The following is a 144,179-nucleotide window of genomic DNA, read 5'->3' on the forward strand; positions in this document are numbered from 1 at the left end:
GTCTAACACAAAGTCTAGAACAGCCTGAATGAAGGTTGAAATCATATTTATTAATGAATCAAAGGAAATTCAACACATTACAATTAACAAAAAAAAAGCTGCTGTCTGTACCTATCACAGAAGGCTGCTCTGCCAGCAGCTCATATCAGCGCATGCCCAGAACAAAGTGCACGAACAAACCCCTGTTGGAATCGCGCTATTGCGAACAGTGGTAAGTGTTCTCAAAAATACCATTCCTGAATTCTTCAGCAATGCTATCGCCAAATTGTGCTGTCGGAATGCACATTATCGAAGAACTACTTGTAGTTTGAAATGGCATCATGGTGGGCACAGACATGATGGGCCGAAGTACTGTTCCTGTGTTGTACTGCTCTGTCTACGTTCACACACACACTAAGCATTCAATAAAATGGCAAGTACACACCAAGTGGAAATGTTGTGACACAATGTACAGTCACACTAATTGAATGTTTGATGTGACCATGTACATACACATTAACTAGATGGTTAATGTAACTGAACGTCTAATTTAACTGTATACACACTTACACTAAGGACAGGTTTAGTCCAACTGTGAACACGCACGCACACACACCAACTGCAAGTTTAATGCAAGTGTTCTCTAACTAGGTGCTAAATGCAACTATGTACAGACACCGTCTGGATGCTTAACGTAACCGTATACAGTACACACTTGCACATATTAACGAGATTCTTAATGTAACTGTGCATAATAATTACGTATTAATGTGTGTGTATACAGGCACACCAAATGGCTGTTTGCTCTAGCTGTGTCGACACTCACAAACTACAGTGGTTATTTAATGCAACAGTGGACGTACACACTAACTCGGTCTTCGATGCCATTGAACTCGAGCACGCACACACACTGCAATCAAATTGAGAAACACATTTTCCTTTCTGTACGCAAAGCCTCAGGAGTAGTTACAAATCCCAGTTTTAAGCACGAGAGAACCACCCCAGGTTCATATCAGGCTTTGCAATTCAGGGCAGGAAATATATCCTCATTTTCTTTGTGACAGCTAAGGGGCAAACTAAATATTAGAGTCAAAATTTTTCAAAAAGAAAAATAACAAGTTAATTAACTTTCTATGCATAGTAGAAGCTGGACTGGTACCTTCACAAATAAGGAAACCTCATACTCCGGTTGTTCCAAAGTGTTGCGGTAGATAGTGAACACTCCAGCGTTGTTGTCCTGTTCCCTTTCGCCCTCTCCATCCTCCGCCGTACCGTCCTGCCTTTTACCCACTTGCTCGCATCCCCTGTTTGCCGAGCAGTCCGGAGTAATCCACAGCTCTCCCCGCTCCTCACTCGCTGCTCTCTCCGCGTTTCCCACCTTCCCCGCCATCTGCCTGCACTGATCCGGTGAAAACCTCTCCTAGGAAGGATGGCTTAGCGACTCTTAAGTACACTGCGCATGGCTTCTCAAATCCTGTCCTGTAGGTCTGAGATCAGGGACACAGGGATTAGAACAAGGAACAAGCCAGAGAGAGGAATTACAGACAGCCATGCAAGGCGAATGAGTTTATTTATTACAAAGTAATGAGGCTTACTGCAGTGATGTATTAACACAATGGGCTGAAATTTACCAGAAATCAACAATTTTATGAGTTTCATGCAGGTTTCTTTCCATAACTAGTGGGCTTCTTCATGCCATTCTCAGCATCTCAGCTGGTAACCTGTGCCCGCACCTCCCTGGTGTCAACACTTGCTGTCCTCCGCTCACCAATGATGAATGGACCCACCACTGCCCAAACCTTCTGGGTCTCCCAATGCTGCCCAAACTTTTTAAAACACAGCCATGCACCAGGTGAGTTGAAGCCTGGTACTCTTCACAGCACGCATGGATGGTAGGAGGAGGAAGAGAAACACTAATGAGGGGACATCAGTTTCATAGCAGACACTTCATTGTAACTATGTATTGCCATTTAAGAACCAAGTTTCAAAGGTTACTCATCTTCAGTACCATCCCATCTTACAACTCGATCTAAAGGAGTTGTGCCCGACACAGCCTAACATTGTTCAATGTGGCAGCAGCACATAAAGGAGAGCAAGTGGTTGAAAATGATCATATTTATTCAGCATAGTCAGAAACAAAGAGGAAAAAAAGGAGCAAAAGAATCTGCATTTGCTTCTGGGGACAGACAGGGGCTGCTTGCCTTTCAAACAACAACAAATTTACATCCATTTGGGATGATGGCACTCAGTTCACATCCTTTAAAACTGTCTGGCAGTGTTTGGCTTGTTGTGCTTGATACTGCACTGCCCAGCCGTACAAACGGTGCTGTTCTCCCATCTTCATAGAACATAGAACAATACAGCGCAGTACAGGCCCTTCGGCCCTCGGTGTTGCACCGATCCAAGCCCACCTAACCTACACTAGCCCACTTTCCTCCATATGCCTATCCAATGCCCGTTTAAATGCTAATAAAGAGGGAGAGTTCACCACTGTTACTGGCAGGGCATTCCAAGAACTCATGTCCTCATCCTCTTCCTTGGAAAACTGCTGCTACTCTCCCAGCTCTTCAGAATCCATCACATCCTGTCTTTGTCAGCTCCAGTTCTGTAGGGAACAAGGACAACCTGGCACACTCTGTCTGGAGTGTATTGCAAACCCCCTCCCAGAATGATCCAAACATTGCAATCTCAACTTCAGCATCCATGGTCTGCTCCAGTATCGTGCTAATTCAAGAATGGGCTGCATTGCATCTATGAAGGGCCTCAGTCATGGAATTGAGCAATGGAGTCATCGGTCATAGTTGCAGAGGGTGGACCTTATCTCCCAGTAACCATCCTTGTCAAGCATCTGGCCTTTGAAGTGAAGCAGGAGCATGGGAGCTCTCAGAGGCATCATGGTAGTTCCCAGGATACCTGGCTCAGACTGGTACATATGATCACAGACAACTTGCGTATTGATAGACTTAAACCCTTTTCTGTTGATGAAGTCAGCCGTGTTATGACAATCTCAATGCGATGTATATATACCTGCACCTTGTAACCTGCACCTGGGGAAAGCCAGCTACATTGGCAAAGCTCACTGCAAAGACAAGCACACAGTCGATGCTGACAGCCCAGCACGGAATTTAGGAATGCTGTCCTCCTGGAGGTGCTGTCTCTTTGATAAGATATGAAACCAAACGCACTGTTTCACTCTCAGATTGACAAAGATACCCTGGCACAATAAAACAGCGGGGGTGGGTAATTTGCCATGCAGGCACAGCAATATTTATTCCGCAACAACATTACTTACAAAAGAAAGACTATCTGGTCAATATTAAGTTAATGTTTGCAACAGTTTGCAGGTTGGCTACTGTGTATCTGATACAAAAGCTCATGCACTTCAAATGTACTGGAAACAAAAAATGCTGGAGATCACAGCTGGTCAGGCAGCAGCCATGGAGAGGGAGAGAGAGCAAGCTCACGTTTCATGTCCAGGTGACTCTTCATTTGTGGCTCTCTTTTGATGGGTGCCACCTGACCCACTGTGATTTCCAGCATGTTTTGGTTTCAGAACAGATTCCAGCATCTGCAGTAATTTTGTTCCTACATTTCAAATGTACTTCATTGATGCCCTGAGATTGTGAAAGATGTTGCATTAATGATGGGAGTTCCTACATTTTCTCTGTTGATGAAAATGTATTAAAAGTCTTAATATGTTCACTTTAAAATTTCCTGAGTCAGACTGTCCAGTAAAAATTGTACATGGACTGTAGTATATATTCTGTTTACTTAGCAACAGTTTGCCTGTCAGTTGGAGGTGACCCAATTGATGGATATAAATTGTGGATTTGGCACTTAATTAATTCTACAGTATTTAAAGATATTTATTTTTCCAACTCTAGAATTCTTTTATTCTGCTATTATTTTTCAGATTGGGCTTATCTCATTAAACTCAAACTTTTCCGTTGCATGTCTACACCTGAACTTCCATCGCTCATCCACTACATATCACTAACCTTTACTACTATATTCTGCAGTGCAATTTTACTTATCTCCATAATTCTTTTTTTTATCTTTTGAGTTGGTCTTCTTTGCCAGGATGCTATGGAGCATATATATCATACTGCTCTAGAACTTCTTCAAAGTCCCAGAAATCTGAACATATTTCTCTAGCTACACATTGTAATGTCTAATCTGCTGCTGCCTAATGTATCCAGTATGTTCCACAGGAAGTAATCATGAGATTATTATCCTCAAGGCTTTGATTTTTACTCTAGCTTTCTCATTTCATTCCTCCATCTGAGATTTGGTTCCTACACAAGCATAATTTCTGACTGGCTTCTTTCCTCGTACAAAATTCCTTTTTTTCCACTTGCTCTATTGTGCCCCCTTCCTTGGTGCCGAGAAGAGTGCAATGCATTATTCAAAACTCCAGTCAACTCTGGAAAACAGGGCATGCATTCTCTGATTAGAAAAGCCTCCATAGGCACGGTGGCTCAGTGGTTACCACTGCTACCTCACAGCGTCAATTCCCACCTCAGGTGACTGACTGTGTGGAGTTTGCACATTCTTCCCGTGTCTGCATGGGTTTCCTCTGGGTGCTCTGGTTTCCTCCCAGAGTCCAAGGTGAACTGGTCAACGGGGCAGGGGTAAATATAGGGGAATGGGTCTGGGTGGGTTGCAGGTCGGTGTGGACTTGTTGGGCCAAAGGACCTGTTTCCACACTGTAAATAATCTAATCTAAATTGTCCTCACTGTGACATATACTGTATTTGTAACACAGTTGTTGATAATGCTTCTCTTTCTCTGATAAAGAACTCCTCACCACAGAGATTATCCTGATCTGTACTTCAATTGTCCTCCTTATTTTAGCTGTTGAAAGGCCAGGCTTTTGTTTACTTGTTCATCTTGCTTTCTCCTTCATCTTTTCTTCAGGCAGCCAATCATTTCCTTTCCTAATCTGTTATGCAATGTTGGGACATGGTTGAAACTTTCAGCAGCCAATTACTCAATAATCTTCCTAATTTTTTCCTTCCCTTGTATAAATTAGAGCATGACTTAAATTTATTTGGCCGAGTACAGCACAGAGCAAGGCAGCTCTCATATTTTGCACATATGAACCAATCACCATGACTTTGCACTGAGAAGTTGAAACTAGGTATAAGCACAGGTTCACAAAAGTACTCTTATACATTGTTTCTATTTAATAATAATCTAAAGCCTTCTTGAATGCTTCAATTGAACATGCTTCTAATACAATTCCATGCAGTGCACTCCAAATTGGGACTACTCATTGTGTGAAAAGCTTTTTCTCGAAACACATCTGCTTTGTTTACAAACCATTCCAAATCTGTGCCCTCTGGTTCTTGATCTGTTTCTGAGTGGACACAGTTTCTCCCTACCTACTCCATTCAGACCTCTCATGATTTTGAAAATTTATATCATTTCTCCTCTTAGCCTCCTTCCCTCCAAGGAGAACAGTCCCAACCTCTCCAATCTATCTTCTTTATTAAAGTTTCTCATCCCTAGAGCCAGTCTTGTAAACCTTTTCTGCATTCTCTCCAATAGGTTCACATTATTTCTCAAATATGGTGCTCAGGAATGTGCACAATACTCCAGCTGAGGTTTAACAAGTGTTTTGTTTCAGTTCAGCTTAACCTCCTCAGTCTTGCACTGGATGCCCCTATCAATAAATCCCAGGAAAATGTATGCTTTATTAACTACTAACTATACCTGTCTTACTAAGTTCAATGATGTATCCATACAGATTAACTCCAGTCTGTCTGCTCTGCATCTCTTTATGTGCTGTACTCATTATCATATATTCTAATCAAAAATCACCTCACAGTTCTCTGCATTTAACCTCGTCTGCCAACATCTGCCCACTCACCAAATTGTCAATGTCCTTTAGGAATTCCATAAAGTCCTTCTCACAGTTTACAATGCTTCCAAATTTGTATCATCTGCAAACTTTGAAATTGTCATTTGTATACTAAGATCTACGTTTTTATGTTATGTTCTTGTGTTCTTATTTTAAAACACTGTGAATAAAGTCTGTCATATACATCGAAACTAGTGCCATCTCTGCATAGATACAAGATGTAAAAGGTACAAAAGAGATAAACTGAATTCTCCCCAATTGATCACTTGTATCTGTCCAAGAAAACTCTATCCATATAAGCATCCATGCCTGCACAAATCTGATATGTCACCCCTATGATTTCACTGAAATTGATTAATTACCAAGAGGTCAGATCCAAGAGAGATGATAAAAGCAGAAAAATGTAAAAATAACAAGATGAATCCGTAAAATATTGCCTACCTCTTAGAACTGCTTTGTAAATGCTAGGTTGTATCATCCAGCTCTCTCTCCTCCTCAAAGCTCCTTGTCTGATCAAATTTTAGATGACTTTTTCTAAAATTTCCTTCCTGGTGTCAAATTCTATCTGATAGTGTTCCTGTGAAGTTCCCCTTAGATGTTACACTATAGTAAATGTACAATATAAATCATTTTAATTGCCAGGAGTCCTAACTTTAGAGCTTGTGAAACAGAAAAAGAAGGCTTACTGAGATCAGAAAACCCAAAGTGAAACAATAATAGTTTGAAGTATATAGCAATTGCAGCAATATTTAGAAAATAATTTAGATCATTCATACTTAACCCGAAAAGCAAAGGTCTGCATACTGGGGAATTACACTGCAAACCTTCCAGCCCCAAAAATAACAACTGGCCACTACTCCCTGTTTCTATAACTCAGCCAACTTTGTATCCAAGTTGTTTCTGTCCTGTTTATTCCAGAATGGTAACCTTTCTTGCAAGTCTGTTGTGTGGCACTGTATCAAATGCCTTTTGAAAGCCCATGTATACTGCATCAACAAAATTACCATCATAATTCCTTTTTTTTATATCTTCAAAGCCCTCCAGCAAGTTAGTTAAATATGATTTTCCATTTAGAAATCCATGCTGGCTCTTCCTAATCAACCTAACATTTCCCACGTGACTACCATTTCTTTCCCAAATATTTGTTGCTAGAAGCTTCCCCATCACTAAAGATAAACTGACTACTCTGAAATTGTTGAGCTTATCACTACAAATATTTTAAGCATTAGTTCACAACTCTCAAGTCTTCTCACACTACCTCTGGATCTAGGCCAGAACCCTGCAATTTCCATTTTCACTTCTTTCAATATATTTTGATTCATCTTGTGTCTTGTCAACTTTAAGAACCAACAGTCTATCCAGCACTTCCTCTTTTATTAATTTTGAACCCTTGTATGATAGTATTTCTTCCTCTATCACAATGGCCCAGGTACCATCTATCTCTTAGGTAGAGACAGATAAAGATTATTTACTTAACACTTCAGCCATGCTTCTTGCCTCCATGTGTAAGTAGGTCCCTAATTAACAATACACCTTTTTACAACCCTTTTTCTGTCTCTATACCTATAGAAGACTTTGGGATTCCCTCTTATGATGTCACCAGTGCTTTTTATAATATAACATAGTTTCTCGAATATTATTTTTCACCTCCCCTCTGATATTTCTGTGTTCCTCTTGATTCTCAATAAAATTTTCTACCTGACACCTGTCATATGTACATTTTTCCTTCTTTACCTTAATTTCTACCTCTTTTTTCAATCAGTGAGTTCTGGATTGGTTTTCTATACTTTTACCTTTTTGAGGCAAATACCTCGACTGTGCAGAAACCATTTCTTATTTGAAGGTAACCCACAGTTTTTCCCAGCAGCGTTTTGTTCTAGTCTATCCAACCTTGGTTCAATTTTTGCCCCATTGAATTCTGTTCTCCTCAGTCAATTATTTTTATTCTGAATTTCTTTTGTCTTTTCTATCAGCATCTAAACCTTGTAATACAATGTCAGAATGTCTCCTCAATATCCCCTATAGGCACTTAGCTACTTATAGAAAATGAAGACTGCAGATGCTGGAGATTCGAGTCGAGAATGTGGTGCTGGAAAAGCACAGCACGTCAGGCAGCATCCGAGGAGCGGGTGAATCGATGTTTCGGGCATAAGCTGTCATCAGGAATTCCTTCATTCCTGATGAATGGCTTATGCCCGAAGCGTTGATTCTCCTGCTCCTCAGATGCTGCCTAGCCAGCTGTGCTTTTCCAGCACCACACTCTCGACTTCGCTACTTGGTCCTTCTCATTTCAACAGTGCATCCTTTCTTGTTGAACTGGACACATACTGCTTTAGAAATATTCCTGAACACAATCTATGATGTTTGCCTCTCTCTGCCCGTTATGTTCTTTGTTCCAGTCTATATTTAGGTAGATAGAGTCCCTCATTATAACTGCTCAATAATGTTTGCATCCCTCTGTAATTTTCTGCAGATTTGTTCCTTTACATTTTTCCCATTGGTTGAAAGTGTAATCTATAGTGAGAATGCAACTGCATCCTTGTTGTTCCTTAACTGGAGCTAAATTGATTGCTGTCTTTAAACCCTCTGTGAACCTCTCTTCCTCCTGCACTGCAATATTCTCTTTAACCAATTTGCCACTCTCCCTCATTTCCCTATCTTTTCTGAACACCCTGTATCCAGGAATATTTAACACCCAATTCTGCCTTTCCATGGAACAGGACTCTTATCATCATCACATCACATTTCCTCATGGCAATCTGTGCCTGTAACTCCCAGTCTTACTTAATATACTGCATGCATTTACGTACACACACTATAATGTGATTTAGACTTTATTCCTTTCTCCCTTTCTCCTGCTTCTATTTTCTATACTGGTACTATATGTTTCTTCAAGTATTTTATGTAGCCTAGTAATCTTCTCTAATACTCTCTTTCTCTTGATTCCCACACCCCTGCTGAATTAGCTTAAATAACACTAGTGTAATGCCCCACAAAGAATAAACACCGAGTTCTGTTTAGATGAAACCTATCTGGTTTATACTGCACCATCTTTTCTGCCATACAATCACCTGCCTTATCCATTTACTCCGATACTCACTTGTATGTGGCACCAGCTGTCATCCAGAGGTGACTACACTTGAGGTCCTACCTGCTACCTAAATTTCATTTGCAGGATCACATCCCCTTTCTTACCCAAGGTCTTTGCAGCTCATGTGTAAACAGTGACCTCTGACTGTTCAATCTCCCTGTTCATACTCCCCAAATAATTGAAGCAGCACGGTCGCTTAGTGGTTTGCATTGTTGCCTCACAGAAGCAGGGTCCTGGGTTAGATTCCAGCCTTGGGTGACTGTCTGTGTGTTGAGTTTGCACATTCTCCTTGTGTCTGTGTGGGTTTCCTCCCGGTGCTCCGGTTTCCTCCCACAGTCCAAAGATGTGCAGGTTAGGTGAATTGACCATGCTAAATTGCCCATAGTGTTAGGTGCATTGGTCAGAGGGAAATGGGTCTGGGTGGGTTACTCTTTGGAAGGTTGGTGTGGACTAGTTGAGCTGAAGGGCCTGTTTCCACACTGTGGGGAATCTAATCTAATCTGAAAGTCTTGCAGCCAATCTGTGACACTTTAGCACCAGTGAGGCAGTATATCATCCATGGCCACAGGAATGATTATCTGTTCCGTAAATTATAACTTCCCTGTACCTTCTCACTATTGCTCTTCCTTTATTCTTCAGAGACATAACCTTGGAGAATCAATGGCCTCACCAGCTTCCAAAATGGAATATTGATGTATGATCATGGTTCTAGGAGATTATGCACTAATATTTTGTTTGGACTATTCTTCATGACCCTTAAGCTAAGGATGGGAAAAGTATTGAGTAGGAGAAAGTGAGGACTGCAGATGCTGGAGATTAGAGTGGTGCTGGAAAAGCACAGCGGGTCAGGCAGCATCTGAGGAGGAGGAAAATCGATGTTTCAGGCAAAAGCCTTCAGCAGAGTATTGAGTAGTCCATGCTCCATCTTAAAAGCATACTGTGCTTATTTTATGCTTCCATTTTAAATGTCTGCAGTATTTGCACAATTATCAATAAAACTCTCTATCTAAACTTGATGTATTGTGTGGCATACAATACAATCAATACACTTGGATTAAGTTCCCCGCCATCCCAATGCGGCATTGTATTTTCTCCACATGGGGAAGGGAAGTGACAACTATAGAGTAAAGTTTGCATAGACAGTTTCCAGAATAAACATGGATATTGGAATTTATAGCAAGAAAAGTTGATATAGTACACAGACACAAAAAATTTTATATTTATTACTGGTTAGCAATTTGTTGTAAAGTGGTATCATGTTAGAGAACTTGTTGATTCTAAATGTAGCACAATGAGAAATAGAATGATCAGCTTAGAACTGTAGGACACAGTATTAACATAAATAGTCTCCATTTAAGATGAAGATGAAGAGGATTTTTTTTCTATCAGAGGTTTGTCAGCTTTTGGAATTCTATTCTCCAGAGAGTGGTGAAGACGGGATCATTGGCTATTTTAAAAGCAAAGGTAGTTGGGTTCTGGACTAACAGTGGGGAGAATGTGGGGTTGCACCCACAGTCAGACCAATCACTATCTTACTGAGTGACAGGACAAGAGAGAGGGCAGAAGACCTCACCCTGCTCTGATTTTAGATAGATTGGAAAGGATAGATTGAGGAGGTTGGTACTGTTCTTCTTGGACAGAAGAAGTCCAACAGGAAATCTGATCAAGGTTTTCAAAATGAAGATAAGGCTGGACAGAGTGTTCCCATTCAGGAGAATTTAAAGTAAGAGGGTAAAGATTTAAAATGATGTGCAAAAGAGGCAAGGGTGATTTCCCACTCGCTCCCCATAATCCCTTCACCCATTATTAATTTTAAACCTGTCTAAGTCCTCCTCAAATTTATTTAGTGACCCAGTGTCCATAGCATTCTGAGGTAATGAATTTCACATATTCAGGACATTTTGACAGAAGTAATTCCTCCTCATCTGGTTTTAATCTGCCAACCCATGGCCTTTCCTTGAAATTACAAATATTTTCTAGTGCTAATCTGCCAATTCACAACATTATTAATTTTAAGTTTCAAGGTACAAAATTGATTAGCTTCTCATTGATGGTAAGAATTTGTGATGTAAATCCACCAGGGCACAATCAACTTTTGATGCTAAGGTTATATGAATCCAGTTCCAAACCAGCTATTAAATATCAAGACTAAATTGGAGTATAAATATTGCAACAAAAATTGCTGCTAAAGGTGTACCCTAGAACTCTGTGGGAACTGAGGGAAGTGATTGCTGGGCCCCTTGCTGAGATATCACAGGTGTTATGCCAGAAGACTAGAGATTGGTTAATGTGGTGCCACTATTTAAGAAAGGTGGTAAGGAAATGCAATGGAACTGTAGACCAGTGAGCCTGACGTCAGTGGTGGGCAAGTTGTTGGAGGGAATCCTGAGGGACAGGATTTACATGTATTTGGAAAGGCAAGGACTGATCAGGGACAGTCAACATGGCTTTGTGCATGGGAAAACATGTCTCACTAACATGATTGAGTTTTTTGAAGAGGTAACATACAGGATTGATGAGGGCATGGAGTGGTCATGATCTATATGAACTTCAGTCAGGTGTTCAACAAGGTTCCTCATGGTAGATTGGTTAGCACGGTTAGATCTCATGGAGTACAGGAAGAACTAACCATTTGGATACAGAAATGGCTTGAACGGAGAAGACAGAGGGTGGTGGAGGGTTGCCTTTCAGACTGGAGTCCTGTGACCGGTGGAATGCCACAAGGATCGGTGTTGGGTCCACGACTTTTCCTCATTTATATAAATGATTTGGATGTGAACATAGGTATTGTTAGTAAGCTTGCATTGGGGGTGTAGTGTATAGTGAAGAAGGTTACCTCAGCGTACAATGGGACCTTGATGGGCCAATGGGCTGAGGAGTGGCAGATGGAGTATAATTTAGATAAATGTGAAGTGCTGCATTTTGGAAAGGCAAATCAGGGCAAGACTTATACACTTAGTGATAAGGTCCTAGGGAGTGTTGCTGAACAAAGAGACTTTGGAGTGTAGTTCATAGTTCCTTAAAAGTGGAGTTGCAGGTAGATAGGATAGTGAAGGAGGTGTTTGATATGCTTTCCTTTATTGGTCAGAGCTTTGAATATAGGAATTAAGAAGTCATGTTGCAGCTGTACAGGACATTAGATTAGATTAGACTTACAGTGTGGAAACAGGCCCTTCGGCCCAACAAGTCCACACCGACCCGCCGAAGCGAAACCCACCCATACCCCTACATTACCCCTTACCTAACACTACGGGCAATTTAGCATGGCCAATTCACCTCACCCGCACATCTTTGGACTGTGGGAGGAAACCGGAGCACCCGGAGAAAACCCACGCAGACACGGGGAGAACGTGCAAACTCCACACAGTCAGTCGCCTGAGTCGGGAATTGAACCCGGGTCTTCAGGCGCTGTGAGGCAGCAGTGCTAACCACTGTGCCACTAGTTAGGCCACTTTTGGGAAATTGTGAGCAATTCTGGTCTCCCTCCTATAGGAAGGATTTTGTGAAACTTGAAAGTGTTCAGAAAAGATTTACAAGGATGTTGCAAGGATTGGAGGATTTGAGCTATAAGGAGAGGCTGAATAGGTTGACGCGGCTTTCCCTGGAGCATTGGTGGCTGAGGAGCGACCTTGTAGAGCTCTTTAAAATATGAGGGGCATGGATAGGGTAAATAGACAAGGTCTTTCCCTGGGGTGGGCGAGTCCAGAACTAGAGGGCAGAGGTTTAAAATGAGAGAGGTAAGATTTAAAAGGGACCTAATGGGCAACCTTTTCACGCAGAGGGTGGTGCATGTATGGAATGAGCTGCCAAAGGAAGTGGTGGAGGTTGCTCCAATTACAACATTCAAAAGGCATTTGGATGGGTATGTGAATAGGAAGAGCTTAAAGGATATGGGCCAAGTGTTGGCAAATGCGACTAGATTTGGTTAGAATATCTGGTCGGCATGGATGAGTTGGACTGAAAGGTCTGTTTCCATGCTGTACATCTCTATGACTCCAATTAATCGCAAAGGCATACTTGTAAATATGTTTTGTCATCTACCTTGTATTCAGACACATTTAGATAGGTATTTCTTATCTTGCAAAACTTTTTCATGATCAGGATTCCCTTCCTATTGTTTTCAGTGGAGTTGGAATTCCACATACAGAGGAACCTCGATCATCCGGCATTCAATTATCCAAATTTCAGATTATCCGGCAAGATCGCAAGGTCCCAATGCTTGACTAAACTATGTTATCTGGAATTTGATTAACCGAACGAAATACTCCCCATCTGTATCCTTTGGATAATCAAGGTGCCTCTGTAGATCAGTGTTTAGGGGGAAATGAGGGTGATTTGATTTTGATTTTGATTTGATTCATTGTTACGTGTAACTAAGTACAGTGAAAAGCTTTGTTTGCAAGCAGTGCAAACAGATTATAGTGAGCAAGGAGATACAGACCAGAGGGTGAAAAAACTTGGACAGAGGGGGGCCACCAAGGTTACACCACACAGGAAGAACATGAGGCAAGATCACATTGACAAGATCAGCATTATGTGAAGTTAAAGAACCTATTCATCTGTCTGATAATAGCAGGAATGAAGCTGTTCCTGAACCTGCTGATGCATGTGTTCAAGCTTCTGTATCTTCTACCTGATGGAGAGCATTGCCGGGGCGGGATGGGTCTTTGATAATACCAGCAGCCTCTCCATGGCAATGAGAAGCATAAATGGAGTCCATGAATGGGAGGTTGGCTTCCATGATGGTCTGGACTCTGCACATAACCTTCTGCAGTTTCTTAGAGTCCAGGGCAGAGCAATTGCTATACCAGGCCATTATGTACCCAGACAGTATGCTTTCTGTGGTGCATCTGTAAAAGTTGGTGAGGATCCGTGTGGACAGGATAAATTTCCTGAGCTGCCTGAGAATGAAGAGACGTGGAAAGTCCGGACAAGTTATCGGTTATTGTCACTCTGAGGATCTTGATGCTCTCCACCCTCTCAACCTCAGCTCCATTGATGTAGATGGGGACATGTTCTCTTCCTTTCTCTCTGAAGTCAATGATCAGTTTTTTTTTGTTTTGGCAACTTTGAGAGAGAGGCTGTTATCATTGCACTATGTCACCAAGCCCTGTCTGATGGGGAAAGAAGTAAATTATGCAAGGTGTGACTCGCTCGTAGCAGTCCAATTGAGAAATACTGTGTCACACAAGCCTTGAGTATTGACTGGTTTACTCGTGAGCTCATGGGAAGGGACAAGGCGACGAGCTCGATCAGATGGCCACTAGTCACTCTAAAGAGTGTTGCATGATTATATTGGTTACAATCGATTAACAATTAGCATACTGTTAATTGATGGATGATGAGCAAGCTAGGCATCTTGCCCAGTCATTAGCATCATTCATGCAATGTCTGGACAGTGTCAGTTAGTAGCTGATAAGCAGGTGTTAGTATACAATAGATCCTTGTAAAGAGAAGAATAGCCCCTGCAAGGAAAGAATTCATTTATCAAGTATCAGTACAGCTGCAAGGCAAACCGTCTTAGTTGGGCATGGGAAAGCATTTAGCAAGCAGGCACTAAGATGGGATTCAAAATGGTTTCCAGGCTTTTAACATGTGACAAATTGGCTGCCATGAAGTTAACAATTCTCCCACACTCTTATTGTTTGCTTTTCCTCATGTCACGGTGGTGTCATCAATAAACTTCTAGATAGCGTTCATTTGGAATTTGACTACTCAGTAGTGGGTAAACACGGAGTATAGTAGGGGGCTGAGAACGCATCCTTTGGATCTCCAGTGTTTCCATGCTGTACATCTCTATGACTCTACGACATCCATTTTAAAAGTAAAAGTTGCTCAAATTTGTTTAAAATGTAATCTGCTTTTAATTTTCTTTTGGTGATTGTAAATCACAAATCCTTACAAATTACCTGAACATATCTGAATGCTAAAACATAACTCCACATTACTTTAAAAATTAATCCTTCTCTCTTGTCAGACTGTTCCCATTAAAGCAGGTGTATCCTGCCACACTTGGTCAAAATACCATGCCAGTTTAGGAATACTGCTCCTTTCAAAGTGTCAACGTATTCTCATGGTCAGTTTTTGCCCTCTGCTGTTCGCAAACCAATTCCCTGTTCAATAGAACCTCTCCTGCTTTTGTGCACACCCTTTTTCATGATCTGTTTGTCTCCACTTCAGAAAAACAATGAGCATTTTTCCACATTCAGATTGAAGTTGGGCTTGGGTTTCTGTCCTTTTATAATGCTATACTGATAAAGTTTGATACTTTCAATAACAGAAACTCTTACCTGCAAGTAGTGATCAGTTGGTTGTATGTGACCATCAAGGAGACATCTTACACAATCTCCTCAGCCAGATCATAGACTTCTGTTGAACTTCTAATGACCACTGCTGCTATTCAGTATTGCATTTCCAAGATTTTATGTGAAGTTAATATTCCAACAAATTTAAAATATATTAATTTTAATCATTACATTTTATTGACATTTTCGATTCCTTCTTGTTAAATTTGATGCTAAAATAACTTTTATAGTTAACTCTCTGCGCGTCAATTCTTTTGACTCAACCTTTTCAAAGTTTCTCTCTAAAACATACCCCTGCTGATAAGAGAGGCAGCCAAACTGCCTGTAGTCTTTATCCTCATCAGCCATTAGTGGATAAGAATGGCAGGCTCAGATCTCTTCCTAAATTTTCTGTTCAGGTTATTGACCCATCTTTCACCATTTACAGGCGATGGAACCATTTCTACTTTTGTTAAAAAGCATATTCATAACAGCATCACTATGGATACCTTTAATCAACTGGTTCAAATGTGCTATGACATATCTCTGGAACATGTGTGCATTGTGGTTCTGAGCTAGGTACACTACCAGTGCACCACAAGAACCGTGCACCACCATTACACACAGCCTCTGCATTGGTACCCTGACCATCACAACAACAATGGCCAATCTAGCTCATTGTGAGTTAACTCAGATTTACCCTCTCATCAGCCATCATCACACAACAATCATCAATTTGAGGAAGCTTTAATTTGATGTTCAGGCCAGTTTTGTGAGAAGGAGCACTTTCAGGTATAGGGGTCACTTTAAAAAATGACCCAATATTTGGGCATATAGTGGTTACGACTCATTTATGCCCAAATTTTCACAATCTGATGAACTTGCTTGTGCTGAAGTTACATGTGGAATTAACCACAATATAACATTTAACCCGGGTTCAATTCCCGCCTCAGGTGACTGACTGTGTGGAGTTTGCACGTTCTCCCCGTGTCTGCGTGGGTTTCCTCCGGGTGCTCCGGTTTCCTCCCACAGTCCAAAGATGTGCAGGTCAGGTAAATTGGCCACGATAAATTGCCCGTAGTGTTAGGTAAGGGGTAAAGGTAGGGGTATGGGTGGGTTGCGCTTCAGCGGGTCGGTGTGGACTTGTTGGGCCGAAGGGCCTGTTTCCACACTGTAATCTAATCTAAAACATGAAACTCCAGGCTTTGAAGTAAATGGTTGTAAACTGTTCCATTTTAACCAGAACAGTCTAGAATTTGAATTTCTGAAATGTAATAATTTATTACTCTATATGCCCAAATGTAATAATTTAGTATATTTCATTACTTTAGAGTTTAAAATGTTGATTCATTAGTTAATAAACGAATCTGCAAAATCATAGCCAATAATCCAGCATCATTCTGCTTCTATTCGGCCTCCTGGTTAAAACGTGGCTACCCATTCAAGGGAGTAATAATGTTGCAATGAAGATTCACAGTGTTGTAGTTGTTGACTTTCACATTTTGTCATCATGAATGCACCAAGTGCAAAGAGTCGTGCACCTCAATCTGCTTAGTTACTTTTAGATCAACCCATTTTAAACTAAAGCTGCTGATTGGGTTGGCAGAACATCAGTCATAATGGATTAGTGACTTGTTTATCAGTGCTGTCATTTAGGTCACTGTGTGGTATTACTCAGAAAGCTTTTTCTAAGTATGACAGTGTTAGCTTGACATTAAACCAAGTTTGCTGCTGGCTGAAACTTAAAAACATTGATCTTCTGAAAGGCTGAGTTAGAAACCCAATTTGACTTTACACTATAATTTATACAATAAATTGAAACAAATTAAAATTAAAATTAAATTATAAATTAAAGTGCAGCTTCTTTTTGCAATAAAGGAAACTCAAACCCTGGCCAGGATTTTATAGGTCCGTTGCAGATGGGCTGGAAAGTAGGAGAGCTGGTTAAGTAGCAGAGGAAGGAATTGTGTGGGAAGCCTGTCTTTCTTTCAATACTGAAAGAAGGGAATGACAGTGATTCAGACACCTGGCAAAAAGAGCTAGCATTTTACCAGCATCGGAATGATGTCATGGAGTCTGAAATAACTTCATGAAGCCCAGTAACCTATCATCATCTCACCCTTTATTTACACATGCATCGTACATGACACTAACCCAGCTCTCTCAAAGCCAGCTCTTAGAGTGAACAAAACCTCTGACACTCCTGATTATATTTGTCAGACAAGGTTCTCTGATTGGATAGGTCAACATCCCCAATCAGGGAACTCATATTCTGTGAGATCCCCATGGCTGACATCATTCCAAACATTATAGAGTCATAGATTCAAGAAACAGGCCCTTCAGCCCATCATGTCTGTGCTGACCAACAAACACCAGACTATAGTAATCACATTTACCTGTGTTTAGTCCAACACTTGCTATACCCTGCCACTTTAAGTGCTCATCCAAATGCTTCTTTTTTGTAAATGTATTTATTAGCAAATTTTTTAAAACTTTACAAACATATAAAATTATTGAAAAATACAATCAATAACAAATATTAGTATAATAAAAGAAAACAAAACACAAATTACAATACAACTATTGTCTGCTAACTACTCCAGATGCTTCTTAAATGTTATTACAATATCTGCCTCCACCACATTCTCAGGCAGCACATTCCATGTTTCTACCACCCTCTGGGTGAAAGAATTTTTCCTCAGATTCCTACTAAACCACTCACTCCTTGCCTTCAACTTATGCCCTCTAGTCTTAGACATGTCTGCTATGGGGAAATGATTCTCACCACCTACTCTATCCATGCCTCTCATAATTTTGTATCCTCGGTCAGAAACCCCCTTAGCGTCCTCTGCTCAAGGTAAAACAACCCCAACCTGTCAGTCTCTCCTGATAACTGAGACTTTCCATCCCAGGCAACACCCTGGTAAATCTCCTGTATATTCATCTTCAGTGCAATCACCTCGTATGATGTGATAGTGTAAACTTCAGAACTTTAGTAACTGTTCATGGATTCAAAGAATTAGCTACAACTCTCTCCAGAATAAATTGTTAAGGGACAACGACAAACTGTTTTGCAGAAATTGAAGTGATAAGACAGATGAGGGCAGGGCTTAGACAATAACAGTAGAGCCCTGGATAGTGTTGTTGATCAGACAGGCATAGGAGTTCAAGTATATAGTTATTTGAAAGTTGTGTCACAGATAGACAGGGTAACTAAGAAGGCATTTATCACACTTGCCTTCATTGCTCAAACCATTGCTTTTAGGAGTTGGGATGCCATGTTGAAGTTGTACAGGACATTACTGAGGCCACTTTTGGATGACTGTGTCCAATCTGATGGCCTTGCTAGAGGAAATATGTTATGAAATTGGAGAGGGTTCAAAAAAGATTTACCAGGATATTGCTGGGAATGGATGATTTAAGTTATAAGGAGATAGGCTGGGATTTTTTCACTGGAGTATTGGGGGTTAAGCAAGTGACCTTATACAAGTTTATTGAATCATGAGGGGCATAGATAAGGTGAATAGCAAAGGTCATTTATCTAGAATGGGGGAGCTTAAAACTAGGGTCCACATTTTTAAGGTGAGAGAGGAAAGATTTCAAAGTGACCTGAGGGTCAATTGTTTCACAAGGAGGGTGGCTGCCAGAGGAAGTGGGAGATGCAGGTGTAGTTAAAATTTTTAAAGGACATTTCGACAGTTATATGAATAAGAAAACTTTAGAGGAATATGGGCCAAACACAGGCAATTGGTATTAGTTTAATTTTGGAGAATTGGTCAGCATGGATGAATTGGACTGAGGAGTCTGTTTCCATGCTGTATGACTTTCAGGTTATGGGGATAGGATGGTTGGTTGTTGTGTAGTGTGGATCTGAGTAGGATGCTCTTTGGAGGGTCGGTGTAGACTTGATGGGCCAAATGGCCTGCTTCCACTCTTTAGGGTTCTATGATTCTATGACTCTGTAAGAAGGAGTCAAAGTTATATGAACAAACTGTTTTAACAACTGCTTGATAATTGGCTGTCTTATGCCACCAGGACAAAAGACTGTCCAGTAGAAGAATTAAGGAGTTAATAACTGGAAAGCTGTATCTTCAAATAGTCGATGCCAAGTGTAACAAGCAACAAGGGAGCTACTTCTGATAAGAAGGTAAGCTGCAGACTAACATAAGTTGGATGAAAGGATCATCAATAATGTCACAGCACAATGTGAAAGATAGAAAATTGTATAAGAATTCAATTCCAGGATTCCCCTGGGGCAAAGCTCCAGAGACAAAGACTGAACCCTGTACATCCAGAGACAGATACTGTTGGTTGGAATTGCAGCTAAATTCCACCAATCACCAGGTGATAACTAAATTGGGTTGTGAGGCTTTACTTGCTTACTTGAGGGTTTTTTTTTGGTTGCTACATGCAATAATTTTAAATAGTTGCTCAGTGTTTGATTGTGAGCGTTCTTAATAAGTAGCTGAATTAAAGGTAGCTTGTGATAATTTACCTACAACAATGGTGACCAGAATTGCACATAATACTCCATCTGTATTCTAACCAATGCTTTATAAAAGTGCTCTTCAATTCTATGCCATGGTTAATGAAGGTAAATATCCTATGTGCCTTTCTCACTACCCTCTCTATATGTGCTGACACATTCAGGAATCTATGGATTTATACACCAAATTGTCTTTGTTCCTCAGTACTCCCTAGAGACCTACAAGTCATTGTGCAAATCCTTCCCTTACTCGATCTCCCAAAATGCATCACTCACTCTTTTCAGGATTAAATTCCATCTGCTATTGGTCTGTCCAATTTACCAAAGGATCAATATCAGACTGTAACCTGAGACCATCCTCTTCACTATCAACAACACCACCAACTTTAATGTCATCTGCAAACTTCTAATTATACTTTCTACATTCATATCTGAGCCATTAATGTTATGTAACAAACAGCAAGTGTCCCAGCACCAATCCCTGTGGTACACCACAGATCTCAGGCTTCCAATCACAAGTAAGAGCCCTCCACCTCCTATTTGGAAGCTAATGTTTGGATCTAGTTTGCCAACCTCCCTTAGATCTCATGGGTTCTTACCTTTTGGACCAGCCTTCCATGTGGCACTTTGTCAAAGGTTTTATTGAAGTCCATGTAAATTGCTTCAGTGCACTTCCTTCATCAATATATTTTGTCACCTTTTCAAAGACTCAACTAAATTTGTCAGGATCTCCCTCCAACAAATCCATACTGACTATCCCTGATTAATCCTTTTCTTTCCAAATTTGAACAAGTATGTCCCTCAGAAATTTTTCTAATAATTCCCTAGTGATTTGTAATTACCCGTCCTTTCCACAATGCCCTTCTTGAACAGAGGAACTGCATTAGCTATCCTTCTGTCATCTGTCCTTCTCTACTTGGAGATGAGCGGATACATTGAGGCTGCATCCTAGAGGCTTCTCAGGCAGAGGGGTCTATTGTTTATTGGCCCACAGAGGGATCAGTGACAATGGTAAAATACAATCCAACACCAGTGCTGAAGGATTCGCTCTGCCTGCCTGGCTTCAAGATATTAGCGACAAGTATCTAACCTTTGAGGGCATTTTCTCTTGTCCTTATGGTCTCAGCAATAGTCACCTCTGTTATTGTCACTGCCAAGGTTGCAAAGCTACTGCCCCTCTGATAGGACTAGCAACTCAAAAAAGCAGCTAGCCATTCAATGGAGAGTTCTCAAGATAATTTAAGAAAGATGCAATAATTTTATTACAAGACATCAATTCTCCTATTACAGGCTGAAAAAGTTGCAGGGTTGAGGGAAAACATGGGGAGTGGAATTCCCATACAAAAGAATCTTGTTAGTCCATGTTTTTTTTCCAGTCTGTGAACGAAAGAAGCATTACTGGATCAAATCCGAGTGAATGAAATATGACGAGCAGAACATGTTTCATTGAGGGAAGGTCATTAGGAAAATAGTGATCACAATGACATTATGTTTACAGTATTTAAGGACAGGGAAATATCTGTTGTGACCAAGTGAGGATAGGGAATCTACTCCCATCTTTGTAAACCCCTATCAGTTTCTTGCAGCATTTTCCTTAGTGTGCAGCTACCATGCTTCAATTAAAACATAATTCATTAGAAAATAAAAGAACCAATTACAAGGTTTCCTTGACTATCACAAGAGGAATCTTAATACCTATTAACCCAAGAGAAAATAATAAAATGTGACATTAAACACATGCATAATATAAGTAACAAACTTAAAAGAAGGGAAGAAGGTATCAAATATAAAAAGGAAAATAAAAAACAAATTAAATGCAATTTAAAATTCTTGAGTCTTTTAGCTGTGACAGTAAAATTTAAGTCACGATTGTCTAAATGTTGTCTCGTTTCCTCATGTCACACTACACTATAGACTCTCTCTCTCACACACACAAGCACACATACACACGCACTCTTACATGCTCACACACTCAGACCCTCTCTCATACACAGGGTCTCTCTCAAACACACACATATACACCCCACACCTACGCACACACCCCTCTCACAGGCTAATAACAAGCATACTTTACCAAGCACGCACCACGTGCAAATGCACACTCACATTCACACACACACACACTCACATGCACACACTCACTCTCTCTGGGTCTATGGGGAAAATTTGCATTTTTCAGTGTGGTATTTATAGATACATTGTATGTTTGCTCAAAAAACACACAACCTGCAGGCAGTCAATCCATATGACGTTTTATAAATTCCCATATGGAGATAAAACAGTTTGACTCAAGACTGGGACACAGACAGACTCTAACCTCACACCTTTAATACATTGTTTGAGCTGAGATGTCACCTTTTTCTAAAATAAAACCTTAAGTTATCTCAAGAATGTAACTTAAAAGAAGTTCTGGGATTTACATATTAATGAACTGAAACCTGCAACCCATTCTCAAAGATGAAAGTCTTAAGAGAAATCTAGGTTTGTTCAATATACCATTTTATTTACATGACACTATGGTCTTTTGCTGTAAGTTCTGTGTCTTATGATTCTGGCCCACTAATATATGATGAAGCAGCAGTGCTCTGAAAGCTAACACTTCCAAATAAACCTGTTAGACTATAACCTGGTGTTGTGTGATTTTTAACTTTGTTCAAGCCAATCCAACACCGGCACCTCCACTTCATTGTTTCCTCAACAGGAGCAAAATTGTAGACTTCCAAAGTTCTTCATGAATGGTTAATTTTCCAAGTTGCTTTTTCACTGGCCACTGACTTTAAAAAGTATTTAAGGACAGGGAAGTACCAGGGAGAGAGAGGGGAAGCTTTTCAAGTTCTGTTGTTATGAATCCATATTCTTCTCTCTCTTCTCTGCCCAGCAAGCTACTGAAATAAATTATTTGTCTCTTCCCAAGTCTAGCTACTTTACTTTTTAAACAAGCTGAAGACTCCAGAGGCAATCTTTCATCTCTTCTTGTGAGAATTATGACTCAAGCATCAAATAAACAGGTGATCCAAATTTTTAAATGCTGAATTAGATTTATTTGGGTGAAATAGTAATTTCAGTGCAACTGATTTAGTATATTCCATATGGATTCCCTAGACTTGCCTCAATCTGTGGTTAACTGATCACAGCAGCCATTTTAGATCAGCATTTTTCCTCCTTAAAAATTGATGCAGTCTAGGAAGATCGCTGTTACTAAAATCAGATGTTGAAAGTTGAATATCAATTGTCCATGTTTACCCTTATTGTGACATGTAAAATAGGAAAATATCCAGCAGCAGTTAATTTTAGTGAATTGAAAATGGAAACAGTCGATATGGATTAAAAGAATAAAATTCTAACAGTAAATTGCTGGGCTGGAAACAAGATAGAGAGAAGTGTTTTGATCTTCACCAGCACAGAAGCTGTTCTTCTATTCTTTGTAGTTAAAACCCATTTTAAATCTGAAGAAAACTAGTTTATCTTTCCTTCAGCAGTTGTGTAAGGTGTGACTTTAACTGATAAGTCACACGCCTTTTATAAGTGAACCAGACATCGTGTGTCTCTTGCAATCCAGTGGAAACATACGGAGATAAATGACTGAAAAGCAGCACAATGATCAACATAAGAAGCATACAGATCATCTCGGCAACCCATTAATAGGATCCATTAAACTGATGCCCAGTATTTCCTCTGCTAATAACTTATTTTTCCCTGAATGCTTGTGTGCAATATGTGTAAGGTAGAGTTATAAGGGGATTAGAGTTTAACTTATAGTGCTATATGCTGACAGTTTATAACTGTTCACCTGTAGCTAAAGTCTAATTATTCTAATAAATTGCAATTTTTGTTAAGCACAGAAACCTGGTCCACGCTTTCTATCAACTTGAGTCCAAAAACCAGGTAAATTGGTAATGAGGTAAAAGAAACCTTTAATTTTTGTAACAACATAGGGAGTAGCAGGGATTGATTTCCAGTGCGCTACCCCAGTGAGTTAGAATCATAGAATTCCTAGTGTGGAAGCAGGCAATTTGACCCATCAAGTCCACACTGACTCACTGAAGAGCATCCCACCCAGACACACCCCACTATCCTATCTCTGTTACCCTGCATTTCCTATGGCCAATCCACCGAACCTGCATATCCTTGGACACTATGAGCAATTTAACATGCCAATTCATCTAATCTGCACATCTTTGAAATATGAGACCAGAGCAGTCGGAGAAAACCCACACATCGATGTGCAAACTCCACATCATTCAAGGCTGGAATGAAATCCGGATTCCTAGCACTGGGAGTGCCAACCACAGTGCTAATCACTGAGCCATCATGTCACCCTGGTTGTGATACCTGAACTTGTCTTGCTCTCTTCCTTTCAGATGCTTTTTAAAACCAACCCTCGTGACCAAATATTCTGGTCCAATGATTAATATGTTGTTTTGTGATTCTGTTAAATTTTGTTTACTAATTCTCCCACAAAGCATCTTGAGTATTTCATGACATTAAATAAATGCAAGCTGTTATTGGTGTTACTAAAAACAACTTACAATGCATATAATTACCATAATAAAAATAAAAGACTGCAGAAAAGTTAAAACAATTGGAGAAACACAGAAGATCTGGCAGCTTCTGAAGACAGACAACAAGGAGTTAATGTTTTGAGTCTGATTTGACTATTTCTCAGAATTGAACGGGTTTGGAAAAAACTTTTCCCTCTCCCCAGAAATGAAAACAAGACGTTAAGAATGATGAGGGAAGAGTCAGGGATGGACCAGGTGAAGGCAAGAGAAGAATGGAAAATGGAAGCAAAATTCATGATTTTTCCAATTCCAGATGATAGCAGGAAGTAGCACTGATGACATGGTCAATGCACCAGAGAAAACATGGTGGGTTGGACCCCGAGTAGAACTGGTTCAGGGAATGTTCCATGCACCCACATGAGACAGGTATAGCAAGATCCATGCAGGTGCTCATAGGCACACCTTTGAGTTAAAGAAAAATTGTGCAAAATAGGAACAAGCACAGCCAGGTGAAGGAGGGTGGTGGCAGGGGGAGACTGTCTAGGCCTGTTTTCAAAGAAACGGAAAGGTTTCAGGCCATCCTGATGGGGATGGACATTTATAGGGCCATCACATCACAATGGTGAAGAGAAGGCAGCTAGAACCAGAACTGGAAGTTATAGAACTGATGTAAAGCATCAGAAGAATCACAAATGTCAGTGGGGACAGACTGAACCATGATAAATTAAGTATAGAGTCAAGATAGGAAGAAATAAGTTCATTGGAGCAGGCTAAAATGATGGATCTGCTGGGGCTACAGATAAATTTGCCTTCTTGAGTGCTTCAGCATTAACTCATATCAACTCATCTAGTTAATTTCAATTTCAGTAACAAATTATATTTCGGCTTTGGGATTTAACAGAGGAGAAAGAAATAATGGTGACTACTTTTAAATCTAACTTCTGTATTGATCCTCTCCCACTCAGAAATCTCGAGATAACAAATGCCATGGAAAAGGTTAAAGCAGAGTCTGTGGCAGACAAAGACTTCATGCAATTTGTCACCACACTGTGACATTTAAGATCCATTTAAGTCTGCACATAAGAACTACAATTCTAAACACTGCTGGACCTCCTACTGCAACAACAATTTTATCGCAAATGTTACTATATAATTCTGTGAAGACATTCATGTCAAAAAAAAACAAGACACTTAGATAGCCATGAAACCTGTTGTAATTAAAAGACAAGCAAGTAGAAAATCTATTATGGACCTTAGTGAGAGGTTAATAAGTTAATTGAATTGTATATGCTTCTGAATTCTTTATGCCATTCTATCAATGTTGCAAACTGGACACTCAAATTAAGAGTTGATGCTGTGACTGGACTTTTAACAGACATTTGATAAAGCAGCAGACTTGGTCGCAGAATTGAAGCCGATGGGATAAAAGAACAGCTATCTTGTGCACTGCAAGATTCCACAAAGAGCAATGATATAAAGAGCCTGTAAATTTATTTTAGGGTTGTTCAATGAAGGGTGAATATTAGCCAAGACACCTAGTCAACTCTAATGAATACCATGAGAACTCGTACATCTACCTGGACAGTTAGATGGGGCTTTGATTTAACATTTATCCAAAAGGCAGAATGTGATGTAAAGAAACATTATAACAATAAATTTTAAAAATTTTAAAAAAGATTCATTGAAGTTAAAAATCTAGCCTGAAGCATGTTAAGTTGCTGGCATATATTTGCTATGATATCCTTCTTTGTCTTGAATAAAGGTTGAGGAGTGACCTAACAGAAATCTTAAAAATTATAAAAGGTTTTGATAAAGTGAGTACTGAGAAAAATTATGTTCTCTGATGGAGAAGGTATAACTCAAGATTATCAATATTAGACAACCACTGAAAAATCCATTCAGAAATTCAGAAGAAACTTCTTTTCCTGCACAGTGATAATACAGAGGACTGATTACACCAGGAAGGAGAATGGTTCTGTCTTGTAATCAGTGACATTAGGCTAATGCTGCTACTAGTGATGTGGGTTCAAACCCCACTATAGCAACTGGTGGAATGGCAGATATCCCATCTAGTTTGACAATAATCCTTTTGTTTCGAATACATGATTCCAGACCAACAATATTGTGTCTAAATCTTAACTGCTCTCTGAAAACACATGTCATTCTGCTCAAGGGCAATTAAGGAACCAGATCTTCTCAGTGATGTCCACATTTTGTGAAAGGATAAAAGAAAGGCAGTGACAGAACAGATACAGTTACTGGAAAGACAAAAAGAACCTTGACTGGAGGACAACGACCAACATGGACTGGTTCAGCTAAATGAATTATTTCTCTTTTGAAGAAGGGTCATTAGACATGAAACTTTAACTCTGATTTCTTTCCACAGATGCTGAGATTTTCCAGCAATTTCTGTTTTTGTTTTAGATTTCCAGCATCTGCAGTTCTTTCAGTTTTGAATGACCTATTTCTGTGCAATGTTTCCTGTTTAATCTTATGTAAAATGATGCTAAGATCACACATCATAGCCAAGTCAAAGTGGATGTCGTGTGAACTCTCAAACATTTTTTTTCACTTAAGTATTACATGCAGTACTGTGGTAATTTAACCAGCAGCACGCCTGTGTTTATGCTCTGCAAAAAGCCTCCTCTCAGTCTATTTATCTAACCGCATGACATTCTTGTGTGTCTCGTTCTAGCGTGCATTTGTCTAGCCACCGCTAGATGCAACTGTGCTGGCTGACTCAACTACCTCACTGGTAGCAAGCCGCATTCTTAAACCCACCCGTATCTCCTGAATTGTGTATTGAATTTAAGAGGAATTACCTTATTTTAAAGTTTTTGATTATGGCCTCACCATCATGTGGGGAGTTTTCTTTATGCCTATTCCAATAAACCCATTTCTAATCTTAAAAACTTTCCTTTCAGTCTTTTCGGGAGAGAGAAAAAAAAGCCTTGGTCCCATATTATACCTGATCATTCCATTGAATTAACACATCAATGTTATTTGACCAACTGATCTGTGCAGACCTCCACTATCCCTCTGCATCTAACCATTATGTGTTTCTTGTGACCTTATGTACTTGTCAATTTTCCCTTCAAATGTGTATGTTGTTTTGTGCAGGTTTTGATTTGTAATCTGTAATCGAGAATAGGCCTATCGAAAATAAAATGTTTCTTTCGTTGGGCGGGGATGGGTAGAAGAGGCAATGAGTGGGCGAAGGGTGTATGGGATGCTATTTATTTGCAGGGGTTGAAACTGATGGCTGACTGACATTGCTACCAGGTTAAAAATGGCAACATAGTTGGATCGTGTTGCCAGTGCTGACGTCCAAGCCAGTAACTTGTTGCGTCGTGTCCTGGTAACAAAGTATCGGCGCAGTCCAGAAGAGCTGGTAGTGAGCAGATGCTGGTTGAAGTTGCAATGTGTTTAATCTCCCACAAGATGGGTGGAGGTAGCTGCTGCTGAGGGGGACAGCGCTCTGTCATTTTAAAATAAATCCCACCACAGTTAATTGGAAAATATATAGGCATTGCTTTCAGAACAAAGGCTGGGAAAAGAATGACGGTAGCGAATAGCGGTGACAGCGAGAAGAGAAGCTTGGTCAATGCCGACATGGAGAGAGATCAGGAGATGTTTCCGGACGCTGCAGACGGCTGCTGTTCCGGCACCAACGGGGAGCTGCAGCCTGAGACACCGATGGAGGCCGAGTCTCCGGCCGGGGAGGCTCCAAGCGGCTCCGGCCAGCAAGTCCACCTGCACTCCCATCTGGACGACCTGCCCACCTCCACCATCGCTTGCAACGTGGACGAGCGGGTGTTCGTGGACGCCTTGTACCGGGTAAGCGGTCTCCCTTTCAGCCTGTGCGCCGGAACACTAGGCCCCTCTGTGTGTGTGTGTGTGTGTGTGTGAGAGAGAGAGAGAGAGGAGCAAGCATCCCTGAGCCAGGCCAGGGCCAGGAAACCAACCTCGCTGCTTCCCTCACACCTGTTCACATTTAGTTCAAAACATAATTGAGCTGTTTTCGAAAAGACTTGGTTTTTACAACGTCATGGAGTTATGTAATCTTGCAGCAAAAAATAGCCCAACGCTGGTGACTTTGAGAGCACAGTATATAACTCATAGAATGCAACAGACTGAAGTATGCCAGTCATTCCACCACCGCATTTATCTTTGTTTTTAAGATTGCAAAATTCGTGTATTAGCCTTGGATAATGGTGCAAATCTCCCATTTTTTTTGGATTGCGAAAATGGAAAAAGAGTTTTCTGATTCTATAACTTATTCAGGTCTCCAGACAATTAATCATATTTGATAACCTTGCTGAGACTAGTGATAATTCTGAATTGGTATGGGAAGGAAAGAAAACGCGTTTGATGCAGTGGACTAATCCAGACAGAGATTAAATAGTGAAGTTTTTTTTTCTGCCTCTAGATATAATTAATACTAGTTACAATTTAGTACAAAGATGTTCTCACATTCCTATGTTGAACTAGCCCTGAAAGGTGAAAATCTGTTGTGAATCATACCAGTGAGTTATCAATAGTGGGAGTTGAAAAGTTCATGGCTGTGTTGAACTAATGTTGGTCAGTGATTGAAAATACAGAGTTTGTTTGTATAAAAGCCACGAGATAACCTTCAGACACTGTAACCATAAAGTAAATTGTTGATTTAAGATTTTGCACTTACATTTAAACCTGTTTTTTGCTATTTTCACTTTTATTGATATCCTATTAGTTGTATATCCGTATGGACGATACATTCTTTTTCTGAAATTAACTCTGAATATATTGTAGGAAAAACTGTAATTTACAGTACGTTTCTCCCAATCTCCAATAAGTTTTGCTCTCATTATTTGTGCCGCCACTGACTTAAAAGCTTCCTTCTCCGCAAACCAAGCTTAGAATGATGGTGCTCCTGGATAACTGTTTACAGTTCAAACGGTCAATAGTGTGCACAGTATTTCACCTTAACTTTAAATTAATCAGCAATGATTATTAAATACATTTTAATAAAGTGTGCTTTTTTGGAAAATCTCCACTATTTACTTAAGCATGTACAATAATTTTAGTTACAGAAATTGTATTACCACACTTAACATTTTATGGACAAGTTGACAGTTTTTTTTATCAGTTGTGATTTTATTTTAATTAATTGAATGCTGTTATAGAACCAGAACGGGCGCTTATCATCTTAGTAGCTTCAGAGTTGGCAGACGTGCATTACACTATTGATTTCACTTAATTGGTCCTGTCAAGCAAAGTCAAACTCTTTAGAAAAAGTATAAGCAGACATCACAAAACTATGCTTTCAGATGTCTAAGTGCCAGTTAAACTTTAATGATGGTGAAAAGCTGATGGGACATTGGGCTGTTTGCCATAATCAGAAATACTTATTGATTCATTCAAAGTTTGTATTGGACTGATTATACTACAGGTAAAAAATGAGGTCTGCAGATGCTGGAGATCACACTGAAAATGTGTTGCTGGTTAAAGCACAGCAGGTTAGGCAGCATCCAAGGAACAGGAAATTCGACGTTTTCGGCTTGTGCCCGAAACATCGAATTTCCTGTTCCTTGGATGCTGCCTAACCTGCTGTGCTTTAACCAGCAACACGTTTTCAGCTGATTATACTACAGCCAATGCAATAAACTGCTTTAACCCAATGGTCTCCATCTACATCTGAATATACAAAATGCTTGTCAGCTCAGCTACTGTGTCTTTGCCTGGCTTGCATTTTTTTTCATCCATGTACGACTACATTATTGGAAACCTGAAATATATTTGACCTGTGGAGTATGTTGTGTGAAGGGCTCCTGCCAAAGAACATCGATTTTCCTGCTCCTTGGATGCTGCCTGACCTGCTGAGTTTTTCCAGCATCACTGTAGTCTTGACTCTGATTTCCAGCATCTGTAGTTCTCACTTTCGTCTTGGTAATATCTTGGCCAAGTAATTATTGTGTTGTTCCAAGCTGTATTTGTTAGCATTTTGTGTGCATGTACAGGCTCTGGATATTATTTCAAGTGCTGTTGGCGATCCTAAGGAAAAAAGATAAATTGAAACAGCTTAAATTCTGTGGGGTTTTTCAGAATGAAATATATCAAAAGATGACATTTATTCCACTTAAACGCAGATGAATTCTTGATCATTTTACAATGTAAACAGCAATCAACATGGATTCTAGAGAGGATGAGTTGGTCCAGTTTATATATACTTGACTACATTTTTTCCCAACTGAACTGTATAAACCACTATAACCTTGTGTGCCTGAACTCCAAAAATAGATACAATGTTGCATACACAGCAGATCGGTGGCAGTTCTGAGTTAAAGCATGGAACTGGGTTATGATACAGACAGATTAGGAAATAGCACATTATGGGCAGAATCGAATGAAGGTTTTGGAATAAGGTTGGAGAGCCCTATGTCCTATATCTTAGAAAAGTCCATCATTCTGGACTCCCTGCTGTAGGAAAATTGTTAATATTCTTGTGAGAAGACTTGTAGCTCAGGTTGTGGATCAGGTTGTAAGTTGGCTCAGATAAAGCGCTGATGTTCTGCTGATGTGGTAGCCAACCACAACAGATCAAGACACATAAATAGCAAACAGGACAGAACATCAGCGCTTCATTGGAGGCTTGCTGATGATGTTACCTCACATGGTGACAAAACGTCTGAGAACAAGTCTACCAGCTCAGTGAGGGAATTTACAACCTAAAGTTGTTAAACTTGAAAGGGTTTAGAGAACATTTACAAGGATGTTGAAGGGTTTTGTGGGGGTGGGGGGAGTGGGTTACTGGCTGCTGTTGGTATTATACCCTGCCTAAGGCCTTGAATTATGTGAATGTTGAAGGGATTCACAGGATGACGGCCAGCAACAAAGGCAGAAAGGTGGTTTACAGCAGGCTTCACTCTCTTCCCTCCTCCTCTTCATTGTCGGGTTCCTAATCACGCACTGCACCTCTTAATAAGGAATCTTCTGCAGGATGTTGCAAGCAAACCTGCATCTAAAGGCAGCCTGCACTGGACTTAATTGATGTGGGGTGAGGAAAGATGCTACAGTCCTCATCCACCATCTTTCCACCTGATCAATGGCTCCCTGCCAGCAGACTAGGCGCAAGACAGAATTCCGGGTCGAGAGTATGGTACTGAAAAAGCACAGCAGGTCAGGCAGCATTGAAAGAGCAAGGGACTTGACATTTCTAGCATAAGCCTTTCATCAGGAATATGGTAGAATCTCACCTGACATACTCAATAATTCAAGGTTTGAGTGTGAGAAGCCTTTCCAATTTGTGTGCATGGCACAGTTTCCAATATTCAGTTTGCAGATTAAATCAAGGGGATATTTGAATCTAAGGAGACAGCTTTTAAACTACAAATTGAGTTGGGGAAAATATGTAGGTGATCACAAGGATGGCACAGTGGTTAGTACTGCTGCCTCGCAGTGCCATGGTTTGATTCCAGCCTTCGGGTGACTGACTCTGTCTGTCTGGAGTTTGCGTGTTCTTCCATGTCTGCGTAGGTTTCCTCCGGGTGTGTTGGTTTCCTCCTGTGGTCCAAAGATTTACATGTAAGATGGATTGGTCATGCTAAATTTCCCAGAGTGCCCAGGGAGGTGTAGGTTGGATGGGTTAGCCATGATTTTTTTTTAAAAAAAGACAGGAATGGGCTGAGGGTGGGGGTCAGAGTGGGATGCTGTTTGGAGGGTCAGTGAGGAGTCAATGGGCCAAATTACCTCTTTCTGCACTGTAAGGATTCTATGATTCTAAGCAAAATTTAACATGAAATACTAGACCTAAGACAATGAATAAAGGAACAGTAAGCCATTCAGCCTTATGCCACAATGGCTGATCTGAAGTTCAACTCTTGCTCTGTATCCCTAACACCCTTGCAGGACAAAAATCACATTGATCTCTCAATCACTCATTTTAATTGGCCCAGCTTTAACAGCCATTTGGAGGAGAGATTTCCATATTTCTGTTCCTTTTGTTTCTGAGTATGTACTTTTTGATTTCACACAAGTTCTAGTTCAAATTATTAAATTGGCTTTTTGCTCAGTGTTAACTCACCAGAGCTTGTCAGTATCCTCTCTACTAAATCAATAATTTCCAACAGCTCCCCTTACATACCTCTCAATCTTGAATCAAGGGACTACATAAGAACATTTTGCAATAAAAACCAAAAAATGTTGGAGAAATTCTGCTAGTCTGGCAGCATCTCTGGAGAGAGAAGCAGAGTTAATGAAGCGTTCAAGTCCAATATAATGCTCGTTCATTTCCAAAGAAGAGTCCTACTTGGAAGTCATACATGAACTTGAAATGTGATCTTAGCTTTTCTCTTGCCATAGATGCTGCCAGACCTGTTAAGTTTCTCCAGCACTTTGTTTTGTTTCAGATTTCCAGAATCAGCTGTACCATGCATTTATTAGAACATTTATGCAGCGTATGCTCATAATTTAGTCATTTAAACCCTGAAATCACCTTGTAACTCTACACTGTATCCCCTCATGGATGTTTCCCTAAATTCTGCGCCCAAAACTGAATGCTGTAGTCCAGATGGGCCTCCAAACAACTGAAGCATCAGTTCTTCACTTTGTAACCTGAGATAAAGGACAGAAATTGCACTGAACCTTTTTGATTATCTTTTAGACAACAGAGTTCTTTGTTAGTACTGTTGAAACAGCTCACAATGAAATTGTAGGATATGTAGGGTTTTTTTAATTGGATCTAGTACTCAATAGGTTCAATCATTGTGAAACAGCAGTCATCAAAATATGTAGGCTTTCCAATTAAAATGGAAAACCACTGAACTAGTTCCCAAACTGACTTCTGTGCAGGCTAGAAAAGTTTGACAGTTACATCTTGAAAGGAAATCTGGAGATAAGTATAAGAGGCATAGAAAATGGGTCACTTGTCCCTTCAAGCCGGCTCTACCATTCATCATGATCATGGCTAATCATCCAACTCAATACCCTGATTCTGCTTTCTCCCCACACTGTTTGATCCCTTCAGCCCTAAGAATTACATTAACTCTTTCTTGAAAACATTCAGTGCTGTGACCTCAACTGCTTTCTGTGGTAGTGAATTCCACAGGTTCCCCTCTCTCTAGGTGAAGAAATTTCTCTTCATCTCCGTCCTAAGTAGCCTACCCTATACCGTTACATTGTGGCTCCTGGTTCTGGACTCTGTGGTCATTGGGATCATCCTTCATGCTTTTACTCTGTCTCGTCCTGTTAGAATTTTATATCTCAATCTTCTAAATTCCAGTTAATATACTCTGAACGACAAAAACTCAGCAGGTCTGGCAGCATAAGGTTAGATTCCCTACAGTGTGGAAACAGGCCCTTCAGCCCATTAAGTCCACACCGACCCTCTGAAGAGTAACCCCCAGACCCATTTCCCTCTAACTAATACACCTAACACTAAGGCCAATCTAGCACGACCAATTCACCTAACCTGCACATCTTTGGCCTGTGGGAGGAAACCCACGCAGGCACGGGGAGAATGTGCAAACTCCACACAGTTGCCCGAGGTAGGAATCAAACCCAGGTCCTTGGTGCTGTGAGGCAACAGTGCTAACCACTGAACCACCGTGCCACATCTGTAGGGAGAAAGTAGAATTAATATTTTGTGACCAGTGACTCTTCAACGTAACCCTTTTTTATTACTAGTCTTTGTTTCCTCTTTTGAAAAATGTGGTGCTGGAAAAACACAGCAGGCCAGGCAGCATCTGAGGAGCAGGAGAATCGATGTTTCAGGCATAAGCCCTTTTCCTCTTTGTCAACTCTCTATCCAAGTCAGTACACTCAGATGAGATGTGATTTGTTAGAGGTGTACAAGATGTTGAGAGGCATAGATAGAGTTGATAGCCAGAGACATTCCCTCAATAGAAATGCCTATTACAAAGCGGCATAGTTTTAAGGTAATTGGAGGAAGGTTTAGGGGGATATGTCAGAGATAGGTTTAGATTAGATTAGATTAGACTTACAGCGTGGAAACAGGCCCTTCGGCCCAACAAGTCCACACTGACCCGCCGAAGCGCAACCCACCCACACCCCCACACCTACCCCTTACCTAACACTACGGGCAATTTAGCATGGCCAATTCACCTGACCCGCACATCTTTGGACTGTGGGAGGAAACCGGAGCACCCGGAGGAAACCCACGCAGACACGGGGAGAACGTGCAAACTCCACACAGTCAGTCGCCTGAGTCGGGAATTGAACCCGGGTCTACAGGCGCTGTGAGGCAGCAGTGCTAACCACTGTGCCACCGTGCCGCCCATAGTGTGGTGGGTATGTGGACTGCACTGCCAGCAGTGGTAGTAGAGTCAGATACACTAGGGACATTTAAGCGACTCTTGGATAACCACATGGAAGATAGCACAATGACGGGTATGTAGGCTAGTCTGATCTTAGAGTAGGATAAAAGGCCGGCACAACATCGAGTGCCGAAAGGCCTATACAATTCTCTGTTCTACCACCCCAATCCCGTGTTCTTTAATTTTGTATGTATTGTATTCAAATAACCTTGAGTATTTATGGCTCTGAAGGAAGCCATTTCTTGTATTGTCTTGTTCCAGCTGAAAAAGAACTATGCAGTCTTATTCTATTTTCCAGTTTTTATTCCACAGCCCTCCCTACATCAGAGCATTTTAATTAATACCCAATTATAGTTCTCACATGATAAGAGTATCTGTCTTTCCCAAACTTTTCTGTCTAAACTTTTAAATTTATTCCTTCTGATTATTGACCTCTTTACTAAGAGAAATGGATCTTGCCTGTCCACTCTTTCTAATTTTACATACCTCAATTACATCTCTGACAAAGCTAAAACAACTAAGAGAAAGTGAGATCAGAGTCGAAAAATGTGGCATTGAAAAAGCATAGCAGGTTAGACAGCATCTGAGGAGCAGGAGAGTCGCTGATTTAGGCATAAGCCCTTCATCAGGAAAGAGAAAACAACCCCAGTCAATCCAATCTTTCCTCAGCTAAAAATTTCCGCTCCTGACATTTTCATAAACCTCTCCTGCAGTCCTCTGTCTCACAATCACTGTAAAGTGGTAAGCAGAGCTATATACAGAACTCTAGCTGCAGTTGGACATACAACTCTGGCAGAACACTCCTTTTTTTTTAATTTACTCATGGGATGAAGGTGTTACTGGCTAGCCCAGAATTTATTGCCAATCCCAGAGGGAAGTTCAGAGTCGCCCACATTGCTGTGGGTCCAGAGTCACATGTAGGCCAGACCAGGTAAGGATGGCAACTTCCTTCCCTAAGTGACATTAGTAAGCCGGAAAGGTTTTTATGACAATTGACTTTTGCTTCAGTGTCATCATCAGACTCTTAATTCCAGATTTTTATTCAAAAGTAAATAATAAAAAAATCTGTCATAGCAGGATTTGAACCTGGGTCCCCAGAACATTACCTGCATCTCTGGATTAACAGTCCAACGATAATACCACCAGGCTATTGTTTTCCAGTATTTTTACATCTGTGTCTTGGCCAATAAATTTCATGTGCCTTTTTACCACTCGGATATGTCAGTATTAAGCAAACTTATAGTCTCACATCACGATTGATAAATGAAGTATAGACTCTGTGTATTTGAAGGTATGTTACAGGGTTGCTCAGTAGACCGATATACTACCAAGTTCTAGCAATTGTTGTTACAGGAAATCACACTATAGGCCAAACTGTTCAAAGGCAGCTGTTCACGTGTGCTACATTCCTAGTTACTTCCTCATCAAGATATTCCCTTTTTAAAGTTTTATTTGTTCACATGATGTGGACATTACTGGCTAGGCCAGCATTGATTGCCCATCCTTAATTATCCAAGTAACAGATGAAAATCAATCCTGTTTATGTGGTTCTGGATGATATGACATCACTTATCAATTATCCTGAGGCATTCAGAAATCTCTGAACATGCACTTCAATATCCCTCTCTTCCTCAACACTTTTCTCAGAAACCTAATATTGTGTATTCCCTCACTCTCCCCAAATACATTACCGCACATTTCTTCATACTGAATTCTAATCGCCATGTTTCACTCCTCACCTGACACATCCATTGATATCTTTCTGCAGTCTTGCAGCTAACTTCCTGGAATCTGCCACCCAACCAATTTCTTGTATCATCTGTAAACATCAACTTTATGCCTCCAACATTTAAGTCTAAATTATTGATCTAAATCTTTGTAAATGAAAATGAAGGATTTTGTACAGTTTCCAGTGAAGTCCCACCTGGAAACAGCCTTAAAGTCAAAAATGCATCCATCAACAGTTACCCTTTGGCCCCTGCCACTGAACCAATTTTGGAACAGAAATGTCACTTGCACTTACATTTATGGGCTTTTACTTTACTGACCAGATTGCTAAGGATCTTGTCGAAAACCTCACTGAAATCCATAAAGCTTATGTAAAAAGCATCGTGTTCATCAGTCCTCATCCTTAACCCATTGAAAAAAATTCAAGTTAACACAATTATCTCTTGACAAATCCATGCTGACTGTCCTTGATTAATCCATGCCTTTGTAAATAGCAATTTGTTGTCCTTCAGAGTTTTTTCAAATAATTTGTTCGCCATCCGGGTTAGGAATAACTCCTGTTTTAAACAATGATACAGTGCTAGCAGTCTCTTGTTACAAGTGCAGTGCTGGAGGACTAAGGAGGGATTGGAAAGTTATGATCACAGTCTGTTTTTCTTCCCTTGCTTACCCTAGTAGCCTGGAATACATTTCTTCAAGACCTGGTGAATTATCCACTTTCACCGATCATGAATAATGTAATGTTTTTTCCCTCTTTTTGTTATACCGTCCAGTATTTCACATTCCACCACTTTGACAACAGTGTCTCTGTCATACCCTTCTATTTTGAGAAAACAAACAGCAAGTATTCATTAAGGCCTATACCCACATCCTCCACCTCCACACCTAAATTATTGCTTGGACTCTAATTGGCCCTATTCTTACCCTAGTTAGTCTTGCTTTTTGTGTTTATAAAAAGCTTTGATTTTTCCTTGATTAGTTTTGCCAATATTTTGTAATACCCTCACCCGACTTTTTTTCTTTTTTTATTTCACTGCTGCATTTTGAATTCTCCACCACAATATCTGCAGTATTGAGCTCTCACTGTCTGATTTGAGCTTGCATTATTTGTCTTACCCTACTCTGTATTTTCTCTGGCATCCTCCCATTGAAATATACACCACTAATTACCAACCAGTTTATTTGTCTATTTTTTAGTCTGATTTTTCAGGCTTTCAATCTTGCTAAATAATCCTAATTAATGGATTCCTACCTCCCTTCTTTGTGGAAACATCGTACCAAACTCATTCTATCCTCCAATTATATGCCTTTCCCCCTTGTTGCTTGTTTTACCGCTCAGCTTTGTGAAACCACATTTCCAATTGGTATTTTTCAAATTTAAATATTTTACTCTTAGTCTGTGTCCTTTTCTATAACTGCATTAAATCTAAATCTAACTGAATCATGATTCATACCACTAAAATATTCCCTCACCCTCATTCACCTTCCACTTTCCCTGCATCATTTCCTAAAACTAAATCCAAAAGTCCAATTGTTGACAGTTTCATATGGCAGTAAAAGTTTTCTTTAATACATTTTAGAAACTCTGTGTCCCCGATTACTTTAGCAAGGGTGCAATGCATGTAAATATTCAAGCAGTTGAACTCTCTGACTACATCTGTCCTGTTTCAGGACCTCAGTAATTTGCTTACATGTTGGCTTTTCTATCTCCTTCACACAAGTGAAAGGTCTACACTATACGCCCCAAAATATCATTGTCCTTGTTGGTTTTTTCAGTTGAATGCATATGCTGGAAGGGTAACCTGAAGAAGTGGATGATGTGTTAAACAAATAGTTTATATTAGTATTCACCAAACAGAAGGAGTTGTTGGAGGATGGGCTCACAGAAGAGAACGTCAAATTTCTAAGCCAAGTTGCTTTTAAAAAGGAAGAAGTGTTGTACATCTTAAAAAGTATTAAGATGCATAAGTCCCTAGGTCCTAAGGGGATCTATGTCAGAATATTGAGGGAGACAAGGTAATATATTGCTGGAGCATTGACAGGCATCTTTCTATCCTCTTTGGCCACAGGTGGATTGGAGATTAACTAATGTTGTCCCATTGTTTAAAAAGGGTAATGGATAATCCAGGAAATTACAGGCCTCTCAGCAGTGGTAGGGAAATTATTGGAAGAGATTCTCAGGGGCAAGATCTATAAACATTTTAGAAGCAAATCGACTGATTAGCAATAAACAGCATGGTTTTGTGCGGGGAAGGTCATGCCTCAGTAATTTGATCAAGTTTTTTGAGGAGGTAACAAAGATGATTGGTAAGAGAAAAGTGATTGATTTTGTCAAAAACTGAAGTCCGTGTAGACAAGGCTGCTCATGGCAGACTGGTACAAGAGGTGGCAAGATGGATACAGGTCTGACTTAGTCATAGGAGACAGAGGGTTGCTGTGAAAGGATGCTTTTTAGAATGAAGGGCTGTGACTAGTGGTCTTCCACAGGGATCAGTGCTGGGACCACTGCCGTTTGTGATCTATGTAAATGATTAGGAGGAAAATGTGGCTGGTCTAATTAGTAAGTTTGTGGACAATACAAAGATTGGCGGATTTGCGAATAGTGAAGAGGGTTGTCTGAGGATACAGCAGGATATAGATCAGTTGGAAGCATGGGGAGAAAAATGATAGATGGGGTTTAAAATGGCAGTGATGCATTTTGGAAGGTCAAGAATAGGTGAAAATTATACAATGAATGGCAGAACTCTTAGAGTATTGATATGCAGAGGGATCTGGGTGTGCAGGTCGACGTCACTGAAGGTGGCAGTGCAGGTAGGTAATACATTTTAAGATGCACACACTTCTTCCTTTTTTAAAAGCAATTTGGCTTAGAGTGTCTGGCTCAGACACTCCCTTCTCTGAGACCATCCTCCAACAATTCCTTCATTGGAAAGGGCATTGAGTGTAAGGATAGGCAAGATATGCTGCAGCTTTGTAGAACTTTAGTTATACCACACTTGGAATATGGTGTACAGTTCTGGTCACCACACTACCAGAAGAATATGAATGCTTTGGAGAGGGTACATAAAAAGTTTACAAGAATGTTGCCTGGTGTGGGGGAGATAGATTTTATCTATGAAGAAACATTGAATAGTCTGGGTTTGTTTTCACTGGAACGCAGGAGATTGAGGGGTGACCTGATAGAAGTTCATAAGATTGTAAATGGCATGGATAGAGTGGAAAGTATAAGGTTTTTTTCCCAGGGTGGAGGGGTCAATTACTAGATGAAACAGGTTCAAGGTGTGGGGGAGAAATTTTAAAAGAGACTTGCAAGGTCTATTTTTCACACAAAGGGTGGTGAGTACCTGGAGCACGCTGCCAGAGAAGGTGGAAGCAGACACAATAGCAGCGTTCAAGAAGCACCTGGACAAATACATGAAGAGGAAGGGAATTGAGGGATACGGCCCTATATGTGAAGACAGTTTGAATATGGAAGGGCAAACTGTGCCTGCATAGGTTTGGAGGGCCAAACATTCTTGCTGTATTGTTCTTTGTTTTTTGTTCTAACCAAATGAGATTATGTCTGCTATTCTCCTTTCCATAATTATGTCTTCAACCATTATTGCAATCTCAGCCTGCTCATGCCTGCTTTTCTGTCCAGTCTGAAAACCATGTAATGTTCAAATACAGTTCCTTCCTTCAAGCCATATTTCAGTAATAGTTATGATATTATACTTTGTAGCCTTTGTTTATCTGCCTTATTCAGATGACACTTTTTAGAATTAAAATTAGAATTCCCTTTGGGTTTATTGTCCCATGTACTGTCAAGAGTACAATGGAACATTCACAAAGTTACCACTTACGGCACTATCTTAGCTGCAAAGGTAACTGGGTACAGATTTTTAAGAATCAATTAGAAAAATAACAAAACCAAAGGTCCAACATTACAGACCTTCACACCATTTTAGATGAAAACTTTAAGAATAAATTAGAATAAAGAAATTTTAAAAATCAGAATTACAGTCCTTCTAAGTAGAGAACGCTGGGCAGACTCCTGCATTAATGTATGAAACAAATCAAACAAATGACTGATTCAACATCCATTTCCTACTCTTTCTTTTTTATGCCTTTCAAACTTGCTGAATAATTTTTTACCTCTGTTTCCAGCTTTGCTTCTCTCCTTTGTGAATTTATGCTCATGTTCTTAATCCCCCGCCCAGCCAATCCAGCAGCTGAAGTAAACCACCCCTGAATGATATTAGTCCCTCCTGCCCTGTTAAAGAGCACCTCATTCATTTTTTACATGTCTTGCCTTCCCCACAACATCTCCCATTGATGTGGGAACCTAAAGTCCTCCTTCATGAACCATCTGTCCAGTTACAAATTCATCAGACTTATCCTCCTGTTTCTGTCTTTATCAGAGTGTGACATTGGGTGTCATACAGTGAATGCTGTCTATCTTTGTTATAATTATTCAATTCTTCACTAATTCCATGTAATTTGTGTGTAGGACCTCCTCTCTCTAGAGCAACCCTATGGTCTGGCAAGACTGTGATGACTGGATCCACAACTAGAGAGGCAGACAAACATTTTTTTTCAGCCATGGCAACAATTTAGGAATACCTTCCAGGGTCAGGGTAGAGGCGGAGTAGGGGAGCGTAACAGCCAGAGGCTGATGTCTATATAAGTCTAGTTCAGTTTAAGGGAAAGCATGATGAGGTCCTGCAGGCAACTTACAGGGAATTAGTAATGAATTGAATCATTTGAGCAAATATAGACAGTGATCTCTTTATGGTGCCAAATGTCACACTCTAATAAATACAGAAAGAGGAGGATTAGGCTGATGAATGTGTGACTGGAGAGTTGGTTCATGAAGGAGGACTTTAGGTTCCTACAGCAATGGCAGTAGTCAGAGGGAAAGTTAAGTTATGTAAAAAAAATAAGAGGTGCACTTTAACAGGCCGGGAGGAACTAATTTCATTCGTGATGGTTTACATCTGCTGCTGGATTGGCTTGGCAGGGGGATTAAGAACCCTTACATAGATTCAGAAAGGAGAAGAGCAAAGCTGGCAGGTGGAACTAGATTGGGCTGGGATATCTGGTCAGCATGGACGAGTTGGACCGAAGGGTCTGTTTCCGTGCTGCTCATCTCTATGAGAAGGTAGAAAATTATTAAACAAGTTTGAAAGGCATTTTAAAAAAAGAGTCAGAAATGGATGTTAAATCAGTTGCTTTTATTGGATTTCATCTACACTTCAATATGCCTCATATGCAGGAGTCTGTCCCATCTTGTCTGCTTAGAAATATTGTAATTCTGAACTTTATATTTCTTTATTCTTCTAATTTATTCCTAAGGTTTTGTACCTAAGATGGTGTGAAGATCTGTAATGCTGGACTTGTTTATTTCTTTATTTTTCTAATTGATTCCTAAGAATCTGTACCCAGGTACCTTTGAAGCCAAGGTGGCACCGTAAGTGGTAACTTTGTTTCGTGTAATCACATGAGTTCAATGGAAAGTTCACAGTCACCCCAATCTAATGAAAAAGAGTGATGACTGGTGGTGATTTAACCTGAGGGCTATCGAACCTCTGGCCAGGGGAGAAGTTGAGAAGGAGAGTCCACCACGGTAACCTCAGCCAGGGTGGGAATCGAACCCATGTTGTTGGTATCACACTGCTGCATAAACCAACAGTCCAACCAACTGAGTTAAACCATTATAGAATCCCCAATAGAATCCAAATCTTCCTTTTCTTTCTTAATTTTGTATGATTCAGGTGATTTAAATTTTGAGAAATGCATTTCCCCTGTATTATTTATATTGATTAATTTTAAATCGGTGAATGACTCTTATGAACCCAAGGATAACCAGAGATGGGCAACAAATGTTTGCTTTGCCAGTGATGCATGACATCCCACGAAATAAGTTTTTTTTTCAAAAAAGGTACTAAGAAAGACACTTTTAAATTGATAGAAGAAGCATGCTGGCCAGTATGTGCCTCTATTGCACTAGCAGGGAAGTTGGCCAATGGTTGTTAACTGGAGGTCTATAGTTCTCGATGAATGCTGCTACCATGTTCAAGAAGGTGAGCATGCCAGGTGAAGCATGTACAACAGCACCAGGTCAACATTTCAGTTTCAGTTCATGTTGTGTTTTCCAAGTATACACATGGAGTTTCAAAACTTCAACTTGCTTGTCATTTGGGTTTTAAAACTCCCTATTACTGAAATGTGAAAGACAACCCTTTATCTAATGTTGTTTTCCCCCTTTTATCATTTTTATTGCTCAGGTCTGATGCACTCGTTACCCTCTGTCATTCAGCAGGCATAAACCTCCTCATTAGCAGGCATGCACAGTGAATATTGGCAGAACGTTTTTGGCCTATCCAGAGCCTACCCATACTTGGGCAAGTCTAACCATCTCTATTAACGGAGGCTGGGATTTGACTGGGACCTTGATGTCTGCATTGGTATTGTAATAAAATGGGGAGTGTCGTTAGTCCCTGCAATTATTGTACATCTATAATTTATAATTTTGCCTTTGTGCTTCAATCCTGTCAGCATTTAATGTTATCAAACTTTATAAGTACAAAAAAAATTAGAAATGAAGAACTTTTGTTATAAGGGGAGATGAGAGGAGTTGGTGGTGGTCTTTTTAGAATAAAGAAGATTGAGAGTAGGTTTAAAAGAGGTGTTTAAAGGGTATTGATTAGTTAAATGAAAGAATCTGTTTCTGGAAAGGAAAGGATCATCAGAGGACACTGATTTAAGATCATCAATAAAAACACAAAAGGATAGCAGGTTTATAGATCCACTGTTTACTACATTTACAATTTTTGGTTGTAGGATAAAGCATCATAATACCATAAAGAAGCAAAAAATGCTGCAATATCTGTAGGGCGCCCCAAGATATTTTTGATTGACAGTCTCCACAAGCATGCTTGGTGGTCTTTTTTGTTCCTTCTACCTTGATTGAGGGATCCTGGCTCTCAGTGCAGTTTAAACACTGATACATCTTCTCAAGGGTGGATGGAAGCCAGAAACCCAGTGACAGTTGTGGCTCAGTTAATGGTACTCTTGCCTCTGAGTCAGACAATTCCAGATACAGGTCTTGCTGCAGCCCTTAGGCATACAAGTTAGAGCTGATGCTGCATTAACATACTGAGGGGAGTGGTAGGTTAGCACTGATGCTAGATGCCAGATGAAAGATTCATTCAAACATTATGATCAAGTCAGAACATCCAATGCTGCTTTGGTGGTCCTGTGTCAAACTGACTGACTAAGTCTTCACATCAATATTCTGGTTTTATATTTTGCTCATTGAATCTTCTTTGTTGCAATCAACTGTTCTATTCAACTTCATTGAAATGTGTGAACACTTTTGCTTGTTGAAATGCATCAAATCTCATTTCAAATCATAAATGATGGATCAGAATCACAGCTTCCAGTTGTAGGTTTCTACAAGAGCGACTAATAAATCTACTGCTGTAGTGAATACGAAAAACTAACTGTATTATTCATTTAAGCTAACCGGGGATGATAAACGGGATACGTTTAGTTTAAATTTTGTCATGCACTATTATGAAGAGTTTATAGCATAATAAAAGTTTAATATTTGTGGTAATTCTCTAACATGTATACCCCACAATGCAGTTTCCATATTTTCTTTTATTTATTCATATGGGTGTTCCTGGCTGGCCAGCCTTTATAGCCTGTCCCTTCTTGTCTTTAAGGTGGTGATGAACTGCCTCCTTGACTCGCTGCTGTCCATTTATTATCGATATGCATTCCATTAGAGAGGAATGTCAAGATTTTGACTCAATGACAGTGAAGCAATGGCGATATATTTCCAAGTCTGGATGGTGAGTGGCTTGGAGCAGCATTTGCAGGTCATGGTGTTCCCATGTATCTGCTGCCCTTGTCCTTCGAGATTGAAGTGGTCATGGAAGGTGGTGTTTGATGAGCCTTGGTGAATCCCTACAGTGTATCTTGTAGGTAGTAGTAGCAGTGTGTACTGAGTGTTCTTGTTAGATGGAGTGATTGTTTGTAGATGCGGTGACATTCAAGTGAATTGCTTTGTTCTTGAGTGTTGGGAGTGCAAGTGGAAAATATTTCATCGCTGTCCTGACTTGTGCCTTGTTGATAGTAGACAGGATCTGGGTAGTCTGGAGGTGAGTTACTTTCTGCAGTATTCTGTAGGACCTGCTCTTGTAGCCATTGTTTTTATATGGCTAGTCCAGTTCAGCTTGTGAATGTTGATAATCCCCAGGATATTGATAGCGGAGGATTCAGCAGTGTTGATATCGTGAGGGTCAAAGTGCTATGGATTTTCTCTTATTGCAATGTTCATTACCTGGCACTTATGTGGTGCAAATATTACTTGCCCCTTGCAAGCCCATGCCTGGACATTGAACAGATCTTGCTGCATTTGAACACGGACTGCTTAATGTAGATGATGGTGCCCCCACCCCTCACTCTGCCCACCCCATGCTGGAGTTAGTTTGCTCAATTGGTTGGAAGGCAGATTTGATGGTCAGAATGAAGACTACAGCATGGGTTCAATTCCCACACTGGCTGAGGCTACTATGAAGAACTTTTCTTTCTTGTCCTCTCTCCTCACCTGAGGTTAAACCACCACCAGTCATCTCTTTTGAAAGAGCAAGTGTCCTACAGTCCAGCAGGAATTTGGCATCTTACCTTTATAGGAGATTTCTTAAATTCGTCAGGAGGAATTATAGCATCTCTGTCCAAATTATGTTTCAAGAACTTTTTAAATTTTGAATCACATCCTGCAGTGGTTTTCACACACGTTATTTAAATAGGTTAAATTGTACTTTTTCTTTGCTGCAGTAGATTTAAGGAATGATGCAGCACAAAACTCTCGGTTCCTGATGAGAGGAGATTGTACAGGATCTGAAGCAGGGTCAGCAACTCTCCAACACTACAACTTTCGAGTCTGGATACAGTTTAGTTTTTAATCCTGTGGGAACATGGGACATCAGTGGTACTGATGTGATCTCACACAGTATAAAAAGCTGGGTTTTGAACAACACTCAAAACCAAACCACCGCATTCAGACAAATGGGATTAGTTCAGAATTGGAAACTGTTGAATTTTGTACTGTTGTCGTGAATTTCTTGAAGAGAAAGTGAGGACTGCAGATGCTGGAGATTGGAGTGGTGCTGGAAATGCACAGCAGGTCAGATAGCTTCTAAGAAGCCAGAGATTCGATGTTTCGGGCAGGAGCCCTTCATAAGGAATTTCTTCAAGTTAGGAATGATGAATGTACGGATGGATTTCAGCTTCAAGAATAGAAGTAATCTCTGGAAGTCTTTAAGAGGAAGCTTTGTATAGAGTTTGTATAGGTGTCACTTTGACTCAGTGATGGCTCAGTTTCTTCCAAATCACATCAGAATGTCGGATATAGATCCTATTCTAGACAGATGAGCACATAATTTAGGGTGGCACTTCAGTGAAATACTGGACAATTCTTTTTGAGGTATTAACCTGAAACCTGCCTGCCCTGTGCAGTAGACAAAGAAAGCCCAGTGGCTGTCATGAAAGGAGACTCATGGTGTTCTCCTGATATCCCGAGCAGCATTTATGCATTGAGCAACAGAAAGTTTATCTCCTCAAATGACTCCTTGCTCGACATGGGGTCTTGCTGATGCACTTTCAATAGTGGATACTTTTCAAAAGTGCTTCATTGGTTGCTTGTGAAGCATTTTGGAACATCCTGAAGCCTTGACAATAGGTGCAGGAGTAGGCCATTCTGTGATTTGCCTGATCTTCCTGAGAAGAGTGCAATTAATCCCTTGATCACTTGCAGCTCTCATGTCAGTGTCTCAAAGGAGTCATAAATGAATGATTTGGAGATGCCGGTGTTAGACTGGGGTGTATAAAGTTAAAAATCTCACAACACCAGTTTATAGTCCAACAGGTTTAATTGGAAACACATTAGCTTTCGAAGCGACGCTCCTTCATCAGGTGATAGTGGAGGGCTCAATCCTAACACACAGAATTTATAGCAAACATTTAGTGTGATGTAACTGAAATTATACCTTGAAAAATTGATTGTCTTAATTGATTGAAGGCTTAACAGACAATCAATTTTTCAAGGTATAATTTCAGTTACATCACACTGTAAATGTTTGCTATAAATTCTGTGTGTTAGGATTGAGCCCTCCACTACTACCTGATGAAGGAGCGACGCTCCGAAAACTAGTGTGCTTCCAATTAAACCTGTTGGACTATAACCTGGTGTTGTGATTTTTAACTTCATAAATGAATGGGTGAGCAATCCCAATGAGGCCCTTTATTGTGAATTGTGCCTGCCTTTGTCAGTCCCGGCCTAGTTCCAAAGCAGGAATTTTTGTGATAACATTCTAAATTTGGAACGATTAGATTAGATTACACAGTGTAGAAACAGGCCCTTCGGCCCAACAAGTCCACACCGACCCGCCGAAGTGCAAGCCACCCATACCCCTACATTTACCCCTTACCTAACTCTACGGGCAATTTAGCATGGCCAATTCACCTGACCCGCACATCTTTGTGACTGTGGGAGGAAACTGGAGCACCCGGAGGAAACCCACGCAGACACTGGGAGAACGTGCAAACTCCACACAGTCAGTCGCCTGAGTCGGGAATTGTTGGTTGTTTCTTAATATATCAAATGGGTTTATATTTTTTTGCTAACTCTTTAATGTGCTGAATGGTATATGCATTTTCATATCCACATTTAGCCTATGGGTCTGTGTGCAGATGAAACAAATCATTCTATCCTGAAGAAATGCAATATTATAGAAATTTGCCAAAGAAATGCAGCACTTTTTGATTAGCAAAATTGAGTTTACAGCTTTTAAACTAGAAAATGTTGAGGCTTTTTATTGTGGTATTTTCATGTGTTGACCTAGTAAAGTTCTGAATATCTATTATGTATGACTCCTTCATTAAAGCTGTATGATGCCACAGTTTGAGTTGTTCTCAAGGTAGAAAAGCAACTCGTGGAAAAATCTTTGCCGGGAGCAGATTGTTACAATGTATGTGATCTAATCGATTAGGGCAGGCATAGGTAGTGTTTTTGTAATCCAGCCCTGCAGGATATTATAAACTATGATTCATGTTTCAGAATTTTTTTTTGTTTTAGAAAAGACCTTAAGTTAAAACTGTAGATTTAATTTTACTTCTTCGCAAAATATCAAAATTGCTTCTTTTCACAGATTAAAGAATAACAGTGCACAACATTGCCGCAAGCCTTTTAATATTTCTTGGCTCAAGTCAACATCGTGACATAAATATGTACGTGTCTTACCACCTGACCATTCTGTAATTCTATGTCGGCTACAGTTACAATGGATTCTGGTACAGTGCACACAAGAGACTTTTCGGCCCATTGAGAATGTACCAATTTTTTCTGAAAAGTAGTTCCATTTCCGGGTTCTCTCTCTGTGTTGCTACAATGTTCACGCAGAGATTCCAATTCCGATCCAGAAAGAGTGCCACGGTTCCATTAACAACTGCTTCACTGCTAAAATGCCAAAAACAAACCTTTAAACTCTCCCCTGTAATCGAGCACCACTCAATCCTCATTGCATCATTTTGGCCCTTTTATTTCCTCCTTCTCTTCCCCTCAGTACTTTGTACATTCAGCAGGGTTTTCACTTCTCTTATTAAGCTGACATCTTTCTTCTGAATTCACTGTTCTTCAAGTCCATTATTCCAAGCCATTTTGCTTTGACCATCCTTTTGGAATGTTTTGAGCCATCACACTTTCAAGGATATCCAATTCTCCATAATATTTCTGCCTGTCAGCTTTCAACTCCAATCTACTGAGGCCTATTCCTGTCACTGAAAAGTGGTGTCCCCATAAAAATGTTATTTTTAGGTAAATTGTTCCCTGTTCTTTTCCATAGCTAATTTAAACCCTACAAAACTATGACCAATCTTCCCAACATGCTTCCTGGCTGTGGAATTCTTCACTTGACCCACTTAATTCCCCAAGACTAAATCCAGAACTAACTCCTTCCATAACAGGCAGGGAACATCTGGGAAGAAAGTTCCCTGAAAGTTATGCTAAACATGCCTTAAAATCTGCCCCTCCACGAACACAGGTCCAATCAGTAATATGAAGGGGTTGTGCAGATAAAGTCTCCCATTATCACCAACTCATAATATTTGCACTGTTTGTAATTTCTTTGCAAAATCTTCCCCCTCTATTGTTTCCTTCTATATGGTGATCAATAAAGTACACCGAGTTGCACAATCGCTTCTTTCTTGTTAAACTCCAACCTCAAAAGATTTTTGTTCTTTTGAGAAAATCTATGATAACTTTTGCTGTCTCTTTTTCTCTTTCTCAAATATCTTGTATGCAGAATATTGGACATCTAATGCTCCCTGTTTTATATCATTTAGCCTTATTGCAGCTTGGAAACTCTCTTACCATTGTTTTTACCTTACAGATACAATGACTGCAGATGCTGGAAACCAGATTCTGGATCAGTGGTGCTGGAAGAGCACAGCAGTTCAGGCAGCATCCAAGGAGCAGCAAAATTGATGTTTTGCGCAAAAGCCCTTCATCAGCAATAAAGGTAGAGAGCTTGAAGCATGGAGAGATAAGCTAGAGTAGGGTGGGGGTGGGAGAAAGTAGAATAGGTGAGTGGGGGAGGGGATGAAGGTGATGGATCAGGGAGGAGAGGATGGAGTGGATAGGTGGAAAAAGAGATAGGCAGGTAGGACAAGTCATGGGGACAGTGCTGAGCTGGAAGTTTGGAAGTAGGGTGAGGTGGGGGAAGGTGAAATGAGGAAACTGTTGAAGTCCACATTGATGCCCTGGGGTTGAAGTGTTCCGAGGCGGAAGATGAGGCGTCCTTCCTCCAGGCATCTGGTGGTGAGGGAGCGGCGGTGAAGGAGGCCCAGGAACTTCATGTCCTCGGCAGAGTGAGAGGGGGAGTTGAAATGTTGGGCCACGGGGCGGTGTGGTTGCTTGGTGCGGGTGTCCCGGCGATGTTCCCGAAAGCGCTCTGCTAGGAGGCACCCAGTCTCCCCAATGTAGAGGAGACCGCATCAGGAGCAACAGATACAATAAATGATATTGGTGGGTGTGCAGGTAAAACTTTGGATGTGGAAGGCTCCTTTAGGGCCTTGGATAGAGGTGAGGGAGGAGGTGTGGGCGCAGGTTTTACAGTTCCTGTGGTGGCACTCCCCACCTCTTCCTCCGCAACATTGATGACTGCATTGGCGCCACCTCGTGCTCCCGCGAGGAGGTTGAGCAATTCATCAACTTCACCAACACATTCCACCCTGACCTTAAATTTACCTGGACCATCTTTGACACCTCCCTCCCCTTCCTGGACCTCTCCATCTCCATTATTGATGACCAACTTGACACTGACATTTTTTACAAACCCACCGACTCCCACAGCTACCTGGATTACACCTCTTCCCACCCTACCTCTTGCAAAAATGCCATCCCCTATTCCCAATTCTTCCGCCTCCGCCGTATCTGCTCCAAGGAGGACCAGTTCCACCATAGAACACACCAGATGGCCTCCTTCTTTAGAGACCACAATTTCCTTTCCCACGTGGCTAAAGATGCCCTCCAACGCATCTCATCCACATCCCGCACCTCTGCCCTCAGACCCCACCCCTCCAACCGTGACAAGGGCAGAACTCCCCTGGTGTTCACCTTCCACCCTTCACATAAACCAAATCATCCACCGACATTTCTGCCACCTCCAAAAAGATCCCACCACCAGGGAAATATTTCCCTCCGCACCCCTTTCCACCTTCCACAAAGACAGTTCCCTCTGTGACTACCTGGCCAGGTCCACGCCCCCCTAGGATCCACCCTCCCATCCTGGCACCTTCGCCTACCACCGCAGGAACTGTAAAACTTGCGCCCACACCTCCTCCCTCACCTCTGTCTAAGACCCTAAAGGAGCCTTCCACATCCATCAAAGTTTTACCTGCACACCCACCAATATCATTTATTGTATCCGTTGCTCTCGATGCAGTCTCCTCTTCAACGGGGAGACTGGGTGCCTCCTAGGAGAGCGCTTTAGGGGACATCTCCAGGACACCCGCACCAAGCAACCGCACCGCCCGTGGCCCAACATTTCAACTCCCCCTCCCACTCTGCCGAGGATATGGAGGTCCTGGGCCTCCTTCACTGCTGCTTCCTCACCACCAGACACCTGGAGGAAGAACGCCTCATCTTCCGCCTCGGAACACTTCAACCCCAGGGCATCAATGTGGACTTCAACAGTTTCCTCATTTCTCCTTTCCCCCACCTCACCCTAGTTCCAAACTTCCAGCTCAGCACTGACCCCATGACTCGTCCGGACTTGTCCTACCTGCCTATCTCCTTTTCACCTTCCACTCCACCTTCTCCTCCCTGATCCATCACCTTCATCCCCTCCCCCACTCACCTATTCTACTCTATGCTACTTTCTCCCACCCCCACCCTCCTCTAGCTTATCTCTCCATGCTTCAGGCTCTCTGCCTTTATTGCTGATGAAGGGCTTTTGCCCAAAACATCGATTTTGCTGCTCCTTGGATGCTGCCTGAACTGCTGTGCTCTTCCAGCACCACTAATCCAGAATCTGGTTTCCAGCATCTGCATTCATTGTTTTTACCTTACAGATACAATGGTAAGAGAGTTTCCAAGCTGCAATAAGGCTAAATGATATGAAACAGGGAGCATTAGATGTCCAATATTCTGCATACAAGATATTTGAGAAAGAGAAAAAGAGGCAGCAAAAGTTTTCATCATAGATTTTTCTCAAGAGAACAAAAATCTTTTGAGGTTGGAGTTTAACAAGAAAGAAGCGATTGTGCAACTCGGTGTACTTTATTGATCACCAAATAGAAGGAAACAATAGAGAAGAAGATTTTGCAAAGAAATTACAAAGGGTACAAATATTATGAGTTGGTGATAATGGGAGACTTTATCTGCACAACCCCTTCATATTACTGATTGGATCTGTGTTTGTGGAGGGACAGATTTTAAGGCATGTTTAGCATAACTTTCAGGGAACTTTCTTCCCAGATGTTCCCTGCCTGTTAAGGAAGGAGTTAGTTCTGGATTTAGTCTTGGGGAATTAAGTGGGTCAAGTGAAGAATTCCACAGCCAGGAAGCATGTTGGGAAGATTGGTCATAGTTTTGTAGGGTTTAAATTAGCTATGGAAAAGAACAGGGAACAATTTACCTAAAAATAACATTTTTATGGGGACACCACTTTTCAGTGAAAGGAGTAGGCCACAGTAGATTGGAGTTGAAAGCTGACAGGCAGAAATATTATGGAGAATTGGATATCCTTGAAAGTGTGATGGCTCAAAACATTCCAAAAGGATGGTCAAAGCAAAATGGCTTGGAATAATGGACTTGAAGAACAGTGAGATGTCAGCTTAATAAGAGAAGTGAAAACCCTGCTGAATGTACAAAGTACTGAGGGGAAGAGAAGAAGGAAATAAAAGGGCCAAAATGATGCAATGAGGATTGAGTGGTGCTCGATTATTGGGGAGAATTTGTTTTTGGCATTTTAGCAGTAAAACATTTGTTCATGGAACCGTGGCACTCTTTCTGGATCGGAATTGGAATCTCTCCGTGAACATTGTAGCGGTACAGAGAGAGAACCCGGAAACGGAACTACTTTTCAGAAAAAATTGGTACATTCTCAATGAGCCGAAAGGCCTCTTGTATGCACTGTACCATTCTGTGAATTGCACTCACTGAAGTGCAACCAGGTGCAAACAAAGCCAAATTCCTAAATTTCAAACTCATGGGAACCTATTGAAACACACAAACTTAAAGATTACTCTTACTGATGTAACAATGCAATTTTAATTTCTTTCACTCAAATTGAAGCATTTTCTTCCTGTCTACTCTTGAATTATCTTATTTTTTTCCATGGGCTACCCCTTGGCTTTCTGTTTTATTTGTAGACTATGACCCATTTAAGGGCCATTAATGTTTTAAAGAACTCAGAACACCCAGAAATGAACTGATAATTACACTGTGAGATTTCACATCATTTTAAAACAAATACAAACTTCATTGTCTATAGAAAGAGAAATTAAAGCAAGCTTGATTAACTTATATTATGAAGTCAGGTCTAATTACTATTTATCCTTTTAAGAGATCTCTTACAAAATCTGATTTATTTGATTTGATTTACTTATTGTCGTGTGTATTTTCTTACAAGGTGTAATGAAAAGTGTTGCATCTTTAATGTTTCATTCACATTTCCCATGACCAATTCAAAAGGTATATCATTGCTCTTTCCAGTCCAGTTTGACTTCTTGTCAATGTTCCAGCTATTTATTGAGATTTGAGATTTCATGGGAAACCGTCCATTAACTGTGCCTTCAATTCCACTGTTGACTTTGCGACTCTTGGTTCCACAGCTCAGACCAGGTATCCCTGTGACTCCTATAGAGGACTGGAGTAAAGAGAAGCAGACGTCTTATTTTCCAGCTAAACAAAACCCTGAATAGATCTCACTTGGTGTACTGTGAGCCGATCTGGGCATCGTACCTTAGGAAGGATGTATGGGCCTTGGAGAGAACACAGTATAGGTTCACAAGAATGACACCTGCACTTCCGTTGTGAAAAGAGTTCAGGTTCTGTTACGAAAAGAGATTATACAAATTAGGCCTGTTTGAAGGGGTAATCAAATTGAAATATTCAAAATATTAACAGGAAACGTCAGGGTTTACACTGGTTGGGGGTTCCAGAACAAGGAAGCATAGTCTGAGAGTTAGGACCAGACTGTTCAGGGAAGATTAGATTCCTTACAGTGTGGAAACAGGCCCTTTTGGCCTAACAAGTCCTGACTGACCCACGGAAGCATGACCCACCCAGACTCATTCCCCTACATTAACCCCTTCACCTAACACTACGGGCAATTTAGCATAGCCAATTTACCTAACCTGCACACATTTTTGGACTGTGGGAGGAAACCGGAGCACCCAGAGGAAACCCATGCAGACACTGAGAGAATGTGCAAACTCCACACAGTTGCCGGAGGCAGGAATTGAACCTGGGTCTCTGGAGTTGAGGCAGCAGTGCTAACTACTGTGCCACCTTGCTGCCCCGTACTGTAGATTGTATTCTTCAGTTACCAGGTAGTTTTTCCCATTTGAGCTGTGCTGAATACCACTTGCCAATCTCCGACTGCATCATGGATGATAATTCCAGCATTTGCTTTACTTTGGTCCGGGTCTGAATTTATCTCTTGACTTTCAAAGAGCGACATTAAAACCAGAAGTGACGTAGTCTGTCAGCCGCTCTTCCAGACATCCCTCCCCCCACCCAATCTTGTTTGCTGACTGCGCCTTAACTGAATTTATGGCGATAAGTAAAAAGAAAGGATCTCAGTAAATTCTACATAAAGCATGTGACATTGTCATATATCATATGAGCTGAGGAAAGATAGTTGGATAATTGTAATGTCACTGGACTTGTAATCCAGAGACCCAAACTTGACGACTTTGTTAATTAGATGTTATCATGATCATGGCTGATCATCTTCTCCTGGTCTCCATTCCACTTTCCTGCCTGCTCCCCGTAGCCCATTATTACACTTTTCATCAGAAACTTACATTACTTTCTTGAATCTGTGGATTGATTCGTTCTCCACTGCATTCTGGGACAGTGAAATTCCATAATGTTGGAATTGAAAACTTGTTTCAGTAATGTTGACCACAAAGTTGTTATCTATTGTAAGGAAGGAAATCTCCCAAGTTTACCTGGTGTGACCAACATGTGACTGCAGATTTGCCACAATGTGGCTGCTTCTTTGTTCTGCTCCAAATGGCTCATCAAGCCAATTGTTTCAGAGTGATCATGGATAAGCGATTAAATGCTGACCCTGCTAGTGATGCCCACATACCATGAAAGGATTAATAAATGTCTATTCCCAGGAAGAAATATGAATTAACTTTTATTTTTTTAAAAATCCCCGAGCTTTCCTTAATTCTGCAGACATCATCTTCCAGTTCTTTAGCTAAGTAATCCCAGCTGTTTTTGTTTGATCTAGCCTTTCTAGTCATTGACAAAGTCCCAACACTTTTAATTGTAGAAACTGCAAGCTTTGAATTACAATTAGAGATTCATATAATTGTGTTAAACCAGTTTTTAGGCAAGTTGAAAAGATGTGTTCTAAATCATGTGAATTAGGCACTAGATATTTTTGACTGTGGGAGAAACCGTCTTTTCAGCTTTGCCTACTAAGTTTGTCCTCTCTGTTCTTGCATGATCCTTGTGAATCATTTTCTGTTCTCTTAGGTTGGTTATTCAAGATCTAATTTGCTCTTCAGGCAGAGTCTTGTGGATTATTTGTTTTGTTTATGCCAAAGCAGTGATAGAATTGAATGGGACCTTCTGGTGTACAGAAGACATGTCCTCAGCACACCAAGCATTGAATCACTCCATGCCACTGCATCTCCTTCAATTGTAGAACCAAATTGAATCCCAGGGAGAGTCAATATGGAACATAACTAGCATGTACCCTTTTATTTATTGAGATCTGTGATCAGCATTGGTTTTGCACCATTCAATAGCACTTGATTTATTGCCAACAACTCAAGGGTTTAAATGTTTTATAACTATTAACATCAATAAAGTAGAGACCTTTTAATTCCATTGCTTACTGACCCCTTCGTTCTGTCAAGGCTGCTAATATTTGCTTGCGTGCACAAAAAAGGCATTCTGAATCATGCTCTGGCTTAAGCTACCACAAAGTCATCACCAACAGCATGTGCTTTCACAAACACTGATATTATCAAGCATTTTAAAAAAGGGTTGCATTCTACACAGACCCTCAATACTGACAGTACTGACAAAACACGTCAGGTCAGATTCTGAACAGTTGTACATGTTCGCTGACCTTCAAGAGAAAGACAACTGATGCTGTTCACATTCTAAAATAGTGCTGTCACTAGGTTTATTTAGTGTGTTAGATTTTAAAAAAGCTTAAAGCCAAGAGGCTTTGATATTGAGCTGTGTGCTTCTTACATCATACTCTTTTTATTCATCATTTCATGTTGCTGTACTGTCAGTAACAGATCTGTAACTGCGTGTTCATCCATCACAGCCAAAGCAGGACTTCAGTCCATTGTCAGAAATCTTCCTTAAAGTTCTTTTCTCATCACCAGTTCTCAAAATGAAAGGAAGGCTAAATGGCATTGGATTATGTTCAGTTTAATCCTGTAACCATAAAGCTGTGACAAAATCCATGAAGTCTGCGCATTGAGATTTGTGAACTATCTTCAAACTGATCTGTAACCCAGATGAGATTTCCAGTTGTGTCTTGGAGTCAGAAAGCTGTACAGCACAGAAACAGACCCTTTGGTTCAACTCATCCAGATAGTCTAAATTAATTTAGTGCCAGCATTTGGCCCATATCCCTCCAAACCCTTCCTATTCATATACCGATCCAAATGCCTTTTAAATGTTGTATTTGTACCATCCTCCACTACTTCCTCTGGCAGCTCATTCCAAACACGCACCAACCTCTGCATGAAAAAGCTGTCCCTTCGGTCCATTTTAAATCTTTCCCCCCATGCCCTCTAAGCTAGGACTCCCTTACTCTGGGGAAAGGACTATTCACCCCATCCATGCCCTTCATGATTTTATGCACTTCCATAAGATCACCCCTCAGCCTCCGACACTCCAGGGAAAATAGCCCTAGAGTATTCAGATGCTCCCTATAGCTTAAACCCTCCAATCTTAGCAACATCTTTGTAAATCTTTTCTGAACCCTTTCAAGTTTCGCAACATCCTTCCTATAGCAGTGAGACGAGAACTGAATGCACGACCACTGAAAGTGGTCTCACCAATATCCTGCACAGCTGCAACATGACCTCCCAACTCATTGCACTGATCAATAAAGCTAAGCGTACCAAAAACTACCTTCACTACCTGTCTACCTGCGACTTCACTTTCAAAGAACTATGAACCTGCACCCTAAAGGTCTTTTTTTTTCAGCAATACTCCCCAGGACTTTACCATTAAATGTATAAGTCATGCCCTGCTTTGCCCTACCAAAATGCAGCACCTCACGTTTATCTAAATTAAACTCCATCTGCCATTCCTCAGCCCATTTGCCCATCAAGGTCCCATTGTACTCTGAGGCAACCTCCTTCACTGTCAACTACACTGCCAATTTTGATGATGTCATTTTAAAGTTCAATCGTTTGCGGAAGTCATTTTGAGTATCCTATGTACTAGACCACTTTTTACCCATATCTCCACCATGTGCAGTAAGGATTGGTTAACAAGATAGAGTCTGGATCAGGGGTTTGTTTCAGGTTGGAAGGACCTAGCTAGTGGAATGCCACAAGAATCAGTCTGTGTCTTAATTATTTATATTTATTAACGGAGATAGTAAATAATTCTCAATCCACACTTATACATGATCCCCAATACAGTGAGCTCCTATCTTGTGCCACAACATTGCACCTATTGAATGCTTTCTGGAAATCCAAATTATCTATCAGTTCCCCTTTATCAACATCTGGTCAACAAAAACTTGCATGATTGGGCAGTAAACGCTGCTTTACATTTGTCGTGTACTTGCAAAACAGATTGTTTAAATTGAGATTGTTAAAAATGCTCTAATAGCCAATTTCTGGGGCATCAGAAAGACTTGCTTACAGGAATAGTTTTTGCCATTGCACTTGGGAGACCTATTGAGTAAAACCGTTGTTTAAAGTAAGGAGTGGACTGAAAATTCTCTCATAACTAATGACATTCTCTGATAATCCTCAACTTCACTTTCCTGCCTTTACTCCATAACCCTTGATTCTGTTACCTATTCAAAATCTATCTATCTCAGCTTTGAGTATGCTCAACAACACAGCCTTGACAGATCTCTGTGGTAAAATTTTCACAGATTCACTATCCACTGAGAAGAATTTCCTCCTCATTTTTCTATTAAATGTGCACTGCTTATTCTGAGATTATGCCCTTTAGTCCTAACTTCTGTCAAGGAAGCAATTTTCTACCCTGTCAAATGTCCTAAAAGTCTTGTAGATTTCTATAAGGTTCTCTCTCATGCTCCGAAATTCCAACAAGTACAGGCCTAACCTACTCTATCTCCCCTTTATAAGATATTCCCTCCATTCATAAGATCAACCTAATGAGTCCTCTCTGGACTGCCTGCAATGCCAGTATATCTTTCCATAGATATGGTGCCCATAGTCTGCCCATAGCTGAGGCCTGACTAGTGCCTTGGATTGTTTTAGGAAAAGCTCCCTCCTTTGAAAACCAATTCCCTTTGAAATAATCTGACTGATATTTCAACACAAGGATGCACATTCCCTCCAGGCCTTGACTCTGTAAATCTTTGATCTTTTCCAGGAACTTTCTTCCCTGTTCTTCTTTCGAAACCGGCAAACTCTGTGTTTCTAATTATGCAGCTTCTTCATCTCTTTGCCCATTTCTGTTGAAGTTCGGCCTTCAGCTCCATGGGCTGAAACGTATTCCTCCTCCTTTTGGTTCCATTTCCTAATCCCATCTTTCTTGACTCGCTAACCATAATTTTTAAACCCAATAACTTTTTAGAATGATTTGAGTGGTTTTATTAGACGAGGGACTTTGTAAATTTGCTTGTGTTTTTTAAACAAGTTGATGGCCGATTAATTATTAGTTCATTCCACCTTCTCCTCACCCCAGTACAGTGTATGCCAGATCAGTCACCTTTTTTTTTAAATACATAAGATTAATTGGGTTTTCACTTGTTAGTGCAAGCCAAGATTTTGAGCCCTGAGTTAGAAACCAGTTTGTGTGAGAGCAGCAAATCTGTAGTGTACAGAGATGAGTGGAGAGCATGTGGATAAACATCAGTTTGTTTCTTTTCCATGTGGTATAATTTCTTAATGCAACCATGCTTTTCTCCCTCTAGAGGGACACCTTCACATACAGTTCTATTCCAAATGTTCTCAGCTTTTAAACGTGTTTAAACAAATATCTGAACCCGAAGAACAACCAGGTAGAAATAATGGCCAATTAGTCAGCAGCATCTGTACAAAGAAAATAAAGCCTTAATATTTTGTGTGTTATTACCTCATTTTTCTTTCCTCATTACTGAAAGCTTGAGAAATATCAGTGTACAACCTTGAGGACAGAGAGCACCAACAGGTATTCAAATCACAAGGTTTATTTTAAAAACAGATGAGGAAGGACACCGCTTCGACTGGGACAATACATCCACTCTAGGACAAGCCAAACAAAGACATGCACGAGAATTCCTAGAAGCTTGGCATTCCAGCAGGAACTCTATCACCAAACACATCGAGTTTGACCCCATCTACCACCCCCTGAGAAAAGGAACCAGAAGTGACTTCACCACAGGAAACGGCATCACCAACCCAAAGAAACCCAAACATATAATTAGATAGCAGGAACTTTCAGCATTGCTTCGCGTGAGGTCCACTGAAGATTTTACCTAGTAAGGTAACGAAAAGTCTGGAAATGAACCTTTCAGCTCAGCGAAAGGGCAACCTGAGCTACAAATCTTATCAAAACTCGCTAATTTTGTCCCCTTGCAAAAGAATTCAATTGCTTCTGAACTAAAATTGCTGATATATTGCCAACACAAGAGAAGTAACATTGTCTCAATAACATTATTCACTCCTCTGAATTTCTTTTGAGACCCGGACCTGAGAATTGTTGCCTACTTATTGCTCTCTGCCCATCACTGAAACTTATTGAGGAGATTACATTTTCCTGATACCATTAATAACTGCTCAATCAGTTTTAGTGGCTGCTGTACCTATGTTGGGATAGGGAAAGGGAGTTCATGACGGCATCAAAACCATTTCATCTTGTTCAAGCAAGCAAGGTTTGGTTGTTAGAAAGTGTGAAGCTGTTGTTTGTTCTCCTCTATGAAATCTAATAAGCAAGTCATCAGGCACAAAATTGACTCTTTGTTTAAGCAAGAATGTCCTAACTATGTAGTTATGCTGTTGTAAACTTGTTGCACACCTATTGTTAAGTTCAATGCAGAGAGCATGGTATGGTGACTTAAAACTTTTCACTGTTTTTGTTTTATAAGAATAGACATGTACATAGATCCCTGAAAGTTGCCACTGAGGTTGATAGGGTTGCTAAAAAGGCATATGGTGTGTTAGCTTTTGTTGATAGAGGGATTGGTTTTTGAACCACAAGGTCATGCTGCAGCTATCCAAAACTCTGGTGTGGCCACTCTTGGAATATTGCATAGAGTTCTGGTCACCGCATTATAGGAAGGATGTGGAAGCTTTGGAAAGGGTTCAGAGGAGTTTTACTTGAATGTTGCCTGGTATGGAGGGAAGGTCTTACAAGGAAAGGCTGAGGTACTTGAGGCTACATTTGTTAGCGAAGTTGTTGTTTGAGAGGTGATTTAATTGAGACATTTAATCAGAGGGTTAGATAGCGTGGACACTGAGAGCCATTTTCTTCAGATGGTGATGGCCAGCACAAAGGGACATAGCTTTAAATTAAGCAGTGATGGGTATAGGACAGATGTCAGAAGTGACTTCTTTACTCAGAATAGTAAGGGCGTAGAACACACTGCCTGAAACAGTAGTAGACTCACCAACTTTTAAGGGCATTTAAATGGTCGTTGGATAAACGTATGAACAAGAATGGAGTAGTGAAGGATAGATGAGCTTCAGATTGGTTCCACAGGTTGGCGCAACATCGAGGGCCGAAGGGCCTGTACTGCACTGTAATATCCTATGTTCTAGAGATATGACAATAAACTTCTATTCTAACCTGAAAAGAAAGTAACCTACAAACAATTAAAGGAATCAGTGAGCAAGATTTCACTTTGTTACATTATACTTTAGAGCACTGGAAAACAAGTACATTTGATCCTGATTCTCTTTTTCAAGTTTCCTAAAGTTTTGACTTTCTTGATTCACTCCTTCAGTTAGTAAGATGCCTCTGAAAGGTTCTCTGCTCAAGCCCCACTCCAGGATCTGAGCACATAGATCAAGGCTGATGTTCTAGTGCACTTGGAGGTGCTGACTGTTGGATGAGATGAAAAATGGAGGCCTCATCTGCTGACTCTGGACAATGTAAAATTCACTTGGCACTTATTTGAAAAAAAAGGGCAGTTAATCCCACTGTCACAGCAAATATTTATCCCTGAATCAACATCTCAGCAAAATGAATGTGGTCACTGATGCATGGCTGTTTGCAGGAATGTCAACTGGGTGGCATGTTTCCAATATTACACTGGAAATACATTCTGAAATGTAATCACATTGGCTGAGAGTTAGATTCGATTAGATTACTTAGTGTGGAAACAGGCCCTTCCGCCCAACAAGTCCACACCGACTCTCCGAAGAGCAACTCACCCAGACCCATTCCCCTACGTTTACCCCTTCACCTAATACTACGGGCAATTTAGCATGGCCAATTCACCTAACCTGCACATTTTTGGACTGTGGGAGGAAACTGGAGGAAACACGGGGAGAATGTGCAAACTCCACACAGACAGTTGCCTGAGGCGGGAATTTAACCCGGATCTCTGGTACTGTGAGGCAGCAGTGCTAGCCACTGTGCCACCGTGCTGCTCACAAATTAGTTTGAGTATCTGGTTCCCACTTGAAGTGTGCTGTTCAAATGCAAGTCTGTTTATGTTTCTCTACCTTTTGTGGACTGTTAAAGTTTTAAAATGAAACAAAAAGGTTTAAAGAATACTTTTTTTCCCCTCCCTGTCCATTCCCCATTAAAAGTTCAGAAGAGTTTCTAAAAGAGGTTTAATTAGTTCTTTGATCAACATTTTGGCAATGTGTTTTTTTTTCTCTAGGTTGAATGTCTTCAAGTTGCACTGCAGAATGTTGTTCTAGAAAACCACTTGATAACAATCGTATGTGAGTAGTTTGTGTGCAGGTGATGTGATGGAGCAGTGGAAATACCAATTTTCTTAAAGGAAGTGTAGAGTCTTTCAACAAACATTCAGCAAATTGAAAGCATCAAACATATTCTGGATCAGTGGTGCTAGAAGCGCACAGCAGTTCAGGCAGCATCCAACGAGCAGCAAAATCGACGTTTCGGGCAAAAGCCCTTCATCAGGAATAAAGGCAGTTCTCTCCACGCTTCCAGCTCACTGCCTTTATTCCTGATGAAGGGCTTTTGCCCGAAACGTCGATTTCGCTACTCATTGGATGCTGCCTGAACTGCTGTGCTCTTCCAGCACCACTGATCCAGAATCTGGTTTCTAGCATCTGTAGTCATTGTTTTTACCTAGCATCAAACATATTAAGAGGCAACATTTTTGTCAATCACATGAAAAGGATTTTGCATTACCTGCTCAATTACACATTTAAATTGGCTTTTACTCATAGTCACAGAGATGTACAGCGGGGAAACATTCCCTAGTCCCATTTTCCAGCATTTGATCCACATCTTACTCAGGCAGCATTTGGCCTGACGGTGAATACCCTTGCCAACTTTTATAGGTGCGCCATCGAGTGCATTCTGTCTGGATGTATCACTACCTCTTATGGCAAATGTACCATTCAAGATCTGAGATGGTTACAGAGAGTGGTGAACTCAGCCCAGACAATCACAAAGGCCACCCTCCCATCTCTAGCATCTGTCTACTAGGCCCGCTGTCAAGGAAAGGCTGCCAGCATTCTCAAAGATCCATCCCACCCTGGCAATGCTTTTCTACAACCTCTACCATCAGGGTGAAGGTCCGGAAGCCTGAACACACGCACCAGCTGGTTTTGAAACAGTTTCTACTCTACTGGTGTTAGAATACTGAATGCACTCTCAGACTCTTAGTATTCGCTGTACCTGTATTATTGTTTTGCCGCTGTTTACCTATTATTTACGTCTCTATGCTGCTTAACTATGTGATCTACCTGTATTGCTTGTAAGACAAAGTTTTTCACTGTGTCTCAGTACACGTGACAATAAATTCAGTTCAGTTCAATTCAATATCCCTCTAAATCATTCCTAATCATATACCCATCCAGATGCCTTTGAAATGTTGTAATTGTACCAAACTCCACTACCCACTGCATGAAAAAGTTGCCCCATAGGTCCCTTTTAAATCTTGCCCGTCTCACCTTAAACCCATGGGCTCTTGTTTGCTACCCTAGGGAAAAGGCCTTGGCTGTTTACCCTATCCATGTTCCTCATCATTTTATAAACTTCTATAAGATTCCCCCTTAGCTTCTGACGCTATAGGGAAAAATCCCCCAAGCCTACTCATCCATTGCCTATGGCTCAAACCCTTCAACTCTGGCAACATCCTTCCTTTAGACTTGCACAGAAAAAATGCTTTCTAGTATTTTGGCCTTTATAAAGGAAAACCCCTAATACTAGGGTGTTCTGAGACAGTAGATAAAGATAAATCTTATCCCAGAACATTGGACGCTTAATACAAGTTCCAACAATTGAATTGGAAGTGGGAATTAAACTCTTCAGCAGAGGTGGAATAGGCCTCTAAGGTGAGGATATTGTAAGTTCTCAACAGTGCAATGAGTACAATTCTTTTGGTAGTCAGCACCAAAGAGTGCCTTAGAGTCTAAGTGCGGGAAAGAAATCGATTGTGCTTTGTGATCTGTTTATTGGATGGAAATCTAGATTTCAGTCCTGTACATTTGTGCATTTCTAAGAAAATGGAAGTATAAAGAATACTGAGTTATGTTTGCTAGTGGTACCTCTAATGGATAAACTGTTTTGATCCTACACTTACTTGATGACATTGAGTTGTCAGAGAGCACCTCTCTAGGGCTTTATCCTAAAATTGGACAAAAGCTGTTTAGATTCTGCTCCACACCCTGAGAGTTGCGAAAGCAGCCATTGGAAGAGGTAATGGAGAAGTCTAATGGGTAAAATGAGTTTAGTGATGAACATGTTACATTGTCAATAGTGTGTTTGCAACAGGAGGATTCCTTCTATGTGGCTGTCAAATGAAAACCTCAAAGGTTCAAATTTAGGCACCAACTGTAGACAGGAAAATGGATGGATGGTCCCATTAATCCGGGATTCCTGATGAAGGGCTTTTGCCCGAAACGTCAATTTCGCTGCTCCTTGGATGCTGCCTGAACTGCTGTGCTCTTCCAGCACCACTGATCCAGAATCCATTCATCAAGGTGCTATGCCATTGATAGTTTGCCCACCATCACATCCACCCGGAATCTCACACAGCAAGAAAGGTGTCAGATGGGCTGTCCAAATATTCCCCAAACAGGGAAAAATGATGCCATATTGAGGAATCACCCCAGAACGACATTGGGAGAGACTTGCGCCCATGATACTTAACCCTGCAGGTTGCTTGTCACTGAAAGGGCAGAGGATGACCTCATTAGGCTCTCTCTTCCCACATCTGCACAATTTTGCGGCCCTGCTCTTCCTTACCACCCTGCCCAAATGTTCTCCCCTCCAAACTAACCTGACTCCAGTAACATTAATGGGATGTTTGAAGCATCTTCCACCAATATGAAAGAATATGGGGGAAGGAATTAAAACCATAACCATCACTAGACAAGTAGAATCAGACAATCTAATGAGCTAAAGGCAGATAAGTCTTCCAGCCCTGATGGCTGAATCCTAAATGAGCTATGCACAACAGTCATGAATACATAGGCTGCAATTTTCCAAAAATCCTTGGATTCTGGAGAAGTATCGAAGGATTGGAAAACTGCCAATATGATATCCTTGCTCAAAAGGGGAGAGAAGCAAAAAGGTTGAGTAACTATAGGTCAATTATTGTTGGTAAAATGTTGAAATCAATTTATTAAGGAACTTATTGGTATATTGTAATCAAGCACAAGCAGCATGGCTTCATGGAAGAGAAATGAAGTATGACTAATTTATTAGGGTTTTTTTGAGGAAGTCTCAGAGTGGAGAGATGGGAACCAATAGATGTCATGTTTGAACTTCCTTTAAAGGCATTTGACAAGGCACCTCTCAAAAGGTTAAGTCATAAGAGAAGAGCCTATAGTGTTAAAGCCAGTATATTGGCATGAAAATAGATTTGACTAAAGGACCGGAACACGTGGGGATAAGGAGGTTTGTTTTTTCGTGTGCTGATCCTGTAACCAGTCGGGTTCCACAGGGATCAGTGCTGGGACTACAACAGTTTGCAATACATATTAATACTTGGAGGAAAGAAGCAAGTGTACTGTGACCAACTTTGCAACTGATGCAAATATGTGAAAAGGCAAGCTTGAATACAAAAGGATCTTGTTAGGTTATGTAAGTGGGCACAAAAAAGTGAGTAAATGGAGTATAATGTGGGAAAATGTGGAGTTCATTTTGGAAGGGAGATCCAACAGAATGTTATAATTTAAATGAAGGAAAAACTGCAACATGGAAGGGTCTTGGGTGGCGGGTGCACTTGTGCAGGAAACAAAGCTAGCACACAGGTGCAGCAGGTAAACAGGAAGGTAAATGGAATGTTGAACATAAGTTCAAGGGAGTTGGAGTATGCAAGTAAAGAAGTTTCATTGCAACTTTACAAAGTCCTAGTGAGACCAAGACTGGATTACTGAGATCAGTTTTTGGACTCCTTATTTAAGGAATGATATCATTTCATTTGAGGCACTTGAGAGAAGATTAATTAGGATGATCTGTGGTGTGGACGGGTTGTCTTATGAGCAAAGGCTGAACAGGTTGGGTCCCCACTCGCTGGAGTTTAGAAAAAGGAGAGGTGATGTCACTGAAACATACTGGATTCTTAAGAGGATTGACATGGTAAATACTGAGATGATGTTTCCCCTTGTGGGAGATTCTGGGATCAGAGGGCTTCATTTTAGAATGAATGGGTGGCAATTTAAGACTGAAATGAGCAGGAATGTCTTCTCTCAGAAGATGTGGAAGAGCCAGTGTTGGACTGGACTGGGGGTCAAAAATTGTGCACTATCGGTCAGGCAGCATTCGAGGAGCAGTAGAATTGACATCAATTCTCCTGCTCTTCAGATGCTCCCTGACCGCCTGTGCTTTTCCAGCGCCACACTTTTTGTCTCTGATCTCCAGCATCTGCAGTCCTCACTTTCTCCCAGTTGGTCTGTAGTGGACAATTTTTTTCTTTAAAAAGTCATAAAACACCAGGTTATAGTCTAATAGGTTTGTTTGGAAGCACTAGCCTTTGGAGCGCTGCTCCTTCATCAGCTGGCTGTGGAACAGGATTATAAGACACAGAATTTATAGCAAAAGATTACAGTGTCATGCAACTAAAATGATATATTTAACAAACCTAGATTACTGTTGAGTCTTTCATCTTTCAGAATGGGTTGCATGTTTTGTTCATTAATATGTAAATACCAGAACTACTTTTAAGTCACATTCTCAAGATAATTTTAAGGTTTTTTTTTTCAAAAATTGTTATCTCAGACAATAGAATTCTATTTTGCTCAAAAAGTACACAGTCTGCAGCTAGTCAATCCATGTAATATTTTATAAATTCCTACTTTGGAAATAGAGTCATTAGAGATGTACAGCACAAAAACAGACCCTTCCATCCAACTCGTCCATGCCGACCAGATATCCCAACCCAATCTAGTCCCACCTGCCAGCACCCGGCCCATTTCCCTCCAAACCCTTCCTGTTCATATACCCATCCAGATGCCTTTTAAATGTTGCAATTGTACCAGCCTCTACCATTTCCTTTGGCAGCCCGTTCCCCACACTCACCATCCTCTGCGTGAAAAAGTTGCCCTTTAGGTCTCTTTTTTTATATCTTTCCCCTCTCACCCTAAACCTATGCCCTCGAGTTCTGGTCTTTCCCACCCCGGGGGAAAAAAACCTTGTTTATTTACCCTACCCATGCCAACCTCTATAAGGTCACCCCTCAGTCTGATGAAGTCCTGATGAAGGGCTCTGGCCCGAAACGTCGAATTTCCTGTTCCTTGGATGCTGCCTAACCTGCTGTGCTTTAACCAGCAACACATTTTCACCCCTCAGTCTGACTCAAGATTGGGATATGGACAGACTCTAACCTCACACCTTTAATGCATTGTCTGAGCTGAGATGTCACCTTTTTTTGTAAAACCTTAAATTACTGATTGAGAATGATCAGTCATGATCATAATGAATGGTGGTGCAGGCTCGAAGGGCAGAATGGCCTACTCCTGCACCTATTTACTGTTATCTCAAGAATGTGTGACTTAAAAGGAGTTCTGGGATTTACATATTAATGAACTGAAACCTACAACCCAGTCTGAAGATGAAAAACTTAACAGCAATATAGGTTTGTTCAACATATCATTTAACTGCAAAAAACTCTAATCTTTTGCTTATGATCCTGTTCCACAGCTACCTGATGAAGGAGCAGTGCTTCAAAAGCTAGTGCTTCCAAATAAACCTGTTGGACTATAACCTGGTGTTGTGATTTTTAACTTTCCCTCAGAAGGTTTAGTCTTTGAAACTCCTTGCTACAAAAAACTTTGTAGGCAGCGTCGTGTGGATATTTTAAGGCTGACAGATTGTTGATCGGTAGTGGAGTCAAGAATTATGAGGGAAGGGCATGAGGAATGTTCTATCGGCCATGAACCTAATGAATCGTGGAGAAGGGTCACCAGTTGAAAGGCCTACTCCAGTTCCTATTTCTGAAGGTCTTTATGAAATCCCTGGGTTTGAAAATGCACTCAGTTCCCCTTCCTCCCAGATTTTCTGTAATATTAGCAGTGTCCCATTTCCTGCTGGTCTCTGCTTGACCAGCAGCTCCATCAGGAAGGTCCTCCACTCTCTCTCTAGGTGTGCTGAAGTCTTTTCTTATAATTGAAGGACCATCACTTAAAGGATTAAAATAGAATGAATTAACAAGTTTTGAGAAGATCTGTAACTCCGATTGAGGTTCTGGATATAGGTAAGCTTGCTGAACTGGAAGGTTGACCTACCAGTTCAGTCACCAAGCCTACATCCATAGAATGAACTGGCTAAGAAAAGGCAAGCTCACTCCCAGAATTTACACTGAGAGGCAGGAAGCTTCTTTAATCCACGCAATAAACCAAATGCCTACTTTATATTTATAAGTAGCTTTGACGCCAGCAGGTCATAGTGACTCTTGCTCAACAGTATTGCACGTGAGTCAAAATGTTGGTGCTGGAAAAGCACAGCTGGTCACGCAGCATCCAAGGAGCAGGAGAGTCGACGTTTTGAGCATAAGCTCTTGGCCAGGAATTGAAATGTTTACTCTGCTTCTCAGATGCTGCCTGACCGGCTGTGCTTTTCCAGCACCACTCTTTTTTTTTACTCTAATCTCCAGTATCTACAGTGCTCACTTTCTCCCAGTATTGCACATGACTTAATTCTGTGTTTCAGAATCTCTGCAGCACCAGTGTCTTTAATGGAACCTGCTTTAAACTTTGTGGGGTGTGGGTGAGACTAATTAATGTAACTGGAGTAAAAGGTATCCATGATCTGGAAGAGCTTTATTTAGTATGAGCACATTAATGAATCAGACATATAGCTAAAGTTTTATATGGTACTATAAATGCTTGTGTATCCCTCTACCCATTTGGCCACTAGATGTCATACCTTATTCAAGAGGGTTGGGCTGCATTTTGCTGTTTTGAAGCAAATGGGAAACTATCCCATCAACCGGCCATCAGAATTTTGACAGAGAAAGCAAAAAAAATTGCACGTTTCAATGTCACATACATTAAGTTTTAATTGCCCCGATCGTAAAGATCTGGTGGCAGTTAATGAGCTCTGGGCAGCCAATGCAATCAATTCTTTTTAATCTTTCTTCATAGAAACTACATAAACTTGCATAAATGTTTAAATCCAGCTAAACTATCAAGTCTTGCTATCATTTTCTTTTCATGAACTTTTCATCAAAATGAATTTGAATTTCCAACAGCATTTGCTTCAGATTAATTCAGTTGTGGCAGTGTTTGGTTGTTTTCTTTTGTGTGGTTCACGTTCAAAGACATTCCCATCTCTCCACTCTCAAATGGCATTTAATCAGTATTGTTTTGTTTGCAAACCTTTTATTAGTTTAAAAACCAATTGGTGGACTTTTATGATATTGATATATAGACTTAACTGAATAGGTCCACCATAAAGTAGGTCGTTGTGGCAGAATAACCTGTCTTCTATATAGTTATATTACTGTTCTAGTAGCGTAATGGAAACTTGGGGTGGAAATGACTAGATGCATTAGGGAACTGGTCATTATGAGCTTTTAAAAATCTGTTGTATACAATGGATGCTACTGTTCAGAATTTCCATTTCTCCAACAACCCCTCTTGTATTCATTTAAATTCATTATTATACCTGAGGCTACAGAATTATTAAAGTTTTTTTCCCCATTTGAAGAGTATAATTTGTGGAATAAATGGTTTATATTGGAATTAAATCTGACTTTTGCAGCTTTTTTTGTAAGCCCTTGTAGTTAAGTTTTTTTTGATTGGAAGCATCCAAATAGCATTTTTGGAGAAGAATGGAAACTGTCATATGCTTTTTTAATTTTTTTTTAATCTTCTGAGAACTCAACTCAACATTTTAAAAGAAAGTCCTGTGAAATAATCCCTAAATTGACAGTTTAGGAATGGTCATATTTGCAAATATATCCATAGTCCTTCAACTAACTTTGTTTATTCTAAATTATTTATTCTTCAGTTATAAATCTTTATTTAGACAATTTTGGATAGCATACAGAGCTGACCATTGAATCAAAATGTGGGTGTAAGCAATGATTTAGCATATTAACAGTTAAAGCTATGAATCAAGGAGTTTGGACTTGTCTTCGCAAAAAAGAAACAGATTTGCCTACAATTATATAGAGTACACCGCACAGAAGCCAGCCTTTTGACCCAATTATTATGAACCCAGCTGATCATACTACTAGACAGGTCAGATTCCAATGTGAAGTAAGTCTTTTTTGTAATTTATTTGCCATGGTGGTCAGTCACTGAACACATTCACAGGGGCTGTCAATGTACATTCAACAAAAGAACATCAAAACTTATTTCACACGAAAGTGTAATTGATACATTTTTTTTTCTCAGTTAGAAGTGTTTGAAACGGTTTTTCTGCAAGGATCAGAACTAAACATTCAACCCTCAGCAATAATCTCACATGCGAAATATCACCTTGTTTCCATTTAAAAGTTCCTTCATCAGTTGGTATGGCTGTACTTGACTCTTTTTGACAAACCTCTACATTCACTCTGTACTGTCTTGTTAGTTAATATCCCTCCATGAGACCCCTTAAGCAACCTGCTAACATAGCTCAGTTACTCCTTCACATGTACCTCTAATTTCATACATTCTGCAGTCTTGTAGGATGTCTTCTTTTCTGACACATTAAAGCCTTCTATTTCCTGGAGCTTTTCTCTTACGATGTTCTCACCCTCTCCGGGCTACTTTTCTTCTACCCTTACAGTTTTGGAAATTGCTAAACTGCAAGGCTGATGTTCCAAGCCATTCTGAACTACCTGCTTCTCTCTGGAAATGTCTTCCCCCTCACTTACCTTTTTAGTTCCTTCTATCTTTCTAAAACATGAATGTATCCTGTGACAAGGTGATAGATACAGCTTGTTGCTAAGTATTTTTTCATCTTTTAAGCCTTGTTTTCAAAATCACTGAATTGATTTGCTAAGATTTTTTTCTAAACTCTCATAGAGTCATAGAGATGTACAGAATGGAAACGGACCCTTTGGTCCAACCCGTCCATGCCGGCCAGATATCCCAACCCAATCTAGTCCCACCTGCCAGCACCCGGCCTGTATCCCTCCAAACCTTTCCTATTCATATACCCATCCAAATGCCTCTTAAAATCTATGTTAGCAGACACCAAACAGCCTGGCACCACACAGTTTCATTTGAGATTTTGAATCCTATGCTTTCTTCTTTAATGCATATCACATAGAAATACAAATCAAACATCAAGCTGTAAATGATTCTGCCTGCTTTAGAACCCATGTTTACAAATAATAATAAAAATCATGAACCTTCAATCAGACAACAACTTAATTCTGATGAGCAGCTTCCTCCTGTCTTTCACATCTAAATCCACATCGACAGCTTTCTGTTCCCCTCTCACTTGAATGCTCCCCTAGCATTCCCTTAATTGCCTCTGTACTATTTGTTGTAATCACTTCCTCTAGGAACAGATTCCACATTCTCTCTGTTCCTTGGGTAAAAAAAATGTCTCTTGTATTCCTGGTTTGATTTCTTACCGACTATCGTATATTGATGACCTCCTAAATAGATTCTTCCCCACAGGAGGAAACATTTCTCTCTGTATCCATCCTATGGCAATATTTAATTTTAAATACATCTATTAGGTAACCAGTCTATTGAAAAGAAACCAAATCCATTTATCCTATCCTGTATGTACTACCCCCTATTTCTGGCATCATCCTTGTGTACCATTTCAGCACTTTCTCCAGTGCTTTATGCCATAATATGGCAATTACAGCAGCATAGAATTCTTGGTTGAATCAAGGTTTAAATATTCCTTCCAGAACTTTCAATTCCATTCTCTGGAAATAAATCTTAGTGCTTTTTTTTCCAATGGGTTGCTAACCTGTGGAAGAATTTTTGGAAATTGGTTTTATTTCTACTCTAAGAACTTTTTATTCCTCTGCATCACTTAGGCTTTCTCTGTTTGATGGCAGTCCGATAACAGTCTGATATTCAAAATGCTCTGACTTTTCCCGCAAAATGCCGAAGTACTTCCTAAGTTGCAACTGAAATGAATGGAAATTCTAATAAATCATGTTCCTCATTTGTATATTTTCTCTTTGTGTGTTTTAGAATATTTTGGAGAGCCGAGTTGTATATACAATGATGTGGTAAATTTGTTGCATGTTTACAGAAACTGAACTTACTGGAACTGAACTGAAATTATTCTAAATGCTCCTTGTACATTTGTTAAATTTGTAGTAACTACGTTGGTTTTAAGTTTAATCAGGACAGTTAATAAGTACTTCTTCCTAAAAACAGTCAGATTCATTTTTATTTTTCTATTTGTTCTGCCTTTTCTGTTGGAATTTGGTTTTACTGTTTAATTCCAAAGTTTTGTTTAGTTTCATAAAGTACTATTTATAAGAAATATCTGAAGACAGTTGATCTTTCTTCGATTTGATGTCTTTTTTTTCTTAGTAGTCAAACCTCCCTTTGCAAAAGTGAAAGCTGCATATTTCTACTACCAAAGTTTTATTTGCATCATGTGCAATCTAATTCTGACAGTGGTGAGATAAATGTTGATTCCCAAATCAATGAGCTGATTTTTGGTATTTTTTGTACTAGTTTGAAGTCTGTCATTCAGCAGCTCAGCCGAGTGCAGTAAAGGTTTAACAAACTTCCAAAGAAACAAAAGATTGTTGTCTTGTTTCATGTCATGAGTTGATGGCAATACTGAAGAATGGAAACTTGATTTCAAGTTAAACTTGAATGCCTATACAAACATATAAAATGAAAGCAACTGACTCCAAAAACCAAGCTCCTCGTCATCAGAAAGCACAATGTTGCAGTTGTAAAAGTTCAACAAAATGATGCCCAATAGTCCTATACTTAGAGCATTTACAGTCTTGCTTTCTGAAGACACCACTAAATTTATACAGAATGTTTTGATTCAAAATCCTAGATGAAACTGTAATTTACTTTAGTATTTGTGATTTTCTTCCATGGGTGTGTTTAACCACTTTTAAATTACTTCCAGTTAACCGTTGCAAGTAAACTATAATTGGGAAGAGGGACACATTAAGTGTGGATAATTAACCGTTTCCAGTAATGTACATGCCTGAGCCTGTGTTGTTGTTAAAACACTGTGTTCGAGAAAGCGGCAGAAGAGCCTTTTACTAATATAAAAAGAAACTTCTGGAAAATTCAACAGGTCTGGCAGCAGCAGCTGTGGAGAGTAAGTAGAGTTAATGTTTCAGTTTCACTCTTTTAGTGGCAGAATAATTGATCCACAGAATAACACGTCGACTTCAGTTTGAACGAAAGAACAAAGTATCTATTCATATCTGCATTTGATAATAGTGATGTGCTTCTAGAGTTTCAGGGCTTGAAGCAATTGGGAAACTTTGATCTAATATTTGTGCTGACCTGAATTAAATGTGAGAACAGACGCCCACACCTAAAATGTATCAATCTCAGAAGACAAGTGCTCACTTAATGAATGGCTACAGTGCCAAAAATTAAAGTATTTAAATTGCATTCTGAAATTGTACACTGAGAAGAGTGCAGTGCACATTAACTTGTTTGTGAATGGCACATCCTTCATTGCTGTTTTCCTTTCAGTAAATGAAGTTCATTTTCTGACTTTCCAACATAATTGGCAAGATGTTACACCAGCAAAGTGTGGAAATTAGGAGTGGCCTGGAATAGTGTCTATTTGCACCTGGATAGGAACAAATACAACATTATCTATAACATATTCCAGCACAAAGCACTCTACCTGATCAAGACCCCACACTTATTTTCATCCATTTCACTGCTTTGTCTGTAGTGGCACTTTAGGAACTTGCCAAGAGATTTTGACAATACCACTGAAATTTGCAAACTCTGCCACCTTGAAGAACAAGGACAACTGGCACATAGAAAGATTATCAACCTTATCTCAAAGATGCACATAATCCTGATTTAACGACAAAATGGTTATAATTGTGAATTTGGTGTTTGTGGAATTCTGAAGATGAAATTGTCTGTTCCCATCCTCTTCTATAGACTGCTTGTTTGGAATTACAATTCTGTCAGCCTTGGCTTGGCATTACTCCTCTCAGTTTTGTCTTAATGTAATGGTTTCAAATATTATTCCAGGGATTTGAGCACATAATGCAGGCTGATACTTCAGACAGGTATTGGTGTGGTATTAAGGAACCTCTTAACTAGAGGTAATTATTGGAGGATATTCATCATTTTGCCAGGATATTGCAGTCAGAGTTCCCAAGCTATGTATCTTCAACTGTTTCACAGAATCCTAGGATTTTACAATATAGACAAAGACTATTCAGCCCTTCATGTCTGTACCAGTTCCCAAAAGAGCTACCTAGCTAATCCCATTCTCCAGCCCTATCTCCATAGCACTCTAAATTCATCACTTTCAAATATATATGCAGTTCTCTTTTAAAACTCCCTATAGCATTTGCCTTCAGCACTCTTCCTGGCAGCACAATCCAGATCCTAACAATTTCATTAAAGACATTTCCCCTCATCTCACACTCCTAACTCACTTGCTGATAATCTTGAAACTGTGACCCTGTTTACTGATAAACCAACGCTTTACCTTGTCAAAATTGTTCATAATTTTGTACAACTGAAAAAGGTCACCTCTTGATCCTCTTTGCTGCATGGAGAACAAGCCTAATTCCTCTAACCTTTTTTTATTGTATCTAAAATCCCTCATATCTGGTATCATTCTAGAAATTCTCCTTTGCTCTATCTCCAGTGCTTTAACATCCTCCTTTTAAATGCAGTGCCTAGAACTGAACGTAATGTAGTCTGACCAATGATTTGTATAGGTGTAGCATCGCTTCTTTGCTTTCATACTCTATCTATATTTATCAAGCTAAGGATCCTGTAAGCTGTTTCACCTTACCTGGCCTCCTTCAGAGAATTATGCCAGGTCGCTGCCCATTTGGAAAATTTGTCAATCCCTCTCTGAAGTAACTTTGCAGCGTTCTCACAGTTCATTATTCTCCTTAGTTTAGTATAATCTGTAATGTAGAGATTTTTCTCTTAAAATCAATCTGTAAATCATTTATGTAAATCAGAAAATGCAAGAGCCCCAGCACTGAACCCTGGGAAGCACAACTTTCAACTCTTATCCATTCTGAGAAATGCCCATCTGCATCTATCCTCTGTTTCCTATCTTTTAGCCAACATCTAATCCTTGCTGGCAAGAACCCATCAATCTCAAACATTACTAATTTGCTAACTAACCTACCAGGTGTCACTTCTTCCATCTTTTGGTCAGAAGTGGAATGTTTGTTGTTTGGGATTGAACACTGTGTACTTCCATAATTCCTCAGACAGTCCATGTCACATGCAGCAAAACTGGACAAAATTCCGAGTTGGGCTGATGAGGTGTAATATTCATGCCACTGAAGTGCCAGGCAAAGATCATCTCCAGTGAGAGAGAATGGAATCACCATTTTAACATTCAAAAGCATGAACATTGCTGAATCTCTCAATAGGATCATATTTGGAACCATTGACTGAAAACTTGACCAGACCAGCTACATCAATAATGTTGCAAAAACAGCAAATCAAGTCCAGGAATTCTGCAGTGAGTAACTTTCCTCTTGACTCCCCAAAGCCTGTCCATCATTGGCAAGGCATAAATCAGGATTGTGATGGAATAGTACCCACTTGTCTGGATGGTGCAACTCCAGCAACATGTTCCAGACCTGTGACTTGTACTATCTCGAAGAATAAGGACTGCAGACCCATCATTCTCAAGTTTCCCTCCAAGTCGGACACCATCCTGACTTGGAAATATATATCATTGTTTCTTCACCATTGCTGGTTCAAAATCCCTGGAACTCATTCCCTAAGAGCATTGTGGGTGTATCTAAATCACAAGGAAGTGCATTGGTTCATGAACAGGGTTCACCAGCACTTCTCAAGAGCATTGAGTGCTGTGCAATAAATTCTGTCCTTCTGGATGTAAGTTTGCTCGCTGAGTTGGAAGCTTCATTTAGCCAGCATCTAATCCATGCTGCCAAGAATCCATCAAGCCCAAATGAGTCTTCCAGCTCAGCGAGCAAACTTGCATCCAGAACCTCAACCTGAACTGCAAGTCTTCTCAACACTCTCTCTAAATTCTGACCTAACCAGTGACTCTCATCTGACATAATTTCAGAAATGCAGAACTGAAGGAATGCCATAATACTGATCTGCTTCCTTCAGATGGGATGACAAACCAGTGACGTCCTTCTACCTTCTCACATCCTTTAAACACTTCTGTAATATTATTGAAGTGGATTGGGAGACTTCTCCGCAGTACCCTGCCAAATACTTATCCTCAACTAAACTTACTTAACCAGATTGCCTGATCATTATCACATTGCTGTTTGTGGGAGTTTGCTGTGCCCAATTTGATTGCCATGTTAGCTACTATACAGACTTGTGAAATTGTTGTGGTGCAAAAGAGGCCATTATGTGTGCACCATCTCTTTTGAGCATTTTATTTCCTGCTAGTCTCCTAACTTTTTTCCTTTACCCCATTATACCAGTGACTACAGCTCAGAAATATGGCATTAGCTGCAAAGTACTCTGTGATGTCCAATGTAATGTAAGGTATACATTGCCTCTTTCTTTGACCAGGTTAACATTGAAACATAGAAGATAGGAGGAGGCCATTCAGCCCTTTGAGCTTGCTCTTGCCATTCACCATGGTCATGGCTGGTCATTCAACTCAATAGCCTAATCCTGCTTTCTCCCCATAACATTTTGGTCCCATTCATCCCAAGTGCTACATCTTGCCACCCCTTGAATGCCTTCAATGTTTTGGCATCAACTAATTCCTTTGGTAATGAATTCCATAGGCTCACCACTCTTTGGGTGAAGAAATGTCTCTTCAACTCCATCCAAAATGGTCCTCCATGAATCCTCAGACTGTGACCCAGGTTCTAGATGCAACCACCATCGGGTATGTCCTCCCTGCATCTAACCGGGTCTAGTCCTGTTAGAATATTATAAATCTCTTAGATTCCCCCCACTCATCTGAACTCCAGTGAAAACAATCCTAACCGAGTCTATCTCTCCTTATATGTCAGTCCCACCATCCTGGAGTCAACCTGGTAACTCTTCACTGCTGTCCCTCAAGTGCAAGAGCATCCTACCTCAGAAAATGAGACTAAAACTGCACACAGTATTCTTGATGTGGCCTCACCAAGGCCATGTAAAACTGCAACAACACATCCCTGCTCCTGTACGGAGCCTCTTGTAATGAAGGTCAAAATATCATTTGCCTTCTTTACCACCTGCTGCCCCTGCAAACTTACCTTCAACAACTCGTGCACAAGGAGACCCAAGTCCTGCTCCGCACTTTCTCCTGTCCCAATTTACAGCTGTTTGGGTCGTAATCTGCCTTCTTGCTTTTGTTTCCAAGTAAATTTATCCAAATTACACTACTTGTCATTCTTAATTTGGGAATATTACAACTCTAGCTGGAAGCATTCTTGAAAGTCTGATCCCTTTCTTTGTTCTGCTGAATCTTTGGGCATAACAAGAAAATCAAAAAGATAGTGTGTCTCAAATACAGCCAATTCAACGCTCCATCCAGGATTCAATCCAGAGCTTCATGTTTCAGTTGAGCTGAAGGAAAGGAAACCTGCAGTTTGGCTTTGAATTTGCTTTCGTTATTAAAACTTATTGCGTACAAAATCTTGGTGTTGCCCTTTGCCACTTCATTGCTCGAGAGCATTCATGCCAGTAAAATGTTATTCATGTCTATTTTAGGTGGAAAATGTATAGTTTTTAAGGAGACTGGAAGCTTTGATTCTGAGTCAGTAAATGTAGGGTGAGTGAATTTGTTCAGTGGTGGCAGCCTATCTATGCAGGGAAGAGAGGCTTTGGTTGTTGAGTGCAAATTGTTCAAAGTTTCCATTGCTTGCTGAGCAGCTGTTTGAAGCTGTCATTCATAGCCTTCAGCAAAGTGCTGCCTTGAGTAGATAATGGTCTTTCCATTGAATGATTCCAGAGGTTATTCGGTGACATGGCCGTCGTGGTAATGGGCTTCAGCCACTGAATCACACTTTTTTTTTCCCCTTCAATGGGCAGGGTTGGGTTTCTCAGTGTGCTTAAGCATTTCCTGATTTAGAATTCCTTAATTCCTGAAGGCCTATGCTATTTTTGGGAAAAGAAAGAACAAGACCTTGAAAGGTAATTAGTATTCCTTTGGCAACATTTTCCAAAGACCTGTTAAAGAAGACTTCAGTTGGTGATCTTTCCAAATTAGTAATTATTTGCAGAAGGGAGGAAAATTATTTAACATTTTTACCCACACATTGGGAGGTTTAGACTTATGAGGAGAGATTGAGTAGACTGGGATATACTCATTGGAATTTAGTAAAATGAGGGGGAGTCTTATAGAAACACATAACATTATGCAGGTAATAGATAAATTAGAAGCAAGGAGATTGTTTCCACTGGCAGGTGAAACAAGATCTCCGGAGGTATAGTCTCAAAATAAGGGGGAGCAGATTTAGGACTGAGTTGAGGAGGAACTTCTTTACCTAAAGGGTTGTAAATCTGTGGAATTCCCTGCCCAGTGAAGCAATTGAGGCTACCTTGTTGAATGTTTTTAAGGCAAAGACAGCTATTTGAACTGAGTCCGCAAAAAGATCAGCCATGATCTATTGAATAGTGGAGCAGGATCAACAGGCCAGATACCTTGAAAGGCAATTAGTATTTCTTTGGTAACATTTTCCAAAGGAGAAAGTGAGGACTGCAGATGCTGGAGATCAGAGCTGAAAATGTGAAAATGAGCTAATGTTTTCCAAAGACCTGTTAGAGAAGACTTCGGTTGGTGATCTGGCCAGATTGCCTGCTCCTATTTCTTATTATTCCACTAGTTACCTGACGAAGAGGCAACACTCTCAACGCTTGTGCTTCCAGTTAAACCTGTTGGACAATAACCTGGTGTGTGTGATTAACTTTATCCACTCCAGTCCATAAGACATAGGAGTGGAAGTAAGGCCATTCGGCCCATCGAGTCCACTCCGCCATTCAATCATGGTTGATGGGTATTTCATCTCCACTTACCAGCATTCTCCCTGTAGCCCTTAATTCCTTGTGACATCAAGAATTTATCAATCTCTGCCTTGAAGACATTTAGCGTCCCGGACTCTCCTGCACTCTGTGGCAATGAATTCCATAGGCCCACCACTCTCTGGCTGAAGAAATGTCTCCGCGTTTCTGTTCTGAATTGACCCCCTCTAATTCTAAGGTTTGTCCACGGGTCCTAGTCTCCTCACCTAACGGAAACAATTTCCTAGCATTCACCCTTTCCCAACCATGTATTATCTTGTAAGTTTCTATTAAATCTCCCCTTAATCTTCTAAACTCCAATGAATACAATCCCAGGATCCTCAGCTATTCCTCGTATGTTAGACCAACCATTCCAGGGATCATCCGTGTGAATCTCCGCTGGACACGTTCCAGTGTCAGTATGTTCTTCCTGAGGTGTGGGGACCAAAACTGGACACAGTTCTCCAAATGGGGCCTAATCAGAGCTTTATAAAGTCTCAGTAGAACAACAGTGCTTTTATATTCCAACCCTCTTGAGATAAATGACAACATTGCATTCGCTTTCTTAATCACAGACTCAACCTGCATGTTTACTTTTAGAGAATCCTCGACTAGCACTCCCAGATCCCTTTGTACTTTGGCTTTACGAATTTTCTCACCATTTAGAAAGCAGTCTATGCTTTTATTCTTTTTTCCAAAGCGCAAAACCTCGCATTTACTCACGTTGAATTCCATCAGCCATTTCCTGGACCACTCTCCCAAACTGTCTCGATCCTTCTGCAGCCTCCCCACTTCCTCAGTACTACCTGCCTGTCCACCTAACTTCGTATCATCGGCAAACTTCGCTAGAATGCCCCCAGTCCCTTCATCACTGGCAATTCCACTTCATACCTATTTCTTATGTTCTCGTGTTTAGCTATTGAGATTTGAATCTTTTGAATAGTTTTGTTTTGCAAATTTCTCCTTTTTTGTTTCTCTCCAGCCTCCACGGCCCATCACCATGTCCCAAGTTCCCCATATGACTCAACGACGTTGCAAAATGTGGCTGATTTTAGGGTAGCAATATTATCTGCCTGAAATTGTAATTTTAATGTGTTTTAACTGTAAAAGTATCCATTTCAGAACTACTGATGGCACAGTATCTACTGGACACTAAACATTTCTGTCACATTTCCTGTCATTTTCTGAGCCTTCACAGTTACTGTATAGAAACCATAAATGCAAGCTCTTCTCAAGCGGCATGCACAAGTGATTATTCTTTGTAGCAAACAGTTAACATCCTTTCCCTGTGATGTTTTTGTCAGGTACACTAATAAAGGTTTCAGTGAGTAAACAGAGCTGTTTCTTATTCAAAAATCAAACCTTTGTTCTCTGCCTTTCTTTTTATTCTTCTTGAAATGTGAGCATTTCTGGCAAGACCAACATTTATTGTCCCATGCTTAATCTCCCATGGAAAGATTAGTATAGCCCTGGGTTGAACAATTAACCCTGCTCTATAGCAAGTTGTTCACTGTAAAGCATTTCATGTGACTGTTACATTTTCCTGTTACCTCAGAAGGTGTGGAATTACTTCTGTGCTTTGTTACATATGCAAGTGAAGATCATGTATCCATCCTTATTTATGGATAAATGCAAGAAAATTGGCAAGGCACTAATGGTGTAAACAAAAGATTTTTTTTCCCAGCACTTTTCATCACACCTACATAACAGAAACTGCAACAGAAATAAACATTTATGCTCTTTCCTCCTGTTCCATCTTCCTATCAGTTACCCAGAAACCTCCACTTGATGAATTGAGGCCTTTGATTCTCCCTTAGGTTGGTAGTGATAGGCAGAAGTGGGTATTGCAGACAATGGAGATTAGAGTCAAGATTAGAGGGGTGCTGGAAAAACACAGCAGGTTAGGCAGCATCCGAGGAGCAGGAAAATTGACGTTTCGGGCAAAAGTCCTTCATCGGGAATGACTGAATCTAGCTCTCAAGAAACAATCTTTGATGTGTTCCTGACTGACAACTGCTGTCTGGTCTCCAGTGACAACAGGCCTCCTCATTCAGTGGGTTAGTGCCACATTTGGTTTGACTTTACCACAAGTTGTTGAGGTTGCTCAGGGAACGTTTTAATTAATACATAAATAGTATTATAGAACTGAGTTGTAGCTGTTGGAAGAAGACTGTCAGTTTCCTCTCTCTCTGAGACCATTTTAAATGTTAATTTCTTCTGTATAAATGGCTTATTTTTAGTTTCTTCACCCCCCCCCCTCCCCCCACCTAATATAGGTAAAAATAAAGTTGGTGTGGGGCTGCTGTGATGACTGGTGACGGTTAAACCTGAGGTTACCACATACCTCTGGAGAGGGGCGAGGTTGAGAAGGTAGGACCTTCATAGCAACCTCTGCCATCACGGGAGATGAACCAATGATGGCATTGGTCTGCTTCACAAACTAGCTATCCAGCCAACTGAGCTATCCGAACCAAACACCCCCACCCCAACCTAACGGTCACTACATTTCAGAAATAACTTGTGTTTTGTGAAGCATAACATGTAGCACAAATATGTGTGTTTCTCCTCAATTTTCAACAGTAGTTTTCAACAGTAAATCCAGAACCAAGATGCAGTGTTTCAGAATAAGGGCGCTCCCATTTAATTTGGAGAAAGGGGTGGTTCCAGTAATGTGTGTTTAATGGCCTCAGATTGCACACCAAGCCACTTACAGCAGTGGGAGACTGGGTCAATGAATATGTTTCATCCTGAGTTTGAACAATTTTTGACTGACAGACAAGGGAGTGGGGAGTTTTGGCATGTGGCCAGGGAAATTGGAGTTGAGGTTACAATTTGATCTTCCTGAATGGTGAGATAGACTAGAGGGACCAAATAGCCAACTTCTAGTTTTTATGTTCTCTGATTCCAAGTATAAATGAATGAGGACAGTAAATTCAGTAGTTATCTTGTTGTTCAAGATCCAAGTTTCATGAAACTTGGCAGTGGTTCCAGTTGACTATTTTACGGACTGTGGATGTCACTGGCAAGCCCACCAGTGATGAGGACATTTTCAGGTTGCCCTTGAGATGGTAGAAACTGACTCTTCAATAATGTGTATAAATCAATTATTTTTCAACAGACTCTTTCATTCCACAGGGTGGTGCAGGAAAACTATTTTGGAAGACAGGATACTTAATGCAATCTTTTCGTTTTGCTTGACCCTTTTTTAAAAAAAAAAGCTGCCGAAAGAGTTACATGTTCATAAAGTTGCAAAAGAAAATTACTAAGCTACTCGGGTGAGACTGGAAAACTGCTCAGGGACATGAATGTTTAGCTTAACCTAGAATTTCCCCCGGAAGCTTAAACTGGAAATTAGACCCTTTACCACACCCACGCTGTCTGGCAGGAGATTTGGTCATCATTTATATAAAAGTGAGTGTTAAATCAGAGCAAACTCTTGGCACCAAACCTGCACTGTACATTAAAGTATGAACATTTAAAGTTTCAACTTGTTTTACCCATCATTTTAGGCATAAGATGTTTACAAGTTTGTCAACTGAAACATTATCCTAGCTTTTAATGTGATTCAATATTTATTTTTTAACAGAGCTGACGAGACCGTGCAGGTCCTCTAATATTTTTATGAAAGCTCAAAACATAACAAGAAAGAAAGCAGGAAAATGAAACTATTACATGCTATACCTGAAAAACTATTTGTGATTTGAAGCAAGCATACTGCCCTTTCTTGACCCCTCCATTTCCACCAACAGTTTACAGACTGACATTTACTACAAACCCATAGCCCCCTGTAACTACCTGGATTACACCTCCTACACTGTATCCTGCAAAGACTTCATCCGCTTTCCTAATTCCTCCGTCTCTGTCGCATTTGTTCTGACAGGAAGATGTTCCACTCCCAAGCATCCCAGATGTCCACCTATTTTAAACAATGTGCTTTTTCCCTCTCTGTCATCAAGACAGCCCTCCACCGCACCTCCTCCATTCCCCACTCCACTGCTCTAAACCCCTCTCCCAAAACATAATAAAGACAGGGTTTCCCTTGTCCTCACATTCCACCCCACTAGTCTATGCTTGCAGCGTATCATCCTCAAAATATTTCTACCAACTCCAACTATATTCCACCACCAAGAATATCTTACCCTCCCCACCCCTCTCTGCCTTCTGCAAGGACCGTTCCCTTCAACGGTCCTTGGTTCGCGTCAGCAACCCCCACTGAATCACCCAGTACCTTCCTCTGCAACTGTAAAAGATGCAAAACCCACTGACACACCACCCCCCTCAATCCATTCAGGGCCCCAAGCAGTCCTTCCAGGTGAAACAAAGGTTCACCTGCCTCTCCTCCAGCCTAGTGTGCTTGACAGCATCAGATGCTACCTGTGTGGTCTTCTCTACACTGGGGAGATCAAATGTAAACTTTTTGCTGATCATCTCAGCTGGACCAGGTCTGACTTCCTGGGCGCCACCCATTTCAGCTCCCCTTCGCACTCCTACTCTGACATGACCATCCTTGGCCTCCTCCATTACTACAGTGAGACCACAAATTGGAGGAACAACACCTCATCTTCTACTTAGGCAACCTACAGCCCGGATTTCAAGTAACTTTCCAGCCCCTCCTCCCTTCATTCTCTCCAACTGACCCTTCCATTCCAGATACCAATCGGATTAATTCTTCCCATCAATCAACCAGGTTGTACCCACCTCCTGAATTCACCTATCAAGACCTCACCACTCTCGCCACTCCTCTCACTTTTTGACAGCAGCAAACCCACCCCATATCCCCACCCCCCCCACCCATGCCTTTCCTGAAAAAGGGTTTCAGCTGAAATGTCGACTTCTCCACCACCTGACCTCCTGATGCTGCCTAGCTTGCTACGTTCTCCCAGCCTCCTATCTGTCTACTTTTTCAATTCCAGCATCTGCAGTTTTTTTTTGTCTCTAACCAGGTCCAACTGTGTATAGTTTTAACCTGGGATTAAGCTAATTGTAGGCAAAGATGCTTTTGAGCAGAGACATTAGCATGTAATTGTGAAAACTGAAGGAGAATTAGGTGCATTATACTTAGGTCTGTCACTTATTTATGAAATTCTGTGATATTTTATCCTGAACATCAATTATACCTCCACGTGGGAGTAAGGATTGAGCAAACTCTGAGTAACTAAGCTTAACCATGTTCAAACCTGCCTCTGACAATGGCACAGAACAGATGTCTGTCTGTCATATGTAGCACCTCCAGTTAAGAGCATAGTATATAGAATCAGAAGACTTCAACACCTGGGCACAATATAAAAATTACTTTCGAGGCCTGATGCCATTTTTGGCTTGCAGCTAACATGCATCCTAGTTGTTTGTTGTATAGAACTTTTAAGTATTGCTGAAGAAAAGACATTTTGTTGAATCTTTTCATCTTGCATTCATCAGGACATTTCACAAGAATATTAATTCAAGGGGAAAAACGATTTGGTGCAGATTGGTTAGCAAGTGAATGCTGGAAGAGGCATTGCCATAGATCTGTACCCATTAATGCTGTTGACAGTTACCTGGCAGGCTTAGTTGAATGTTTAAACCAGGGAGGTTGACTGTCATCAAAGTATGAACCTCAGAAATGAACCAGTAAATGGCTGTCATTGAGTTGAAATCGGTGTGGTGCAGGTATGTGTACTTTCTGTCTGCAAAGAACAAGGTCTCCCAGTATATGTGAGTGTGCCACACCGTGAGCCTGACTGGCATACCTAATGGGTTGGCAGTGTAATTCTTTATGCATTCGGGATTGTCCAGCAAATGTTGTTTTGTTGCTGAATCTCATCAAATGTTGGACATGGTGTAAGCTCTTGTAAGCCTGAGCCATTTGGATAAAATCAGTACATTACTCATTGTTAGTGGCTGAAGGGATTTGCTGTTTGTTATGATAAGAGTCATAGAATCATCATAGAATCCCAAAGTGTGGAAGCAGGCCAGTCAGCCAATCGAGTCCACGCTCACCCTCTGCGAATCCTACCCTATTCCTGTAACTCTGCATTTCCCATAGCTGATTCACCAAGCCTGCACAATCTGGGCAACTTAGCACAGGCAATCCACCAAATCTTCACGTCTTTGGACTATGTGAGGAAATCAGAGCAACCGAAGAAAAAAAAACACAGGCACCAGAGGCTGGAATCAAACCCATATCCCTGACACTGAGGCAGCAGTGCCAATCGCTGAGTCACCATGCCGCCCAGATAGTCTTTGGGGTGTGTGGCCTTTGTTATTTGGCATCACACCTCTACTAATTAACATCCTTCTTTCAGGAAGCACAAATTTTGGTAATGTTGCAAACTGTCCTGATGTGTGCAAGACAAAAAGCTTTGGTGAAATGTTTCATTTTAACATATGTCATCCTTAGGCAGGCACTTTAGCTGACTGTGTGGAAGTAGCAACAGTTTGGGCGTAGCATCAGATCAATGACCAAGTCATTTTAACTGCCCTACTTCCTTTCTGACAAGTGCATTGGGTTAAATTCATCTCCACTTTTTCTGTTATTGGGAAAATGAAGGCGTGCCTGTGGACTTCTACACTGGCTACAACAAAAATGTATTTTTAAATACCCAAACTGTATGTTTTCCTAATGGTCAGATTTGCATTCTTACAGCAGAAGATCCCTTTTAAAGCTAAAATTGTAACATTTGCATTTTGTTGTAAAATTAATTAAATGGAACTACAAAATGTGTGATTGATGCAAAATGATGTGCTGTACTGTATTTATACATGTTCAATCATAATTCATTTGTAACGTTGACTCATCTGCAGTTGGAATTTCTTAAATTGCGTCTTACTCTACCTCTAAATAGTCCGTAACAGATCAGAAGTATCCGTAGGAATATTAGTTTTAGAGGAAGTTTTTGCTCAAACAATGTTCTTACATTAACCAATTCCGAAGGAGCAAATGTCATTATTTACCAACTCTGTAACCTTTGGCTCTCCAGAAATTTTACTTAGTGTACATTTTCAAAAGGAACAACACCCAAGGGTCCTTTTTTTTTCGGTTGAATCTAGTTGTGGGGTTTTATTGTGTGATTCATATGAATGCTACATGTTGGGGAATAGAAGTGCAGAAACACTGACACGTAATGGCCTCCTTCCTCTGCCTTCATCAATGAAGGAGAAATATGATCCTTAATTCAAGTTAGTTTCCTTCTAATATTCCCTGTGTCTCTCCATTTTGACGATGCTGTTTTACCCCACCCCCAAATTAAAAATGGATTTTCTCTCCATTCCCCCCCCCCCCCCACTGAAATTACATTTTATTGAAAGAAATAGCTGGGCTAGAATGCTGGAACTCTCTCCCTGACAATATTATTGAGGTACCCTAGACTGTGGCTCGTCACCATCTTATCAAGGGCAGCTCAACATAAACAAATGCTGGCTCAGCCAGTGATGTCCACATCTCCTGGATGAATAGAATAAAAATGCAGGTGGATTACACTTGAGGATGATGATTTTTATTTCCATTTATGATTAGTATCAGAATTCCCATTGTTTGTTTAATTGTTTTAATTTAATTATATGGGCATATTCATCCAGCTCCATCTAATATGATGTTAATGACACTATTCTACACAGTGATGCATCTATTGGAGGGGCAATTGAAAAGAAGTGAATTTCAAACTTTACATGAGACTTGCTAGTTCTTGCGCGTTTGTTTTCCTAGTGACATATCAGGCTAACATGTACTTTCTTACAAATGTGTAATCCATACCTTTGTAGATGTTCCACTTTCTCAGAACTCCCTCCAGTGTACCAAGCTATTTAATGTGGGATGCCCAGGACTGCAGACACCACTCCAAATATAACTTCGCAAATGAGTTATTTTAAACCTTTTATGTAAACAGTATTGACTTGCGGCCAAATGCCTTTGAGAGACATCCAAGAATTCAAGGAGGCTTGTTGATTGGATATTTGTTTTGTTCCTGTGATTGCAAATGTGCATTTTTTCTTTTTTATTCTCTTCTCCCCCCACCCCATTCCTCCTGAGTTGATTTGTTTTTAATGGCGACCATACTTGTTTAAGAGAACAACAATTCTTTACATTTTCGTTCTATGTAAGTATAGGTCATTCATGGATTCTTATTCAATAGGCATAGTGTAGATGGGGCTAACAGTGTCCCCTGTTGTGACAATATTTGTTCATTACAAAATGAATTTCCTTGCCCTAGGGACATGGCCTTTTCATTTTGGCTGATAACTTTGAAAGTGTCTGGGTAGTCTTCAAAGCTAATAACCTCCTCGGAGCTTAATGTTTTGAACAAACTTGGAAGAATAAAAAGTAAACACTGTGAAAAGGAAGTGATTGTATTATGTAGCAACTTTCATGACATTGATCTCCTTGGGAAATTTGCAGCCAAAGGTATATTTTTAAATCTCTAGTCAAAGAACACACTGCATCCAAGTTGTACAAAGCATGTTCCCGAAACAGTTTTGGGATAATGGCAAGATAATTTGTTTTAGTAAAGTTAGTTGTGGATAGGATATTGGGGACAACATCTCATCCAAAAAGACTTCAGCCTTGACAATGCTACACTCCCTCAGTAATCCAATGAAATGTCAGGCTAACTTGGGTACTCAAGGAGATTTCTGCTGGATTAAATGTCCCCCCCTCTGGCAAGGGCAGCATTCAGTCAAGTGGGAGAGTGGTGGGTCACCACCTTCTGTCATTGTCCTGACTAAGACGGTGATGGCAGTGTCTTTCCATTCACTGTCCGTGTGTGAAATCCATAAAGCAACCCTTTGGCATGCTTGCTTGTGGATTTCTGGAAGTGGGGATCTCCGATTATTAGGCCCTTAGAATGTAACAAAGAGACCAAACATGGGGAAGGCAACTACCCATTCCCTCAATACTCCTTCCCACTGACCTATGAAATCTCCTGTCCTCACTCCCCTGTGCCTGAATCTGTGGTGATGGATCTCTGTGTGATGCTGTTGAGTTGGTGGCTTCTACGCAACAGCCTCCAGTAGGTAGGAAACCCCTTCCCAGCCAGTCTCAGAATGATTGTTGCTGCCCAGTACTTCATGAGTACTGAATGAAATGGGCCTCTCGGAAAAGAGGTATTATGGTGCTGTGACCAACTCCGCAGTCAGCAGTGACATTCCTGCCGCTTCCAATAAATGATGCCTAGAAGGTCTTTGAACAGTCTTACTACTGGTAGAAGGTTAATGTTTGCCAAGGCTGTTACATTTCCTTCTTTTGCTATGTCTCTATTTTTGAATCTATATGAAACTAAGATTCAACTTGACATGATGGCATGTATTTGAATGAATTTTGTGTTACAATAGATGCAGTGTTCATCTATTTGGCCATTCACTTTAAACTCAAAGCCAGGTTTTCATGTATTCAGGATTCCATACTGAACTCTGTGAAAACTAATGTTTGGATTTTTGCTTCCACTGGAATCCTGAGAACTGTGGATGCTGGAAATTGGAAATAAGGTCAGAAATTGCTGGCAAAACTCAGCAGTCAGGCAGCAAATGTGGAGAGAAAGCAGAGTTAACGTTTCGGATCCAGTGACCCTTCTTCATGCACGGTGGCTCAATGGTTAGCATTGCTGCCTCACAGCGCCTGGGACCTGGGTTTGATTCCAGACTGTCTATGTGGAGTTTGCACATTCTCCCCGTGTCTGCATGGGTTTCCTCCTGGTGCTCTGGTTTCTTCCCATAGTCCAACGATATGCAGATTAAGTGAATTGGCCATACTGAATTGCCCCATTGTGTTCAAGGATGTGTAGGTTGGGTGCATTAGTATGGGCAAATATAGGATAGGGAGAATGGGTCTGGGTGGGTTACTCTTCAGAGGGTCGGTGTGGACTTGTTAGGCCGAATGGCCTATTTCCACACTGTAGGGATTCTATGATTCTTCAAATTAGGTTTCCAGTGCCTCTTTATTTTTTAATTCCAATCCACATTTTCAACCTAATGTCACTTAAGAACCAAACTAAAAGCAGAGAATGCTGGAAAATCTCAGTTTTGGCAACATCTATGGAGAGAGAAACTGAGTGAACATTTTGAGTCCAATGACTTCTCTACAAAGCAGAAGGAAGATGGAACAATTATGAGTTTTACACCATGGATCAGTTGGGAGGGACAAGTGGAACGGAATGGCAGGCCAGGGTACAGGGAGGTCAAAGATATAAGACAGAATAAGAATCAATGTAAAGAAGTTGAGCGTAGAATCAGAGTTCCTGAGAGAATAAAATGAGAGGAAAAGAAACCAAGAAATGCGGATGTTGGAAATCAGAAACTAAACAAATTGCCAGGAGCATTCTCATGTCCAGCAGCACTTGTGGAGCGAAAGCAGAGTGAACATTTTTGGGTTCAGAGACCCTTCTTCAGGATAAACATGAACTCTGACTAATAGCAAAACAATGAAAAACAAGATGGAAATACCGGAGGTAGGGTTGGGATGGGGGTGTGAGTGCAGAGGCAGAGAATATTGTTAGTAATGTGCCTGAGCGTTAAAGTAGTGCTCTTTCTTCAGCTTGTATTTGGCTTCACTGGAACATTATAGCAGGCCTAAAGCAAAAAAGTGAATATTGGATCAGGATTGTGCATTGAGATGACAAGCATCCAGGAGATTAGAGCCATGTTTGTTGACTCCATTTCGACTTCCGACTCCACATTGAATTCACTAGATCATTAATTCTATCCTCCATTTTGATTCCAACTCTTTTTGCTTCCTATATGGATGTTGGGGATTCAAGAGGATATAATGTTTTGGTCTTGACATGTTTCAAAATCCTTTGAAATCAAGGTATGTCATGAAACTTTCTTTGTTCTCTTTTTTTTTAAGTGTTTAGATTAGATTAGATTAGATTAGATTACTTAGTGTTCTTTAACCATAAGTTCCTTTTTCTAAAACGAGGGTTTTGTTTTAACTCTGCCCTTTACCTTCCACTTATTATTAACACATTCTCTTTTTTAGTTTGTGTGTTGCTGTTCAATCCATTGTTGGGATTTTCAGCAATTTGAAGGACAACATAAGAGTACAGTTTAACATATTATAGAATCATCTAATTTTCTTAATAAATAGGCATGCTACAAAATGTAGGAAAGGTGAATCAAATGTTGGGAAGCATGGCTGTTCTGCCATCGATTGGTTTCTGAAATTTCTCTTATTCTTACTTGTTTTTGGTTGATATGGGAAACTGGGAACCACACCAGCATATATTCAGCTGCATATATAAAAAAAAGGTAAGGCATGACTTCAATAAAAGAGACTTCACTGGTTTAAAAATTGAAGTCCTAATTTCCTGTTCCTTCTCATCTGTCACTGGATTCAAACCTGGTGCAAATTTTCCATTGTCTCAGTGATGCATGACTATCAATGGACTTTATCTGAATGGCCAACATTGTCATATGTTGCCAGCCTTTCCATAAATCACCCAGATGCCCTTTATTTGTCATTTTAAAAAATAATACTTTACACAATGTGACAAATATAGTTTGCTTTAAATACATTTATTGACTGACTATTAATTGATACTAATCTGTGGAATGTACCCTTTTTTTTGTGTAATTTTTCTACCACTTTTTTTTGTGTCCATTATTTTCAATGTGTGGATTTAATGATCATTAATGTAAACTCTTTTAGTGCAGTTGAGGCAAGGAGTGGAATTTACAGGTTGTTGTGTTGGCTGCTAGCCAAATATTAACAGATTAATCTTTGTGCAATCTTTATCAGACTATCTGTGGCAGAACTAAAGTTCACTAATATAATTTGTGTGTTAGTGTATGTTTAGTTATTTATTACTCTTCCTTCCTTTCCTCCCCCTCTCTCTCATTTGCGACCAACATAACAGCCTCCCAAAAAGCAGTTATCTGTCAGTTACAGTAACTTTGATAGGTGACCACTTCTCGCAAATGTTTAGATCTGAAATATAATTGTCTGGATTGTGCATGAAATTGGGCCGAAATTAGATTCTTCCCCTTGCAGTCACTAATGTACAATTGCAATTTTTGTTTTGGAAAAGAAAATGGGACCATAAAAACAACTGTCGTCTTTTCATACTAACCATTCTTGCAGAATTAGCTGTACGTGTTACTAATCCCAGTCTTGCACCTGACTTCAGTTTTTGGTACAGATGCACTCTCATTGAACTTTTTAACCTTACAACCACTATATTGGATAAATGTAGGTTGTAACATTTAAAATATATTTTTAATTGGTTGAGAGTCTTGTTTCAAAATTGATCTTTCTTCCTTGCTTTTGTAAAGTAGTAACTCAGAATTGTTCATGAAATGTTCCTAAGAAGTAGATGTACAGAAATGTTGACAGTTATATAGAATTTAGAGAACAGAAACAAACCATTCAGCCTAAATGCACACGCCTGTATTTCTGGTCCACATAAACCTGCTCCCCTTCTATTTTTTCTGAGTACATTTAAATTGCAGTTTCCTGTCTCCTTGCTACAGATTTGAACTGTAAAGGCCATCTTAAACCTGGGGTCATCTGTTATTAAATTGTATGGATTTGTCAAAAATTCTCTTGTCTATATTTCAATATAGGGCAAACTTTGGTCCTTTTCTTGCAATAACCTATTAGAACATCATTGTGACACACAAACCCTCAAACATGTTCTGAGGTTTATTAAATCTTTATAAACTTGTATCTTAACTCAATTTAGCTGCTTTTCGATGCAAATTCCTTGATGCTCTTTCCCAGTAAATATCCATCGATCTTGATGTTTTGAAAACTTAATTTGACCCAGCATCTACAGATTTTGTTTTGCAGTAGACAGTTCTAGATTTCTGTTATTCTTTGTGTGAAAGGTGATTCCTGCTGCCACAGACTGACGGTAATATGGTATTGGGTTTGTTTCTATTTTCTCTGGAATATTCAGAGGAACTGGTTCCTCATTATCTTATCCTCTTCTAACTGCCTTTATCAACATTAGCACCTCAAAAGTCATCCCTCTCTTATATTTGGATTCACAACTTGCCTGAAACCTGAATATTAGTACCTTCTTACGATACCCAGGCAGTAGCCTGAATTGAATTGAATTTATTGTCACGTGTACTGAGGTGCAGTGAAAAGCTTTGTCTCATGAGCAATACAGGCAGATCAGTCTGGATCTTCTATTGCTGAAGTGTTGACCAGAGTTGCACATTGCCCCCCCCCCCCCCTCTGTTGGATGTCCTGATGCCACTGACTCCGCAGAAAGTACCTGGGAGGTTGCAACTTTTAATCGGTATTTTCCTGAGGAAGTCCCTATCCCTGAGTTGGAGTCAGAGTTTGCAGAGTTCAACTTGTTTACCTCCATAATTGCCCAGGACAGGTTTGTTATCTACAGGGATTAGCATCTGCTGAACTCGGTGACTATAAGACTGATTACCCCCAATGAATAACAGCAACCAAGTCACCCTGATGCTACAACAGTTTCTCCTCCTTTTTCTCCCTCTCCCCATTTCCATGGATAATGGACCAGAGTGAATCTGACACCTCCTCAACCCTCACTCACTTTGCTGCCACCCTGCTCCTCACCTGTTAACCCTTGCATAGTTGGCTACTCTCCCCATAGCTTGTTAAAGTGACTTTGGTACCTTTTTAAATGTCTGTTTACAGCAACTAGTGCTGTTAAAAGGAGATGGGCTCCTGGATTCCAATGTTGAGGAAGACATCTAGGACAGGCCAATAAGTGAGCAGTGTTTAATCTACCAATGGTCAGAAGATCTGGACCAAGTGGCACAGTCATCAATTATTATTTGAAAGCCTTTAATAGTTGCATTTACATTATAAATTGTAACCAATATGGCATTTACACATTTAGGAGAGATTAGAAAATGTTTTTCTTTCAAAGGTTTATTAGAATGTAGAATATGTTGTCCTGTGATACTGAAATTGAATAGATTGCTGCATTTGGATGAAATTGGATCTGTGCAGAAAAAAAGAGACGTATGTTGGTAAGAGTAAATGTTTGTGATGGGGACTGCCATCATCTCCTATACCACCACTTTATAGGTTCTTGTATTTTCCTGTTTACTGTGTTGAGTACCATTTTACTGCATAGCATACCACCAGTGTCAACACCATGATTTTATATTATAAAGTACAATTGTGACTTAAATGTTTAATTTTCCATTTTTGTCTCAAATGCCAATTTAGCACCTATGTTGATAAAGAAAGATTAGTTTTGTGTGTGTTTCACTTATTTTAATTTGTTTTGAGACATGAGTATTGCTGGCAAGGTCAGCATTTATTGCCCATCTTGAATTGCCATTGACAATATGTGCATGACACTTTGTTACTGGTGCATGAAATGACGGTGAAAAATGTTGTACATCCAAGCTAGCTTTAAAGATTTGTACTGCAGCAGATTTGTGGGAATCAGTGGTGTAAGTGTATCTTTTGGAGATGGCTACAATTCTGAACTTGACTTGTTATGCTTTATGTCTTCCCAAGATTGCTTAGCAGGAAGGTGCCTTGCACACAAAAGCTATTGACTAATTCTGTGCTTTTGTACATTTCATATTCTATGTATTGCATTGCTCAATGTTTATGTGCACCAACTGTGTTGGTTTTGCAACCAAATGTCCAGAGTGAAATGGATATATCCAATGGAAATGAAGGTTACACATGTTTTAATTGAACGACTCATGACTCCTGGTGACTTTGATTTTATGTTAGTGTAGTGTGTTTTTTAGAAATGAGACAAACTCTGAGACTCATTTTCCTTTTCGATTGCTCAGTATATGATGAATAATTTCAGAATACAGCTTGTAATTAGCTAAGTTTCTGACTGTATTAACAATGTTATGAAATATACTTTCTATTCTTCCCATTCACAGCAACACGTTCTAGTTGCTGATTCATAACTAAGTATTCTATAGCGGCTGACATGAGGGCAAACTCTTGCTCAACTGCATTTAGTTCTAAGCAAATAGCTTATTCATGCCTTGTGTCTTGTCAGTTTTTGAGAAAATCCAGTATTTATGCAGAATAACAGACTGAGGAAAAACCCACTAAATGATCCAGTCTAACCTATACAATTGTAAAATCATGTTCAGTAGAATATGCACACTTTTTTTTCCACCCCATCTGAAAGGTTCACAAGTTCCTAAGACAAGCAAAATAATCACTTTTTTTAAAAATTTAGGCAAATTAGTGAAAAGCAATATTGTAATTTCTTTCCTGACCATCCCCAAGATGATTAATAAATGAGGTAACAAAAGTCATAATTACCGTTCTTGAGATACTACATTTTGTATAAAGAGACCTTTGCCCTTGCCACAAATAGGTCCATTTTGCACTCCGAGTACTTCAGCCAATTGACAGCACCAAATGAGATGGCACCCCATTTTTCAGAATCGCTATTTTGGAAAAAGCGCTGTCTCCAAACATCTAATTGAAATCCGGCCTTGGGTATCTTGAGGTCTTGGGCCCTAATTCTTTACTATTTAGTTTAAACAGACTTGTTTACACCACGCAGTCTTATTTGGTTCAGTTTAACCTCTAATCATATTTGAATTTTCTTAACATTGTAGCAAGATGTAAGTCACAATTTGGCATATCTGATAACAGCAAATACACCACAATGAAAAATGTAGAGGTAAGAAAAACCCAGACATCTACTTATGACTATAATAGCGGTTTGCTAATGAGGTAAGATTCTAAACCAAAGCATCCTAAAATGGAATGAGAAGAACATGACTAATTTTTGGTCCCTTCCCATCATGCTATATCTTCTATCCACGTATCTAAATTCTTTACTTGTGGCACGTTTCGTTAGTAGCTCTTCTGCTTTAGTATAGATGATAGGGGTGTAAGGTACCTTTTTAATTTCTTGTTTTCAAATCCCACCATGGTTTTGCCCTTTTGCCTGTGTCTTGTTACAAAGATGATAAATATTCAAAATTACTAAGAAAACTAAAGATTTGAATGATCTTGAAAATAGATTTATTTAAAGTATTGTGGAAATACCTACTTAAAATAGGTCATGTGAAGTTCAGTGGACACTAGTTTTTCTTTGTTCGAGTCATCCTGAAAATCACATGATTGAGAGCTGCTTGCTTTTTTCGTAGAACCCTGAATTGACTGTTTTGAACTGACTGACTTGGAATTCTCATTTTATGGCTTACTTGAGAAATGTCTGCTGAAAACATGCTTAATGGGAGAAAAGCTTGCTATGAGCAAGCTGTCCAGCTGATCTGACCCCATTTTGAAACAGAAAGCCTATTGTTGAGTTCAGGGTGAAACCGATTTATTCTTTTGAAAGCATGATTGAAGAAGATTTTTCTGAGCAAGCTGTCTGTAAGGCATCAGAAACCATAGTTTACTGGAAGTAACTTAACCATGTGTCAGTAGATGAGGGCAACAGACTCCAGAACATACATTTTAAGCTTTAAAAACTACAGATGCTGGCGATCTGAAACAAAACAGAAATTGCTGGTGAAACTCAGCAGGTCTGCCAGTTGTCTGTGGGGAGAAAGCAAAGTTAATGTTTCGAATCCAGTAACTCTTCAGAGTGCACGGGAATTGCAATCTTTTAGAAAAGGAAATGGGGCTATAAAAGCAACTGTCATCTCTCTTGATACAATTGCTCTTACAGGTTTAACTTAAATGTTACTGATTCTAGTTTTACACTTGATTTCTGTTTCTGCTTGTTAATTGTACAGATTAACACATTGCATTTTAATCACACAACTACTGTATTGGATGAATGGTGACGAACACAATTGCTGTGTTCTAATGAAGAGTCGCTGGACTCGATCCATTAACTTGGCTTTCTTCCCACAGATGCTTCCAGACCACCTGAGTTTTACCATAAATTCCTATTACTGTCAATGTTTTAAGCTTTTGCTGTCAAAAATAACCATTGGCCAAGGTGTTATTTGAGAAAACCTCTCTCTGCAGACTAATGTGTTTTCTCTTTTCCTGTAGCAAATGTTTATGTTTTTCTTTCTACTGTAGGGACATTTGGAAGACTGAGTATTTATTTTTATTTTTGTTTGGTTGATTTTTAGTAAATTTGAAAGCTGGTCTATATAAGGTATTTATTTGGTCATCTTGGTAATTTGAAAAGGTATTTTTGTCATGTACAGTGAAGTAGTGAAACAAGAGTGATGATGCATTCCCAGTCTTAATGCTCGGTAGCCAAGACTTCCATCAGAACCCTTGGTACCCCAGTCCTTCGATCCCTGAGAGATTGATATTTTCTATAACAACCTGTTCAGATGATCTGACACATCTGTGGAGCAAGCTGGGTCTTGAACCCAGGTCTCCTGGCTCAAAGATAGTAACATTACCACTTTGCCACAAGAGCCTTGCAATTGCCTTTGTTATAATGCAGGTGAAGTTTGGAGTGGGGTATAACAGAGTGAAAAAAACTTAAAATGTTTTTGGTCTTTTAACCAACAAAGGAGGTAGCAATGTACTTCGTAAATATTGTCAATGCAGTGAATGTTTGTTTCGGGTTACCTGTGTGGAAAGGAAAGTTTGTCCTGACGAGACTGATATTTAACATTTATTGCAGTTAATATTGTACTGTATTGGAGCTCAATGCTCCACAAACAAAAATATATCCTGCCTTTCTTGAATGCATAGGTTCAGTTTTGCACAATACATTATTCAGAGGACCTTTTAACAGAAAATGCTGTTTGACATTTGGCTGTAATTGTATCCAAATTTAGTTAGAAACTGAAAATGTTAGAAACTCTCATCCATTCAGGGAGAATCTGTGGAGAGAAAAACCAAGTATATGTTTAAGATGAATGACCTTATGCAAGAACTAGTTTTTCTAGCTTTTAATTATTTCTAATTTCTGGCATCTTTAGTTGTTTGCAAATAAATGCCAAAGCCAGTTCTTAGACTATTTACTGAAATAGGTGGAAACAGACAAACATTAGGACTGATGGAAGAATGCCCCACACTTTCATAAAATCTTCACTTTACATTTCCTGCTGTGCTGGCAATGATCTGAGTGGACATATTGCCTAAAAACCTGCTTAATGGGCAAGGCCCTACTTATTTTATTAGGCTGTAATTATGTTCCTTCCTCATTTTCAGTCATCTCCTTCCTTGTTCCCACAAAGCAAATATGACACACATTTTCCAAATGTCTTGATTTTCCACAGAGGTATGTGCATATTTCTTGCATACTTCAGTAGCTGGGATATTTAATTCCTCTTTACATTTTCCAAGTAACATTTTATTGATTACTTCTTAATTAGCTGTCAAGAGGAATGTTCTCATGTTCTCATGTTCATATTTGTGCTGTGTATCATGTTTTTTTTCCCTCTACTTTATCTATGATTATTTCCTGGAACCTAAGACTGTTCATGACTTATTTTTGAAATTGCTAAATTTATGTAGAATAGAATCTACAGCAGACAAGCAGACCATTTGATCCAAATAGTTCATACCACAGGGAAAGAGTAGAATCCTGTTTCTCTGTGGTCACAATGAGGGCAATAGAATATAGCCCACGGACTGCATCAATTCAACAAGGCAACTCCCCACTGCCTTCTCAAGAGCCGTTTGGGATGAGCAATAAATATTGACCTAGATAGTCATGCCCAGGACCCATGAGTGAATCATGTATTTTTTTTAAAAATCTTTACAGTATATCTAATTTTCTGTCTTGCTTTGTTTTCAGTTTGACCTTGAAGTACAGGTTAGGGGTCGCAATTGGTTTTCTTTAACACATAACTGGCTTTTGCTTCACCAGCATTTTGCCACCTTACCCATCCCCATTGCACTCAAGAGTTCAGCTTTCCTTGGCCCAAATATGATCTGGAACTGGCTGTATAGCTGTCAATCATCTACTGTCACCTATTGCATTCAGAAGATACCAATTCTCTAACCATTAAATGTAATGCAGGGACACCTCTAAATGCTTTTCAATCACTTGGAAATTTTTCAATATGTTCTATGAAATTTACAATCTGTGAGAGTTTATATGTGCAATAGTGTTGACAGTTGCTTTATTTTTAATTTCAAACAAGGTAGTTAAATTCACGAGTTGCCTGACTAAAGCAAAAGGAAAGAGGGTTTGGAGATTCAAGGGTGACTTGTTAATTTTCCCACTGTTCTCTTTTAATATCTTCAAAAAACAGAGTTTAATGATTTATTCTTGTTACTATTTGACAGATGTTTTAACAGTGTAAAATTTTCCATCTCAGCCAAGCCATTCAAATTAACTGCATATTGTGGGTGTTGAATGGAATTACTGCTGATGGAAACTATGTGCAGAACCAATGATAACACAGCTGCCAGGCAACATCAGCTGTTTTTTCCATCTTCCAGTGCAAAGCTAAGCTGATTACCATAGATATCTTGACTAAGTGCTGATGTCACTACTTTCCATTCGAAGTTCATGTTGTCCTAGTTGGAAGGTGCAGGTTTTGTTTAAGAATTTGCTGTCTCATACCGTAAAGCTCCTGAGGGCAAACACTACATTCTGTATAAATTAGAGTAGGGCACAACTTCTTGTAATTCAAACAAGTGTCAGCAACAGCTCAGCACTGTTTTGCTGGTTTACAAATCAGACCTTGGGAATCTTTTTCTCAAGAAACCATGCATTTTCAAAACCTTAACTGCAACGTTATTTTAATTGCCTGCTTGCCTGATTCTGAAGTCTTCACTGATGTTGATGTTCGGGTAAGGAGTTGGCTTAATACATTTTTTTTAAACATATCAGTTTAGGAATGATTGTTTCAAGCTATTGCATTGTTTGTACTTCTTGCTATTGCCAAAATTTAGGACACACTTGACTAGCTTGGTATATATGATTATTGTTAAGAATGTTTGGCACTTTGACTTGGACAGAATTGGTAGTTTGTGCTTGCATATGGAATTGTTATTGGGGTGATCTGATCTGGGGTTTCTAATACTTTCAATAGCTGTGATATGAAATGAAGATCTATCTACATTTTAAAATCTTTTTTTTAAATTGTTCCTGTTATTCTTGTTCATTTTAATATACAATATGTTTTGGGGAAAGAAAACAAAACTGTGTACAAACATAACCTTATTTATCAGCTGAGAGTGTGGGAGTTAATGGAAAAGTAGGTAACATCCATGTTTCTAATAAATGAGGAAGGGTTTCATGAGTAGTGCAGAGACTGGTAACTGCATTGTCCCAATATATTATTTCAATATCAATATTTTGTATCACAATCAGGCAAATTGATCAAGCATAAAACTTTGTGCAACATACTTTATTCTCAAGATATTTGTTAACAAATTGTAACAAAAAAATCCCTAGAAGTACGGATAGCTGCATATTTTCTCAGGATGCGATTAGACCTTTTGTACAATCTCTAAATGGAAGACCTCTTTGTTACATCCCACTTTTTTTTTAAAAAATTACTAAAGTTAACAGTGGGTTATCTGAAATTATATGTTCGTAGGAATTTATGAACAGAATTCCTACCCTTTTCTGACATCTAACTATAACCTAAGTAAAGGTTCTAATTGTTCACTGCAATAAACTTAAGATTTAAAAAGAGCATTGGTTAGCATGTTTAAAACCAATGAACCCACTTACATAAGCAGCAGTATTCTGTGCATAAGATGTTTATCAGGTATTGTTTGAAGTTATTATGTACCACATTTGCAGCATAAAGTCGTCTCTTTTTTGTTGTTTTGCTATTGTGAAAGAAGTACTTTCCATTGCTAAATAATGCAAAATGTTTCAATGTCTAAAATTTGAAGTAAAACAGTGGAAGATACAGCTAATATAAGCATTAGCAACCTCAAAAGCATGCTTTGTTTTTTTTCCATGGTACGGATATTAGATATATGTGATGAGTGTGTGAAGTATGTTTTGGGGCAGTCAGAAGGTTTCTGGTGTCTTTACATATTTTACAACAAATTGTTGGTTGTTAACTGGAATTGTAGCTTTGAACAGCAGAAGTGCTTAATGAGTACACCTTGGGAACATACTTGAGTACATGAGAAAAATTCTTTAGCTGCTAGCGCTTCATGTGCTAATACTAGGATAAAACAACATTATGGAAAGGTCGAATAAAATGGCGTTGTGTCATTATTATGTATGCAAATTTGCATTGCAAGTCACCTTATCCTCTAATATTGACTCGGTGTCTTCTGAAGTTTAAATTGAGCAATTGATGAGAGCACGTGTAGTTGGGCCTTATGGTAGTCCTGAGAACCACTGTGCAATGTCAGCAGTTTGTTCAGATATGTACTCTGACTTGGTGCCACAACACACACCGTACTTAAAGCTTTGTTGTCTAATTGTTCCAGACATATTAAGACCTACAGGGACTTTGTAGTATTAGTGTTGCCATGGGTTGGATGACACCTTCATGTGGTGTCTTGGCAATATTAATCCTTCAATCAAAACTTAAATCAAGATTATCACATTATTATCATGTAACTATTGTGGGCCCTCTTTGTAAGCAAATTGGCTGTCATATTTTCTACATTACAACACTGCAAAAAATATTTAATTAGCTATAAAGAACTTTGGGATTACAAGTCCTTTGGTAGAAAGGCCTGGATGACTTGCTGTGCTAAAAGTGCTTGTATAATGCAAGTTGTTGCAAAAGGTGCTATATAAATGCAAGTCTTTTACTATTGAAATATACAGTGAAACTTCCATTTATCAACTAGAACTTAATGGGAGATCAGTGTTGTTGTTGTGGGTAGCTGCCCTCGGGAGTACTGTCGTATAAGCCATTGCCGAGAAATTCTCAAACTGGCAAATTTGACAAGTGACTGTAGGTGGAATGAAAGGAATGCAAGAGGATCTGCAGTAGTGATAAATGGGAGTGGTTAGCTGCTTAAGGAAGTGGAGCAGCTTATTAACATTTGTTTTCCCTGACGTACTTTTGAATCTTTGTGACTCTCTGAAGGTATTTGTTGTGTTCCTCATTGCTAGCTTTGTGCCTTGCATCCATTAGGGGATAAAACAAGTGATCTTTTGTGAATCTTCCTGATTGATCACAAATCTACTGTCAAACTAAGAATGAGTCTTGAAAGATTATTTTTAAAACAACAAAGACTTGCTTTCATATATTAACAAGGTGCTATATGAAAATGTCCTGAGGCACTTGAAGTATGCTGCCAATCAAATTCTGTTCTGAAACCACAAGAGAAGAAATAGAGACCAGTGATTACTCCAAATCTAAGACACTTTGGGATGGTTGGCTGGTAAAGTCACCATTTGTTTGCCAACCCCACCCCTGAGTGCAGTTAAAAGGCAACTAAACTATTTGGTCATAGCCATAGGTTTTAACATGGCTCACATAATTTGCAACTTTATTATAGATTACAACCTTTTTCTGCTTGTGGTAAAGAGTGTGAAATACCCTTAACACCATCTGGCAGAATTTATTGGACAGGTTAGTGGGAATGTAGTGGATGTAGGTAAATCTTGGGTGATTTGATATTCTGTCTCACATCAAACTTGTGCTGACTTAACATGGGGCAGCATGCATTCCTCCAAAGGTGCAGGATATCACCTGAATCTATAAAACAGCACTGACAGGTCAATAAAGTTAGTGATTGATCGTATTTTGACATTTGTGCCATTTTGCCCTGCTTTCAGGTTTACTGAGCTCACATGGTTTGTTGTAGGGTAGGTATTAAGTCTATGATTCAATATGTGATGTACTTGCTCAGTTTCTGTGAGCAGAGAAGCTGTTTGGCCTCTGAATACACTCTACATTGTAAATGGCACAAATTGGGAGCAAGGCCTATGCTATGCTATTGTGGGGGGTTCCATTGGAAAATGTTGCGCTTTATAAATGAATTATATAGTACTTGTGCTGACTATTACCAGAGCATTCAGGAAATGGAGGGTTTAATTTTACAAGTCTGATGTTTGTTCCTTTCAGATAACCTTTTTAGTTAGCTACTGACTTGGACAAAGCATTTGAGGAATTGTCTAAACTTAAACTCTGAGTCAGAATGGAAAATTCCAGTTGCCAATTATTCTGGGAATGGATGTATGGTTTAATTATGTTTATAGTTGTACATTTCAGAAATTGAGTGGACTGAGAGTTAAATATTAATATAGACTATATGAATTCCTTTTGAAAAGACACTGGTGAGTTTAAGCCAATAAGGAAACCAACTGATTAAAGGTATATTTGCATTGTGCAGGATTTTTAGGATTTAATTTTTACTTTTTTAAGATTCAAGTGAGTATGTACTTGCCTATTGGAGCTGGGGAAAAGGTTTATTGTATGCCCTTTAACTATTAAGTTGGTTAACATCCATGATGGACTATAGTAGCCATTATCTGAAATGAATAGGCACAATAGTGAATTTTATTTTGTATTCTAACACATTTCTGTTCCATTGTTGAAGTTTTTCACCAAGACAGAGAGTTACCATATTTATTTTCAAGTAGACAAATTCAATTGGACAATTGTAAATTATAATCACATAAGGCAGAAGATTCAATTTAGATTAAGATCACTTCAGTTACAGAGCAGTAAAACAATGAAATTTAACTTGGCAGCATACATGCAAATGATTTCGAATTGGCAATAAGAAAATGTCTAATGTGTTGGAATCTGTCTACATTCTAGTAGAATTTAATGTTTACTAAAAAATGTGTTTTGGGCATTAATTGGATTTTTTTATTTCCTCGCGAGGTCTGGCATCATTTCCTAATGGCTGATGTGGCTGGGTGCAGAGCCTATGATTCCATCTCTTCCTCTACTTGACATTAGACACCTGAACTGGATTGTTTACAGTGTTGGCTCAGCTCAGTTTATTGATCCCCATTGCTCTCCAATACAAAGCCTACCTGCTTCTACCCTAAGTAGTAGAGATCAGTAAGGATTGTGAAGGTTTATAGCTCAGGTTAAGGTTTAGGGTGTAGGTTTGCTCGCTGAGCTGTTTGATATCCAGATGTTTCATTACCTGGCTAGGTAACATCATCAGTGGTGACCTCCAAGTGAAGCGAAGCTGTTGTCTCTTGCTTTCTATTTATGTTTGTACTGGATGAGGTTCCTGGGGTTTGTGGTGATGTCATTTCCTGTTCATTTTCTGAGGGGTTGATAGATGGTATCTAGATCTATGTGTTTGTTGTTGTGGTTGGAGTGCCAGGCCTCGAGGAATTCTCTGGCATGTCTTTGCTTAGCCTGTCTCAGGATAGATGTGTTGTCCCAGTCAAAATGGTGTTTTTTTTCATCCGTGTGTAGGATTACAAGGGGGAGAGGGTCGTGTCTTTGTGGCTAGCTGGTGTTCGTGTATCCTGGTGTCTAATTTTCTTCCTGTTTGTCCTACGTAGTGTTTGTGGCAGTCCTTGTATAGGATTTTGTAGGTAAAGTTGGTTTTGTCCATGGGTTGTGCTAGGTGTTTTAAGTTTGTTAGTTTTTGTTTGAGAGTGTTGGTGGATTTGTGTGCTACTAGGATTCGGAGGGGTCTTATAGATCAGCTTGTCTGCTGCTGGAATTTATATTTTATAGTCTTGACTCTTGATATGTCCGGTGTCCTCATACCTGGACTTCATCCTTCATTAACCTGAACACCCACCCAAACGTCTGCTGATATTCTCACTTGTACCAAGCCCTGTTCACCCATCAGCTCTCTGGTTGCTGTTCATGTTTATTCTTGGTCTTAAAATATTTAATTTTAAAAGTTTTTACCCTTGTATTTAAATTCCTCTGCAGCATGGTCTTACCCATGTCCTTTCAACTCCTTCAGCTATCCCTGAACCCTTCACCTTCCAACTCTAACGTCTTGTGCATTCCCCACTTTGTTCACCCATTATTTGGCTGTTGTGCCATTAACCTTCTAGGCTCCAAGTTTAGGACACCCCTCCTTAAATCTGTCTTTCCTTTTACTGTTCTTTGTAAATACCACCCCTCTGTGATATGAAGGTTTCGGGACTACGTCTAGCTGCAGAATGGAGGGGTAGGTGGGTCCTGTAAGCTGGATCCAGGAAGTAGTGGAAAGTGGCACATTTAACCTGGTAGGTCCAGCAATCCCCATCTGCTCGAATTTACGAGGCTTCCTGGGTCTTGACCAGCAATAAGTCTCAAATGGTGGATTGATGCAAGATTTGTTAAGATATTTAAATTGTCAACCTATCACCTGGAAGTAGACCCTGTTTCCAGTGAAATTATTAAAAGATATGAGTTTGAGGTCATGGTTCAGATTTTTAACACTAACTTTTCACCCAATCCAAACTCGGTTCTTGTTTTGGGATTAATATATCCTCAGCTAAATGAGGATGGATAGATAGAAAGGGAAAAGCATAAGGTGGAGAAAGTGCCCGTGATCTGGACATTTTGATTGAAGAGAAAATTCGGATCTACATGTAGATATGCAGATCACCTCATCATCGATGTTAGACAGAGGTTCCACTTTCTTGTCCCATCTTCATAAACACAGCTGCTCATTCTGCAATGCCAGCACCTAGTACCAGACAGAACGTATGAACTGTAGCTTAGACTTGGAGATCCTAAAACTAAAATTAATCTGAGGAGACAACAAACTATCTCAGGCTGTGCAATAATTCAGAGGAAAACGGACCAATTGAATGGGCAGGCAGGTGTAAACCAGTCAAGATGAGAGAATTTCATTATTTCTGATGGATAAGCAGGAAATGCCAGCATGTACTCAATGAAAAAAAAGTTGAAAGGCATGGGTGAACATAACATATGAGGAACTCTGGGTCTATACTCAATGGAATTTAGAAGGATGGGGGGGTGGATCTAATTGAAACTTACAGAATACTGAATGGGCTGGACAAAATGGGTGTTGGCAAGATGTTTCCATTGGTAGCAGAGACTAGAATCTGAAGGCACAACCTTAAAGAATGGAGATAAGGAGAAGATTCTTCAGCCAGAGAGTGGTGAATCTATGGAATTCATTGCCACAGAAGGCTGTAGCGGCCAGGTCATTGAATATATTCAAGACTGAGATAGATATGTTCTTGAATATCAAGGGGATCAAGAGTTATGGGGAGAATGGGTTTGAGAAACTTATCAGCCATGATTGAATGGTGGAGCAGACTCAATGGGCTGAATGACCTAATTTCTGCTCCTATATTTTATGATCTTATAGAGCAATAAAATCGAGGAATTCAACTAACCTTTTTTCAAAATAGATGAAGCTATAAAAAAGAATTGTTTTCCAAGGGTTGTTATTAGGTTGCAGTGGTTTGGGTTCACTCACTACAATCTTCCTTGGTATCTTTTCTTCAAAAGCACACTGGTGTATGATTTTGTGAAAAATAGGCATTGCCCTTGCATGGAATTGTGAACTGCTTGAAGGAAATGCCACAAGATGATTGTTAGTGAAGTAAACCAGGACAAATTGCCATCAGAAAATGGAAACAAATGATCAGGAGCAAGCATGCTTCTCTTGCACTCACCCCGATGATACTGAGCTTGTCAATTGCTGGCTTCGTCCAGCTGACTGTAAAAGGCAAAGTCATCGTAGTCCTACTCAACTATCAACCTGCTCTCTCATTAGAGAGAGCCGACTGGTGGTCGTTTAATCTTCGGTTCGCCATGTCTCAGACAAGGAGGCAAGGTTGAAAAAGTGGGATATTCATGGAAACTTCAGTTGTATGGGAATTGAGCCCTCACTGTTGACGCACTCTGTATGTCCAGCTAACTGAGCTAACTATCCCCCATCTAGCTGAAGGCTAGGTGTAAATCTGCTGGCCTGATAGGGGTGTGCAGTCCTGAAGACTGGCCCGTGCATTTAAAGCAAGGTATGCAAAACCGATTCTCTGTAGGTTCAGATGGAGGAAATGGAACTTGGCAGCATTATTGTGATTGTTGTACTTCTCATTAATGAAACATTATCCTTTCAGTGATCAATATTGATATGCGTTGGAAACAAGTCATTGTCCTTTCAACATATGGGCAACTAAAGGTTACAAGCTTTTTTATTTTCAAGACAGAAATATGTTTTGTAAAATGAAATGTAGCTTTTATATTCAGATGTACAAAATCAGTTGCTAAGTGTTATCTTGTGCAAAAATGTTGTGTCAAAATTTGTTTGGCCACTTTTATGTTGTTTGTGGATTTTTTTTTTAAAAAATGATTGCTCAGGTGAAATGGGAAAGATGAATCATTTGAAAACAGCTGATATCTATGAATTCACAGGCAGTAAAAATAAAAATAGTCTGCATGAGGGCTCTTGGGTGCAGTGGTAGTGACTCTAATACCTCTAAACCAGGAGACTCCAGGATCAACACCACCTGCTGCATAACTATGTTACCACTCTTGCCCCCCAGTTAATGAGCTTATTATCTATGTCCTGTAATCCTGCGTTGTCGCTAGTGGCAATCCAGAAGCATGCATCTGTTTATTTCTTGTGGAGAACTGATCAGGATACTGCTGCCTATTTGGCACCATTGATAAACCACAGGGTCCAAGATTATGTTCCCCCCTTTGAGCCCAGAAAACTGATGGGAAAATCAGAAAATTTGTGGAACTCTGTAGAGAATTTGTAACGGTAAAGAAATTTATTTTTCTTCCTTGCCTTTGATCTGCCTGTTTTTTAGTGATAATAAAGTGACAGAGGACTGTGATTCAGATGTCATGTTGAAAACTGCTAAACCTGTCCTGCAACTAATTGCTTGGAATTTAACCATTGGTTTACTCTCTTCATAGGATGACTTTGAGACACTATTCAGAGCCTATGACAAGAATGTGACCTTTCAGTTTTTTAAGAGCTTCAGGCGTGTACGGATCAACTTCAGCAACCCCCTTGCAGCAACTGAGGCCAGAATTCAACTTCATGAAACAGAGTTTAATGGGAAGAAAATGAAACTGTACTTTGCACAGGTAGTCATTTCTACTTCTATAATTTTAAAGCAAGGTCTTTTGATTAAATCTATTTGCTTAAAATGTTTTGAAGTCCTTACAGATTGGGTTTTTTGTACTTCTATGAGACCTTGTCCTAAATTGTCCTAAATTAATGCTGGAAAAAACCTAAAGGTCAACTTTTTCATACAGAGGGTGATGTGTGTGTATGGAATGAGCTGCCAGAGGATGTGGTGGAGCTGGGTACAATTACAACATTTAAGAGGCATCTGGATGGGTACATAATAGGAAGGGTTTGGAGGGATATGGGCCATATTGCTGGCAAATGGGACTAGATTAATTTTAGGATATCTGGTTGGCATGGACGCGTTGGACTGAAGGGTCTGTTTCCGTGCTGTACACTTTATGACTCTGACAAAATGTTCACTGTTATCACACACAATTGGTGTCTGAGAATAGGGCTCTTGAACAGTTTGTGTCCCGACCAGAGGGAACTCCTGGAGTTTTAGACGTGAGAACTTCTGAGTTTCCAGTTCCAATAAAGTTCAGTTCACACTGGCTAGAAATGACCTCGGTGGGATGAGATGTGTATATTGATGGCAATGGAGAATTGGATACAATCTATTAGGAGAGGGCTGATGCAGAAATAGTGACTTGAGATGAAACTTTAAGAAATGAAACTACTATATGGGGAATAGGCAACAAAAATGGGTAAAACTTGAACTTGAGGGAAGGCTTATAAGGCATCAAGGAGAGATTGGAGTAAGTGATATCACTAGTTTAATAATTGAGATGCAGACTGGTTACATGTGTTTGAATCCCACTATGTCAAGTGGTGACTTCAGTAAAACATTTGATTTAAAATAAGTAGAGTCTGACAACTATGCAACCACTGTCAGTTGCTATGGAAAGCCACCCAGTAATGCCATCCTTACCTGGTAGGCCTCCATGAGACTCCAGATGCATAGCAATGTGGTTGACTCTTGCCTGCTCTTGGGAAATTAAAGATAGGCAATAAATGTTGGCCCAGCAGTGACACCTATGTCCCGTGAACAAATTTTTTTTTTAAATGAAAGTCAAAGTGAAAGTGGGAAAGAACATACGGCTGAAAATCAGGTGAAAGGACAACAAATGGCATGGAATCTGTAGGTTTGTGCAGAGTAGGCCAACTCTTGACCCTTTTGTGCCTGAACTGCTTGTCCTGTGAGGTGGTGGTAGAGATTGCAACTGACCATTCATATCACTGAAAAGACCATACTGACAGCTGTATGTGTTGTGGAATAATAGCACAGATTTCACACATTTCTTCCTCCTTGGATCTGACCTAGAATCTGTAGATTCCTACAGACACTACATGGGTCTGTGCCAGGAGTCACCAGATATTGTTGCCATCATAATGGCAGATGAGCCCAATTATTGTTGATTTACCTTCATATTCAGTATCAGTCAACTCATAAAATACTGAATGAAGTGCATCTTACAGGTAATCAGCATCAATTGTAATCAATTGTTTATAAATCTTCTCAAAACTCGCTAAGGTGATCAGCATTGTTGTTAATCAAGTCTTTTTATATATATCACATACATGCCATAAAGCTGACATCGCTGGTACCTACAACAATCTTCTTGTGAGTAATTAAATTGATTGGGGTGACATGTAATACATAAAACCAGTAAAGACAGTGTGGGAGAAACTCAGCAGGTCTGCAGCATCTGTATAGAGAGAGAGAAACAGGTGTTGTTTGAGTCCAACTTGACTCTTCTTCAGAATTACATCTGTGGAGTTCCGAACAAAGGTCACCGGACTGGAAATATCAACTGTTTCTCACTCCACAGATCCTGCCAGACCTGTTGAGTATCTCTAGCACGTTGTCTTCACTGCAGATGCTGGAAATCTAAAATGTTGTCCTTAAGATTCCACACAGTGCAACCTGGACCAGTTTCGCAGTTAACAATAGCCACTTTGTGTCTGAAAATTAGGTTCTGCTGTTTGGAAAATGTACTGTTGGGTGTTTGAAATAGAAAACTTCTGTTCTTAATTTCAATTTAACTTTGTGCACAAGATTCATTTGCAATTTTCAATTTAGAGCTAATTGCAGAACATTTTAAAATGAGTAATGTGATTTTTCTTTTAGATCCAGAACAAGTCTTTCAGTAAAGGTAGCCCACACCTGGCTCCACCACATCCAGAAAAGCAGTTCCTCATCTCTCCACCAGCATCGCCTCCTGTTGGCTGGAAACAAGCTGAAGATGCCACTCCGGTTATAAACTATGACCTGCTGTATGCAATATCTAAGCTGGGCCCAGGTAATCAATGCAGTTTGCTAGAAGCTTGCTACCACTTAATTCTCTCTTCCTCTTTGTCCCACCCTGAAGCATTTTTTTCTTTTGCGCAATTGAAACATAGCTGCAGATTTTCTGCAAACACATCAACACTCCTTAAATAGTAAGTATTTTGTGGTGAGCTAGTGGTTTGATTAAATGCGCCCATTTATAATTTCCATTCTGTTAAGTACGTTTCTGTTTCACTGTGAGAAATTCAAATGTATAGCACCAGTTTCCTTTATTTTGTACATAGAGAGAAGATATCTTTTATCTGTCCCAGTGTAGTCCCTTCTGCTTGTTAGGGATATTTAAAGTTTTATTCCAGATTACTGTGGTGACATTCAGAGTCTGAATACAGAATAATGTTGACCCAGAAGTGGATCAGTTGTCAAGAGTGTGGGTTGATGACCTTTTCTTTGGAAAAGCAAACTAGAAGGGGGAAGAAAAGAGAACTGAAATGGAAGAAATGTATTGAGAGGGTGTGATGACTGTTCAACTATGATGAATATGTTTTGAAACAACTGAAAGGAGATGAAGGGAATAAGTCCCCTAGTGTAGACACACCAAGTTTGTAAGAGTTAAGATGAACAATCAGTTAAATGGAGAAATTATTGTCTACTGCAAATGTGTTGCTGGTCAAAGCACAGCAGGCCAGGCAGCATCTCAGGAATAGAGAATTCGACGTTTCGAGCATAAGCCCTTCATCAGGAAACTTAAATTATTGTCTACTGTCAGTTTTGGGATTTGAAACCTTGTAGATTATAAGAAGAAACAAGGGCTAAAGATAATGTGCTGTTATTCTTAGAAATAATAACTTGTTATAAGAGGTGATAGTAAGTCCCAGTCAACACATTGATATATGGTTTGAATAATGTGTTAAATCTTGTGTCAAATGTAAGGTTTTTTAAATATGTGGTTAATATCCAGTCTCTTTTGTATCCTGTACAGGAGAGAAATACGAATTGCATGCAGGTACTGAGACCACTCCCAGTGTCGTCGTTCATGTCTGTGAAAGTGACCCAGAACTGGAACAGGAGCAAGAGGAGGAAGAAGGCAGAAATCGACCTAAACCAAAAATCATTCAGACAAGACGGCCAGACTACACTGCCAGCCATTCTAAGCAAAAGTGAATTTGACCACTTTTTTTTTTGTGCGCTTGGACTCCTCATGTAGAGAGCGATCACACTACTGAGTTATAATGCGGATACTGGACAGAAAGCAATGTAACTAGTGAGAATGATTGAGTTCCCAAACATACAACTGTATGCTTACTGATAGGCAGAAATAATATGGGAAATTTGTACTGTATAAATTCTGTTATGTTTTCTGCTGCAAGCCTGCACATAATTTGCTAAGGCATTAAATAAGGACAGCTGGAGAGAGCAGCAGAATGGTTATGGTCCACATGAAAATGTTGTGGCTGTGGTTGGCACTGAACAATTTTTGTTGTCTGTCCTATCATTTTGGTGTCTTCGAATGTTGGAATGACTTGTCCCCTCCACGGTTTTACTTCATTTGCATATTGTTGCAAAATTGCAGTTAATCATGTGGTGTTTAGAGTGGCCTGCTAGATATTTGCAGTAGTCCTTACGAGCAGAGCCAGCATGTTTGGAATTTTGGCATATTCAATACTTAAGCAGGGAGGTGAACTTAATTGCAAATAGTAGCTGTTGCACATGTTAATTCAACCACTTATCAGGATCATTTTAAGTATCTCTGACTTATAGCATTATCTTTTATCAAATTGCATCACAACGGGCGGGTGAGTTGATGATTGATACACACCCTCTTGTGCTTTACCATTGTGTATCTTCTGCAACATAGCTACCTATCTCCTTGTGCTGAAACTAACCATATATACTAAAGCACAGGCTATCGTGTGGAAATATTAAAGATTCATTATCCTGGTGGATTTTTTTTTTAATTTACTGGCACAAGTCATGTGAGCTGTTACGATTGCTTCACAGTGTATCATGCATGACCAATTCCACTTTAGATTGTCCTTTTTTTATTGTTTAATGTTAGCGTTGAACATAGATACTTAAGCCCATTGTATTATGTTTCTCCTGACTGGTTTACCTGCACAGTGAAGGACTGCAGTGCTGTGTGCTTTCAGAATGATTAACGTTCTTAATTATTTTAATGGTTTTTTGAACTTCATAATCCAGAATGAAGGCCAAATCCTGAGGATAGTCACTGTATGGAATGGATTGAATGGATTGAATTTCAAACCAAAAAAGCTCTGAGGGTGGTCATTTTTTTTTCCCAAACCACCTACCAATTTTAGTTTTGAGCAGGTTGGGAATAAAAGGGGACTAGATCATATGAATTTATGTAGAAAGCTAGAAAAGTATTTAAAAGTATGAGACTTGCTATCTGGGAGGAAAAAGCAGCAGAAATAAGACTTATTAAGGCAATTTGTTGTAACCAATTCAATTCCATATGTACCACTACATTTTAACATGTTATCATAGCCTGAAATTTTGGTTACTTGAGCTATCCATTGATTACTTGTTAATGTGACTACCTTGAGTAAATGTGGAAAGTACAAATTTACTAATTTGTGATGTCTCGTCACAGTATACCCATCCTGTGTAAAATGTTCAAACCTTTCAAGCTGTATCTCTAGAAGTGTAATATCAGTAAACTATTAAATTATTGGGATTGTTCTGTACATATTGTTCATATTTGTACAGATTGGAATAATTGGGCAAATGTGGGATGTTTACAAATAAATACATTTGCTTTAAAGACCTTGTTAACTTTTTTTTTATTTATATCCATCACGTCTTCCTTCAAAATGGAAGTATTGAATCCAAGGTTGATCCTCCGCAAGATGGTTGTTAACAATGTTCTAGCTGTTTGATTTTGATTCTGCCTCTGGTACTGACAGTGCTGATTTTTAAAAATGCATATGTGTATAAACCTGTTACTGCCTGTGGATAAGTGAATAACATTAGTTGAAGTTTCCTTTTTTGTATTATATTTTCACTTAGTTTTTATTTCCCATTTCTTTGAAAAGGAGCTTTCGGCAACTTACTGACTTTGATCTATTTTATCTCCTTGAAGCTTCTAAGACTCGTATTTCTCAGCAAAGATATCTTACGATATTACGTAAGAATATTGTGGAAAAACAGAAAATGCTGCCTTCTGAATGTCCCCTCTGAATGTACCAATGGACAAGTGGTTTTTATTTGAGAGCATCGCTGGCTAGGTCAGCATTTATAGCCCATCCCTAATTTCCTTGGAGAAGATGATGGTCAGCTATTATCCCTCTCTCTCTATTTTCCTCCACAATGTCTGTTCACTTTCCACAACAAGCTGGTTATTTAATACCTGCCAGTGAATTCTTTCAATGGAAAAAAAATGGGTTAATGGGTGAGGCCTTATTCCTTACTGAAGCACACCTCTTAGTCATATTTATTATCACCTGCCTTGCTGAAATCACTGTACTGGTGTGCTTGCCCTAAACATCAAATTGCACCTTGAATTCTATTGTCTATTTCTGATCTTTTCTCAAGAGAACTTCTTCTTTCACATTCTTATTTTAAAATCCTAAATCTCCAGTGAACTGCCTCCTTCCTGTCCAAAATGGAAATTTTTATTCATAATGGTTTGAATTACTATCTCAAACTATCATGTCTCCTCTGATTTCACCGTCTGCTTTTACTCACTTAACCTGTTTTGCTTCCCACATGTATGTTCTCCTATCATTTTCATCATCACCCACTTTAACCTTATCATCTCAAATTGCCTCTTGAGTGTCATGATCTTGATTACAGTTAAGGCCATTTATAAATTCTCCTTTTGAACCCCTTACCACTTCTGCATCTACCTCTGGAATAAATTCTCCCACAAGTTACTTGAAACTGCATTTGCAAACTACTAACTGCCTAAACTGCTGATCATCTTCACCTTCCAGTCTTCTCTTCCTAAGTGAAGCCATTATTCTTCCTACACTGTGGTTGCCTCTCCCAGAATAGATAGGGACCAAAAAAACTACAGGTGCTAGAATCCAAAGTTGACAGGCAGGAGGCAGGAAGAACACAGCAAGCCAGGCAGCATCAGGAGGTGGAGAAGTAGATGTTTTGGGTGAAGAGTTACACCCAAAATGTTGATTTCTCCACCTCCTGATGCTGCCTCCCAGAATAGTGCCATCTTCAGGTTAAGTCCAGGAGGGAAAGACTTAATCATATCTAGATCAAAGTGGACTTTCTCTTTGCACAAATTGAAACCAACTTTTTCAGTTTGCTGTACTTGCCTATGAAGTCTCCCAAGAAATAGAAACCTACCTGGTTTACAGAATGTGGGGGTGAAGCTGTTGATGATTGTCCAGATTTATCCAACCTGCACTAGTAGCAGTGGTGACAATACCAGGGTCTTCTATGATATTCAACTTGATTAAATACACAGAGACAAGGAGAATGGTGAATGTTAGCAAAACGTGAAAAAAATGCCTTGGGTCATTTATATGTTTTTACGCAATATTAATTCACAGGACATAGTGTCTTTGACCAAACCAGCATTTATTGCCTTAGCTACCCTAGAGATGTTGCTGATGGGATGTATTCTTGAACTGCTACATTTCTTGGAGTGTACAAACACAACAGTCCTGTTAGAAATCTGACTATTCCAGGATTTGGGCCCAACAAGAGTGAAGCAGTAGCAATATTGTTCAAACTCAGGATGGTGTGTGACTTGGAGGAGCTGTTGCAGATGATGGCATTCCCATGTATCTACTGCTTTTGTTCTCTGAGTTAGGTAGAGGTCACAGGTTTGGAAGTTTGAAATACACCTTATTGCTGGTGCATACTTGTAGCCATTGTGAATCGGTGGTGGAGAAAGTGAATATTGAAAGTCGTGGATGGGGTGGAAGTCAAGTAGTAATGGATGGTATTGAGCTTCTTGCATTTGCTTGGATTGCATTCATCCAAGCAGGTGGAGAGCATTCAATCACATTCCTGAATTGTACAATGTGGACAGTGACCAGGCTTTGTGAAATCAAGAGATTAATTACTTACCACTGCCTTCACAGCCTCTGACCTACTCTTCTAGCCATTATATTTCCATGGCAGTCCAGTTTATTTTCTGGATAATGGTAAACTGGGCATGTTGACAATCAGGAGTTAGCAATGGTAATATTAATTGTCAGGGTGAGGTAATTAGATTATTTTGTTGGAGCTGGGCATTGCCTGGCATTTGTGGCATGAACTTAACTTGTCACTTATTCAATTGAAGCCTGAATGTTGTTTTGCTACATATGACTATTGACTGTTTCAGAATCTGAGGAATTGTGAATGATGCTGAGCAAACATCCCTATTTCTGTTCTAATACTAGGTAAAAGATCATGGATGAAGCAGCTGAAGGTGGTCAGTCAGAGACATTATCCTGAGGAACTCTTGCAGTAATGTCCCAGGGCTAAGATGACTTACTTCCAACAACTGCAACCATATTTTTTTTGTGTACGAGGATATCTCAAATCAGTGGACAGTTGTCTCTGAATTCCAATTGTCTTCAGATTTACTAGGGCTATGAGACACCAGACTCAATTAAATGTCAGTGGTGGTCTCTCTCACTTCTTCTTTGGATTTCAACCCATTTATCCATCTTTGAAACAAGATGCTTAAAGGTCAGGAGCTCAGGGACACAAAGCTGGAATCCAAAGTAAACATTACTGAGCATGTTATAGCTGACAGTGTGCTGCTTGGTAGTACTGTCAATGAACCCTTTCCATCCTTTTTCTAACTGTCAAGACTGATAGATCTGTATTTGGCTTTACATGAAAGGGGATGTCTGTGTTCTTTTCTCATAAAGAATTAGGTAAATACTTGATAAATAAATAAAAATTTGCAGCTATATGCAGTGTTATCAGTTAGAATTAGCTCTTCACATATGGTCATGCAGAGCTGGAGATTTCACACTAATGTCCTTCCCTAAAGGGCACTCATCTGGTTTGTTACTCTCCTTCAGGGCAGGAAGCTCCCATCCTTACTTGGCAAAAGTGAGGACTGCGGATGCTGGAAATCAGAGTCTAGATTACAGTGGTGCTGGAAAAGCACAGCAGGTCAGGCAGCATCCGAGGAGCAGGAAAATCGACATTTCAGGCAAAAGCCCTTCATCAGGAATGAAATCATCAGATTTTCCTGCTCCTCAGATGCTGCCTGACCTGCTGTGCTTTTCCAATACCACTCTAATCCCATTCTTAGTTGGTCTGGCTGACATATGACTCCAGACCCACAACAACGTGATTGACTCTTAACTGCCCTCTGGGCAACTGCGGATGGACAATAAATGCTGGCCGAGCCAGTGACACCCTCATCTTGTGAATAATAAAAATAAATTACTGCAAAATAACATCTGATTTTTTTTCCATCTAAATGGTAACAATGGTGATCACTTGTTATGGTGGTAATAATGAGCTATCAAATTTTTAACTTTAGTTAACGAAAGGTCTGCTGTATTAAAATAGACAAAAATTATTTTAATAAGAGGACATATTGATCTACGATCACTGAGCATGGTAAAGCAAGTGCAGGAGTTCAACAAGGAATAAATAAAATGGTCCACTAAAATTGCCATTAGTTCAGAATACAATTTCTCTTCTTTTTGCTCAAACTATTGGAGAGGGATTTTAAAGAGGAGTCTGAGTCCTGTGTTCAGTGGCATAAATTGATCTTAATTTTGAGCTCCTTTACCACGTGTGAGAGTGGTCAGAGACTGCTGTGAATCTGGCTTTCATGTGGGGCCCATTTGCCCTCTTAAATACAGCTCATACCAGAAGTCAGTGGCGCTCTATCCTTCCCAACAAAATACAGGATATTTATACATACCACCATGTCACAATGATTACATGCAGCATTGAGATCAGTGCTTGCCTCTGACCTACACATTAATCCTGTGAATACACAATCAATGATGGACAACTTTATGGTTAACCTTAGATTCTCTCATCACCTCCTGATGTTTGCTGGACTCCCCATCACCTGTCTTTGGGTTCTGACAACATACCTTATTGACCACATTCTAACACCGATTTGTTATGTTCTTTCCGAGACTTTTGCCAGCTGAATTGTGTACTCGCATAATACTAATGACTTCAAATTTGGTCATGCAATTCATAGCCCTTGCTGACCTTAATACAGAAGATTGAAAAGGATGTTAACTTCTGCCAATTGTTATATTTGTAACATCAATATAAAATTATACATATTAATACTATGATTCTGTGACATAGCTAATAATTTCAGGAGGAGCTTTGCACTTACCCAACTTGGAAAAGTCAGTCAAACCCAAGCTCTCTGTCGAGCAGTTACCTTTTACAGCTTTTGTTTTGCATCGTGTAAGATGGTATAAATTTGATAACAAGATAGGCTTGATTGTCGTTACCTTAAATGCTTTTTTTTTGAATAGCACCTATTCAAATCCCATCATGAAGAACAAAATTCAAGCACCTTTATAGCTCCATAAATCATTAAAAAGTTTATTTGGATTCTTTAGGCTGTTCGTTAGGTTCAAAACAGTGATTGTTTATTCTCTCGAGGTCATCATGACCATGTATTACAATTGGTTCTGCACACTCTCCCCCACCCCCGCCAGCTACTTTATTTGTCTCTTATGAGGGTGTCTTGTTTTTTTTTGTTTTAGTCTTCCTGCTGATGGAGAAAAAGTTCCTGCAAAGGTATTTATCGAAACCGGTCTCTGTGAGCAAGTCTGACTGCCTACAGAAATCTAATTAAATTTCCCAATATCTAATAAATTTGAACTATTCTTATAGTACAAATATGTATCCACTCTAACATGTAATTATAATTATTTAAAAAGCCTCATCTAGGTGGGTCAAGCTTTCTCTTTCTGTTTTGCATAAAAATACAAAATCTCAAATCAGTTTTTATTTCAGCTGCCTTATGAGAGTCTAACTGTATGAATTCTAGACCCATCTTAGTAAGGCTTAGTTGGCTGTGGTAATGGCCATGATTTGAGCCAAATGAAATGCTACATCAACTAAAATTTCCTTTGCTTGTCTGTTTTAAAAAGAAAAGCCCTTTACAACCATTTTGTCATATTCAGCCATGAGCAACCACATCACAAACCTTGTAATTGGCTTCTTAATTTTGACTGATGCTTCATTAATTGTAGCGTGATAATTATGTGTTCAAAAAGAAATGAAGCAAAATTGTTGCAACAGACCGAGAGGGGTGTAGAAAAGAGAGGAGCCAGGTTACAATGTTTTACAGTAACTGAATTATTTAGAGATTTCCTTATCCAAAAGCCATCCAGTGCTGATATTTGCTTCCTGTCCACTCTCTGGTTATGTTTTCTAATTTTTAAAGATAGGTTGCAGTGACGTCAATAGGTCTGTTCTAATTAAAATTGAATGTGAACTCATATGATCTTAGTCTTCTTTGTCAAATAACGATAATGGTGCCAAAAAGCGCACTATGAAAGTTGTGGGAGAGAACGTTACCTGCATTCCTGGTGACTGATCTCCCTGAGAACCACCTGCGAACTGCTTGAAAAGGCTGAGTTTTAATGGGGTATAATTCTGGGTCTGGGCTCAGTAGATTAATTGAACAATGTTTGCTCAATGCCTATTCGTGTGGTTTGGGTACTGGGCAACAGTCAGTAACAGAGATACAGATTAATTTTCATTTTTTTAAATAATTCACTTATGGAATATGGGCATTGCTGGCTGGACCAACATTTGTTGCCCTTTCCTAGTTGGTCATCAGATGGTAGTGGTGACATGCTTTCTTGAACTCCTACAGTCCATTTGATGCAGTGCAATACCATTGGGGAGACAGTTCCAAGATTCTGATCCACTGACACTGAAAGAACAGCAATTTATTTTCAAGACTGGGTGGTGAGTGGTTAGGTGGTGATGTTCCCATGTATCTACTAACCTTGACCTTCTATATTGTAATGGTCATGGGTTTAGAAGGTGCTGTTGAAGTAGACTTGGTGAATTTCTGCAGGACATCTTGTAGATGTGCTCACTGTTGCTACTGAGCATTAATGGTAGAAGAAAAGAATGTTTGTGGATGTTCTGCCAGTCAAGTGGGCTGTTTTGTTCTGGTGTCAAGCTCCTCGTTCATTGGAGTTGCGTTCATTCAGGTATATGGCGAGTATTTCATCACAAGACTGTGCTTTGTAGATGGGAAATGGATGTTGAGGATTTGGAGGTGAGTTACTCACTGCAAGATTCCTAGCCTCTTAACCTGCTTTTGTAGTCAGAGTTCCTATATAACTAGTTTAGTTGAGTTTCTGATAATGCCAAGAGTATGATGGTTATGCCACTGAATGTCAAGAGGCAATGGTTAGATTTTCTTTTGTTGGAGATGGTCATTGTTTGGCAGCTGTGTAGCACGAATGTTTCTTGCCACTTGTCAGCCCAAGCCTGGATCTTGCTGCATTTAGACATGGACTGTATCAGTATCTAAAGAGTGGTGCTGCACCTTGTGCAATCATCAGCGAACGTCCCCACTTTGAGCCTTATGATAGAGGGAAGGTCATTGATGAAGCAGGTGAAAATGGTTGGGCTTAGAACACTACCCTGAGGAACACTACCAGAAATTATAAACCTCCAGCCACCACAACTATCCTCCTATGTGCCAAATATGATTTCAACTGAAGGAAAATATTTGTTCCTTGATTCACCTTGACTCCAATTTTCACAGGGTTTCTTGATGCCACAATAAATGAAATGTGGTCTTGATGTCAAGGAGAGTCACTCTCATGTCACCTCTGTAATTCATCTCATTTGTCTACATTTGAACCTAAGCTGTAATGGAGTCAGGAGCTGACAAGACTATGCCTCAGGATGTTGTGTAATTCAATATAATGACAACAGAGTTTCAACTATCTGGCTCTGGTGAGATCAGAAAACTCTTTAAATCTAAGAATTGAACATGGCCCCCTCTGCTGTCTGCTACTTTATGTTAAAGCTTGTGACTGTACTGTGCCTTTAAGAGTGATTTATTCTGTGCTGTTTCTGTTAAAGAAAGGTGTTGCCAATGGCCTTTCTGTTCACAAGTGGGCAAAACCCCTGAGTGTGTTTTTTTTTACTAGACAAAAGAACCATGGGTGGGTGGAATCAGGTTCACACTGAATTAGGGTTTTAGTTTTGCTTTCAGTAGGGGTTTGGAGTTGGCTGTTGAAGCTGATAGATACAGCCCTCTCTCTCTCTCTTTCTCTCTGCTGCAGCAAAAAACTTGAGTTTTCTCTCTGCTGCTAGATTTCTTTTTTCATTGTTCCTCTCTCCTGGACTGGAGGTAGATTTTCCCACATGCTTTTGCACTGAATTTGCCTTTGCCAAGGGTGTGTTTATCGGGAAGTGTTGCTATATTGGAACAGTTGATAATTAATAGTTAAGATATATATTTTTATAAGTATTTCAATTGAGTTAAAGTTGTGCCAGTTCTTTTTTTTGTTTGTAATTTAACTGTGTTGTAAGAATAAAGTATGTTTTGCTTAAAACCTAATATTTTGACCAATTGAATCACATCTGGAACTGGAGACCTTACACTCACCTGAAAGTTTAGACTAAGTCTAAAAGTCAAAGTTTAGACTAGGTCCTTGATATATTTTAATTGGGGTTTGATCTGGTCCATAAGAAACTGACAGCCTTTTTAACCAAAGTGCCACTCGGGGGGAAAAAATAGGTAGAGCAAAGTAGACTAAAAAATGTGAGAGAGCTTTTGTTAAAATCAAACTGTGGACACAGACCACTCTATCTGGATGCCAGTAGAGTGCATTTGCCAATTGTGTGAAAGTTCAGAGAATCATAGAATCATATAATACAGAAGAAACCCTTCACAGAACATCAAAACAGGCCTTTTTTTTCAACTAGTCTATACAGATGTCAGTGCTGCAAATGCCTCCTCCTCATTGGTCCAACTCTGTATGTTTTCAATATTCAGCACTGAAGCATCTTGCTTCTCTCTATTGATGACTGCACAATTCCAATTGTAGTTTTACACTGGATAATCTATATTTCTATACATGAGTGACAACAAGCCAGGCTATGTCTTTGCAAGTGAATTTGCTGTTGTAAATGGACAAAGTCTTGCTAGCATAAGAGTTGATTGGTCACAGTACAGGAGACGATGAACTGTGCAAATTGGACCTTTTATGCAAAAAACAAATGGAAGCAATAAAGGATATATTTTGGTAAATAGTTTGTTGTAAACCCACAGTGGTCCTTTGATTTTCAAATGCTTTCATTTAAAGTAGAAAACGGTAAAGCTTCATCAGACAATATAGTAATAGTTTGAATTTTACTCTCATAATTGTGGATGAAAAGAAATATCATTGATATTTTATTCAGAATTTTACCAAAACCTTGTAGAAATCACATGGGTTGGCTTTTTTTTATTCCAGCCAACGGAATTCCAATTGAACATTACCCTTTCTTGACGACCATTGTTCATTTTGTCCGTACGCAAAGCAAGATAAAGGTCAAACTGAGATATGTACATCAAAATGTTTGCCTGAATATTTAATAATATGATTGAATTTGACCAGGGTGTGTGTCTAGTTGCCTATTTTGGTTTACATGTCACTCTCTAACCTACAATGTACAAATCCATTGAAGTATCTTGACGTAAATACATTTATATCACAGTTCATGTCGTGTGAGATAGGGATAAAAGAACCAGCAGAGTAACACAAGGTAAAATAAAAGTCGTTGAAAGCAATGCCCTGGTCCATTTAGATGATCTTGATTACGAGTCATTTAAGAATAGGTCCTGAAGTTTGTGATTAATAATGGCTCTCATTCATACTGTCTTTCATATTCAGTTGTATATGCACAGGTTCGGATCCTTTTTTTCCAATTCAAAGCTGGCAACAGTGGGCAGATTTGCAAGGTTATTTCCTGAACTAATTTTCTTTCAGATCTAATGATAAGTGGCCGAATAAAACAAGTCCTGGATCTACATTAACAATGTCTATAAAGGTCAGCAGAAAGATACAAGAAAATAATATTACTGCTACACTGTATTGTGTTGGTGCAGCATCCATTAGTTACTCTTCATAGAATCCCTACAGTGTGGAAGCAGGCCATTCAGCCCCATCAAGTCCGCATCAACCCTCTAAACAGCATCCCATCCAGATCCACTCTATCTCTGTAACCCTGCATTTCCCATTGCCATTCTACCTCGCCTGTACATCCCTAGACACTGTAGGCAGTTTCAGCATTGCTAATCCACCTAACCTGAACACCTTTGGACTGTGGGATGAAACCCACGCAGTCACCCAAGGAATTGAACCCAGCTCCCTGGAAACATGAGGCAGCAGGCTAACCACTGCAATACCATATGACTGTGACATGTGTGGGCTTCCAATCTCCCATCAATTCCAGTTCAAAATTCTCATCCTGTTGTTTAAATTTTCCAAAACCTTGACCTCTTTATGCCTGTTACTTCCTCCATTATTGCAAGCATGCACTTGATCCCCTCAGTCTGCAAACTTTGGCCTCATCTTTAACCTCCATACCTGACATCTTCCCTGATTGCACCATTGCTGCTGGCAGGTTTTTCTGGGAACTAGGTAATGCTACAAGCTGTTGCCGGATGTTCAATCATGGATTGATTCAGAAGGGAGAGAATTTACTTTGGGATGGTTATATCATAAGAAACTTCTGCTGTGGGATAAAATTGTTCAGGAAGACTGTGCTGGAATGGTTTCAGCATGGAGAATCTGCCAAATGGGAACACCAGGGAGAGTGTCTATGTTGTAGTGCATTTATTAAAGGGAGTTTGTGTCCGACAATATATTCACTGGAGGAGTCTGTGTACAATAATTTATTCACCAGGGAGTCAGTGTGCCATGAGGTTTTCACCTGGGGAATTTCTGTATCTTGATGTGTTCACTGGGGGAGTCTGACATGTCTACCTGGTGGTGTGTGTATAATCAGTACTGCTATATATTCACCAGGGAGAGTCTGTATACCATCATGTACTCCCCAAAGAGAGTTGATATCCACGACATATACACTAGGGGGAGTCCATGTGCCATTATGTTTTCACCTGGGTGAGTCTGTAAACCAGGATATACTGGGGGAATCTATGTACATTGATATTTTACCAGAGGTGTCTGGGTTCCATGATGCTCTCGGCCATTTTTTCCATCTGAAGACCCCTCCTGTTATAAATATTCCACAAGCATTTAACACAGGTATCATTTCTTTTAAAAAGTGCACAATTACAGATTATTCATATATTATTCATATTGTGTTCCTTAAACCGAAACGTGTCTCTAGAGAGTGCTAACAAGCAATTCTGTTGAATCATCGAAGTGCCGTTAACAAGCATATACACAGGCTATGGTCAACATTGCCCCTTTGGCAATGGGCAGAGAGTGACCACTGGAAAAGTGGCACCAGGTCACAGTGCAGGTTGGTGATATCCTGCGACTTCCTATCAACATGCAATTTTGCCAATGCAGGAAAGATAGACGCAATACCAGAGCCCGGTTGAGCTACCAAAGTGGCCAATTAAGATTACTTCCCACCTTTGAGGGTATCTTGCCATGTCAATACAGAAACTGCTGCTGTGGAGGTGAGTGTCGGGTGAAAGCTGGCAGCTTTCCAGTTGGCTTTAGGAGGTTCAGGGTAGAATTCTGTGGGTGGGCAGGATGCTCCAGTTCATTGCTTATAGAGGAGCACCCAGCAAGTGTGGCTTATCCACCAAGATTAATTGCAATAACAGGAGCCTGCTAACTTGACCCTGGATTCCCCAAACTCCCCTGGTACCTTTGAAGCTTACTCAGCTAAGGTACCATCTACCTGCATCTACAGGCCCAGCAATGGCCACGGCTGGTGGGCTCACCTTCTCTGTGAGAAAAAGAGCGGCCATTCTCAACTGGGACAGCAGCCCTGGAGGCAGTTATTGAATTGGGCACTGCTGGGGCTAAGCCTTCTGGGTCACACAACCCACCTAAGCAAGGTCATCTTCTTCTCTCAGCCTCTGCAGTGCAAACACTGACTGCCTGATAAAACATAAACAAAAGCAGAAATTGCTGGAAAATCTCAGCAAGTCTGGCAGCACCTCTGGAGAGAAATCAGTTAACATTCTGGGTCCAGTGACTCTTCCTCAGAACTGATAGAACCTTGACCACGTGCCTCCTGAAAGGGACATTGGATGGCAATCAGAAATGCAAATCTTGCCTTTATTTCACCTTTCCACACTTCTTTCACACTCCACAGAACCACAGATATTTACTTCAGGTCAACCAACGAACATTGCCCTGTGATCTAATTGATTGTTGTTGCAGTCTCACCTTGAGTTAGGACACTCACTCAGCACGTCATCAATGAGAGCCTGTATATTTATATGTGTTACATAACACATTGCCAATGTAGGCATCCTGCTAACAGAATGTATTACCAAACATTATTTTGATTAGACTGTCACAACACAAGTCCACTAAAATAATGATAAGGTCAATGGTAATTAAACTTATGATCAAAAGTTGCTGAACGCGTGGATTGAAAAAGTGGAAATGATGAGCAGCAAGTTGAATGAGTGGTTGAAGATGTATCCATTTACAAACGTAATTAATTTTGGCAAATTGCTCAAAATCTTCTAGTAGTGTCCCAGGTGGGCTGTAGAATCCTGGGGTTGGGAACCCTTGACAAAGTATTCTGCGTGCAATGAACCAGGTGAATTCACTGGAGGAGAGAGGAGGCTTTTTAACAGAATTCCCGTAACATTGATCCGTATTTGTAAATAAAATATGATTCCTGGAAGCCAGAGCTACTGAAAATCTCAAATTGGATTAAAATTTTTAAAGACCCAATTTCTCAAAGCTATGGACTAATGTTGAGACACGTTGCTCCTATCAGGGGTCTTTTTGCAACCTAAACTACTATAATCCTGATAATGGGTCAATTCAGAGTGCAGATACAGTCTGCAGCACTAAAATATCTGTCATTTGAAATGTCTCTTCAATACTCTGTGTTTAACCTATTGTACTTACTTTATAAAAACATAAAGCCATCAAGAAAAAAATGTATGAAATTGCATCTGGATATAAGAAGAAAAATGCAAACTGGGGAAAAGGGGGTATTTGCAACAAGAAACAGATCAACTGTGGCTCAGCTGGGAGTACTGCTATTCCAGGTGCCCAATAGATGTGGATTCAAATCACACCCCAGGATACGAAAGCAAAACTTACCACTGCCTCTCTGATACAATGCTCCTGGAGTGCTCCACTGTTGTCAATGGCACCTTTCAAGTAAATCAGGTATGTGCAAAAGATCCCAAAGGGCTATTGTGTGGGGCCATGATGTGGAGGTGCCAGTGCTGGACGGGGGCGGACAAAGTTAAAAATCACACATCACAGGTTATAGTCCAACAGGTTTATTTGAAAGTACAAGCTTTCAGAGCACTGCTCCTTCATCAGTGAGGCAGGATACATAGGACACAGAATTTATAACTAAAAGATTAAAGTGTCACACAACTGATGCAATGTATGAGACAAGCCGAGGTGGCTATTAAATCTTAAATCACTTAGAATGGGGATGCAGGTCCCGTGCACACCCTCTTACAGACATACTCTGTCACACTCATGCACACGCACGTATATACACACACACACTCTCTCTCTCTCTCCCACAATACATACGCTTTCCCTCTCCCTCCAACACACACTCACACGCATGCACACACACATATATAAGTCTATGGGGTGAATTTGTATTTGCAGATACATTCTATTTTGTTCAAAAAGCACACAATCTGTAGGCAGTCAGTCCAGGTGACATTTTATAGATTCCTACTTTGGAAATAAGTGTCAAAAAGTGTGGTGCTAGAAAAGCACAGCCCATCAGGCAGCATCCGAGGAGCAAGAGAGTCAACGTTTCAAGCATACTTTCTTCATTAGGAATGTGGGGGTCACAAGGGGGCTGAGAGATAAATAGTAGGGAGGTGAGGCTGGGGGGAAGGTAGCTGGGAATGCGATAGAAGCAGACCCACTACATTCTTGATGAAGGGCTTATGCTCAAAACATCAACTCGCCTGTTCCTTAGATGCTGCCTGACTGGCCGTGCTTTTCCAGCACCACACTTTTTGCGTCGGATCTCCAGAATCTGCAGTTCTCACTTTCTCCCTACTTTGGAAAAATCTAATCTGACTCCAGGTTGGGATACAGACAGACTCTAACCTCACACCTTTAATGCATTGTCTGAGTTGCGATGTCACTTTTTTATATACTGATAAAATCATTAGTTATCTTCGGGCAGTGACTTGAAAGAAATTCTGTACTTACAAATTAATCAATTGAGACATCCATCCCCATTTGAAGTGATTGAAGATTTAGCAGCTATCTACATTTGTCTAATACATTGCATCAGTTGTATGACACTTTGATCTTTTACTTATAACTTTGATGTCCTATGTATCCTGCCTCACTAGCTACCTGACAAAGGAGCAGTGCTCCGGAAGCTTATACTTTCAAATAAACAAGTTGAACTATAATCTGGTGATGTGTGATTTTTTTTAACTATTGTGTAGAGAATAGTGGATTTGTCCTGAATGTAGTGGGCAGTGTTTATCCTTTAATCAGCATTGCAAAGTCAGATTATATGCTCATTAACACATTGCTGTATTCAATTGCCCTACTGTGTTTCCTACAATACTGCTTTTTATTGGTTTGGGATGGTTTGTTGGTGTGAAAGATGCTGTATAATTGCAAGTTTTTTTCCCGTTGTTTAGAGAAATGCTTGTGTGGACAATAAACACCCACAAGAATTTTCTTTTTTTACTTTCTATTTCCTGCTATGGAAAATTCCAACTGGCCTTTTTTGTAATGTCCAAATATAATGAGGGAACATTTTTATTAATCACTTCCTTTTCCCATTACTTGGGTTTTTACCACAGCTCTATGAACCATGCAAAATTATTTATAGTGAGTGTCACTTCTTACTGAAACTTGCTAAATGCCTCCTGTGTAGATTGAAATGAATAACTTGATTATTCATCAGTGAACTAGTTCACAAATATAAAGGTTGTCCTAAATCCTAACTGAAAAGTAATTTAATAATAGTTACTGTTTTGTCCCCTGATAACCTTGAACAGATCCTTGCTTTGTATGAAATTCCATAGTGTTGAATAAGCTAATGAGAAAATGTTGAAACCATTGTCTCTGATAAAAATCTCATCCTGGGTTGGAAAAAGGAAAGGGCAATGGGGTTGATATAAATTTGATGATAGGAAAATAGACCTGGACAATGCAAGTTAAGGACGCGTGGATAAATACTGCAGTAACTCTGTCACAACAATGAGAGGATTTAGAGTCATAGAGTCGTAGAGATGTACGGCATGGAAACAGACCCTTCAGTCCAACATATATAAGACTCTGGTCTTAAGACATGTATAAGACTCTGGTGCGGCCTCATCTGGAGTATTGTGTGCAGTTTTGGTCGCCATACTATAGGAAGGATGTGGAAGCTTTAGAACTAGTGCAGAGGAGGTTTACCAGGATGTTGCCTGGAATGGTAGGAAAATCTTATGAGGAAAGGCTGAGGCACTTGGGGCTGTTCTCATTGGAGAAGAGAAGGTTTAGGGGAGATCTGATAGAAGTGTATAAGATGATTAGGGGTTTAGATAGGGTAGATACTAAGAACCTTTTACCGCTAATGGAGGCAGGTGTTACTAGGGGACATAGCTTTAAATTAAGGGGTGGTAGGTATAGGACAGATGTTAGGGGTAGATTCTTCACACAGCGGGTTGTGAGTTCATGGAATGCCCTGCCCGTATCAGTGGTGAACTCTCCTTCTTTATGGTCATTTAAGCGGGCATTGGATAGGCATTTGGAAGTTATTGGGCTAGTATAGGTTAGGTAGGATTCGGTCGGCGCAACATCGAGGGCCGAAGGGCCTGTACTGCGCTGTATCCTTCTATGTTCTATGTTCTATGTTCTATATCCATGCAAACCAGATATCCTAAAGAAATCTAGTCCCATTTGCCAGCATTTGGCTCATAACCTTCTAAATCCTTCCTGTTTCTAAATCCATCCAGGTGCCTATTAAATATTATAATCATTCCAACCTCCACCACTTCCTCTGGCAGCTCATTTCGTGTACACACCACCTTCTGTGTGAAAAAATTGACCTTTGGTTTCTTTTATACCTTTTGCCTCTCACCTTAAACCTATACTCTCTAGTTTTGGGCTCCCACACCCCTGGAAAAGACCTTGCCTATTTACCCCATCCATGTTCCTCATGATTTTATAAACCTCTATAAGGTTACCCCTCAGCCTCCGATGCTCCAGGGAAAACAGCCCAAGCCTATTCAGCCTCTCCCTATAGCTCAAACCCTAGCAACATCCTCATAAACCTTTTCTGAACCCTTTCAAGTTTCACAACATCCTTTCTATAGGAGGGAGACCAGAATTGCACACTACTCCATAAGTGGCTGAACCAATGTTCATGATATTCTGTGTCATAGAGTTATAGCATTTTATCACAAATCATTATGGAGGGAAAAAAACACTGATCTGGGATGTAAAACTGATCATGCACTCTTTAAAATCCAACTCCGTAACGTCTAGAATATTGTGTACAGTTCTGGTCCCCACAGTACCAGAAGGATGTGGAGGCTTTGCTGAGGGTAAGAAAAGATTTACCAGTTTGTTGCCTGGTTTGGAGGGTATTGGCTATAAGGAGAGATTGGAAAAGCTCAGGTTGTTTTTACTTGAATGTCAGCAGCTGAGGAGGCATGGTGACCTGACGGACGTTTACAGAATTATGAGAGGCATGGATAGAATGGAAAGTCAGAGTATTTTTCCCAAGGTCAATTACTAGGGAACATAGTTTTAAGGTAAAAGGGGGAACATTTAAGGGAGATGTTAGAGGCAGAATGTGTTTTACAGAGAGGGTAGGAAGTGCCTGGAATGTGCTGCCAGAGGAGATGGTAAAAGCAGTTACAATGGCAATGTTTAAGAGGTCTCTTGACAGACACATGAATACGCATGGAATAGAGGGATACAGACAACTAGAGGCAACTAGCTTTAAGTTTAGAAAGATGTCGTGTGAAAGTGCAGGCTTGGGTGGCCAAGGGCCTGTTCCTATGCTGTGTTGTTCTTTGGTCTTTGTTGTCTGTTCTTTGTTCGTTGTCTTTATTCTTTGTTCTATGTTATTTGGCACTGCATCAAATAGAAAAGAATGATCAGAGGAAAACAAGTCATAAACATTCTTCAGGGAAGGAAAGCTGATACATTTACCCAGTTTGGGTCACATATGATTCCCGAGTATTTGATTGCCTTTGAGAATGGGCTGGAAAATTATTCAAATCTCTGCAAAAATGGCCAGTAAAGTAAAACTGGACACATCATTCAGCCTAAAACTGAGTACTTGCATTGGATTTGGACAAGACTGGGACAAACTCAGCTGAATTCTCAACCTAACAACACTGAACACTGGAAGAATGCCTTCACTCCATGACTGGTTCAATTCAAGAAAGTGGCTCATTACCACGTTTTCAAAAGCAACCAATGCTAGGAAATAAATGCTTATGCTTTTAAAAATACCTTTACCCCAAGAACATAAAGAATTAAATCAAATTTTATAGAATTAAACTAAATCTTAAACATTAATGTTGACCTCTCTCTGCACCTTCATGTCACTATATCCTGCACTCTGTTCTGTAATCCTGATGTATTTGTACAATACAATCCTTGGTATACATGTAACAGTAGTAAATCAAATCAGACTCCCCAGGAAGCAATAACTGCAACTAAACTCTGCCAAGTGAATTTAAAAATGTCCTCATATTAGAAATAACTGAACATTCGACATTGTCAGGAAAGAGGAAGAGACAAGGAGGTGCATACTATTTCCAAAAACAAATTAATTTACAATAAGTCCTCCTGATTTGTTCATAATTAAAAGTTCTAAATTTATTTGCGTGCTGCTTTCAACAAGACCTGCTGTAAATTTAGTGAGAATATGAAACAGTAAGTATATTGTGTTGCTAACACAGAGCAGAACACATAATGCTTCGCTAAGGTTGAATCACCAAATGAATGCTGGGCCATAGTTGGAGACTTTAAGGGAAAAAAATCAAAAACATTGTCAAGTGGTGGCTTTTAAGGCGGACTTAAGGAAAGAGAGCATAGAGTTGAAGTGTTTATGAATATATGAAGGGAATTGCAAAACAAGAGTCAAGAAATATGGTGAGATGAGGGATGCATGAGAGACAGAAGTGCAAGGAATTCTGGAATTTTGGAGTACTTTGTACAATTGTCGCCCTGTTATAGGTAGAATATTATTAAATCTGAGAAGTTCAAAAAGATTTACCAGGACTGGAGGGTTTGAGTTATAGGAGAAGCTGGATAGCCTGTGATATTTTCACTGGAGCATAGGAGATTAAGGGGTGACCTTATAGAATTTTTTAAAATCATGAGGGGCATGGATAAGGTGAATAGCAAAAGTCTTTTCCCTAGGGTGGGGGAATTCAAAACTAGAAGGCATATTTGTTAAGGTGAGAGGAGGAAGATTTAAAAGGGATCTGAAGGGAAACCTTTTCACACGGAGGATGGTTCACATGTGGAATGAACTGCCAGAGGAAGTGATGGATGCAGATATAGTTACACTATTTAAAGAACTTTTGGACAGCCACATGAACAGGAAAGGTTTAGAGTGGTATGCGACAAATGCAGGCAAATAAGAGCAGTTTAGTTTAGGAAACTTGGTCAGCATGGATGTGTTGGACTGAAGGGTCTGTTTCTGTGCTGTATGACTTTATGATTAGAGACTTTGGGAGTGGGAATACAGCAATAGATGGAGCTACAGGATTACATTGTGAAAACATAAATACAAAGGTGGGAATTTGAAATTTCAGTTGTTGGGCCACCAAAAGCACAATATACTGTAAATCACTGACCCCTGAATTAATGGGGCAGCAGTAGTTATGTGTGGGATAGGATAAAGAGGGAGGTGTAGATAATATATTGATGGAAGTTGTTAGCCTGTGATGGACAGAAGCTGGGGTCAGAAGTTCAAGTTCTGCAAGCATAGAAATTTGTTATGAAAATATTGACAAGGTATGCAACCCGAGTTAAGACATTTAATGTCTAAGTTGATCCACTTGCACAAGGAAGTTAGATGGTACCTGTTTATAATGACAAGAAACAGTGTAACAAAAACAGGGAGCCAACTGGAGTAAATTTTTATGGTAAAGCATAGATTTCCAGTAAATGCACAGACCAAGAACATGGTGTAGTGTTGATCCAAAGACCCTGATCTGTGTCAGTCAGAGATTAAAGTCTTAAAATTCAGATTCTTGATCTAAGGCTGCCTCAATCACATGCACTTTCTATATCAGCTGGGGAATGTGGACTGACTACACATCAGATCCAGTTGAGGCAGGGTGTAGCTTTGAGTAGTTTAACAAAAGTTCACAGAGTCATTACCATTTAGGTTTTCAAATTTCATTGTTTTCAACCAGGATTCCCAAGGCCAGGTTGGGAAATGGCAGCACCATCTCAGTGAAGAATTGCTGGATGTCATAGAGGAGTGCTCTTATATCCACCTCGTAGATCCAGCATCAGGAAGTCCCCATGATTAGACACCCAGTCAGTCTTCGCTTTGAGGTCTCCATTGTCACATTCTCAGCCCAAGGCCTCTGATCCCCTGCCAAGTCTTCAATAGTCATCCAAACACCTCTCCCCACCAGGCTTCCAACCTCCCTCCTTACCTCCATGCAAATATATGTCAGGAGGAGGTCTCAGTCATTCAGCCCCTCGAGTCTGCTTTGAATCATTCAGTAGACCGTGGCTGATCTGTCTGCATCCTCAAATCCACATTCCAGCCCACTCCTGACAACCTTTCTCTTCCTTGCTTAACATGAATTTACCTACCTCTTAAAAATATTCAAGGATTCTCCTTCCATTATCTTTTCAGGAAGAGAGTTCCAAAGACTCTGGACATTCTGAGAGAAACAAATTTGCCTCACCTTTGTTTCAAAGGTGATCCCTGATTTCTAAACAGTAAACCCTAGTTCTAGGATCTCACACAAGAGGAAACATGCCCTCCACATCCACCCTATCAAGACCCTTCAGAATTTTCTATGGTTCAGTCAAAGCTTTATTTAATTCCTCAAAACTCCAATGGATACAAGCTTCCCCTATCCAATATTTCACATAAGGCATTCCAGTTATTCATCAAGTAAAACTTCTCCAAACTGCCTTGACTGCATTCACACCCTTCCTCGAATAAGGTGACTAATACTGCACACAATATTAAAGATGCACTCTCACCAGTACCCTGAAGCATAACCTTCTCACTTTTGTGTTCAGTTCCCCTTTGTGAGAAAAGTGATAACATTCCATTAGCTTTCCTAATTACTTGCTGCATCTATGCAATTAACCTTTTATGATTCACAGATTAGGATATTCAGATCCCTCTGCATCTCAGAGCTCTGCAGTTTGTTTCCATTTGGATGATACAATTCTTTTTCATCTTCCAATATTTCATATGCTAACTGGCATGGTGGCTCAGCGGTTAGCACTGCTGCCCCACAGCGCCAGGGACCTGGGCTCAATTCCAGATTCAGGCAGCCATCTGCATGTGGAGTTTGCATATTCTCCCTGTGTCTGTGTGGGTTTTCTTCAGAAGCTCCGGTTTCCTCCCACTATCCAAAGATGTGCAGGTTAATTGGATTGGCCTTGGGCATGCAATGTTAGAGGGATAGGTTGGGGATTTGGGTCTGGGTGGGATGCTCTTCAGAGGGTCTGTGTGGACTCAATGGGCCAAATGGCCTGCTTTCACACTGTAGGGATTCCTTACAGCCTGCCTTTTCCTATCCTAACTCCATTATACAGTTTTAGCACACACTTTGGACCAGGTTTGGTTGAAGGCTTTCAGTGGGTAAGTCGCAGATGGCCTTGCTGGTCAAGCTGAATCTGGTACAGGCCAAGGAGCCTGGTTTCAGAATCCACCAGCTTACCGGCTGTTGTCTCACAGTGGGATTAACCAATATTGATTGTGAGGGGAGGACAAATGTTGTCTCTTTGAGAGAGGGCAGTGGGTTTCACACAATAAAGCCACTACCACTCTTACGCAGCAGCACCTCAGAGATACGAAGAATGTGCTGAAAACCAGATGGCTGCACTAAAATAAAAAGTACTGTGGATGCTGGAAATCTGAAATTTAAAGAAAAAGTGTCAGAGAAACTCACTAGGTCGGGCAGCTTTGGTGGAGGGAGAAACAGAGTTAACATTTCGAGTTCAGTATGACTTTTTTCAGACAATTTAGAAGGCCCACTGCAATAACTCCACAGAGGCTGGTATCCTGTCACCAAAGTATCCTTTGTGCAGAGGGTCCTTGACACTGGTCCAGCTCCCTCAGAGCCAGCTCTCAGACTGAACAGAACCTCTGATACTCGTGGTTATTTTATTTTTAATTAACCCCCACACTACCGCCTAACTGCGGTAGTGCTTATTTTCTTCCCCAGCATCCATGGTGTGTGTGTGCAGGTGTGAGACACAGTGAAAGACACAAAGTATACAAATCTTTATTCAATTTCCACCACCAGGAAGGTAGGAAAACACCCGGGTGGCCAGTGACAAGCAGTGCCCTTCATATCAAAGGGCAATGCTGTGTGAAATTTGCAAACTCCACTCAGACAGTTTCCTGAGTTGGGAATTGAACCCGAGTCTCTGCCGCTGTGAGACAGCAGTACTAACCATTGAGACACTGTGCCGCCCCGAAAAATTAATCGGACACTTTTGCACAAGTCATGAAATGCAGGCTTACCCGTGATTTGAATGCAAGATTTCTCGCAATGCGACTACTCCTGGTTATATCTGTCTGCCAGGACTCCCTGAATGGACCAGATTAACAGCCCCAATCAGAGAACTCATATTCTCTGAGCTCCACCTGGCTGGTTTCATTACAATCACTGCACCCACCTGTGACTTTCTCCAAATTGTAACCTCACCCATTACACTCCCTCACCACACATATATTAGCCCTACATGCCAACAGATTCCCCCTCTTCTATCTTGCCCACACTCTGCATGCCAACCTACGTCCCTTGAACCCCATGGTTGCCCTAAAATCTGTGTTAAACTGTGCTCTTCCACAAAAACAACAATGTCTCCTCATAATGCCATGCCAGCCTTCAGCCCTCCATCCACCCTAATTGGTTCCTCATATTCACCATGCCAAATTAGGCCTTTGCAGCCATTGCCCGTGCTGCCTCATACACCCCATTGTAACTAGCACAGCCCCAGTAGCTCATCATATCCTCAATGCTAACCTATGGCAGTTTCATGCCCATTAAATCAATATAGATTATGTAAAGAATAGTAAAATAAAGCATGCATGAAAATGCTTTTAGTAACGATTATTAATTTGTAATATACAATAGACAATAGGTGCAGGAGTAGGCCATTCAGCCCTTCGAGCCTGCACCACCATTCAATATGATCATGGCTGATCATCCTTAATCAGTATCCTGTTCCTGGCTTATCTCCATAACCCTTGATTCCACAATCCTTGAGAGCTCTATCCAACTCTTTCTTAAATGAATCCAGAGACTGGGCCTCCACTGCCCTCTGGGGCAGAGCATTCCACACAGCCACCACTCTCTGGGTGAAGAAGTTTCTCCTCATCTCTGTCCTAAATGGTCTACCCTGTATTTTTAAGCTGTGTTCTCTGGTTCGGCACTCACCCATCATCGGAAACATGTTTCCTGCCTCCAGTGTATCCAATCCTTTAATAATCTTCAAGAAATTTAATTTATTATAACCCTATAAAAATATCAGTCAACCAGCCCTTTAAATAATCAGTAGACGAAATTGGTAAGTACTTGCTAACTCATTATGCACTAATAACTGAAAATCCAAACACTCATTACACTGTTGGAACATCTCTGATCAATGGAAAACATTGTTTGATTGTTAGATTTTGCTCATGGATCAATTTCTAAGTTAAGAGAAGAAGAAGAGATATGTATCTACACCATTTTTAGTTTGGGAATCAGAAGAAGGAAGTGGGATTGAGAAAGAGCATCCACTCTGAGTATAATGTGAACTTTAATCCTTTCAGCCCTCACCATAGCCATAGTCATGTCAGCTTCAATAATAGAGAGCATTGTCCTTCCCTCATCAGGATGACTTGCAACTGGACCAGGTCCCTACCACTGAGCAGCTGGATCTGTTCCTGTCTGTCCCCACCTCCTCCTGTTAGAGGATGTGCATCAGTGCTTGGTGAATGAAGGTAATCTGAAGCTATGAATGTCAGGTATGTGTTGGGATTGAGGTGGATTCTTATGAATGTTTGGTATGAACCATGATTGCTACGATGTGAGTGATATGGGTGTGCTGCGTTCAGAGGTGAGTGCAGTGAACTGCAGAGAGAAGGCTAATGGTACAGCTGGTTGGTTGGGACATTTGAAAATACATTTATTCATCTTGACTACTCATGTGATATAATTCAATTTATTTTGGCATTAAGCCATGTGACAAAAGAAACACAAGTTAGGAGCCCCATGCTCCCATATCTTTCTTTCATCAAGCCATCCATAATAATGCAAGACAAAAATCAGAGAATCATTACAGTACAGAAGAAGGCCATTTGCCCAGCTAGTCCCACACCTCCAGCCAACCTTCACCTTTCTCCCCTAGCACTGCAGTTTTCAACTCTTTTCAGAAAATCATCCTCTTCCCTTTTGAAAGCCACAATTGAATGTGCCTCCACCACACTCTCAGGCAGTGCACCTGTGAGAGTTATCCACTTCATCCCTCTTCCCTGCTCTTTGCCCACAGCATGAAACCTTTTGTCATGTTTCTCTCATTTTCCTTTTGAAAGGTCATGATGGCTGTCTGCGTAAATTTGTTCTGTTCACCTCCAGCCACCAGATTTTTGTCAGATAGGACTTCATTTCTTGGAGAAGAGGAGATCTGATTGAACTATTCAAAATCATCCATAGTCTAGGCAGAATAGACAGATAGAAACTATTCACACTTTCAAAAGGATTGACAACAAGATGGCAGAAAGTAATTCACCAAAAGCAACAAAGTGAAAAACTTCTTCACCCCATTACTGGTTATGATTTGGCTTGCATTGCAAGAGACTGAAGTCGAAGCAGCTCCAATCAAGCCATTCTCAGACTGATATTTGAGAAGGAATAATGTGCTGGGTCATGGGAAGAAGGCAGAAAAATGACATTTTGCGAAACACTTGTTCAGAGAGCCAGTACAGACAGAATGGGCTGAATGGTCTCCTTCTGCTCTGAAACAGTTCTGTGATTTTATGAAGTCTGTGTCTTCTGGTTACTGACATTCCTGCCAGTGGAAATTGTTTTTCCCTATCTATTTGATCAACTCCTCCCCCCCCCCCGACTCCCTGCCACCTTGTTTGTGTGTTTATTTTGAAATGCATGTTGTTCCGCATCATTGTTAAGTACACTCACCTGCCTCTGTGGTATTTGCATAGGAGCTCCCATTTCCAGGAATATAATTGAAGTATCATGCTTGATGAACCTCCAGCCTTGTGTCCCCCCCCAAAATTTACTTTTGAAAATGAACATTGTGCAGAAGGCTGAATTAAAAATATGCATTTATAATTACAGGCTTATTTTACAAGGAAAAGAAGAATATTATGATACTGAGTGTACATATTTCACAGGATCTGCATTTGGTGAAATGTACATGATAATGTATAATGTACTTCACTCGTGCTACATGTTCTTGAAGAGTCACTACATGATTCCATGTGCAATTTACCCAATCAGCAGGCACGGTGGCTCAGTCGTTAGCACTGCTGCCTCACAGCATCAGGGACCCGGATTTGATCCCAGCCTCAGGTGACTGTCTGTGTGAAGTTTGCATATTCTCCATATGTCTGCATGGGTTTCCTCTGAATGCTCCGGTTTCCTCCCACAATCCAAAGATGTGCAGGTTAGATGAATTGGCCATACTAAATTGCCCATAGTGTTCAGGGTTGTGTAGGTTAAGTGAATTACTCAGGGGTAAATGTAGAGTAGGAGGTATGGGTCTGGGTGGATTACTTTTTGGAGGGTCTGTTTCCACACTGTAGGGATTCTCTGAGAATGCACATGAATATACTAATTTGTAAAATTGTCACATAAACACAACACAATGGCAAATTCTAGCAATAGACTACAGTGTAAAAACATGGTCAGTGTATATGGTTGTACATCAGTAGGTATAGACTATTCATTCCTACTGTTGAAGCCTGTTTGTTTACTGATATAGTTTAGTGAATGGTTATGCAATTTTTTCTGTAGCCGCCATCATCCCTCCAACTCCCCCAAAATTTTGGCAGGAGAAATTACTTTCTCAAGGAAATCCATCCAATTGTGAATTTGAATGAATCAACACAATTCCACAGAGGAGGCCAAAGTGAGTACTGCAAATGCTGGAGATCAGAATCAAGATTAGAGTGGTGCTGGAAAAGCACAGCAGGTCGGGCTGTATCCGAGGAGCAGGAAATCAACTTTTCCTGATGAAGGGCTTTTGCCTGAAATGTCAATTTTCCTGCTCCTCGGATGCTGCCTGACCTGCTGTGCTTTTCCAGCACTACCCTGATCTTGACACAATTCCACAGTGTGTCTTGGGAGTTTGTTCCATGGATTGTCCTCTTACTCACTGAAATAATTGGCAGAACTTTTCTGCAAATTTCAGGACCATAATGTTGAACAAAATAAGAGTCCTGAGACCACACTGACTGGCAGTAAAATTGGCTAATCATATTCTGCTGTCTGGCTTCTGATTAGCCATTAAGGACAGAGGGTAGGATTTTGATGCTGCAGACATAGAGAGAGGACTGATAGCTCCAAACTGTCAGCAGCTCCACTGGGAGAGGTGGGCATGGCTAATGCAGGATATGGATCACCATAGCATCTCAACATGCCAGTGATAACCCTCTGCTGGGTTTGTCTCAACTTTAATAAAGTCCCAATAATTAATAGCAAGGCAAGCGCCCCAGCCTGCCACTTGGAGGCTGCCTCCAAGAATATTTTTCAGCTTTTAAAGGGCTGATGGTGCCAATGGCTAGGTCACCATTTATTGCCTCTTCCTAATTGCCCTTAGTCAGTTAGGAGTCGATCACATTGCTGTGGGTCTCTTTACGTTTTATCATTCATTCCTGGCTGGACCGGCATTTAGAGTCATAGAGTCATAGAGATGTGCAGCATGGAAACAGACCCATCGGTCCAACCCGTCCATGCTGACCAGATATCCCAACCGTCCCAACCCAATCTAGTCCCAGCTGCCAGTACCCAGCTCATATCCCTTCAAACCCTTTATATTCCCATCCAAATGCCTTTTAAATGTTGCAATTGTACCAGCCTCCACCACTTCCTCTGGCAGCTCATTCCATACACGTACCACCCTCTCACCCTAAACCTATGCCCTCTAGTTCAGGACACCCCGACCCCAGGAAAAAGATTTTGCCTATTTACCTATCCATGCCCCTTATAATTTTACAAACCTCTATAAGGTCACTCCTCAGCCTCCGACGCTCCAGAGAAAACAGCCCCAGCCTGTTCAGCCTCTCCCTATAGATCAAATGATCCAACCCTGGCAACATCCTTGTAAATCTTTTCTGAACCCTTTCAAGTTTCACAACATCTTTCTGATAGGAAGGAAACCAGAATTGCACGCAATATTCCAACAGTGGCCTAACCAATGTCCTGTACAGCCGCAACATGACCTCCCAACTCCTGTACTCAATACTCTGACCAATAAAGGAAAGCATACCAAACGCCTTCTTCACTATCCTATCTACCTGTGACTCCACTTTCAATGAGCAATGAACTGCACTCCAAGGTCTCTTTGTTCAGCAACACTCCCTAGGACCTTACCATTAAGTGTATAAGTCCTGCTAAGATTTGCTTTCCCAAAATGCAGCACCTCGCATTTATCTGAATTAAATTCCATCTGCCACTTTTCAGTCCATTGGTCCATCTGGTCCAGATCCTGTTGTAATCAGAGGTAACCCTCTTCGCTGTCCACTGCACCTCCAATTTTGGTGTCATCTGCAATCTTACTAACTGTACCTCTTATGCTCGCATCCAAATCATTTATGTAAATGACAAAAAGTAGAGGACCCAGCACCGATCCTTGTGGCACTCCACTGGTCACTGGCCTCCAGTCTGAAAAACAACTCTCCACCACCACCCTCTGTCTTCTACCTTTGAGCCAGTTCTGTATCCAAATGACTAGTTCTCCCTGTATTCCATGAGATCTAACCTTGCTAATCAGTCTCCCATGGGGAAACTTATCGAATGCCTTACTGAAGTCTATATAGATCACATCTACTGCTCTGCCCTCATCAATCCTCTTTGTTATTTCTTCAAAAAACTCAATTAAGTTTGTGAGACATGATTTCCCTCACACAAAGCCATGTTGACTATCCCTAATCAGTCCTTGCCTTTCCAAGTACATGTACATCCTGTCCCTCAGGATTCCCTCCAACAGCGTGGGTGGCACGGTGGTACAGTTGTTAGCATTGCTGCCTCACTGCGCCAGAGACCCAGGTTCAATTCCCAACTCACGCGACTGACTGTGTGGAGTTTGCACATTCTCCTCGTGTCTGCGTGGGTTTCCTCTGGGTGCTCCGCTTTCCTCCCACAGTCCAAAGATGTGCAGGTCAGGTGAATTGGCCATGCTAAATTGCCTATAGTGTTAGGTAAAGAGATAAATCTAAGGGAATGGGTGGATGGCACTTCTGTGGGTCAGTGTGGACTTGTTGGGCCGAAGAGCCTGTTTCCACACTGTAAGTAATCTAATCTAAACTTGCTCACCGATCTATAGTTCCCTGGCTTGTCCTTACCACCCTTCTTAAACAGTGACACCACGTTAGCCAATCTCCAGTCTTCTGGCACCTCACCTGTGACTATCGATGATATAAATATCTCAGCAAGAGGCCCAGCAATCTCTTCTCTAGCTTCCCACAGAGTTCTCAGGTACACCTGATCAGGTCCTGGAGATTTATCCACCTTTACCTGTTTCAAGACATCCAGCACTTCCTCCTCTGTAATCTGGACATTTTGCAAGATGTCACCATCTATTTCCCCACAGTCTATATCTCCATATCCTTTTCCACAGTAAATACTGATGAAAATACTCATTTAGTATCTCCCCCATTTTCTGCAGCTCCACACAAAGGCCGCCTTGCTGATCTTTGAGGGGCCCTATTCTCTCCCTAGTTACCCTTTTGTCCTTAATGTATTTGTAAAAACCCTTTGGATTCTCCTTAATTCTATTTGCCAAAGCTATCTCATGTCCCCTTTTTGCCCTCCTGATTTCCCTCTTAAGTATACTCCTACTTCCTTTATAGATTAGATTACTTACAGTGTGGAAACAGGCCCTTTGGCCCAACAAGTCCACACCGACCCTCCAAAGAGCGACCCATCCAGACCCATTCCCCTACATTTACCCCTTCACCTAACACTATGGGCAATTTAGCATGGCCAATTCACCAAACCTGCACACTTTTGGACTGTGGGAGGAAACCCACGCAGACACAGGGAGAATGTGCAAACTCCACACAGACAGTTGCCTGAGGCGGGAATTGAACCCAGGTCTCTGGCACTGTAAGGCAGTAATGCTAACCACTGTGCCACCATGCCACCCATTATATTCTTCTAAGGATTCACTCGATCTATCCTGTCTATACCTTACATATGCTTCCTTCTTTTTCTTAGCCAAACCCTCAAATTCTTTAGTCATCCAGCATTCCCTTTTCCTACCAGCCTTTCCTTTCACCCTGACAGGAATATACTTTTTCTGGATTCTCATTATCTCATTTCTGAAGGCTTCCCATTTTTCAGCAGTTCCTTTACCTGCAAACATCTGCCTCCAATCAGCTTTCGAAAGTTCTTGCCTAATACTGTCAAAATTGGCCTTTCTCCAATTTAGAACTTCAACTTCTCGATCTGATCTATCCTTTTCCATCACTATTTTGAAACTAATAGAATTATGGTCGCTGTCCCCAAATGCTCCCCCACTGACATGTCTGCCTTATTTCCCAAGAGTAGGTCAAGTTTTGCACCTTCTCTAGTGGATACATCCACATACTGAATCAGAAAATTGTCTTGTATGCACTTAAGAACTTCCTCTCCATCTAAACCTTTAACATATGGCAGTCCCAGTCTATGTCTGGAAAGTTAAAATCCCCTACCATAACCACCCTATTATTCTTACAGATAGCTGAGATCTCCTTAAAAGTTGTTTCTCAATTTCCCTCTATAATACAATCCCAATAAGGTGATCATCTTATTTCTCAGTTCCACCCAAATAACTTCCCTGGATGTACTTCCGGGAATATCCTCCCTCAGCACACTATTGCCTCTCCCCATATTATTAATAATGGAGAGAGATCACTGTATAGAGAGAGATCTGGGTGGACATGGAGCTAAATCATAAAAATGTTAAAATGTAGGTATAGCAAGCAACTGGAGAAGGAAATGGAATGCTTCCCTTTATTCTAAGGGACACAGAGTATAAGAATAGAGAGATCTAGCTACAGCTATACAGATTATAAATAAGACAATACCTAGAGTGCTGTGCAGAGGTTTGATCTTATTTGAGGATGACATATTTATTGTGGGGGGCATGTGATTAATGTAATCTGTACGAATTTGAAAAGTTGTTTAATAAATTTCAATAGGCTTGGAAATAAAGTTGAAGCCCATAGAACAAAAGGATATCAAGTTGACTGAGTGACAGGAAACAGCGAGCAACAGTGAATGGTCGTTGGTCAGGCTGGAGAATGATACATAGTGGGCTTCCTTGGATATCAATACTGGGGATCACAGCTTTACCCTATATATGGGAATGATTCCTTAAACACAGGTGAGGTGCCGGAGAACTGGAGGGTTGCTCATGTCATCCCCCTGATTAAGGGCTTCCTAAATTCCTGATGAAGGGCTTTTGCCCGAAACATCAAATTTCCTGTTCCTTGGATGCTGCCTGACCTGCTGTGCTTTCACCAGCAACACATTTTCAGCTCATGTCATCCCCCTGTAGAAGAAGGGTGATAGGGATATTCCAGGTGACTATAGACCAGTGAGCCTGACATCAGTGGTGGGAAAGTTGCTGGGGAATGTACTGAGGTTTAAATTCTATTTATATTTGGAAAAGAATTGGCTTATCAGTGGTAGGCAACATGGTTTTGTGTGGGGGAGATCGTGCCTTATCAACTTAATCTTTGAGTAAGTGACCAAGTTGATGGATGAAGGAAAGGTTGTAGATATCATATACATGGACTTTAGTAAGGTTCTCCATGGTAAACTAATGGAGAAAGTGAAGTCACATGCTGTGCAGGGTGTTCTAGCTAGGTGGATAAAGAACTAGTTATAGGAGACTGTAATAGGAGACAGAGAGTGGTAGTTGAAGGGAGTTTCTCGAAATGGAGCGGGGTGACCACAGGGATCAGTGCTGGAGCCACTGTTCTTTGTGATATACATAAATGACCTGGGAAGTAAGCTTGTAGATGATGTCAAGATTGGTGGAGTAGCAGAAAGCATAGGGGACTGTCAAAGAATACAGGAGAATGTAGATAGACTGGAGGGTTGGGCGGAGAAGTGGCAGATGGAGTTCAATCCAGGCAAATGTGAGGTGATACATTTTGGGAAGTCTATTTCAAGAGTGAACAATACTGTAAATGGAAGAGCCTTAGGAAAAGTTGATGGGCAGAGAGATTTGGGAGTTCAGGTTCATTGTACCCTGAAGGTTGCTGCACAGGTAGATTGAGTGGTCAAGAAGGCATACCGTATGCTTGCCTTCATCAGATGGGGTATTGAGTATAAGAGTTGGCAGGTCATTTTAAAATTGTACAAGAGTTTGGTTTGGCGACATTTAGAATACTGTGTACAGTTCTGGTCACCACATTGCCAAAAGGATGTGGATGCTTTGGAGAGAGTGCAGAGAAGGTTTACAAGGATGTTGCCTGGTATGGAATGTGCTAGCTATGAAGAGAGGTTGAATAGGTCAGGACTGCTTTCTTTAGGAAAAAGGAGATTGGGGGGGAACCTGATTGAGGTGTACAAAATCATGATGGGTATAGACAGGGTAGATAGAAATAAGCTTTTTCCCAGGGTGATGTCAGATGTTCAAGGTGAGAGGTGAAAGCTTTAAGGTGGATACATGCGGAGAGTGCTTTACACAGAGGGTGGTAGGTTCTTGGAACAATTGCCAGCAGAGGTAGAGGGGCAGGCATGGTAGATTCATTTAAGGTGTCTCTGGATGGATGCATGAGTACGTGGGGAGCAGAGGGATACAGATGCTTAGGAATTGGGCGATAGGTTTAGACAATGGATTTGGATCAGCTCAGACTTGGAGGGCCGAGGGGCCTGTCCCTGTAAATGTTCTTTGTTCTTTGTTCATTGGTTCACGCTTGGTTGGATACAAATTCCAGAATACTCTAACTTGCAAATTTAACAAACTGTGGAAGGATAGTGATCGCCTTCAAGCACACCAGATCAAATTTAATACAGAAAAGTGTGAAGTGGTACATTGTGATAGGTAGAACAAGGAGAATTGTAAACTGTACAACTCTAAAGTGCATGGAGGAACTAAGAGTAATGGAGGAATGTATTGCAAATCATTGAATATGGCAATGCAGATTGACAAAATGGTTAATAGTCATTATGCATCCTGGGCTTTATAAAGCATTGAGAAGTAGACAGAATCAAATTTAAAAGTCATGGAATTAGGATGACCCATTATAAGACACTGTTTTGACCTTGACTAGAGTATTGAGTCCAATTCTGAGCACCACACTCAGGATATGAAGGCTTTAAGGATACTGAATAATGTTATGAGTCTAATTTCAAGGAAGAATGATTCCGGTTATATTCCAAATCGGGGAACACTTCAGCGGTCGGGGCATTTGGCCTCGAATCTTCACATGACCATCTTCCAAGGCTGACTTTGGGACAGGCATCAATGCAAAGTGGCCAATCAGAGGCTGATAGCCAAGTTCGGTACCCATGAGGATGGCCTCAGCAAGACCTTGAGCTCATGAAACACTACAGGTGACCCCACTACACTATACACTCCCTCTCTCACACACGCACGCAAACACACATACACATGCTCTCTTACATATTATATAATCACGCAGATTCTCTCTCATACACACCCTCTCTCTCATACAGACACACATACACCCTTCCATTCTCACACCCATGCACACACCCTCTCACGGACTTATAGTCCATCATACTCACACTTTACCAAGCATGCACACATGCAGTCACACTCTGTCATATGCACTTACACTCGCACACACAGACTCACATGCACACACTCACTCTGTCTCTCTCTCTCTCTCTCTCTCTCTCTCATGTACATGCACACACATATAAGTCTATGGAGAGAATTTGTATTTGCAGATACATTCTATTTTGCTCAAAAAACCCACAGTTTGCAAGCAGTCAATGCAGGCAGTCAATCCATGTAATATTTTGTAAATTCCACTTCGGAAATAGAACCAGTCAGACTCAAGATTGGGATACAGACAAACTCTAACCTCACACCTTTAATGCATTGTCTGAGCTGAGATGTTACCTTTTTTTATAAAATCTTACGTTATCTCGAGAATGTGACTTGAAAGAAGATCTGAGATTTACATATTAAAGCGTGCATATAAAACCTGCAACCCATTCTAAAAGATGAAAGACTTAACAGCAATCTAAGTTTGTTCAATATATCATTTCAGTTGCATGACACTGTAATCTTTTGCTATAAATGCCTTATGGTCCTGCTCCACAGCTACCTGATGAAGGAACAGCGCTCTGAAAGGTAGTACTGCCAAATAAACCTGTTGGACTATAACTTGGTGTTGTGTGATTTTTAACCTTGTCCACCCAGTCCAACATTGGCACCTCCACACCCAGTTATATTGGAATAACCAGGTTTGTTTTTAGGAAAGGGAATATTGGGAGTATATTTGAAAGGTTATATACATGAGAAATGTTTTTGTATGAGAGGTGCTTTGAGTCATGAGAGGTCTGGGGAGAGTAGTTGTGTAGAAAGGTCAAAACCATAGGACACAGATTTAAGGTGATTGGTAAAACAAGCATGGGCAACATGAGGAAAACAGTATATGGGTAAGATCTGGAAGACACTGCTTGAAAACCTGATGGAAACAAATTCAACCATGTCTACCAAAAAATGAATTGGTTAAATACATGAACAGAACAAAATGACCCACATAGAATCAAAGGAGAGTGGAACTAACTAAATTGGTCTTGTAGAGAGCTAGCGTGGATTTGATCGGTTGAATGGCGCCTGTGTTGTAAACATTCTTTGATTCTATTTGAAAAATGAATACCTTCCTCCAATTTACCAGAGTTAGAGCTAATGTGTGACTCGTGTCTTTATTCTGACAGCTGTGAAGGCTCGAGTGTTTTTCTGATGTAAAGAATGCTTCATCTTATCCAGAGAATGAAACCTGCAAATCTCCTTCAACATTACTAGCTGCAATGCATTACTGCATGCATCTGTTTACATTGTTAGCTAGCACTCATTCTGTTTTGCACTGGTGACTGTGCTGATGGCCTAATTAGTTTTTCGTATTGACAAAGACAGGTATTAATACATAATACATATTATAACATATTTTACATTTAGGATTCTGTAAGATGCTTGAATAAGGCTGACGTCCTGTTTACAGCATAAGTTGCTCTTTCTGGCCCTCAATAACACTATATTCTGGGAAACCTACCCTTCTTCCTCCATAAATCAGTGTGAATCAAAGGGGTAAAACTGATGTACATTTGAAGTAGTGTTAGGCGATGCTGCCTAGTTCTCTGCACTTGATTAACTTGGACTATAAATTCACTTCTTTCCATCCCGGAGACCCTCACCATTTTATTGTTTTCAACTTTAATACATAGCCCTAAATGCCTCTATATTAGCTTCACATGATAAACCATGGAAGGCAATAATAAATGGAACAAATCTATAAACCACATTCAATATTTTGTTTAGCTTGTGATAAAGGGAAATTAAATGGGTCAGTATTTTCTAAAGATGTATAAATATCATGTGTCTCTCTTCAAAGTACAAGACCTTTCCCTGTTACAGCACCTGAATAAAGACTTGAGGCAAAGCCAAATTTTAAGCCACTGAAGAACACATGAGCTGTGCCCCACCCTCAGCTTAATTAAATATATTGTACTCTTTGTGCTTAATACCATGTTAATTCTTGAAAGGTGGGTTTTATTTCCTCAGCCAATTGCAGAATAGGTTCAGTTAGTCCTGA

General features: G+C 40.2%; 1 protein-coding gene across 2 annotated transcripts; it reads left to right on the plus strand.

Moving 5' to 3' along the window:
• The first annotated feature begins 27,580 nt into the window (after positions 1-27,580).
• Positions 27,581-110,650, plus strand: LOC132821153 (calcipressin-1-like). Of its 2 annotated transcripts, none has more exons than XM_060833751.1 (4): positions 27,581-28,042; positions 105,457-105,630; positions 107,745-107,916; positions 108,883-110,650. In XM_060833751.1, exons 1-4 carry the CDS (start codon positions 27,764-27,766, stop codon positions 109,062-109,064), a joined length of 807 nt encoding a protein of 268 aa, XP_060689734.1. In that variant the 5' UTR covers positions 27,581-27,763; the 3' UTR covers positions 109,065-110,650. The 2 variants fall into 2 exon arrangements, with proteins under 2 accessions (XP_060689734.1, XP_060689735.1); XM_060833752.1 differs by lacking the exon at positions 27,581-28,042 and adding an exon at positions 97,245-97,504.
• The last annotated feature ends 33,529 nt before the right edge of the window (positions 110,651-144,179 follow it).

Source organism: Hemiscyllium ocellatum, chromosome 12 (assembly GCF_020745735.1).
Source record: "Hemiscyllium ocellatum isolate sHemOce1 chromosome 12, sHemOce1.pat.X.cur, whole genome shotgun sequence".
Classification (NCBI taxonomy): domain Eukaryota; kingdom Metazoa; phylum Chordata; class Chondrichthyes; order Orectolobiformes; family Hemiscylliidae; genus Hemiscyllium; species Hemiscyllium ocellatum.

What these genes read in the sequence shown, in the direction of transcription:
- LOC132821153 (XM_060833751.1), top strand. Translation starts at nt 27,764, where the DNA reads ATGACGGTAGCGAATAGCGGTGACAGCGAGAAGAGAAGCTTGGTCAAT. An exon ending in TCGTGGACGCCTTGTACCGG is followed by an intron (nt 28,043 to 105,456) that starts GTAAGCGGTCTC and finishes CTCTCTTCATAG; the next exon opens with GATGACTTTGAGACACTATT. An exon ending in AATATCTAAGCTGGGCCCAG is followed by an intron (nt 107,917 to 108,882) that starts GTAATCAATGCA and finishes TATCCTGTACAG; the next exon opens with GAGAGAAATACGAATTGCAT.